Source organism: Tachyglossus aculeatus, chromosome 3 (genome assembly GCF_015852505.1).
Source record: "Tachyglossus aculeatus isolate mTacAcu1 chromosome 3, mTacAcu1.pri, whole genome shotgun sequence".
NCBI classification, from domain to species: Eukaryota; Metazoa; Chordata; class Mammalia; order Monotremata; family Tachyglossidae; genus Tachyglossus; species Tachyglossus aculeatus.
Window position 1 is genome coordinate 65438603 of NC_052068.1, and position 118576 is coordinate 65557178.

Here is a 118576-nt window from a genome sequence, read left to right on the forward strand (position 1 = left end):
GCACACAGAAAGTGCTCAATAAATACGATTGAATGAATGTTGCGTGTGATCCCGAAAGGGCGTGTGTGTGTGTGTGTGTGTGTGTGTGTGTGTCCAATGATTATCCCTCTAGACTGTGCGCTCGTTGTGGGCAGGGATTGTTCCTCTTTATTGCTGAAGTGTACTTTTCCCAGGCGCTTAGGACAGTGCTATGCACACAGAAAGTGCTCAATACATACGATTGAATGAATGCTGTGTGTGATCCTGTAAAGGGCGCGTGTGTGTGTGTGTGTGTGTGTGTGTGTGTCCCCAATGATTATCCCTCTAGACTGTGCGCTCCTTGTGGGCAGGGATTGTCCCTCTTTATTGCTGAAGTGTACTTTTCCCAGGCGCTTGGGACAGTGCTATGCACACAGAAAGTGCTCAATAAATACGATTGAATGAATGTTGTGTGTGATCCTGTAAAGGGCGTGTGTGTGTGTGTGTGTGTGTGTGTGTGTGTCCAATGATTATCCCTCTAGACCGTGCGCTCCTTCTGGGCAGGGATTGCTCCTCTTTATTGCTGAAGTGTACTTTTCCCAGGCGCTTAGGACAGTGCTATGCGCGCAGGAAGCGCTTAATACACGCGATGGAGTGAATGAAAGGATGAATGTGTGTGTTTCATCTGTAGTGTGTATGTGTGTGTTGCCCCGTCCTCCGGAAAGGAGCTTTTTTTGGTGATGGGGGGGGAGTTCCGGACCCTTCCCACCGCCCTCCTGTACGAGAAGAAAAGGGGGCACAGTGTGTGTGTGTGTGTGTGTGGTGTGTTGGGGGGCATTGATCGCCCCCTCCTCCCCAACTTTCTGTGTGTGTCCCCCCCCCAAAAAAAAACCTCCCTCCAAAGGGGAGGGGGCCAGGCCAGCGCAGGGATGGAAAGAAGGAACAAAGGCCAACAGAGGGGGCCTTGTTAGGGGAGGGGAGGGGAGGGGAGGGGAGGGGCGGGGGGCTGCCGGGCTGGGCCTGGGGCTGGGGGCGGAAGGGAGGGAGGGAGGAAGGGCCCCGCTCCCTGCCCCGCTCCCTGCCCCTCTCCCTGCCCCTCTCCCTGCCCCGCTCCCTCCTCCCCGAAGCTCTCCGGGGCTGCCAGCCTGCCCTCTGCCCGCTGCTCCCCGGGCATCACTTTCCTCCTTCCCCTCAAGCTGCGGGACGCCGCGGGGAGGAGGGGCACGAGGAGGGGGCGACCCCCTGCCCCCGACACCCCCCCGGGGGGGCCGGCCGGCCACAAACGGGGCGGGGGGGACAGGAGCCACCGCCCCCCGACCCGCCGCTCCAACCCCGGAGGACTTCCGGGCGGCGGCGCCCGGGGCCGGACACCAGTTGGCAGCGCCGGAGCCGGGCCTGGGACGCAGGGACCATCCCCCAGCCCCGGCTTCGACCCCCGGAGGGGGCTCCCCGCCGGCCGGGTAAGGCGTATATATGTTTGTACATATTTATTACTCTATATTTATCTTACTTGTACATATCTATTCTATTTATTTTGTCTTGTTAGTATGTTTGGTTTTGTTCTCCCGTCTCCCCCTTCTAGACTGTGAGCCCACTGTTGGGTAGGGACTGCCTCTATGTGTTGCCGACTTGTCCTTCCCAAGCGCTTAGTACAGTGCTCTGCACACAGTAAGCGCTCAATAAATACGATTGATTGATTGATTAAGGCGGCCCCGAGAGGGATCCCCACTCCCCCACACCCATGCCAGCCGGCCACGGGGCAAACTCCCGGGCCAGGGGTGGGAGACCCCCTCTCCCCCTCCTCCTCCGCCCCCTAAGGAGCCACAGCAATCCTCAGCCTCCCCAAAGACCCCCGAAGAGAGCCAAGCCTTCCTTTGTCTGGACGGCTGCCCACCCTTTTGGGCAGGGGGCAGGGAGGGGAGAGGGAGAGAGGGAAAGGGATCCTGGAAAGTTAGGGATGGGGGGTGGGATGCCGAGGAGGCGTTGGCCGGAGAGACCGGGTTGGGAGAGAAGTTTAGAGGGGTGGAAATTCGGCGCCTGGGAAATGTGTGCGCGGCCCTTTCCAGGGTGGCTGGAGGGAGTGATTCATCCCATCCCATCCCATCCCAGGAGCCAGGAGCCAGGAGCCGGACCAGCAGGCTCCCTCCGCAGGGCGCGGACTGGGGGGCTAAGAGTAATAATAATAATAATAATAATAATTGGCATTTGTTAAGCACTTACTATGTGCAAAGAACTGTTCTAAACGCTGGGGAGGATACAGGGTGATCAGGTTGTCGCATGTGGGGCTCACAGTCATAATCCCCATTTTACAGCTGAGGTAACTGAGGCCCAGAGAAGTTAAGTGACTTGCCCAAGATCACACAGCAGACATGTGGTGGAGTCGGGATTCGAACCCATGACCTCTGACTCCAAAGCCCGGGCCCTTTCCACTGAGCCACGCTGCTTCAGTAGCTCGGGATGGCTAGGCGCCGGTCCTCAACTTTCTGTCTACTTGTTTGGGTTTTTTTGTCTGTCTCCCCCTTCCAGACCGTGAGACCGTTGTTGGGTCGGGATTGTCTCTGTCTGGGGCCGAATTGTACTTTCCAAGCGCTTAGTACAGTGCTCTGCACACAGTAAGCGCTCAGTAAATATGATTGAATGAATAAATTTTCCTGGATTCCAAATATCCGGCCGCACATCCCCAGAGACCCGGGCCCAGGGGGGAGAGGGAGAGGCCTAACCCTGGAGGGACCCCCTTTCCCCCCACCCCAAGAAAGACTTAATGATTCCAGGGTGCCAGCGGTAGACACACACACACACACTGTCTTTCTTCTCTTAATTAATCTAACCGACAATGGGGGAATCTGGGAAGAAGTTTCTTCCTGAGCCCATCTGCTGATAGACGCTGCCAAAGGATAGACGGATCATAGTTATTAAGGATGTATAGGCCAGCCACCGTGCTCTCTCACTTTGGTAAGCGCTGGGGTAGATACAAGATAGTGGGGAGATTGGATCGGGACACTGTCCCACCTGGAGCTCAGGGTTTAAGAGGGAGGGAGAACAGCTATTTTATCCCCATTTTGCTAGATAAGGAAGCGGGCATAGACATGCTTGTTTTTTTGTTTGTCTGTTTAAGTAGCATTTGTTCAGCGTGGTGGAGTGGATAGAGCACAGCTATTTTATCCCCATTTTGCTAGATAAGGAAACAGGCATAGACACCTTTGTTCTTTTTGTTTGTGTATTTAAATAGCATTTGCGCAGCACAGTACAATGGATAGCGCACGGTTTGTTTGTTTAAATGGTGCTTGTGCAGCATGGTACAGTGGATAGAGCAAGGGCTTGGAAATCAGAAGGTCGTGCATGCTAATCCCAGCTCCACCACTTGTCTGCTGTGTGACCTTGGGTAAGCCACTTCACTTCTCTGGGCCTCAGTTTCCTCATCTATAAAATGGGGATTGAGATTGTGAGCCCCACATGGGACAAGGACTGCATCCAATCCGATTTGCTAGTATCCACCCCAGTGCTTGCTACAGAGCCTGGCACGTAATAAGCACTTAACAAATGCCATAATAATAATAATAATTGCTATTATTATTATTATTATGAGCCAGGCACTGTACTAAGCACTGGGGTGGAGGCAGACAAATGGGGTTGGACACAGTCCCTGTCCCACATGGGGCTCACAGTCTTAATCCTCTTTTTACCAATGAGGTAACTGAGGCACCAAGAATTTAAGTGACTTGCCCAAGGTCTCACAGCAGACAAATGACAGAGCTAGGATTAGAACCCAGGTCCTCTGAACTCCCAGCCCAACTGCTTCATGAAGAGTTTGTTTTGTTTTTGTTTTTAAATGGTATTTATGTGCTTACTATGTGTCAGGCATGGTATTCATTCATTCATTCAATCATATTTATTGAGCACTTACTGTGTGCCAAGCACTGTACTAAGCACGTGAGAAGGTACAGTACAGCAATAAACAGTGACATTCCCTGAACTCAACAAGTTTATAGTGTGTGTGTCGGGGGGGGGGGGGGGGGGGGGAAGCAGACATCAATACAAATAAATAAAATTACAGATATGTACATAAGTGCTATGGGGCTGGGGGCCAGGGAAGAGAAAAAGGAGCAAGTTAGGGCAATGAAGAAGGGAGTGGGAGTTGAGGAAAAGTGGGGCTTAGTCTGGGAAGGCCTCTTGGAGGAGATATGTCTTCAATAAGGCTTTGAAGTGGGGGGGGAGAGTAATTGTTTGTCGGATTTGAGGAAGGATGGCGTTCCAGGCCAGAGGCAGGATATAGGCTAGGGGTCAGCAGCAAGACAGGCGAGATCGAGCCACAGTGAGAAGGTTAGCACTAGAAGAGCAAACTGGGCTGTAGAAGGAGAGAAGTGAGGTAAGGTAGGAAGGGGCAAGGCGATGGGGTGCTTTAAAGCCAATGTGAGGAGTTTTTGTTTGATATGGAAGTGAATGGTCAGCCATTGGAGTTCTTTGAGGAGGGAGGCATCAAAATAAATAAATAGAATTATAGCTATATACACATCGTTAATATAAATAAATAGAATTATAAATATGTACATATATACACAAGTGCTTTGGGGGAGTACACAAGCGCTGGGGAGGCTGGGGGAACTTCAGTCACATATCTTAGTTTTCACCCCGTGAAAGAAAAGCATCATAAAATACTACTTACTCATTTGAACTTTGGAAACTGCCCTGTCCATTATTCCCCCTCCCATCTCCTGTTTCCCCTTTACTGGAACACTAGATAAGTGTTCTTATCCCACACTGATAAATCCAAGGTAGGAATGACTCAAGGAGGATGTCTATTTACTTGTTTTGATGCCCGTCTCCACTGTAAGCCCGTTGTGGGCAGGGATTGTCTCAATTTGTTACTGAATTGTACTTTCCAAGCGCTTAGTACAGGGCTGTCCACATAGTAAGCACTCAATACGGTTGAATGAATGAATGAAGGTACCTGCCTCCGATGGGGCCCCTAGATGTGATGGTCTAGGCCCCACCTCCTTAATTCCTCCAGGCCTTCCCCCACAAATAGGGACCCAGACCTGTAAGCTGGTTGTGTTCAGGGAATTGTGCCTTTTTATTGCTATATTGTACTCTCTCAAACACTCGGTATTCATTCAGTCATACATATTGAGCACTTATTGTGAGCAGAGCACTGTACTAAGTGCTTAAGTACAGTTCTCAGCCCACAGTAAGTGCTCAATAAATGCAATCAAATGAATGAATGCAGCAAATGGTCCTAGCTGTCTTCTTGGCTGCCCTGTCCTGGATTTTTGTCAATCAACTGTATTTATTGAGTGCTTACTGTTTGCAGAGCACTATGCTAAGAGCTTGGGAAAGTACAGTATAACAGATTTGGTAGACATGTTCCCGAACAACCTTACAGTCTAGAGCGGGGAGACAGACCTTGATATAAATAAATAAATTATGGATTTATACATAAGTGCTTAGAGAGAGGGCTGAGAAGCTGAGGCAACAGGGACATGAAGGCCAGGATCCCCTTAGATTAACTGAAGAGCTGGGCTCCAGGGCTTGGGGGACAGACATGCATGTTTACTCTTCCAGCATCCTGAAAAGCCTTTCTGAGAAGCAGCACAGCCTAGCAGAGTCAGAGAACCTGGGGTCTTATCCTGGCTCTCCCACTTGCCTGCTGTATGACCTTGGGCAAATCACTTAATCAATCGATGGTCTTTATTGAGTGTTTACTGTGTGCAGAGCACTTCTCTATGTCTGTTTCCTCAAATGTAAAATGGAAATTAAGTATCTAATCTCCCTCCTCCTTAGATTGTGATCCCCATGTGGACAGGGACCGTGTCTAATCTGATTATCTTGCATCTTTCCTAGTGCTTTACACATAGTAAGTGTTTAACAAATGCCATAATTAGGAGGAATGGTCCAGTTGGTACACTTGGGAGTGATCCTTATAAATCCAGCAGTCACTACAAAACAAAAAGTGACCCCTCTGCTTGCTAGCTCCAGAATTTCACCCCACTTCTGGAGAGAGGAGGGGCGGGAGGTGGAGTGGGGAGAGAGAGACAGAGAGACAGAGAGGCTGGGGTTGGCAGCCCTCAGGAATACTGCTCTCCCATTCCTGCATTTATAGTATCCACAGCCCAACCTCACCAGTCTCTCCTATCCTACTTCATGTTTTGAGAAGAATCAGGATGGGGACACACACTCTGAGGATTGTGGGATGTGTGTTAGGTGTGCACAGGTGTCTCTTGGGAACATATCTGTGGACATACTGTACCCTCGGGATTTTTGGTGAGGAACTTTCAGCCCTACTTCTTGGCTCCCGACCGGAGACAGTACGTTTGGATTGGCTAAAGCCACTACCATGTTTGTCCTGGGGCACCTGGGAGTGCTGGACCAGCTGGCATGGCTCCGGACACTAAACAGACCTCGCATTGAGGATCTGCTTCCCTTACCCCCGGTGCAGGGAGGGGTTAACGGTGATCGAGACGCCGAAACATTCCATTCTCAGGAGCCTGGGCAATAGGCTTGGAAGCGTTACTTTCCCAGCATGGGAGAGAACGGTTCCCGGGTGTGTGGGAGGGTGGGGAAGAAAATAGAAAGAAATATGTGTCTCTGGGGAAGAGTTCTTATTCCCAAGCTTCAGAGTTCCAAACTTGCCGTGGGGCTGAGATGTGGCCCCGGTCCAGGCTTTGGTGGCCTGTCTCTTGTGCTCCAGGACCTTCCTTAACAACAGACAGGCTTGAGTCTTGCCTTTGTCTTCCTTTTTCCAAACAGCCAGGCCCAGCTGGGGAAATCCCTTCCCTGGATTATTGGAACTGGCCCACCCCAACCTGCTGCTGCCATTCATTGGGTTTCCTAGGAGACAAACCAGAGGATCCAGCTGTCCACACTGTTGTACAGCTCTGGCCTGAATCAATCAATCAATCAGTCATATTGAGGGCTTACTATGTGCAGAACATTGTCCTAAGTGCTTGGAAGGGTACAGAGAAGCAGCGTGGCTTAGTGGTAAGAGCACGGGTTTGAGAGTCAGAGATTGTGGGTTCTTATCCCAGTTCTGCCACTTGTCAGCTGTGTGACTTTGGGCAAGTCACAACTTCTCTGTGCCTCAGTTACCTCATCTGGAAAATGGGGATTAAGACTGTGAGCCCCATGTGGGACAACCTAATTGCCTTGTATCTACCCCAGCACTTAGAACAGTGCTTGGCATATAGTAAGCGCTTAACGAATACCAACATTATTATTATTATTATTATTACAGCATAACAGAGATGGTAGACACATTCCCTGCCCACAACGAGCTTACAGTCTAATGAACTGAAGAGTGAGGAAGGCAGGGGATCTATCCTACCTCGTCCTTGTTCCCTAAACATAGTAGAAAGTGGGGACCCAAACCCCTCTCCCCCTGCCCCCGCAGAGCCTTTCTGTTCATTCACCTTCTCTGCGTTGAGCTGAATCTCTCTATTCTGCTTCAGTTTCAGCTTTGCTGTAAGCTCCTTATGGGCAAGAAACATGTCTACCTTCTCTGTTATATAGTACTCTCCTAAGCATTTAGTAATAATAGTAATAATGATGATGGTATTTGTTAAGCACTTACTATATGTAAAGCACTGTTTTAATCGTTGGGGTCAGTACAAGCTAATCAGGTTGGACACAGCCTTTTCTCACATGGGGCTCACAGTCTTAATCCCCAATTTACAGATGAGGTAACTGAGGAACATAGATGTTAAGTGATTTGTCCAAGGTCGCATAACAGACAGGTGGTGGAGCCAGGATTAGAACCCAGGTCCTTCTGATGCCCAGGCCCCTGCTCTTTCCACTAGACCATTCTGCTTTCTTAGTACAGTGCTCTGCACACAGTAAGTGCTCAGTAAATACGATTGATTGATTGTTATATTGTATTTTCCCAAGTACTTAGTACAGTGCTCAGCACACAATAAACGCTCAATAAATACCACTGATTGATTGATTTTTCCAGGAAGGTTCCTGAGGGGTTCACTGAGCAGCAGTGACTTCCCCGGGCTTCCTGGTTCTGTACCGCCAAACCCATCGAACTCTTAACAGCTCAACCCTGCCCTTTGGGCTCAAGTTTTTGAGCCATTTCAATGTCCTTCTTTGATTCAGTACTTGAAAATGTTGGTCTAGTGGAAAGAACCCTGCTCTGGGAACCGGGAGGCTTGGGTCCTAGACCTGGCCCTTCCTGTGGTTTTCTAATGTGGATGAAGATTGCTCACACACTTTGTAATGTTCCGTACCCATCATGTCACTCTGTGCCCAGCAGGAATAATGCCTGGCAGGCATAAGAGTGTGGGTAGCGCTGCTTAAACCACTAGCAATCAATCAACCAATGGTATTTATGGAGCTCACATTCTGGGCAGAGCACTGTACCAAGCTCTTGGAGATAACAGAAGAGTTAAAAGAAATGATCCCTGCCCTCAAGCAACTCACAATCTAATGGCAAATCTTGGGTCTCCTTACCTAGAGCCAAATTCCTCTGTTTAGGTTCTTGGTTCGAAGTCTAGGCTGTAAGCTCTCTGTATCCAGGGATTGTCTACCAACTCTGTTCTATTGTACTCTCCCAAGCTCTTAGTACAGTATTCTGTACACAGAAAGTGCTCAGTAAATACAATTAATTGATTTTATTAATTTTTCTTCTGTAGCTTGTTTAGGTAATGGGGTCAACACCCTGAAAGGTTCCTTTCTGGTGTTGAGCAGTGGTGGGGTGGGGTCGAGGCTGGTCTGGGCTGACCAGCTGTATGGGCTGACTTCTCCAATCCCAGCGGGGCACACTGCACCGGCTGAGCTGCGGCTCAATCCGTTCCTGGGTCCGGTGGGTTCTATCGTCCTTCCAGGTTGCCTGGAACAGGCTTCCTCTACCTTCCTTTAGGATTTATGAACCAAGAGTTCATTAGTCTGTCCCGTTGACTGAGATAAAATCCAGTTTGATTTTAGGCCCTAAAAGCCCACTTTGCCGAACTCTTGAGCTAGGATTCACTTGACCATAACCTTCCCACTCTTAATTATTGAGCACTCAAACTATAGGCCAGGAACTGTGCTGAATACAAGGTAATAAGCTCAACCACCATCCCTTTTCTTCACTGTCAAAGAAGGAGGGAAAGTGAGTTTTTATTTATGTTTTATAGTTGAGGAAACTGAGGCACAGAGAGGTGAAGTGACTTCCCCAAGGTCACACAACTGGCAAGGGGCAGAGCTGGGACCAGAAGCAGGGTCTCCCTTATTCCAGGCCCATGTCCTCTTTCCTAGGTCACTCTGCATTGCTGTTACCACACACACCCCCTAGCTCTTCCCTCCACTGCCCTGCCCAGAGTGGGGAACTGGGAAATGTTTCCATAGTAGTGGTGGCGGGGTGGGTTGAATCCTTTTGAATTGGGAGCACTTCCTTCTTGGAAGGCCTTTGGAGGGAGGTTGCAGTAGGTGGGGCTGAGAGTGGGGTGGAGACCCTTCACCCCCATTGTTCTCCTGGGCAGATTCTCTTGGGAATTCAGCATTTGGGGAAGACAGAAAGGCAAATGGAGTGATGCCTCCTTCCAGTTCTTCTCACAGAATTCTAGCAATAATGGTTGTGGTATTTTTTAAGGGCTTATTACATGCCAAGCACTGTATTAAGTACTGGGGTAGATACAAGATAATCAGGTCAGATACAGTGCCTGTCCCACATGGGGCTCACAATCTAAGGGGGAGGGAGAAGAGACATTCCATCCCTGTTTTAGGGATGAGGAAACTGAGGCACAAAGAAGTGAAGTCACTTGCCCGGGATCACATAGCAGGCAAGTGGCAGAGCTGGAATTAGAACCCAGGTCCTCTGATTTCCAGGCCCATAAACTTTCCACTAAGTTGAACTGTGTCCCTCTCAGTAGAGAACTTGTCATTACTGCTGGACCGGCCTCCAGTTTAGGGCAATTTGAGGAGTGAGGGAAACAGCTCCAGGCCAGTTCTTGTCCCACTGGAGTCTAGGAGAGTTCAATCAATCCACCAGTGGTATTTATTTAATGCTTACTATATGTACAGCATTGCACTAAGTGCTTGGGAAGGCATAGTACAAGAGAGTTGGTAGACATAGTCCCTGCTCAGTGAGCTTGCAGTGTGGAGGGATGCCTTTATGGTAAAGGGAGCTAAACTGTAAGATCCTTGAGGGCAGGGATTATGCTACTAACCCTATGGTAATCTCCCAAGAATTTTGTACAGTGTCCTGCCCAGATTAAGTACTCAGTAAATACCAGTAATTGATTCTCTAGTGAGCAAAAGCAAGCCAATTTATCCCACTTGCTCCTATACTACCACTACTGCTACTGCTGCTACTGTTACTGCTATTACTAATAATAATTAATAATTATGGTATTTGTTAAGTGCTTTCTATGTGCCAAGCACTGTTCTAAGCAGTAGGGTAGATACAGTCAATCAAGTTGGACACAGTCCCTGTCCCACGGGGGGCTCACAGTCTTAGTCACCATTTTACAGATGAGGGAGCTGAGGCTCAGAGAAGTGAAGTGACTTGCCCGAGGTCACACATAAAACAAATTGTGGAGCCAGGATTAGAACCCACATCCTCTGACTCACAGGCCCATGCTCTTGCCCCTAGGCCATACTGTTTCTCTGCTTCTCTACTACTAGTCAGTCAATCATATTTATTAAGTGCTTCCCAAGTGCAGAGTACTAAGCACTTTGGGAGAGTTCAGTGTAACACTGTTATTACTACTACTACTACTACTGCCACTGCTACTACTACTACTGCTACTACTACCACTGCTGTTATCTGGCTGCGGCAGGGAATGTGTTTATCAGCTCTGATGTAGAGCATTTAGAACAATGCTCTGTGCACAGTAAGCACTCAGTAAATTCCATTGACTCCTCAGGAGCGTATCTGGCCAGGGGAGATCCCAGTTCCTCAAGAGAAGCACAGAGTGTGTGCGGCTGTATGTCTGGTTATGCCTCCTGTTCCCAGGAGGAGAGAAGCAGAAGAGTTGCCCCCTCAACCTTTCTCCTCAGCTCAGGTGTCTGCCTGAAAGCCCCATCGTGCCCGTGGATGCTTCCCTCTGTGTCCATAACCATATCCCAGGAAAACCTCCTCCCACAGGGCTCTGGAAGGCTCTCTGGAAAAAGTTTTGGAGGAAAGGGGTGGAAAATAAATAAGCCCCGTCCCAAGTCTGACCTCCCCGGAACTCTGCAAATAAACAGTCGGAGGAGAAAAACCTCAGAGCCCGGAGTTAGAGCTCTGCTTTTTTGCCAGACTTCAAGTAGCCACGTCTCCTCCCACAGCTGCTCTCTCTCTTTCTCTTTCTCTCTCCCCCTGTTTCCCCTTCCTGCCTCCTAGGGTAGGGCCCTGGCTGCTTGCTCCTCAGCCTCTGCCCCTGCCTCTCCCCACTTCCACTCCTGCTCAGCCGCACCTGCTTGGAGACACAGTTATCCATCTGTCCCGTATGCCTGCCGAGGGAGAAGAGAAGTGAGAGTAGAGGAGGGGGTAGCCGCGCCTTGGGAAGTGTTCTGTGTAAGTCCCATCATCTGCTGCTTGGATGGCTGATTGTCTTATGCGTTTGTTTGTGAATTTGCCTTCAAGGGGCTTCGGAAGATGGAAAAGCTTCAAGTGCCTGGGGGCGCCTGGGACTTTTCTTGGAAATAGCCAGCCACTATCTGGGGGCGTAGATGGTTGGCTAAGCGTCTAGAAAGCTGCTGAACTTTCCTCTGTCTTAACCTCCTTGAGGTTGTTAGCTTGAAGATCCCTTCTCAGAGTCAGTGATCTCAGACAGGCTTCCCCTATCAGTCCTCTCCGCTACCCAGCGCTCCCTCTCAACTTGATGAGCAGGGGGTGCCAGGGGGTGAGATGTGTCAGAAGAGGGTTTGGGAGGGTCTTCAGTGCCACAGGAGACTAGCCCCCTGACCTGACTTTCATTGCTGGGAAGGTGTTGATGAGTCGGCAGCTGCAGTACCAACCGCCAATCCTTCCTGTCCCCGGGGGAGCTTCCTGCAGAAATTCCAGCCTTCTTCTCTTGACTTGAGAAATCCTGGGGCTTTGAGAGACCCTCCCTCCAGGTCCAGAGAATTGTATCCTCTCGTTCCGAGATTTATTTGGTAGGGACAAAGGTAAAATTGGGTTCTTTGCTTTTGCTCATTCAATAGAGCAGTGTGGCTTAGTGGAAAGAGCATGGGCTTTTGAGTCAGCGGTCATGAGTTCAAACCCCAGCTCCGCCAATTGTCAGCTCTGTGACTTTGGACAAGTCACTTAACTTCTCTGGGCCTCAGTTCCCTCATCTGTAAAATGAGGATTAAGACTGTGAGCCCCCTGTGGGACAACCTGATCACCTTGTAACCTCCCCAGTGCTTAGAACAGTGCTTTGCACATAGTAAGCACTTAATAAATGCCATTATTATTCTTATTATTATTATTACAGAGCTGCTTCTGCATGGCTGGGCCAGAAAATGCCCAGAAATCACCAATCCACTTGAAATTCTGCGGACTAGTTGGCTCCCGGGCTCCTCAGCCCCACGGTCATGCAGCTACAAAGTGTGCCCAGTCAAGGGAATTGCCTTCAATCAATCAATGAGTCAATCAAAAGCATGCATTGAGCACTTGTGTGTGCAGAGCACTGTACTAGATGCTTGAGAGAGTGGCTATATTGTAAGCTAGTGGGTGGGGAATTTGTCTATTGATTGTTATGTTATACTGTCCCAAGCACTTAGTACAATGGTCTGCACACAGTAAGTGCTCAAAAAATAGGATTGACTGACTGACTCATAGCCGGCTGAGGGAGTTCCCTTTTGGCCCACTTTCTTTTCTTGAAGAATTTCTTAGAGATAATCAGAGCTTTGATGGGAGAGGAGACTGAACAGCAAGAATAACTAAAAATTTACAGAATTCACAGATGTATGCGAAAGGCATGTTGTGTGCGTGTCGGTGTGTATTTCTAGTTGTGCTTTGTATTTGAATTTCACCATAGTTTAGGCGTCGTTTACAACCAACAGTCAGCTCAAACACCCGACCACCCCACGGACTCAAAGTCTCTTTTTTTGTGCTGTTGAGATTGCCAGGCACTGTTTTTGCTGTTGCCAGCTTGTCCTCTTAAAGTTCATTCATTCATTCATTCAATCATATTTATTGAGCGCTTACTGGGTGCAGAGCAAAGTTTTTCCTCACTAAGTGTTGTTTCCTTTTAATTACGGTGTAGCCACTGGGCGTCTGCTGCACTTATGTCTCAGTTTTCAGCTAAGATAGCCATGATTATAGTAATTGTAGTATTTGTTAATTGCTTACTATGTGCCAGGCCTTGTACTAAGCGCTGGGTTGAATACAAGCAAATCAGGTTGGACACAGTCCCTGTCCATGGGGTTATCAGTTTTAATTCCCACTTTACAGGTGAGATAACTGAGGCACAGACAATTTAAGCAACTTGCCCATGGTTACACAGGAGACAAGATTAGAACCCAAGTCCTTCTGACTCCCAAGCCTGCGCTCTATCCTGTAGTCCATGCTGCTTCTCTAGCCAATAGGCCATTCTGCTTCTCAGCCATGCTGTCTGGACTGAGTCCTTGAGATTTCATGGGTCCTGAAGATGTTTCCTCGGTCCCTTTTGTTTTGGATCACCCCTTTACAGCTCAGAGCTCAACAGCTGTTGCATCATCTCCCATCACTCACTCTCCCCTTGTGGGGTATGGTATGAAACTGATGCTGATGGAACTGCTTAAGGAGTCAGATATACTGCCTGTGGTATATCCAGGTCTCACAATCTTAAAGAAGGAAGGACAGAAGGAAATGTAGATCTGTAGGCTCAAGACCATCGGTTTGGTCAAAACCCCGTGTTTTCACTTTGTGTCTTGAGCAGAACACAACAGTAGAATTAGGGAATACTTCCAAAATTTGTGTCTACCTGAATACAGTACAGTGCAGTGTCAGAAGAGACAGTCGCATAAAAGTGTGTTGTGTAAAAGTGTGTGGTGTCAGACACGGCCCAGGTACTACAACGTGGCTTTCTTCGGGACGCGGGGTTCTGCAAGAACACAGTCTCTGCCTCAGAGAAGAACTGGGTGTGTGCACGTAGATGATATCCAGTATACGGAATTGTGCCAGGGGTAGGGCACTTAGAAAAGTGTGGGAAGAAGAGGGGAGTGTGTGAAAGGGGCGTTGCGTCCTAACCCAAAGAACACCCTGATATTTGTTGAGCTGAGCTGTGTGCTTGAGGTTGTAGAGAACTCATCAAAAAGGAACTTAAAATAACATAACTCAGGCAGAGAAGAAAACAAGCATTCAGCCTTTTTTCTTTCGTCCATCTTTCATTCTTAACCAAACACGGATACCTATGCATATGGATTCACACGTGCAAGCCCACCCAAATAAAATGCACTGGAGAGTCTTTCTGTCTGAACCTCCACCCCCACATCGGGAAGACCGAGCAGTGTGCTAATGTGCCTGAGCCGAAGCTTTGCTATCTGAGAAAATGTTTTGAAAACAAACCATGCTCGGTGCCTCTGGCTTTTATTTATTTATTTTGGGTTTGGGTTTTCACAATTCCAGTAAACGTGCTCTGCTGGGACATAAGCTTTCTGTGGAAAGGGGTGGGCCAGAGTGGGAAAAGACTTTGCCTTGTTTGCAGTAGTGGAAGAGAGGTCCAGGACTGAAGGAGTTAATAGCCTATGCTCACTGCAAAGGCCAAGATTAGAGGCGGTGATTCAAGGAACTGGACAGTCTTCTTAGGGCAAAGGATATAGAGAGAAAAAAAATCACTAATCACAACCAAAATGTAATTTCTTGCCTCATTTTGGTCTCAGGGTCTCTAGGTCTTTCTGTCTCTTTCTCTCTCATTCTTGGTCTATCTCCATTTCTCTCTCTGTCTCTTGCCATCTCTCTCTCTCTCTGTCTCTTTCTCTTCATGTCTGTCCATGTCATGGTCTCTCTTTCCTTCTTTCTGAGTTTTGGAGATTATGTGATGGGTTTGGAGATTTATTGGAATGAGGAGATGGGTGGGATTAGAGGACTGCAAACAGTAATGAAGATGACACCCCCTCCTGCTGGGCAGAGAAAATGTTTCTGTCTGGAAACCCTTTCTGTGGCCACAGCTGGGATTGGCAGGTTACAACGGTGAACTCGAAAGAAAACCGTTCACTTTAAACAGAGGGGGTGTGGTGTCCTTTTAGTTCCAGTGGGAGAGACCTCCAGAGGTATAGCTGGAGCTGCTGCACTTTAGGGTGGCGGGCTATCAAGAGAGCTGGAGGCTTGGGCCAGGACTGGGAAAATGGTAGCAATCACGAGGGAGGCCGCCAAGGTGGCTGAACCCTAACATCCCCTCGGCCTGACAAGTGTGTCCCTGGTTGAACTGGTAACGTGCCTTCTCAAGAGTCAGAGCTGAGCCTTCAACAAGAGCTGGTGCCTGCTCTTTTCACTGAAGGCAGAACAAAAAGAAATAATGTGGAAGAAGACAGAATAAACTCATGAAAAAGAGCTTCGATTTGGTAAGGGCTCCTTGATGCTAGAAAAGCTGAGTAATGAAAGTGATAGAAGAATCTTTGGTGTGCGTATTGTTCTAGGGGAGAAGCAGTCTATGGCAACAAGATAGAACGCAGTCCATCTTGTGGGGCTAAGTACAACCCTACCTGGAGGCAGAGGATTGGACGAGATGACTGCAGATCTGCAGTTCTCCCATAGGATTGGTGAACCTAACATATAAATGAGTATATGTCAAGCTCAACCCCAGAAGTCAAGACATGTGTCATAGAAATTAGGGAGTCAGGTGACTCCGTTCTAATTCCAGAAACTGCGGTCAAAATCCAGACAGGTCCCAGCCCAAAATTAAAGGTTATTTATTCCTGACACATTTCCAGGGAGAGGCAGTAAAACAAACCATCACACTACCCTGCTCCCACTCTGAGGGAGCCCTCAGAGTCCCACATAGACTCGTCCTCTTCCCCAAATTGAATACTGGATTGATTCTCCTTTTAGCCCAGCAAGAATGAACCTGGGAGTGCCTGTCTCCTTTACCTCAGTCCCCCTGACCTTCATCTTCTCCCCAGCTCTCAAGTGCCCCAGAACCAAGAGGAGACTTTTTTAGCTGCTTTCAGTGCTAAAGATCAATGGTTCATGTTAAATTTGTCACCTCAGCAACTGTACTCAAGACCCCTTGCACCTGTTTTCTTCTCCACAACACATACGCCTTCCACCCTTGTAATAAAGTGCTTGGTCTAAGGTGGCCATGAGGCAAGTTTGATACTGGACACTCTGGTTTTTACCTGGGCTGCCCCTGACGGGTGTTAATTTGATTGTTGATGCTTTTGTATCTGGTATTTATATTTTCATTCCCCCGTAGTGGATTGAGCATGGGCCCGGGAGTCAGAAGGTCATGGGTTCTAATGCTGGCTCCACCACTTGTCTCCTGTGTGGCCTTGGGCAAGTCACTTCACTACTCTGTGCGTCATTTACCTCAACTGTAAAATGGGGATTAAGACTGTGAGCCCCATAAGGGACAGGAATTGTGTCCAACTTGATTTCCTTGTATCCACCCCACTTCTTAGTACAGTGCCTGGCACATAGTAAGAGCTTAACAAATACCACAGTTATTATTATTAGGTTCCCTTCACCGTGGCTCAGCCAATGAGTCCTGTGGATCGGGTGTAGTGACTGTTCACAGGGATCTGTGAAGGGAACCAGGCACCAGCTCTGGAGCAAATTTTTTGTGGGGAGCTAAGGGTCCCCCAAGAAATCAACTGTCTGTCCAGGCGATTAGTGTACATTTGCAAAATGATGCATGTAATGTCATCTCGCTATGCTGTGTATCTGACATACCATGGGCCATCAATGTTGGGTATTCCTGAGTGCCAATCAGTGGTTCCCCCTAGCTAGAAATGGGGCTCAGCCTTATACCAATCAATCAATCAATCAATCATATTTATTGAGTGCTTACCGTGTGCAGAGCACTGTACTAAGCGCTTGGGAAGTACCAGGAACATTTGAGAGAGCAAATCCAAGGCTGTGGACTCTTTTTCAATGGCATTTGTTAAGCACTTACTAGATGTCAAGCACTGTTCTAAGCACTGGGGTAGATACAAGTTAATCGTGTTGGACACAGCCACTGTCCCACATGGGGCTCAAAGTCTAAGTAGGAGGCATTGAAATCCCCATTTTACAGTTGAGGAAACTGAGGCCCAGAGAAGTTAAATTAATTCCCCAAGATCACACAGCAAGCAGTTGGCAAATTTGGGTTTAGAACCCAGGTCCTCTGGCTCCCAGGCCCCTGCTCTTTCCCCTATGTTATGCTGCTTCTCATACTGCTTCTTTTGGCCTTCCCCATATGGATCTGAGAAACAGTGTGGTGTCGTGAAAAGAGCACAGGCCAGGGAGCCGAGAAGCCCTCCATTCTAACCCCAGCTCTGCCACTTACCTGCTGTGTGTCCACGGGGAAGCCACTTAATGTCTCTGACCTCAATTCCCTTATCTGTAAAAATGGGAATTAAAAACCTATTCGTCTTTTCCCTTTGACTATGAGCCCCAAGTGGGACAGGGATTGTTTCTGATCTGATTGCACGTATTGACCTTAGGTCTTAATAATAATAATTATAATTATAATGGTATTTTTAAGCTCTTACTATGTGCTAGGCACTGTATTAAGCGCTGGAATGGATATAAGCAAATTGGGTTGGACACAATCCCTGCCTCAGTTGGGGCTCACAGTCTCAATCCTCATTTTACCAATGAAGTAACTGAGGCCCAGAGAAGTGAAGTGACCTTCCCTAGGTCACACATCAGACAAGTGGCAGAACACTTTGTATATAGTAAGTGCTTAACAAATACCACAATTATTATTATTATGGCATCTGTCCTTTCAAAGTCTGCCTGCTTCGCTTGGTTGGAGTCTGTGTCTTAGAGCACCTGTCTCATTTCCTGAAGCCTCCTCAAATCGAGCGGCTACCCCGCCTCTTATCCTGTCTACTGTAACCACATGTGAGCACTAAAAATGGGAAGTAAGACATCTGTCCCCAAAAAGTAAAGGTGAAAAGTTTAGAAGAAGGGTGGCGAACAAATGAAGTGTCTTCTAAAGACTGGAAACAAACAATAAAGATGCAGGAAAAGATGACAGGAGGTAGGACTTCTTTTTCCATTCCGCAGCACCAGATTTTAAGAGAGTGATCTTAAATTCTAGATTGATTATTCTTTCTGCATAGTAGGTGGTGTTTACCTTCCCTGTTGGGGAAGAGAAGTTATGCTGGACTGCAAGCAGTTAGCCACCGGAGCAGAGTGCTGGATCACCATGCCTCAGAGCTCTGCTTTAGCAGAAGGGGCTGGTGAGAAGAGAAGGCTGTCCGGGTTGAATTAAGCCAAAGAGAGAAAGAGGAAGGGGATGGAGGTACTGCTCACAGTGGGGAACCCTTGAACACCTCCTTACGTTTCCGTTTCGGGAAAACATGACCTCATTTATTCATGCCTTCTCTTGGTTTCCCCTGGTAACCTCAGGGCAGAGCTTCATTTCACTTCCTATGTGTCATCTCCAGTCTGCTGCTCTCGGTGGGTTTACAGGCAAGGGTACAGATGACTTTGTGGCAGGTGTCAGGCTCACTATGTCTCTCCACTCCTCCCCCGGCCTTGTCACACGCCCTTCCCTTTCCTCCGCCTTCCTTACCCTCTAAAAGCAGCTGCTCTCAGTTTGCAGTCTCACCCACAACCAAGCCAAGTCTGGTCCAGTCTCTTTCTCAGTCCCGGAGGCCAGGGAAGGAGGGAGGGAGAGAATCAGCTAGCGGAGAGAGGAGGCCTATGAGCTGTGACTGCGTAGTCCAGAAAACAAATCTCAGAGCTTAGCAGGGAAGACCAGGGACGTGGCTGGAGGCTGCAACTTTCTAAGGGCCCTTGTTCATGACTCGCCCACCTCTCCGGGCTGTTGCTTATGCCTGGTACTCCCTCTGCCAGCTCTGCCAAACCACATTCCTCCCCTCCTCCCAAGTCCCCATAAAGAGCCATCCCTTCTAGGAAGCATTCCCAGACTAACCCCCTCTTTCCTGGTAAGGCCAGCCCATCGCACCCCACCCCGCCCTTAGTGCCCTTGTATATCAGTTTATCGGTTTGCTATTTATATACAGTGACATTTGTGTACTTTTATCATTTGTATCTAATTTCTTATTCAGTTACCTATTGTGTGCACCCACTTCTGCCATAACACTTGATTTCACTATGGGTTTTGGCCAGAGCATTAATTAGGAAACATTCAACTGACAATGTGAGTTTGTTTGGATACAGCACAATGTAGTGTCAGAAGCAAGACTGTGTGCTACAATGCAGGTTTTCCGTTATACAGGGCTCTGCCAGAATGCAGCTCCTGGCTTAGAGGAGAATTGGCCATGTTTGGCAATCTGTATCCGCTTGTCTCCCCGATTAGATTGTGAGTTCTTTGAACACAGAGATTCCATCATTCACTTTTGTTCTATGTCCCTAAGCAGCTTGTGTAGCACCCAGTAGGCATTCAGTACAGTTTTCTCATGAGTATAGAAGACACTCGCTCAATACTGTTGATGGTGGTGATGATGAAGGTAAAGATGAAGGTGATCTGGGTTCCCAGATCCAGAAAGGTCACTCAGAGTGTCTTGGTTTCTTGGGGGCTTCTTCTGGGAGTGCATTCTAGGGAGTGGCTATTGGAAACAATCCCCCTTTTTTATTTTTAGTGGTATTTTTTAAGTGCTTACTATGTTCCAGGGACTGTACTAAGCTGTGAGGTAAATACAAGCTAATCAGGTTGGACCCAGTCCATGTCCCAAATAGGGCTCACAGTATTAATCCATTTTACGGAATAGGTAACAGGGACAGAGAAATTATGTGTCTTACCCCAGGGCACACAGCAGCCAAGTGGTGGAGCTGGGATTAGAACCCAGGTCCTCTGACTCACAGACCCTTCTCTATCCACTAGGCCACACTGCTTCTCAATTCCTAGTCATACTGAGTCCCATAAGTTAGGAGGTAAAGCTTGGGTCCAGTATACCTGGGTCCTGTTAGCCAAGGGGGCCCCGGGGGCCTCTTCCTGTCTCAGAGGGCCCTTTGCTCTTACAGGGTTATATTTGCCACAGCATTTATAATAGGATGAAAAAAAACTTAATGAGGTGAGCATTAGAATGGGCCTGGAGGTTAGGTTACTGGAGGTAAGGGTCAGAGCCCATGAGAAGGGTTTTTGTTCCATGCTATATCAAAGAAACTCACTTGGGCATATTTTGAGAATGAAAAGACTGGGAACCCCGGATTTACCATCCTAGGGAAAATAATAATAATAATAAATGATAGTATTTGTTAAGTGCTTACTGTGTGCCAACCACTGTTCTAAGCGCTGGGGTAGATACAAGGTAATCAGGTTGTCCCATGTGGAGCTCAGAGTCTTAATCCCCATTTTCCAGGTAAGATAATTGAGGCACAGAGAAGCTAAGTGACTTGCCCAAAGTCACACAGCTGATAAGTGCCAGAGCCGGGATTAGAACCCACGGCCTCTGACTCCCAAGCCCGGGCTCTTTCCACTAATTCATTCATTCATTCAATCGTATTTATTGAGCGCTTACTGTGTGCAGAGCACTGTACTAAGCGCTTGGGAAGTACAAGTTGGCAACATATAGAGACGGTCCCTACCAAACAGTGGGCTCACAGTCTAGAAGGGGGAGACAGAGAACAAAACAAAACATATTAACAAAATAAAATAAATAGAATAAATATGTACAAGTAAAATAAATTGAGTAATAAATACATACAAACATATATACCTATATACAGGTGCTGTGGGGAAGGGAAGGAGGTAAGGCGGGGGGGATGGAGCGGGGGATTCTTCTCATAATATGGTATTTGTTAAGCAATTACTATGTGCCAAGCAATTGATGTATCCAGTTAGGTGTACCCAGTGAGCTCATACCACTCAGCTCTCTCACTCAGCTCCAAAGCCAGGTTATCTTCATCCTCACCATCATCATCAATACGATCATCATCAGCATCACCATGGCCACCCCCATCATCGACATCAACAGTATTTTTTGAGGGATTGCTTGGTGCAGACCACCGACCCCTGCTCTGTAGAGAATTCATTCATTCATTCATTCAGTCATATTTATTGAGCACTTCCTGTGTATAAAGCACTGTACTAAGTGCTTGGGAGAATACAATATAAAAACAAACAGACACATTCCTGCCCACAATGAGCTCACAGTCTGGAGGGGGAGACAGATCTTAATATAACTAAATAAATAGATGAATAAAACAAACAAACAAACAAACAAACAAACAAACAAACAAATAAATAAATAAATAAATAAATAAATAAAATTGCAAAGAAAAAGTAAGATCTGGTCCCTCTCCTCAAGGAATGTGCAATCTAATGAGGGAATCAGGAGATACAAACTACACAGACATAAAAATTGACCCTAAGGTGAAGAGTAGTAGCTATAAAATTTAAAATTACAAAAAGCAGCGCCATAAAACCCCATCTCCTCTAAGAGGCCTTCCGTGACTAAGCCCTGCTTCACTCTTCTCCCTTCTGCGTCACCCAGACTTGCTCCCTTTATTCATTGCCCCCATCCCAGCCCCACAGCACTTACATAGCTGTAACTTATTTATTTATATTAATGTCCTTCTCCCCCTCTAGACTGTAAATTGGTTGTGGACAGGGAATGTGTCTATTCTGTTGTTTTGTGGCACTCTCCCAAGCACTTAGAACAGTGCTCTGCACACAGAGCTCAGTAAATACAATTGACTGACTGATGGAAAAGCAAGATTTGTATAGCAAGTACTGAGATAACTGAAGTGAATTGGAGGTGGCTGAAGGTGATCAGAGAAGGTTTTGGGGGAGGTGGGCATTTTGCGGAGGAGTGTGGTTCGGCAAAGAGGACAGAGAAATGGTATACACAAAGTTTAGAGGTAGGAGAGTTGTGTTTGGGGGACAGCAAGCAAGATGGCCAGGAGAGAGTGAACTAGGGCATTGGAAAAGAAGAGGGACGTTGGGTGAGGGGGAGCCAGTTGGTGTAGTGCCTTGAAGCTCACAGTCAGGAAGTCTACCTAGCAGCTCAGTGAGAACATCTGTTTCAAACTAGCAGGGTCATTTTCTAAATGTGTAGATGTATTGCAGATGTCTTTTGATTCTCATTTTCCCCTCTGGAATAACAGGTCATGCCTAAAGGAACTCCAGCCAAGACTCAGAAAGTAAAAGTCAACCACACCTCTCATCCATTTTTGAGAGTGGAAAGAGGATTGAACAATTGATAATCAAATATTCTGGGACGAAGAAGGCTCTAAGTATTGAGCAAATGATAATTTGAACCAGCTGCTCTAGGACATATAGGAAGAGGCTTGACAGAGTCGGTCAGAGATGAGAGGAATTGCTTTCTCGAGTTTCACCCTGGGATTATTATTGTTATTGTCACTATTAGTAATAATATTAATGATGTTTTTTAAGTACTTAGTGTGTGCTAAGCCCAAAAAGGTCTGAGATCAGGTAATTAATCCCCGTTTTAAAGATGAGGAAACTGAGACCTTAGGAGATTAAGTAACTTGCCCAAGGTCACCCAGCAGTCTAGTGACCAAGCTGGGATTAGAATGTGAGTCTCCTGAATTTCAAATATGTGCTTTTCCTTTTTTAAAATCTATTTTAGAAGGAAGTTTAATGTAGAGCTTTGGCCTGAATTTTAACCTGCAATCAAGCCCAGGGATTCACATTTGTGACTCCATGGTTCAAAGGTGCTCGCTGTCCTTTCAGGCCCTGACAGGTTCTATCCAGCAGGCGCCAATGCATAGGTCACAGAGATGAGGTGAGGACAGTGAAGTGCCCCTGTGAGGGCGTGGGAGGGAGGATGGAAGCCCCGGTCCAGGTTTGAGGTATCATAGTTGGCCTACAGGCCACTAAATCAGTCCCTGAGTCCTGCTCTACTTTTACTGCCCATGGAGATGCCCTCAAGGTCTGAAGCCCTAAAAGCGAGCACTGTTTTCTGAAAGCCTTGGGTTTGGGGACAGAGATAATAATAATAATGGTTATAATAATAATATGATAATTATGGTATTTGTTAAGGGCTTACTATGTGTGAGGCACTGTACTAAACTCTAGGGTAGATACAGGGTTGTATGCAGTCCCTGTCCCACAAGAGGATCACCCTCTTAATCCCCATTTTACAAATGAGGTAACGGAGGCACAGAGAAGTGAAGTGACTTACCCAAGGTCACCCAGCAGACAAGTGGCAGAGCTGGGATGAGAACCCACATCCTTCTGACTCCTAGGCTCAGGCTCTTTCCACTAGGTCACGCTGAGATTTGAATGCCAGCCCAGAACGACACCCCTAGAGTCGACCTGGAGAGCTTCTCTTGGTCGTACGGCCTGATCCCATATGTCACATTACTTTCTGGGTGAGGAAAGACCACCAGAGATAGGGAAAGCATTCATGCAGCCAACCTCAGGTATTTACCTGGTTTCCCTAAGCAGGTAGTTGTCAGACTGTTATTAGTATATTTTTGATAGTTATTCGGCACGCTGTCTGTATAAAGCACTATGTGGTACTAAGCCCTGAGGAAAGATACAAGGGTGTTGATTCAGACCTGGTGCCTGGCTCACAGTGGGTTCAGTCTAAAAGGTGGGTGGGGACAGACGCGTGGCCTTCAGCTGAGGGTGTGACTGGCTGAGAAGATTTCAGACCAGCCCTGTGCTGGCCCTGGGTTAGCTGTGCAAGCCTGGGGAGGGGCGAGCCACCACACCTGGAAGGAGACTGAGGAAGTTGGGAAGGGGTGCTGTGTGGTTTCTGGTTCTGGCTCCGAATAGGGTACGTGACTCAGGCTGAGGGATGGGTGCCAGCATTTCACAAGCTGAGGGCTTGAATCCAACGTGCCAGACTGTTGTTACAACTCGTCAGACCCTCTCCCGTTCGCTTCATTCCAGCAAGGAGTGAAGCATGGATGGAGGGGGTGATAACGCTCAGACACATCTTGCTAAGGGCACCTTTCTCCTCTCAATGAAGTCTTCCATTCTCTTCCTCAGCCCAGGGAGCCAAAAGTACACATTTCCGAGCTGGAGGTCAGATGACCCATTGGCATCTCAGGACTGAGGATGACCCAGAGAATCGGGCCTGTTTAGTTATTAATGACTGATACAGGCTTTTCAACCCAGGAGCCTGAGGGGCTATTTTTTATGGTATTTGCTGAACAATTACTATGTGTCAAACTCTTTTCTAAGCTCTGGGGTAAGTTCAAGCTAATTAGGTTGGACACAGTCCCCGTCCTACATGGGGCTCACAGTCTTAAGTAGGAGGGAGAATAGGCATTGAAATCTCCATTTTACAGTTGAGGAAACTGAGGCACGGAGAAGTTAAGTGAATTTCCCAAACAATTGGCAGAACCAAGATGAGAACCCAGGTCCTTCTGATTCCTAGGCCCGTACCACTAAGCCATGCTGCTTCTACTTCTCCTTCTCCTCCTCTTTCTCCTCTTCCTCTTCCTTCTTCCTCCTAATAAAAATAATTGCATTTTTTTGAGGATTTACATTATGCAAGGCACTGTGCTAGATGCTGGATTAAAGTGCTGAGATTAACAATTCAAACATAACTCCTGCTGTCAGGGGCTTTCATTTGAAGAGGAGGGTGGGAGTAGTGACAGACCCACCAGGAAAGAAATAACATTAAAAAGGCAAAATAATAAATAAAGAAATAGCAACAATAAGCAAGAGCTGCGGTTCAGTCATGAGGAAGAAGTTTACAAGCTCATCCAATCCTCTAAATCCATAATCACAATCTTCTGTTCCACTAGCATGTTGTTTTGGTGTTTTGTTTCATCACTCTTACGTGTGTGTTGCCTGTCCTCTCTTGCCTTTTTATTTATAACAGAGGGTCAGGGACCGTGTCTAATTCCCAAATGCTTAGTACAGCGCTTTGCACACAGTAAACACTTAGTAACTACTATTACTGCTGCTACCACTAGCTCAGAACATGGCCTCTCCCTGCTGACAGCGGGTGGGTGAGGTTGGCAAAGTTTTCCCAGACTGTCACCAATGTGTCCTTACAAACATATTTCCAATCTTTGTGAGGGGGAATGGGGCAGGTATGAATATCCCCAATGAGGATAGGAACAGCGCAGAAAACAATCCCATGAAGCAGCTGGGAATGAAGCCCAAGGTCTTCTGCCTGAGCTCCAATCACAAGTCTCTGATGCACGTCCACATCTGGGGCCATCTGGGAGGAAATGAATTGTTTCATGGCCCTTGGCAAGCAGAGTGGGAAGGCTTTTCTCCCCGGGTCTGGTCCCCGGCTTAGTGGTAGCTGTTGCTGAAATTCCTCGCTTCTCTACTCTGCTTCTGACACTCCTGGCCCAAATTCATTCGAAGTGGGGTCCAGAGGCTCTGGAGAGTCAATCGTAACCCAGGTGGGTTCTGTCAGGAGTTGATGGGGCTGGCAGGGTTGGAAGTATGGGAGGAGAAGAAGAAGAAGAAGAAGAAAGGTCTCAAAGTCGGCAGTGGCTCTGGCAACCATGTGAAAGGGAAAGAAATAGAGGTAGGAGAAAGGGAGGAAGGAGCTAGGGCTTAGTGATCATAGAAGCCAGGCAGAAACGGACCTAGGGGCCCACTCCATGGGGGTGATGGGGGTGGTGAGCTGGAGACACCTGGGAGTTATTTATTTATTTCTATTAATATCTGTCTTCCCCTCTAGATTTTAAGCTCATTTTGGGCATGGAATGTGTCAATTTATTGTTATATTGTACTCTCCCAAGTGCTTAGTACAGTACTTTGCAAACAGTAAGGGCTTAAAAAATACGATCAAATGAATGAATTGAATGAAGAGGCTGAAAAGACACCAAATGGTGCTCTCTGGCCTACTAGTTCTTTGAAGCCTGCCCCTTCCCAGTCCACATATCCCCTCTAAAATCTCAGCCCTCTTTTTGCCCCTGCTGTCAAAGTGGAAGTTACCACTTAGAGAAAGGGGGTTGATGAAGCCCCATAGGTAGAAAGAATTCAGGGATCAGTTTCTGGCCATTTGCTGAGTGAGATTCCTGAAGGTGAAAGTTTCCAGGGAAGAAATAGCAGCTATCTCCCACACTGCCCGGGCAGCCCAAACCTCCAGCGCCCATGTTCCCCAAATGCCATTTTGGTGAGAGACCCTGTGGGACTGGAAATCTTCTCGTGCTCACATGATCTCCCTGCTTGGCCCACTCCCCTCTTGCTTTATGTTAAGGGGCGGGTGGCTGCCAGCCTCACCGTAACTGCCAACAGTATAGGCAGGCGCACACAGCTGAGCTTTCCAAACCCAGCATTCTTCCGACCGTTCTTCTTAACCCTTCAATATTCAGCTTCCCTGAGCTGGTTTGTCACTTCTTAGGCTCTTATTTTGGCCTGGAGAGAAACAGTTAGGGTGAGCTCAGAGCTCCATGTCTCGTCATCAGGCACCCAGGACTAGGGCTGGGATAGGGGCCTCTGGTTTGGCCTCGTCTAGCACTGAACAGGTTGTGTTTGCCTCTCATCTTTCTTGTAGCCCTGGGAACTTGGAAAGCATTTGAGAAGTAGGGTGGCCTAGGAAATAATAATAATACTAATAATGATGGTATTTGTTAAGTGCTTTCTATGTGCCAAGCACTGTTCTAAGCACTGGGGGGATACAAGGTAATCAGGTTGTACCACGTGGGGCTCACAGTCTTTATTCCCATTTTACAGATGAGGTAACTGAGACACAGAGAAGTGACTTGCCCAAAGTCACACAGCTGACAAGTGGCAGAGCCAGGATTAGAACCCATGACCTCTGACTCCCAAACCCAGGCTCTTTCCACTGAGCCACGCTGCGTCTCAAACAGAGTATGGTCCTGGGATTCGGAAGGTCCCAGTTCTGATTCCAGATCTGCCAGTTACTACTGTATGACTTTGGGCAAGTCTCTTTCGCTTCTCTGTGTTTCAATTACCTCATCTATAAAATGGGAATCAAGACTGTGAGCCCCATGTGGGACAGGGACTGTGTGCAATCTGACAACCTTGTGTCTGTCCCAGCACTTAGTACAGTGCTTGGCACATAGTAAGCGCACATAGAGTGTGAACTCATTGTGGGCAAGGAATGTGTCTGTTCTATCGTACTCTCCCAAGCTCTTAGTACAGTGCTCTGCATACAATAAGCAGCATGAGAAGCAATGTGGCCTAGTGGATAGAGCACAGGCCTGGGAATCAGAGGACCTGGGTTATAGTCCCGGCTCTGCCACTTGTCTGCTGTGTGACCATGGGCAAGTTACTTAACTTCTCTGTGTCTCAGTTACCTCATCTATGACTGTGAGCCCCATGCGGGATACGGACGGTGTCCAACCTGATTAACTAGTATTTACCTCAATACTTAGAACAGTGTGTGGCGCATAGTAAGCACTTAATAATATTTATTTAAAAAAGTAAAAAAAAGTAAAAAAGTAAGCCCTCAGTAAATATGATTGACTGACTGCCTGGCAAAAAGTAAGCGCTTAACAAATACCATTTTAAAAAAAAACACCTGAGGACTACCATCATCATCATCAATCATCATCATCATCATAGGTAGTTATAGAGCACCAGCATTGTACTCAACTAAGTATATAGTACACAGTACCTGTCCTCAGAAAGCTTGCCCTCTAGTAGGGGAGATGGACAGGAAAGAGCAAGAGGAAAGCAAGGCTCTTTTAGGAAGCAGAACAAATGTATCAGTATGAAATAGCTGAATAAATCACTGAATAGAAATACAAGTATACGAGTAAGACTATAAAGAGGTTCAAAAGTGCTGAGGCTAGGAATATACTCTGTAAATGCTAAGGTTGGGGGTGGGTTGGCATGTCTGAGGTGTTGGGAATTAATCAGGAAAACCTTCCTGGAGGAGGTGGCAGACTGTTTCCTGGGCCTTACTGCATAGAAGGTTATTTGCTCTTGAAGAGATTTTGCCCCGTGGCTGAGTTCTGAGGCTCAGTAGCAGCAGCATCAATGCCCAGGCTGAGCCCGTTGCCTGTGTTGCTAGACACACAAATAGCTTCTGACTCCAGAGGTGCCAATCCAGTCCCCATCACCCCCACTATCATTACTATCATCATCCCCAGGCAAGCTCTGACAGAGATTAAATGCAATTTTCTCACCCAGAAAGAGTTTCAAGCTCCTGGCTCCCACTTTCTCCCCTTACTACACTCCAGGCTTCACTCTTTACTGGTCCTGATTAAGCCTCCCACCCTTCTCTTGCTCTTTATCACTAAAAATAAAAAATAAAAAAAGACTTACGCCTCCTGACCTTGGTGAGAGTCCGAATCAGAGAAGGAATCAATGGCTCCAGGCTCCATTTCAGGGAGGAGAAGTTTAAAGGTCAAACTGCTGCATCAACCAATAGTTTCACTCTCTAACACCCTTCCTATTCCCCAACTTGGTACAGATGACTACTCCCTGATCCCAGTACCCCTCTGGGTTGGCCTTACCTACTATACCCTGCTGAAATTTAAGCCCTGCCTCTCAGAAAGCCTTCAAGCTATTCATGCAGGAAGCTGAGAATGATGTGGCATTTCAAGTTAACTTCATTCAGTCCCTGTGACCCAGTGACTCTTTGACAAAGAGCCAGAAGACAGGGATTCTCTTAGAGCTTGTTTCTCTGAGATAATGTGATAAAGACAAACCTTTTTTTTTTCAAGAGGAGGACAGGATATAGCCAGATCTGAGCCGTAACCTTCTGCTATCTGCTGGTAGTTGGTTGCAGCTGTGTTTTGCTGAACAGACCTGGTTCAATAGCATATATGCTGCTGTTTCTTAGCTTTCCACCAGACTCCTTAGGATAGCCAGAACTCAGCCCAGCAACCTCACTTTTGGAACCAAGGAACCAGCTCCCACTCCTGACCCCTCCCTCTGCCCAAACCCAGGACATAAGCCTCTCCCCATAACTGAAGCATCCAAAAGCAGCCCAGTTAAAGCGATCGTGGTTGTCTGGGAGCAGCTTATCCAAGGAGGGAAGTGTTAAATGTTGCACAGAGACCCTCTGTTTCCACTAACAATGGGCTGCTTATGAGTTAATTCTGCTTCGTCACCAGTCCATCAGGCACTTGGGCTTGGGCCTGGCTTTCAGGGAAGGAGAGAGGGAGTGAGTCTTCTCAGGTGGCAGGGAGAAGTGTGAGATTGATGCTGGCATGCGGGTGAAAGACGCTTTGGTCATTCCTGAAGTTCTCCTTTCTCCTGGCTGGGCTGACTGGGACTTCTGGCTGTGACTAAGAAGACTTTTCCCTGCTAGCCCAAGACTTGTTGGCAGTCCAGAGCCCAAGGAGGTTTCCCTGACATCCTGGGGCTCTAGGGGTGATTGCTCAGAACTCTAGGGAAAACACCACTGTGACAGTGAGGGTGGGGGGGATATTAGGTCAGTGCTCTGCACGGAGTAAGCGCTCAACAAATGCCATTGACTGACAGGAGCCTGGGCATTGGGCAAGTAGATGCCAGATGTCTGGTTTTTCTTTGACTTTCAAAATGTCTTGTGTTTATGATTTTGTTTCTGCAAGAACCTTTGGTCTGCTAGTTTCTCATGGCTGGGTGTCATGGGGCAGTGGCCAGAGCAGATTGTGAAGTCAGCGCTATTACCATTTCAGGCCAAGTCTACAGCAGCCAACTGGCTTCTGTTTCCCAAAGTTATTCCTTTGGGTGGTAAGGCTTCATCCTGGGCTCTAATTGCATTTCACAAATTTGTCTGTTTTACTCAACTGGAATGGAAACTGAGCCCAGAGAGGCCAAGAGACTTGCCCAGAGTCTCACTGCAAACTGGTGGCAAAACTGAAAAGGGAACCAAATTTACTTAAACAGCTGCCCCTTTCTTTTCACTGGGTTTTGCCATCGTTCTCATCTTTTCATTTCAGATTTGTGTTAACCACAAGATGTACATTTCTTGGTGCTGGGGAAAGATTCATGTGCAGTTTGATTCATCTGCATTTCCCTGGACTCTGCACTGTGTCTTATTTTTGATACTCCGTCACATGGTGGAAGATCAGTACAGCACAATGGTTCATCGTGGTGGTGGAGTCGAGGAGAAACTGAGGGGAATGGGGTGGACGTTGGATTCCTGAGGTTCATAAGGGTTGGGGAGGCAGCTGGGAATGAGTGAGGTGGGGGAGAAGAGGCTGAAAGACCAGCAGGAAAATTATCCACTCTTCAACCAGGTGTTTTTAAGGTACTTATTTGTTAAGCATTTACTATATGCCAGGCACTGTACTAAATGCTGGGTTAGATACAAGATTACAGGTTGTACACAGTGCCTGTCCCACATAGGGCCTTAGTCTTAATCCCCATTTTACAGATGAGGTAACTGAGTCACAGAGAAGTTAAGTGACTTGCCCAAGCTCACACAGCAGGCAAGTGACAGAACCGGGATTAGAACCCAGGTCCTCTGATGCCCAGGCCCATGCTTTTCCCACTAGACGATGCTGAAATTTTTCCAATTAATCAGTCCATGGTATTTATTGAGTGTTTACTGGGCACATCTCCTCCAACAGGCCTTCCTAGACTAAACCCCACTTTTCCTCATCTCCTACTCCCTTCTGTGTCACCCTGACTTGCTCCCTTTGCTCCTCCCTCCTCCCAGCCCCCCAGAATTTATGCACAAGCACTGTAGCTTAGTGGGAAGAGCACGGGCTTGGAAGTTAGAGGTTGTGGGTTCTAATCCCGGCTCCCCCACTTGTCAGCTGTGTGACCTTGGACAAGTCACTTAATTTCTCTGTGCCTCAGTTACTTCCTGGGGATGAAGACTGTGAGCCCCACATGGGACAACCTGATTACCTTGTATCTACCCCGGTGCTTAGAACTGTGCTTGGTACATAGTAAGCGCTTAACAAATACCAACATTTATTTGTATGATGTCTGTTTTCTCTCCTCTAGACTGTAAGCTCATTGTGGGCAGGGAATGTCACTGTTTATTCATTCATTCAATTGAATTTATTGAGCGCGTGCTGTGTGCAGAGCACTGTACTAAGCACTTGGACAGTACAATTCAGCAATAAAGAGAGACAATCCCTGCCCAGACCAGACTTACAGTCTAGAAGCAGGGAGACAGACATCAAAACAAGTGAACGGGCATCAGTACAAATAAATAGAATTATAGATATATACATATATACATAAGTGATGTGGTGCGGGGTTGCAGGGGGAAGAGCAAAGGGAGTGAGTCGACGTGACATGGAAGGGGGGGGAGCTGAGGAAAAGGGGGGCTTTGTCTGGGAAGGCCTCTTGAAGGAGGTAAGCCTTCAGTAGGGCTTTAAAGGGGGGAAAAGTGATTGGCGGATTTGAGGAGGGAGGGCATTCCATGTCCTGGACTGGGGTCGGTGGGACAAGCAAGAATGAGGCAGAGTGAGAAGATTAACACCGGAGGAACAGTGTGCAGGCTGGGATGTAGAAGGAGAAAAGGGTGATGAGGTAAGAAGGGGCAAGGTGATGGAAAGCTTTGAAGCCAGTAGTGTGGAGCGTTTGTTTGATACAGAGGTTGATAAGCAACCACTGGAGATTTTTGAGGAGGGGGGTAACAGGCTCTGAACGTTCATGTTTACTGTACTTTCCCGAGAGCTTAGTACAGTGCTCTGAACACAGTAAGCACTCAATAAATATGATTGAATTGAATTCAGAGCATTGTACTAAGCACTTGGGAGAGTACAATACAACAGAGTTGGTAGATTCAATCGTATTTATTGAGCACTTACTGTGTGCAGAGCACTGTACTAAGCACTTGGGAAGTACAAGTCAACAACATATACATTCCCTGCCTCTCCACCCCTAATTTTCCCGCTTTCATGGTTGTTTTCAAGGATCACCATTGTGGGGATGGGTAGAATGGCGATTTGGCAGTAGGTCTTTAGAACCCACAGTGCAGAAATTTCTTCCAGTTCTGGATGACATGGTAACTCACTTAAATCAGACACAATTTGATGTAACATGCCTTTAGGTGGGCTCTGGTTTATATGGGCTGTATTGTATTTGCAGAGTGCTTAACAAAACAGGGAGGAACCACATTTCTCTAGTTCTTATTCTGAGCATCAGGAATGCCTGTAGGCTGCCACCCTGGCTGCTGCCCTCCTATCTTTGATCAATCAATAAATCAATCGTATTTACTGAGTGCTTATTATGAGCAGAGACGCTGAGTTTGTCTTATCCTGGCCAGGCAATGGCAGCAAAAGCTGTTACCTGGGGAAATCCTTAGGTCAGGGTTGGCCTGGGAACCAAACTTCTAAGAGCAGCCTGTCCTATGAGGTTTGGTGTGTTTTCTCCCACTAGACTGTATCAGACAGAAACTCCTTACCATCGGCTTTAAAGGACTCAGTCACCTAGCCCCCTGCTACCTTACCTCTCTTACTCCAACCCAGCCCCCACACTTCACTCCTCTAGTGATAAACTCACTGCACCTCAGTCTCGTCTATCTCTCCACCGACTTCTTGCCCACATCCTGCCTCTGGCCTGGAACGCCCTTCCTCTTCATATCGGACAATTACTGACAATTACTCCCCTCCCACACCCCTTTATTGAAGACACATCTCCTCCAAGAGGCCTTCCCTAACTAAGCCCTCTTTTCCTTTTCCTTTTCTTCCACTACTTTCTGCATCACCCTCGCTTACTCCCTTTATTCATTCCCCTGCCCTAGCCCTAAAGAACTTATGTAAGTCTCCAGCCTCTCTCACTCCCCCTCCTTCAGAGTGGGGACACCGGATGCATATCTCTAGCTCTGGAGTCGTTTGTGAGCCGTTTTCAGGGTGCTGGATCTGAGGCAGGGACCTACCGGCTTTGGCCTGACCCCCCTCCTCCCCGGCTTCATTTTGTGCCTCGCCCTTTCAGGTAGGCCCCTTATGCTCTTCCTGGGGGAGGCGAGGCGAAAATCCAGCAGCCGGCCCAGGCCAGGCAGGCCCCGGGATAGCACCAGTCACCATAGAAGCAGCCTGGCCTAGTGGATAGAGCAAAACCCTGGGAGTCAGAAAGACCTGGGTTCCAATCCCAGCTTTGCCGCATGTCTGCTATGTGTCCTTGGGCAAATCACTCTACTTCTCTGGGCCTCAGTTACCTTATCTGTAAAATGGGGGTTAAGTCTGTGAGCCCCTTGTGGAACAGGGACTGTATCCTACCTGATTAACTTGTATCTACCCCACAATTATTATGGGTGTTATTATTAGGTACTTATCTCTAATTTGATTTATTTATATTAATGCCTGTCTCCCCTTCTAGACTATAAGCTCATTGTGGGCAAGGACTATGTCTATTATATTTTTATATTGTACTCTCCCAAGTGCTTAGTACAATGCTTTACACACAGTAAGCTCTAAATAAATATGATTGACTTGCTGACTGAATGACTGTAAGCCCCTTGAAGGCAGGGATCATGCATTGCATGATCCTGTCACAGTGAGCACTCAGTAATTACCATAGTTGGATTGATTGATTCTGTTTAGCTAGCATCCCTCTCCACAGACCCACTGGGCTTTCAAGGAAAAAGCAGAAGAGCAGCAGCATCTTAGAGGTGGACTTAGTACAATGCTCTGCACACAGTAAGCAGTCAATTCATTCAATCATATTTATTGAGCGCTTACTGAGTGCAGAGTCAATAAATATCACTGAATGATTGGAGCAGACTTCACCCTACTTTAGCCACCCTTCTCTAAGCCATGAGTCTAAAGGCTCCTAATTCCCCATCCAGGGTGCTGCCTGCCTTTCCATTTGAGCTAGGAAAGTTAGGGGGCAGTCCCACCTCTGAGAACCTCAGGAGACCCCATTCCTTCTTGCAGACATAGGGCATCAGCTGTGCCCATGTTAGCAGACCCAGGAGTCAAGCCAAAAAGTGGGGAGGGGAGTTGCCACCTCTGCATTGGGTGGCCTGCTGCAGAGCAGAAGAAGAGACTGTCATTTAGGCTGGAATGGAACAAAAAATAATTCAGATAATGGTTAATATCTGTTAAGCGCTGTCTATGAGCCAAGCCCTGTACTAAGCACTGAAGCAATTACAAGATAATCAGATCTTGTATTTGAAAGTATTTATAAGCATTTACCGTTGCAAGCAGTGGGGTGGATTCAAGACAATCAGACCAAACACAGTTTCCTGTCCCATACGGGGCTCCATTCTAAAGGGGAGGGAGAATAGATACTGAATCACCATTTCACAGATGAGGACCCTGAGGCATAGAGAAGTCAAGTGACTTGACCACGGTCACACAGTAGGTAAGTGGTGGAGCTGGGGTTCGAACCCAGGACTTCCAGTCCTGTTGTCTTTCCAATAGGTCACACTGCTTCTCAGATCTCTTCTCCATGCTAAAACAGGAAGGTCAGACCTGGACAGGAAGAAGAAAAACAAAAGATACAGGGACACTTCCTCTTCTCCCTTTACCCATCAAGGAAACCCCAAATCTGATACCTCACTGAAATGCTCTTTTATTTAAAGTCGCTGCCTGACCACATCCCAGTTCTATTTACCTTGCAACCATCTTCTCTCCTGATTGAACTTTGAATTATGAGGATAGAAACACACTGTCTGCCTTATGTAACCCGGACTGCCTGGCCTTGATTTGGAGAGCCAGAAGAAATGAGGAACTAGCCGAAGCCTTAGCTGAAGAAAACCAAGAGAAGACAAAAGCCCGCTCCCTTCTACACACTCCTCCTTCCTGCTGCTGATTTTCCCAGTCCCCAACCCCCCCAGAGGAGGCTCAAAGGAAAATTGTTTTCAGAAAGATCAGGGCAGGAAGGAAGTGGGAGTTGTATGGATATGAAGAAGTGGTTTATAATGTTGCTTTGTCTTTCTAATTTTTTTTTCCCTCTACCTGGACCTGTAAAAACTCTTGAGTCCCAGCTGTCAGTTTGCAAACACTGTGCGGCACTGTGAAATGCTGGACTGCCCAGATTGAATGCCAAAATACAGCATCCCCAGAGACCCACAGAAGGAAAGACAGCTGTCCCAGGACACACATGCCATCTAAAGATCTGCTGACAAATTAAACTAACAAAATCCCAAGAAACACAAACCACTGCATGGCTCTTTCAGTACAGATCACCGACAAAGTTGAAAGAATAAGGGAGAGTTGGAGACGGACAGGGGGAGTAGTATGGAGGGAATTTGATCAATGCGACAGAGTCTGAGCGCAAGCTCCCAAAATCTTGGTCCTGAGATTCTTGTATTCCCAAAGGAGTTCTCTCTGCTCACCCTTCAAGGAACAGAACTGCCCTGTTCATCTTCAAATCATATTCATCATCTACTGCGTCTGCTCGGTTCTGGGCAGGAAGCCGTTCGCAGCTAAAATATAGAGAAGCAGCTTGGCCTGGGAGTCAGAAGGACCTGGGTTTTAATTCCAGCTCCACCACTTGTGGGGCCATGGGCAAGTCACTAAACTTCTCTGTGCCTCAATTACCTCATCTGTAAAATGGGGATTAAGATTGTGAGCCCCATGTGGGACACAGATTGTGTCCAACCCGAGTAGCTTGTATCTACCCTGTGCTTAGAACATTGTTTGACACATAGTAAATACTTAGCAAATACTATGAAAAGAAAATAAAGCCCTGGACAACCAGTCAGTGGTATTTATTGAACACTTACTCTGTTCTGAGTGCTGTATTTAGCACCTGAGAGATTACAGTTAAGTAGGCAGACATAAACCCTGCCTTCAAGGAGCTTGCAGTCATGTTTTCTAGGAGGTTTTAGGGAAATATGGGCCTGGGGGTCAGAAGACCTGGATTCTAATCTTGGTTCTGTCACTTGTCTACTGTGTGACTTTGGGCAAGCCATTAAACTTCTCTGCCTCAATGTCCTTATATGTATAGTGGGGATTAATTGTCTACTTATACTATGAGGGCTAGGGACTATGTCTGACCTGATAATCTTTTAACTACCCCAGCATATAGTACAATGAAAGATAAATAAATATGTAACAAATACCACAATTGTTGTTATCATTCTTAAACAGTGTTGTGTGAACAGGGTGTGTTTAATGAATGTTCAGTGGTGATGATGTTTTTGGAGTGAGCAGTCAGTAGCCTCCAGTAGGACTTGAATAAACTAGAGGCTGTATGAATGAGCATGCAGTGTTGGAGGCTGTTGTCTAGCGCCTTTCTCCTAGGGAACTCAGGGCTCTTTCTGGCCCATCACTGTGAGAGTTTGGGGACAAAAGGAATTGACCCTGCATGGTGAAGAGTCAAATAAGACTGGGAAGCAGTCTAGCCCAGTGTCCACATGCCTGGGAGTCAGAGGAGCCAGATTCTCCGCCAGGTACTTGTTGTGTGTCCTTGGGCAAGTGACTTAACTTCTCTGTGTCTCAGTTCCCTCATCTGCGAAATGGGGATTCAGTACCTGTTCTCCCTCCTACTTAGACTGTGAGCCCCTTGTGGGAGATGGAGTAGAGGATAGACCACAGGCCTGGGAGTCAGGAGGTCATGGGTTCTAATCCTGGCCTCGCCACATGTTGATGGCATGACCTTGGGCAAGTCATTTTACTTCTCTGTGCCTGTTACCTCATCTGTCAAATGGGGATTAAGACTGTGAGCCCCACTTGGAACAGCAACTGTATCCAGTCCAATTTCCTTGTATCCATCCCAGTGCGTAATACAGTGCCTGGCACGTAGCGCTTAACAAAAACCACAATTATGACAATTATTATTATCTTGTATCTACCCCAGTGCATAGTGCAGTGCTTAGCACATAACATGGGCAGGGACTGTGTCTTTTTATTGTTACATTGTACTCTCCCAAGTGCTTAGTACAGTGCTTTGCACACTGTAAGTGCTCAATAAATACAATCAAATGAATAATAAGTGCTTAATAAATACCACAATTATAAAGACTGGACCTCTGGTCTGTGATGGACTCTTTGTCCTCTCCATAGAAACCTAGAGAGTTTAGAGAGAGAAATTAAATTTGTTCAAATGATTTTTTTGGTCATATTTCTAAAGTACTTACTATGTGTCAGGCACAGGACTAAGCACTGGGATACATATAAGCTAATCAGGTTGGACACAGTCTATGTCGTATGTGGGGCTCACAGTCTTAATCCCCATTTTATAGAGGTGGTAACAAAGGCATAGAGAATTTACATCACTTACCTAAGGTCACACAGCAGACAAGTGGTGGATGTGGGATTAGAACCCAGGCCCTTCTGATTCCCAGGCCCATGCTCTAAGAAAAGACGTTGGCACCAGTGAGGTAGATTTGGGAATCATTCTCACAGAGGTGGTAGTTGAAGCTGTGAGACCATGAGTTGTGAGCTCCCCAAGGGAGTGAGTGTAGATGGAGAACAGGAGGGGACCTACAGTTGTGCCTTGAGAAACCCCTACAGTTAGGGAATGGGAGGTAGAGGAAGAGCCAATGAAAGAGCAGCCAAAGAGGCAGGAAGAGGACCAGGGAAGGGCAGTGTCATTGAAGCAAAAGTTAGTGCTTCCAGGAGAGGGTGGTCCATGGGGTCAAAGGAAGCTGAGGGATCAAGGAGGAATAGGATGGGGTAAAGTCCACTAAATTTGGCAAGGGGGTTGATATTGAGTTCTTTGGAGAGAGCAGTTTCAGTGTACCAGAAAGGGTGAAAACCAGATTACAGAGTCAAGGGAGAGAATTGGGAGGGAGAAAGTAGAGGCAGTGGGTGTAAGATACCTAAACAGGAGAACAATACTTAAACAAGGAGAAAAGTGGCCCAAATGAAATTTCCAAAAATGGCACAAACATAACTAGTTATAGAGTTGTCCTTCAGTTGGAAGTGGTACTGCGGACAATGAGGGCCAATCGATCAATCAGTCAATGAATCATAATTGTTGAGCGTTTACTGTCTGCCGGGCACTGCACTAAGCGCTTGGGAGAATACAGTATAAAAATAAAACGGACACATTCCCTGCCCACAACAAGCTTACAGTGTAGAGGGGGAGACAGACATTAATATCAGTAAGTAAACTATGGGCATATACAGTAATACTGTGGGGCTGGGTGATGCAGAAGGGAGTAGGAAAAGAGGAAATGAGGACTTAGGGAAGGTCTTTTGGAGGACATGTGCCTTCAATAAGGGTTTGAAGGTGGGCAGAGTAATTACCACGGGGGTCACGTAAAAATCAGTGATACTGAGCTTTAACTGTGTTCAGAGTAACCAATCATATTTACTGAGTGCTTCCTGTGTGCAGAGCACTGTATCCAAACATTAGGTGGAGTTCAATTCAATGGAATTAGTAGATGTGTTTCCTGTCCACAGTGAGCTTGTAGTGGAACGGGGCAGAAGATGATTAAAATAAATTACAGATCGTCTTTGTGCAGAAACACTCTGGGCATGTTATTCCCCTCCTCAAAAATCTCCAGTGGCTACCAATCAACCTATGCATCAGCAAAAACTCCTCACTCGGCTTCAAGGCTCCCCATCACCTCACCCCCTCCTACCTCACCTACCCTCTTTCCTTCTCCAGCCCAGCCCGCAGCCTCCGCTCCTCTGCCGCTAACCTCCTCACTGGGCCTCGTTCTCGCCTGTCCCACCGTCGAACCCGGCCCACGTCCTCCCCCTGTCCTGGAATGCCCTCCCTCCACACATCCGCCAAGGTAGCTCTCTTCCTCCCTTAAAAGCCCTACTGAGAGCTCACCTCCTCCAGGAGGCCTTCCCAGACTGAGCCCCCTCCTTCCTCTCCCCCATCCTTCCGCTCCCCCTCCTCCCCCTCCCCATCCCCGCCGCCTTACCTCCTTCCCCTCCCCACAGCACCTGTATATATATATATACATGTATATATGTTTGTACATATTTATTACTCTATTTATTTTACTTTTGCATATTTATTCTATTTATTTTATTTTGTTAATATGTTTTATTTTGTTGTCTGTCTCCCCCTTCTAGACTGTGAGCCCACTGTTGGGTAGGGACCGTCTCTATATGTTGCCAACTTGTACTTCCCAAGCACTTAGTACAGTGCTCTGCACACAGTAAGCACTCAATAAATACGATTGAATGAATGAATGAATGAATGAATGAATATAGGACTGTGAGGCTGAGAAAAGGGTGAATATCAATTGCGTGAAGGGTACAGATTCTATTACATAGGCAACTTGGTGAAGCCTCTTGGAGGAGATGTGATCTTTGTAAGGCTTTGAAGGTGGGGAGACGGGTGGTTTGTCATGTATTAAGGGGGAGGGAGGGCCAGGCCAGAGGGAGGATATGGGCAAGGGATTTTCCTATCATCTCTACGCTGATGACACCCAGATCTACATCTCTGCCCCTGCTCTCTCCCCCTCCCTCCAGGCTCGCATCTCCTCCTGCCTTCAGGACATCTCCATCTGGATGTCAGTCCGCCACCTAAAGCTCAACATGTCGAAGACTGAGCTCCTTGTCTTCCCTCCCAAACCTTGTCCTCTCCCTGACTTTCCCATCTCTGTTGACGGCACTACCATCCTTCCCGTCTCACAAGCCCGCAACCTTGGTGTCATCCGCGACTCCGCTCTCTCATTCACCCCTCACATCCAAGCCGTCACCAAAACCTGCCGGTCTCAGCTCCGCAACATTGCCAAGATCCTCCCTTTCCTCTCCATCCAAACTGCTACCCTACTAATTCAAGCTCTCATCCTATCCCGTCTGGACTACTGCACCAGCCTTCTCTCTGATCTCCCATCCTCGTGTCTCTCTCCACTTCAATCCATACTTCATGCTGCTGCCCGGATTATCTTTGTCCAGAAACGCTCTGGACATATTACTCCCCTCCTCAAAAACCTCCAGTGGCTACCGATCAATCTGCGCATCAGGCAGAAACTCCTCACCCTGGGCTTCAAGGCTGTCCATCACCTCGCCCCCTCCTACCTCACCTCCCTTCTCTCCTTCTCCAGCCCAGCCCGCACCCTCCGCTCCTCCACCGCTGATCTCCTCACCGTACCTCGCTCTCGCCTGTCCCGCCATCGACCCCTGGCCCACGTCATCCCCCGGGCCTGGAATGCCCTCCCTCTGCCCATCCGCCAAGCTAGCTCTCTTCCTCCCTTCAAGGCCCTGCTGAGAGCTCACCTCCTCCAGGAGGCCTTCCCAGACTGAGCCCCTTCTTTCCTCTCCCCCTCGTCCCCCTCTCCATCCCCCCGTCTTACCTCCTTCCCTTCCCCACAGCACCTGTATATATGTATATATGGTTGTACATATTTATTACTCTATTTATTTATTTATTTATTTATTTATTTATTTATTTTACTTGTACATTTCTATCCTACTTATTTTATTTTGTTGGTATGTTTGGTTCTGTTCTCTGTCTCCCCCTTTTAGACTGTGAGCCCACTGTTGGGTAGGGACTGTCTCTATGTGTTGCCAATTTGTACTTCCCAAGCGCTTAGTACAGTGCTCTGCACATAGTAAGCGCTCAATAAATACAATTGATTGATTGATTGATTGGTGAGAGAGATAAGATCTAAATACCTTGCAAATGTTGCCTGTAGTGGATCAAAGTATGTGGGCTGGGTTGTTGTAGGACCATATCCTTGAAGATGCATATCTTTGGTAGAGAATCTCTTACACATCTGTACACTTTTTCCCTGAAAGTGGAGTAGTGCACCTCTTTTTTTAAATGGATTTCTTAAGTGCTTACTCTGTGTCAAATCTTGTTCTAAGCACTGGGGTAGATGCAAGTGAATTAGGTTGGACACAGTCCCCGTCCCGCATGGCGTTCACAGTCTAAGTTGGAGAGAGAACAGGAGACCTGAGGCATGGAGAAGTTAAGTGACTCACCCAAGGTCACATATCAAGCATTGCATTCATTTATTTAGATGTATTTATTGAGTGCTTACTTTGTGCAGAGCACGGTACTAAGTGCTTGGAAGAGTACAATACAACAATGAACAAACACATTCCCGGCTCCCAGTGAGTTTACAGTCTAAAGACTGGGATTAAAATCCAGGTTCTTGACTCCCAGGCCTGTTTCCACTAAAGCCATGATGCTTCTCTATCCTGACTCCTTGCTACTTGGGATGAGCATTGGTCAGTCACCAGTGGTTAGGAGGGCCAAGCCAGACTTGTGCATGACTTGTTTTGGCAGTAGGGGATGATGATCCATCTTGAGCCATCTGCATTTTATTTAAGGGTATTTGTTAAGCGCTTACTATGTGCCAGGCACTATACTAAGTGCTGGGAATAGATGTGTCAGGTTGGACACAGTGTGAGCCCCCATGGGACAACCTGATCATCTTGTAACCTCCCCAGTGCTTAGAACAGTGCTTTGCACATAGTAAGTGCTTAATAAATGCCATCATCATTATTATTATATGGGGCTCACAGTCTTAATCCCCATTTTACATATACAAGAAGCAGGATGGCCTAATGGATGAAGCACAGGTCTGGGAGTCAGAAGGACCTGGGTTCTAATCCCGGGTCCGCCACATGTCTGCTGTGTGACCTTGGACAAGTCTCTGTGCCTCAGTTCTCTCATCTGTAAAATGGGAATCAGGACTGTGAGCCCTACGTGGGACAGGGACTGTGTCCAACCTGATTATCTTGTATCTACCCCAGGTCTTAGAACACTGTCTGGCACCTAGTGAGTGCTTAACACATACCAGTTATTATTATTATTATTATGAAATAATTGAGACACAGAGAAGTGAAGTGACTTGCCCAAGGTCATACAGCAGACAAGTGGTGGAGCCAGGATTAGAACCAGGTCCTTCTGACTCCTAGGCCTGTGCTCTATCCACGTGGCCACGCTGCTTTTCTGACATTCTTAACACAACCCTAACTTTCAACTTTGGAGGCCTGTAACTTAACCTCTGCCCAGCATTGCTTTGGGGCTGATGGTGATGGCCCTATCATTAAAGTTCTTGGGATTCCTATGGAGTTGCCTGGAGGGCTCACTTTCAGCAGGTTGTGCAATTGTATTGGATGGTTTCTGAGTTGTCAGTCTTTGCTTTTTCCCCACGAGCATCGAGGTCGGCCAGAGATTATCTCCATTTTTCAGGTAGAGAGACTGAGGCCCAGGATGGATCTGGCCTCGGCCTTTTTTTTTTAATGTGGTAGGTGCCAGAGCCAGACACCATACTAAGCTCTGGGGTAGATACAAGGTAATAATAATAATTATAATAATAATTATAATAATTATTATTAAGCACTTACTATGTGCTAAGCACTGTTCTGAGTGCTGGGGGGTTTACACGATGATCAGGTTGTCCCATGTGAGGCTCACAGTCTTAGTCCCCATTTTACAGATGAGGTAACTGAGGCACAGAGAAGTTAAGTGACTTGCCCAAAGTCACACAGCTGACAAGTTGCGGAGCTAGGATTTGAACCAATGACCTTTGACTCCAAAGCCTGTGCTCTTTCCACTGAGCCACACTGCTTCTGCACTTTTTTTAAGCATCTTTCTTAGGCGCTTTCTATGTGCCAGGCACTATACTAAGTGCTGGGAATAGATGTGTCAGGTTGGACACAGTCCATGTCCCACATGGATCACAGTCTGAATCCCCATTTTACAGATGAGGTAACTGAGGCACAGAGAGGTGAAGTGACTTACCCAAGGTTACACAGCAGACAGGTGGCAGACCTGGGATTAGAACCTAGGTCCTTCTGACTACCAAGCCCGTGCTCTATCCATTATGCCACGCTCCTTCTCGCCTCCCTAGAAAAGTGAAGCAGAGACAGCATTTGGATTCTGGGACACCATTTTCCAATCCCGTTTGCAAGGCACCTGGTGACACATTGTTTTCCATCCACTCAGCTTTGGACATGGCGATCTTGAAAATACTCATTAACTTGTCTCCATCTCACAACTCGCAAATCGATTCTTCGTAGTTCCTTTGAGATGGAGCCAGTAGGGGAACAACTCCCTCCCCCAACTCCCCATCTGTGGCTCTCAATGCTGTGAGATGATTCAGTTGTTGCCTTTCTCAAATTCTGTATTGTTGGGAGCTTTTCTCGCTTCCTTCTACATCTGTTAAACCTCTCCTCTTCCATCACTTCTACCTTCTTCCCGACCCTTTGTTCTCCACATTATTTTTCCCACACCCGAGGGGAATGTACGTAGCAAGCGACTGCTGATACACAAAAATCCAAGATGTATTTCTTGGCTTTCATTCGAAGTTCAAGAATTTTCTCGCCTGATGCAACGTCTGGCAGGGTTCCTCTGGTTTTATCGGACTCCATGTTCTGCTTTGGGACGTGTTCAAACAATAATAGTTAAAAAGCCTCGATCTTCCTGTCTCAGCAACTTGCAGAGAGACTCAAACTGCACCCATCGGAACTGTAAAAGAGCTGGTATTTGGTATATAACCAATATAAACCCTGCAAGCAAAAGGCCTGAACCATCCAGATCCCAAGAGATAAGCCAGCGGCCTTATATAATAGGCAGTGGCTTTGAGGGTTCAAGAACCTGAAAGTGACCTTGCAGATGCCAGTTGCAGACTGCGAGCAGTTTAGATTTAAGAGCCCTTTTCCTTCTGAAGCACAGTGCAGTTAAGAAGCTCTTCTTACCAACAAGCTTCAGAATGCCAGTTCACAAAGGGAGGCCCGGGCTGGGACGTTAAGCTGGAAATCAGCCCCGCCAGCATTCAGAGGAAGAAAGGGGAAAGGACTCAGGTTCCCCAGGAAGACGCTTGAGGAATTCCTTTCCTCTATATTCCCCCTTTGCTCTCCCCTGTGGACAATGGCCTTTCTTCCTGCATTTCTGTGGTTCATGCATTAATGTGCTATGTGGTGCTTTCTCTTTCCATTTTGCCTCTTTCTTACAATAAATATGTAGACTCATTTGTACCCATCTCCTACCTCTACTGGGTGGGTCGGTTTTGGGGGAGGGAGGGTATTGGTATCTCCCGTGCCTTTGGGAGATCCACCCAAAGCCAAAGAATCAATCAATCACTAGTATTTATTAAGTACCTACTGTGTGCAGAGCACTGTATTAAGTGCTTGGGAAAGTACAATACAACAGAATTGGTAGATGCGATGCTTTTTTTACGGTGTTTGTTAAGCACTTACTATATGCCAGGCACTTTATTAGAATCAATGGTTTTTATTGTGTGTTTACTGTGTGCAGAGCATTGTACTAAGGGCTTGGGAGAGTACAATACAACAGAGTTGGCAGACACATTGCGTGCCCACAGCGAGCATTCAGTCTAGGGAACTGTAGATCCAAGCTAATCAGGTTGAACACAGTTCATGTCCCACATGGGGCTCAAAGTCATAATCCCCATTTTACAGATGAGGTCACTGAGGCACAGATAGAAAGAAGTTAACTGACTTGCCCTAGGTCCCTCCGCAGGCAAGTGTCAGGATTAGAACCCAGCTCTCCTGACTCCTAGGCCCGTGCTCTTTCCAGCAGTCCACAATGCTTCTGCCTATGAGGTGCTTACAGTCTGCCCCCATTGCATAGAGAAGCAGCATGGCTTACTGAAAGGGCACAGGCTTGGGAGTCAGAGGTCGTGGGTTCTAATCCTGGCTCCGCCACTTGTCAACTGTGTGACTTTGGGCAAGTCACTTAACTTCCCTGGGCCTGTTACCTCATCAGTAAAATGGGGATTAAGACTGTGAGCCCCACATGGGACAACCTGATTACCTTGAATCTACTCCAGCTCTTAGAACAGGGCTTGGCACATAGTAAGCGCTTAACAAATACCATTATTATTATTATTATTATTATTATTATTGCGCCACTTCTCTGAAGCTGCAAGGGGATCAAGGCCTGACTAGACAGCTCCCACCCTTGCCAATGCAGCTGTTTCCTCAGCGTATCCGTCTTACTCTCCCTGAATGCATTTCCACGGGACTAGGCTCCTCACAGCCATGACAACCCCAGGCCACTTGGGCTCCCGGCTAACTGAGGAAAAAAACAGCCATGGACTCTCTACCCAGGGCTCTATATTCCCAAAAGGAAAAATCCCAGTTCAAAAGTGCCAGAGGAGTAGAAAGAATGCAAAGGCCTTTGGGTGGGAGATAGTGAAGAGGTGCTTAGGGTATGGAATTTTCTATTTTGTAGGAAAGTGTGAACAGAACAAATCTGGGGCTGTATCAAATCCGGCTGTTCGTGGGAAGAACCTAAGTCGGAAAAAAGGTTCCAAATGAGGCCCAGCAGGTCCCAGTGGACCAGTTACCCTCGGCATTCATCTCTTGTTGGGTGACAGTGCCAGCAGAAGGTGTTGGAGGGAAGTGAGGTGGGAAAGTGAGAAACAACTTTAAAAGAGGCTGGAGACTCAAATGCAGCGCAGACTGCTTTGAGAGCCACAACTGGCTTTCAGTGGCCCCTTAGGAGAGCTCATAAATGAAAAAGTGACTTTTTAACGGAGGAGCTGGTAGAGGCCTGTTGAGATGTACAACCCAAGCCAAGACGTGAGACCAGAGGAAAGAAGCCGGGATGGTAAAAGGTTTTAAGCCTTCCTGTCTTCCTCTAGGACTAAAGTCCCTCCCTCTTACTGCTCATTAATAAAAATAATAATAATAATAATGATGGGATTTGTTAAATACTTACTATGTGCCGAGCACTGTTCTAAGTGCTGGGGGGGTACAAGGTAATCAGGTTGACCCACATGGGGCTCACAGTCTTAATCCCCATTTTACAGATGAGGTAACTGAGGCACAGAGAAGTCAAGTGACTTGCCCAAAGTCAATCAGCTGACAAGTGGCAGAGCTGGGATTAGAACCCATGACCTCAGACTCCCAAGCCCGGGCTCTTTCCACTGGGCCATGCTGCTTCTCAATGGCTTGTTTTCCCTCCTTCCTGATCCTGCTCCTCTCCCCTCAGTGACTTGAAACTGGAAGCAGCATGTTTTAATGAAAAGAGCTGGACCTGGGTTCTAACTCCAGTTCTGGCACTTGTCTGCTGTGTGACCTTGGGCAAGTCACTTAACTACTCTGGGCCTCAGTTACCTCATCTGTAAAATGGGGATTAAGACTGTGAGCCCCATGTGGGACATGGACTGTGTCCAACCTGATTACCTTGTATCTACCCCAGCACACGGTACAGTGCCTGGCACATAGTCGGCAGTAAACAAATACCATTGGAAGAAAAAAAAAAGTTCAGGTCTGGGAGTCGGAAGATCTGGGTTCTAGTCCTAATGCTGCCCCTAGTATGCAGTGAGACTTTGCGCAAGCCACTTGTAGTTCTGAGTCTCATTTCCTCAGCTGTAAATTGGAGATAGTAATGCCCTCTATTTCACAAGTTGTTGTGAAAACAAAATGAGAAGTAATCTAGAGCACTGCACTAATTCAAATCTGGAATCATCAGATCGGTGAATTTTATGTTTGAATTTTGTCTCTCATCCGTTGCCCAAGTTACTTCCCCACTTTGGGCAAGGGAATACCCTTTACTGCTTCTTGAATTCTTTCTCATTTCAACTCCCGGGTTAATTTGGCCCTCATCCACCGTCTCCTCCCCCCTCACCCACCTATCGGTTGGAAGGTTAATATTCTTTCATTCACATTTTTTTAAATTATTCATTTGGTGTCTTCTGATCTGTATCATTTCATATACCCAGTCCCTGTGTGGGCACATAAAGAGACATGAAACAAAACACTAAAACAACATAGAAGGCCAGGATAAGTACACGAAATAAAATAAAAGCAGTTAGGTCCTCTGGCAAGAGGAGTGGAATTTTGGGCTCCTCACGGCTCAGATCCCACTCAGGGTCACACCTGGAGAGTTTCCAGTGCTCTACCAATCTCGACTATGGGAGGGAGAGTCAAGCAGGCGCATACCCCTTCCGTTCCTAGCTTGGACAGTGGCTAGTGAGTTGAAGGCTCTCTGCTACAAGTCAAGACTCACCTGTGCTGGGCAGCAGCAGCATGGGAGAGAGTCGAGAGCAGAGACTCAAGTTTACTGTGCAGAAGGAGGCAATGGTAAACCACTTCCAAATTTTTACCAAGAAAACTCTGTGGATCAGGCAGAAACTCCTCACCCTGGGCTTCCAAGCTCTCCATCACCTCACCCCCTTCTACCTCACCTCCCTTCTCTCCTTCTCCAGCCCAGCCTGCATCCTCCACTCCCCTGCCACTAACCTCCTCACCGTGCCTTGTTCTAGCCTGTCCCACCATCGACCCCCGGCCCACGTCATCCCCCGGGCCTGGAATGCCCTCCCTCTGCCCATCCGCCAAGCTAGCTCTCTTCCTCCCTTCAAGGCCCTACTGAGAGCTCACCTCCTCCAGGAGGCCTTCCCAGACTGAGCCCCTTCCTTCCTCTCCCCTTCATCCCCCTCTCCATCCCCCCCTTAACTCCTTCCCTTCCCCACAGCACCTGTATATATGTATATATGTTTGTACATATTTATTACTCTATTTATTTATTTTACTTGTACATATCTATTCTATTTTATTTTGTTAGTATGTTTGGTTTTGTTCTCTGTCTCCCCCTTTTAGACTGTGAGCCCACTGTTGTGTAGGGACTGTCTCTATATGTTGCCAACTTGTACTTCCCAAGCGCTTAGTACAGTGCTCTGCACACAGTAAGCACTCAATAAATACGATTGATTGATTGATTGATTGATTGTGGATCCACTACCAGAACGATTGCAGATGGAGGCAGAGCATTCTGGGAGAGATGTACCCATGGTGGTGCTATGGGTCAGAGACGACTCAATGGCATAAGATAAGACATAGCTCGGAGTCCAATGGTCATGGCTGCAGGCACAGCTAAAGCAGCCACCACAGCCTTCCCCTGCCCTCTGTTTTGTGAAGGTTCGCATTCACTGCTTGTGTTTTGCCCACCATCATGGAGCGAGGCGGGATGGGAAGGCAGCCCTAGAATGACACAAAGTGACCCATGTGGGTTACTGGCAAGGCAGTGCAGCTGTCCAGTAGAATAACTAGAGGGGCATCTAGCGGGTCAGGGGAACAGAAAGAAGAGACAGAGGGACATAGGATTGAGTTTAGTAGAGAAGCAGTGTGACTCAGTGGAAAGAGCACCGGCTTTGGAGTCGGAAGTCATGGGTTCAAATCCCAGCTCTACCACTAGCCAGCTGTGTGACTTTGGGCAAGTCACTTAACTTCTCTGTGCCTCAGTTACCTCATCTGGAAAATGGGGATGAAGACTGTGAGCCCCCTGTGGGACAACCTGATCACCTTGTAACCTCCCCAGTGCTTAGAACAGTGCCTTGCACATAGTAAGCGCTTAATAAATGTCATCATATAAAAAATGTATTAAGGATAAAAAAAATTGGGCTGAGCACTTCCTGGCTAATCTTTCTCTTTCTGATGGGTGGATGGGTTCCATGGGCTACAAACCCTCCATCGAAACAGCCGCTAGCCCTGTCCTACAGATTATCTCTATATGATACCGATTTGTACTTCCCAAGTGCTTAGTACAGAGCTCTGCACACAGTAAGTGCTCAATAAATGATTGAATGAATGAATGAATGAATGAATGAAATTCTCACAGGCCAACCAACTCAATCAGCTTTTCTTGGAGGGGCTGATATACAGAACTGTAGAAATTGCCTGAGGGGTACTCAGTCAGTGGCATTCATTGAGCACTCACCAAATGCCTTAGTTACCTCATCTGTAAAATGGGGCTTGAGACTGTAAGCCCCACTTGGGACGGGGACCTTGTCCAACATGATTTGCTTGTATCCACCCCAGTCCCTAATACAATACCTGGCACACAGTAAGTGCTCAATGAATACCACAATTATTGTTATTATTATTATTATTATTATTATACAACAGAAGCAAGACACCCAGTCCCTATCCTCAAGGAATTTACAATCTAATGGGAGAGGGAGATCAAAAATGATGTACAAACAACGGAAGCAGGAGGATGAAGAAAGATATAGTAGTTGCTTGAATATGTCAGGATGGATATATAACTGAATTTATAAAAAATAGTAAGTGCTGAAGATCAGAATTAAATGTAGAAGTGTTAAGGGTGGGTGTTGGCTTGACGTGACTGGGGTACTGAGAATTAATTTGGGAAAAACTGGGTGGACTCTTCATCCAACAGCAAACAAGTAGGCTGGTTCAGATGTGGGTCCTGAGTCCATGATTTCTAGGAAAGAGGGAAGAATGGGAAGATGAAACTGGTAAAGAACAGCCAGTCAATCATATTTATTGAGCACTTACTGTGTGCAGAGCACTGTACGAAGTGCTTGAGAGAGTGCAATATAGTAGAAACATTCCCTGCCCATAACGAACTAATGGTTTAGAGGAAAATGTTCAAGTACTTTGATGATTTGAAAATATACATGGTGGGAATTGTTTGGGAGAATACGAAGGTGGTCAAGGGGTGAGGCTTTGGAAGATAGGAGAGGAAACAACACCTGTCTGGAATTTAGGGGTGAGGGAGAGAAACCATGGGAAACATCATGGCCTAGTAGAAAGAGCACAGACCTGGGAGTTAGAGGACCTGGGTTCTAATCATTGCTCTGCAAATTGTCTGCCATGTGACTTTGGGCAAGCGTGGCTCAGTGGAAAGAGCACGGGCTTTGGAGTCAGAGGTCATGGGTTCAAATCCCAACCCTGCCACACATCTGCTGTGTGACCTTGAGCAAGTCACTTAACTTCTCTGAGTCTCAGTTACCTCATCTGTAAAATGGGGTTGAAGACTGTGAGCCCCACTTGGGACAACTTGATCACCTTGTAACCCCCCCAGCGCTTAGAACAGTGCTTTGCACATAGTAAGTGCTTGATAAATGCCATCATTATTATTATTATTATTATTTAACTTCTCTGGACTCAGTTACTCTGGGGATTAAGACTGAGCCCCAAGTGAACAGTGCCTGACATATAGTAAGTGGTTAACAAATGAGAGAGAGTGAGAGAGAGAGAGAGTTAAATAATAAGGAAACAGCTTCAGAATGCCTCCTTCCCTGCTGTCATGCTCCAGATCCTAGAATCTGGAAGCGGGGACTCTAAATTCCAAATGCCCCAGATCTGTGACCTTTCACTCTTTCAGTTCTACTTCCCTTTCAGTTAGAAACCCTGCTAAGCAATAGAGAGAGAGAGAGAGAGAGAGAGAGAGAGAGAGAGAGAGAGAGAGAGTCTGAATGGCATCTTTTTACTTCTTTTGGCAGTCCTGGGAAAGATCTTATTAACCCTTAGTTGGAAGTGAGGGAGGAGAAGACTATTGCGAGTTCTGCTGCTAGGCTTCATCTTAGTGGATAGAGCACCAGCCTGGGAGACCAAGGGACCTGGGTCTAATCCCGGCTTGCCACACTTCTGCTGTGTGACCCTGGGCAAGCCACTTAACTTCTCGGGGCCTCAGTTACCTTATCTGTAAAATAGGGGTTAATAATAATTTAGGTATTTGTTAAGCGACTACGTGCAAAGCACTGTTCTAAGCACTGGGGAGGATGTAAGGTGATCAGGCTGTCCCATGTGGGGCTCACAATCTTAATCCCCATTTTCCAGATGAGGTAACTGAGGCACAGAGAAGTTAAGTGACTTGCCCAAAGTCACACAGCTGACAAGCTTCGGAGCCGGGATTTGAACCCATGACCTCTTACTCCCAAGCCCGTGCTCTTTCCACTGAGCCATGCTGCTTCTCTGGGTTAAGAGCCTGAGCCCCATGTAGGACAGGGACTGTGTCCAAGCTGTTTAACTTGTATCTACCCCAGCACTTAGAATAGTGCTCAGTACATAGTAAGTGCTTAAAAAGTATGATAATTATTAAAATAGAAACAGTCCCTGGGTGGGAAGGGCCCATGCTAAGACAGGAATCTCTTCAAAGTATATGTCCTAGGCTGGGGGGAGAGATTCTCTTCTTCCATTGCAACTTTCCAAGTCTCCTCAGCCCAAGTGATGGGTTGGAACCCCAGAGTAAGAGGCCACAGGAGTAAGCTTTGTAAGCTTTGTTTCAGGTTCTACTCCTGGCACGGTCTTGAGCAAGCCGCTTCTCAGCACACTGAGCTGTTTAATGAGCCCAGAAATTCTACAGCCAGTCAGGAGGGAGGCTTTATAAATGGCCCATGCTTTAAGAATCACTTTGGGATGGCTTGGGGGACTCAGCAGGATCCACCCTTTAGGAACTTTCCTAAATCAGACGTGTCCCTGCACCTTTCAATCTGCTCTTGGTCACCCTCTCGACCTCCTACTAGAGAAACTGCCAGTTCTCACAAAAGGCAGTGGTGAAGGGCATCCCCAGCTGTGCTGGGTTCCCGTCACCCCAGCTCCAAAAGGCAAGCTGGCATGTCCAGCCGCAGGTCAGCCCTCATGCAGAGTAGCAGCGTGGCTTAATGGAAAGAGAACTGCCTGGGAATCAGAGGACCTGGGTCCTCCATTTGTCTGTTGTGTGACCTTGAGCAAGTCACTTAACTTCTCTGCACCTCTGTTCCCTTATCTGAAGAATGGACATTCAACAATAATAACAATAATAATGATGGTATTTATTAAATGCTTACTATGTGCCAAGCACTGTTCTAAGCACTGTTCTTACTGTTCTAGGAGCAATACCTGTTCTCCATCCTACTGTGAGCCCCATGTAGAACAGGGACTGTGTCTGACATAATTAACATGTATTTACCCCAGCACTTAGAAGAGTACTTGGTGCATAGTAAGTGTTTAACAACAACAACAACAACAACAAAAAAAAAACCCTCCAGGGACTGGTTCTGTTTCAGTCTCCAGTTGTGTTTTTTCTCCCACTCCCATAGCTCTCACCGCTTTGTTAGACTCTTCTGCCATCCATGCCATCCCTCCCCTCCCACTGCTCCTACCCCATGGCCCCCAACCACAATCCCTGGAGCTTCGTGCATAAAATCCCCCTGCAAATCTGCAAGATGGACGGTGTGTGTGTGTGAGTGTGTGTAAGAAAAAGTGTTGAAATCATGCACAGCCTTGCAAACACTAATAAGCAAGCTGTTTCAATAGTGAAAGCGTCAAATCCCCACAGGGATTCTGGCTCATAGCAAGGGATAAGCCAGCTACATTTCTTCAGAAAGGACAAAGCTCTTCTGGTGTTTCGGGAAATCAGAAAAGCATTTCAAATCTACATGCCATATTCATTATTCTGCTTCTACCTAGTCCCACTTGAAATTCTTCCTTGACCCTGAAGTTCAAGTTTGGGTGGCCAACTTCTAGAGAACTCCCTTTTATATGGAGTCACAGTGCCACTGACCTCCAAACTGCTTTAGGCTCACTTGGGTGGTCATTGTTGTCATTATAATTAAAATTTATCCAACAGCAGTAATGTTGATAGGGACTAAAAAAAGATAGGAGGAAACATTATCCTAGGCCAGAAGACTGATGTTTTAATTGGATAGAACGAAATAGTGTTGGAGAGGGCAGGCTGTGTTTTTTGGGGAAATATAGATGGAAACATCAATCAGTCAGTGGTATATATTTAGCCAATTAACAATAATAATGGCATTTATTAAGTGCTTACTATGTGCAAAACACTGTTCTAAGCATTGGGGAGGTTACAGGGTGATCAGGTTGACCTACTGGGGGCTCACAGTCTTCATCCCCATTTTACAGATGAGGTAACAGGCACAGAGAAGTGAAACTTGCCCAAAGTCACACAGCTGACAATTGGCGGAGCTGAAATTTGAACCCATGACCTCTGACTCCAAAGCCCGGGCTTTTTCCACTGAGCCATGCTGCTTCCAGTGGTGTGCAGAGCACTGTACTAAGCACTTGGGAGAGTGCAGTAGAGTAACTAGATGATCAGTGAGTCCAATTTGTTCAGTTGTCCAGCAGGCAGCCATTCAGGGCTGGCTTCAGATATTAAGCCAATGAAGCATGAGTCAGATAGGGCATTGGTGGCTAGAAATGTAAACGAGCGCAATCCATGATGAAAGGGAAATGCAATTAGTCAATCGTATTTGAGCATTTACTACACAGAGCACTGTACTGAGTGCTTGGGAGAGTGCTGTTATAACAATAAACAGACACATTCCCTACCCACAGTTAGCTTGTTACTCCCAGGGGCAACGGAGGCCCACTCAGATGAGCAGAATGTCTTTGGGATGGGGCACAATCAATCAATCAATCAATCAATCATATTTATTGAGCGCTTACTATGTGCAGAGCACTATACTAAGCGCTTGGGAAGTACAAATTGGCAACATATAGAGACAGTCTCTACCCAACATTGGGCTCACAGTCTAAAAGGGGAAGACAGCTTTGGAGCCCTCAGACCGGGGCAAGAGGCATAACAGGACAACGCAGGGCCTCCCAACCTCCACTGGCACCTCTTCCATCTTTCCCCTGTCGCCTCTGAGAGGTGGGGACAAGAGAAGACAGGTAATAGGGAAACAGCATGGCCTAGTGGATAGAGCACAGACCTGGGAATTAAAAGGAACTGGGTTCTAGTCCCGGCTCCACCACTTGTCTGCTGTGTGACCTTGGTAAAGTCACTTAACTTCTCTGTGCCTCAGTTACCTCATCTGTAAAAGGGGGATTAAGACTGTGAGCCCCATGTGGGACATGAACTGTGTCCAACCTGATTACCTTGCATCTATTGTGTCTAACCTGATTACCTTGTATTGATCCCAGTCCTTAGATCAGTGCCTGGCACATAATAAGTGCTTAACAAATGCCATAAAAAAATTAGCTCTGGAGCAGTGGGGGCTGATTAACCTTCCCCCCACCCTCAACCTCAAGAACACTCAAGGTTTGGGTTTTTGAATGAATTTTGGTATGATGTCAGTGGGGAAGGGCACTTAAACGTCTGAAGCCAGCCCTGTGGCCCCCAGTAAGATAATAATTATGGTATTTGTTAAGCGCTTACTATGTGCCAAACACCGTTCTAAGCGCTGGTGTAGATATAAGGTCATCAGGTTGTCCCACGTGGGGCTCACAGTCTTAATCCCCAATTTGCAGTTAAGGTAACTGAGGCACATAGAAATTAAGTGACTTACCGAAGGTCACACAGCAGACAAGTGGCGGAGTCGGGATTAGAACCCATGTCCTCTGACCCCCAAGCCCGGGGTCTTGCCACTAAGCCAGTCTGCTTCTCTGCTAAGAGAAGCAGCCATCTCTACTTCCTAAGAGACTAAGTGCAGGTGTGGGGGCACCATTTTGACCTCAGGAAAGATTTTGGGGTGCTGGTGCTGGTGAAGTCTTAACTCCTTCCTCCCCTCCTGTGTCTCTTTTTCTTTTATGGTATTTGTTAAGTGCTTACTATGTGCCAGAGACTATACTAAGCACTGGGGTTAGAAACAAGCTAATCAGGTTGGACACAATTCATACCCTACGTGGGGCTTACAGTCTTAATTACTATTTTACAGATGAGGTAACTGAGGCACAGAGAAGTGAAGTTTCTTGCCCAAGGTCACCCAGTAGACAAATGGCAGAATTGGGATTAGAATAGAGGTTCTTCTGACTCACCAGCCTGTGCTCTATCCACTATACTAAGCAGACTATCTTTTACTATACTACACTATCCAAAAGCAGCATGGCTCAGTGGAAAGAGCACAGGACTAAACTGAGAGTTACCCAACTCCTCCTTGGAATTTCCCTTTTCTGGCTTCCTGGGTTCCATCGTTTAAACAGCTGGTGCTTGAGAGGAGCCAGGCTTGGGACTCTCCTGGCTTGTGACAGAAGACAGAGATGGGACTGTAAGGGGCAACAGGACCGGGGCAGGACAGAAGCAGAATATAATTAGGTGTATGTTAAGCGCTTACTATGGGCCAGGCAGTGTATTAAGTGCTGGAGTAGATACAAGCAAATCGGGTTGGATACAATCCCTGTCCCACGTGAGGCTCACTGTCTCAATCCCCATTTTACAGATGAGGTAACTGAGGCACAGAGAAATGAAGTGACTTGCCCAAGGTCAAACAGCAGACAAGTGGCAGAGCTGCGATTAGAACCCAGGCCCTTCTGAATCCCAAGCCCGTGCTCTACTTATGGGAGGAAGTCAGGGAAGACTTGGAGAAGTAGTTTCTCCTGGGTGATATGAAATGAAGCTAGGAAATCCGTGTCTTTCAAGACAGAGCCATGGTGCAGAGCTCACCGGCCTTCCAGATGTGCAGCTCCTCTGGCAGCTAGGATAGAATGCTTTGAGGAGTTAGCCTGAGAGCTGCCTGCCAGAAACACTCTGAGTCTTGGGCCATTTGCCAATCAGTCAGTCAATCGTATTTATTGAGCACTTACTGTGCTCGGAGCACTGTACCAAGAGCTTGTGAGAGTACAGTATAACAATATAACAGACTCATTCCCGGACCACAACAAGCTTACAATCTAGAGGGGGAATCATTTGCGTCAGTTTAAGCAGGGAACTTTTCTCAAGTTAAGCTCCTGGTTTTCACATGCCTCTGCAGTAAGACCCCGGGGGAGGCTGGCTGAAGGAGGGGTGTGGAATTGCAAAACAGTTCTTGGACCCATTTGAGCGTGTTTTTCTTTTAATATCTTGTCCCGTATTCTCCTCCCTCCGGGGCCTGCTCTGATCCATTGTTTTTAGCCCAATCAGGCCTCTGGAGCCTGGGATTTCAGAGAAGTCCGGACTTAAAAGATGATGTGGGAAGAGTCTGAGGCTGAAAGAAAGGAGACCAGGGTTCTAGCCCCGGCTCTGCCACTGCTCTGCTATGTGACCCTGAGCAAGTCACTTTTTTATGGTATTTGTTGAGTGCTTACTATGCTCCAGGCACTGTATTAAGCGTGGGGTAGATAGAAGCTAGTCAGGTTGGAAACAGTCTATGTCCCACGTAGGGCTCACAGTCTCAATCCCCATTTTACAGATGAAGTAGGTAACTGAGGCACAGAGAAGTTAAGGTGACTTGCCCAAGGTCACACAACAGACAAGTGACAGAGTTGGGATTAGAACCCAGGTCCTTCTGACTCCCAGGCCTCTATGTACTAGGCCGCACTGCTTCTCAAGCTGCTTCTCCATATTATTATAATGATAATAATACCACATTGAATTCAGATCATACTTTACTTTTCCAAAGCACATTAACAACACTGCCAATTATTCTTTCACAGTATCCCAGTGATGTAGTGAGAAACAAGCATTTTGATGCCCATCCCTCAGATGAGGAAACAGAGGCCCAGAGAGAAGCAGAATGGCCTAGTGGCTAGAACATTGCCTGGGAGTCAGAAGGACTTGGATTCTAAACCCAACTTTGCCACTTGTCTGCTGTGTGTCCTTGGCAAGTCACTTCACTTCTCTGTGCCTCAGTTATTTCATCTGTAAAATGGGGATTAAGACTCTGAGACCCATGTGGGACATGGACTGTTTCCAACCTGACTAGCTTCTATCTACCCCATGCTTAATACAGTGCCTGGAGCGTAGGACTGTGAGCCCTACGTGGGACAGGGACTGGGTCCAAACCAATTTGCTTGTATCCATCCCAGTGCTCAGAACATTGCCTGGCACATAGTAGGTGCTTAACAAATACCATAATGATAATAATTATCATTGTTATATTATTATAACACTTCTCTGTGCCTCAGTTATTTCATCTGTAAAATGGGGATTAGGTCTCTGAGACCCATGTGGGACATGGACTGTTTCCAACCTGACTAGCTTTTATCTACCCCAGCGCTTAATACAGTGCCTGGAGCGTAGTAAGCACTCAACAAATACCATAAAAAAGTGACTTGCCCAGGGTCACATAGCAGAACAGTGGCAGAGTTGGGGCTAGAACCCTGTTCTCCTTTCTTTCAGTCTCAGACTCTTCCCACATCATCTTTTAAGTCCAGACTTCTCTGAAATCCCAGAGAATTATTATTATTATTATCATTATGGTATTTGTTAGGCATATTATTATTTATATTATTAAACACATTATTATTGTTAAGCATTATCATTATTATTATTATTCGGGACAGGAACTGCATTCAACCTGATTACCTTGTATTTACCCGTGCCTGGCACATAGTAGGTGCTTAACAAATGCCATTATTATTATTATTATTATTATCATGATTATCATCATCATTATGTGGGACAGGGACTGCGTCCAACCTGATTACCTTGTATTTACCCCAGCACTTAGAACAGTGCCTGGCACATGTAAGTGTTTAACAAATACCATTAACTTTATTATTGCTATCCTTCAATCTATCAGAGATCTTTCCCATTGGTAGATTTGTCTCAGTCCCAGATAGAAAGGAACCATGGTTCTAGCGAGCCCTTGGAAGGACAGAGTCTTGGGTAGATTCCAATGTTAATGGACGAGACTGGCTTGACCCCCCTCCCTTTCTCTCTCCAGGTCAAGAGTGACATCCTTCAGTAAATGACGAGCTAAGTCCTGAGCGATGCCTTCCCCATAGCCTCCCGGGGCTCCTCACTGGGGAGGAGCTCTCCGAGGGCCACTCCACCTCTCCCCATGGACAAAGGACACAGGTGGTCCTGCTTTTTCTGGGAACTTCTCCACAGCGTGAGAATGAAGAGCAAATATGCCATTCTCTTTGTTGTGGTAGTAGCGTTTGTCATCATTGAGAAGGAAAACAACATCATATCAAGGTAGGAAATGAGCACGCCACTAGTCCTTATTTATGGGGATGTCTGTCTCGCCACCGACTTCTTGCTTTCTAGTGCTAATCTACTCACTATACCTCGATCTCACCTATCTCGCCAGTGACTTCTCGCCCATGTCCGGCCTCTGACTTGGAACACCCTCCCTCCTCATATCCATCAGATAATTACTCTCCCCTCCTTCAAAACCTTACTGAAGGTCCATCTCCTCCAAGAGGTCTTCCCTAAGCCCTCCCTTTTCCTTTTCTTCCACTCCCTTCTGCGTTGCCCTGACTTGCTCCTTTTATTTACCACCCTCCAGCCCCACATATCTGCAATTTATTTATTTATATCAATGTCTGTCTCCCCCTCTAGACTGTGAGCTCACTGTGGGCATGGAATGTGTCTGTTATATTGTTGTTTTGCACTTTCCCAAGCACTTAGTACAGTGCCCTACATACAATAAAGGCTCAATAAATAAGATTGATTGATTGGGAGGCAGGGTGAAAAATGTCCTCAGCTATCAGCCTCTCTCATTCTTCGTGTGAGCCTAACAAGTCTGTGCAGGGTGACCCCAGGTCTCGAGAAATAACCCAAAGCTATGAGAACTGGCCCAAGGCAAGGACGGGGTCTTATGTAATAATTTTGGTATTTGTTAAGTGCTATGTTACAAGCACTGTTCTAAGCACCGGTGGTAGCTACAATTTAATCACGTTGGAGACAGTCCCTGCCCAACATGGGGCTCACAGTCTAGGCAGGAGTAAGGTTTAATCCCCATTTTACAGATGAAGTAACTGAGGCACAGAGAAGTTAACTGATTTGCCCAAGGTCACACTACAGATACATGGCAGAACCAGGTTTAGAACCCAGGTCTTCTGGCTTCCAGGTCTGTGCTCTTTCCACTAGGCTACACTGCTTCCCTGCATGCACTCTTGGTCTCTTGGCAAGTGGGGGGCATGGGGAAAGGGATTGGGAGAGACTTTTCCAAAAACTAAAACTGGGAAGCTGCTTGTTTACCATCCCCCAACCTGATCCCCCTTGGGGAATTGGCTCTTGGAGAATCCTGCAGAGCTGGGTGGGGAGGAATCTGTCCCTGAAGAAATTATCCTGTGTCTGGGTTCTTTTGGTGCAGGCTGCCTGTAGGCAGGGTACAAGGGCAGAGCAAAGGGCTTCTACCTTTTTGAGAAACTGTCTCTCCCTGTGATCTCACACTTTCTCAGCTGAAGTTCCCCTTTCCATGGCCTTCTCTGTTCCCCTTCCGCACAAGAATATTAAAAGGAACAGCATCAGCTACAATAAGCAGCATCACCTAATGGTTAGAGTGTGGGGCTGGCAGACAGAGGACCTGGGTTCTAATCCCAGCTACTCCACTTGTCTGCTGTGTGACCTTGGGCAAGTCACTTAACTTCTCTGTGTCTCAGTTACCTCATCGTTAAAATGGGGATTAGGACTGAGTCCCACATAGCATATGGATTGTGTCCTACCTGATTAACGTGTATGTACACTTAGTACAGTGCCTGCCACATAGTAAGAGTTTAGCAAATACCATAAAATAAATAAATAAAAATAAAAAATCAGCTAAGGGAAGTGAGAGAGAGTACTCTTCCTCCCAATTTCTGACAGTGGGGGGTCCCTTAAGATTCAGGTTTGAGTCCCCTTCTGTTCTTCATCTATGCTCACTCCCTTAGAGAACTCATTCACTCCCATGGCTTCAACTACAGTCGCTATGTGTATGATTCCCAATCTACATCTCCAGCCCTGACTGCTCTCCTTCTCTGCAGTCTCGCATTTCCTCCCACCTTCAGGACATCTCTACTTAGATGTCCCGCTGATACCTCAAACTTAACATGTCCAAAACAGAACTCCTCCTCTTCCCACCCAAATCCTGTCCTCCCCTTTCTTTCAATCGTATTCATTGGATTTACGAATCATATGAATCGACTCAGAAATCATATTTATGAGGAGCCACGTGCTCCTCATGGCTACCATGAGAAGCAGCATGGCTCAATGGAAAGAGCCCGGGCTTTGGAGTCAGAGGTCACGGGTTCAAATGCCGACTCCACCAACTGTCAGCTGTGTGACTTTGGGCAAGTCACTTCACTTCTCTGTGCCTCAGTTCCCTCATCTGTAAAATGGGAATTAAGACTGTGAGCCCCGCTGTGGGACAACCTGATCACCTTGTAACCTCCCCAGCACTTAGAACAGTGCTTTGCAAATAATAAGCACTTAATAAATGCCACTATTATTATTATTACCATGCAGACAGGTTCTTCCTTTATAGGCAAGTTCTTCTACCTCTTCGATCCTCTGTCTTTCCCATCACTGTAAACAGTACCAATATCCTCTCTATCTCACAAGCCCATAACCATGGTGTTGTCCTTGATTCATCTCTCTCATTCAATCCACATATTCAATCTGTCACCAAATCCTGCCTATTCTACCTTCACAACACTACTAAAATTCACCCTTTCCTCTGCACCAAAACCGCTACTACTCTGATTCAAGCACTTATCCTATCCTGCTTTGACTACTGCAGCAGAGTTCTTGCTGACCTCCCTGACTCCTGTCTCTCCCTATTCCAGTTCATACTTCACTCTGTTGCATGGATCATTTTTCTAAAGAAATGTTCAGTCCATGTCTCCCCACACGTCTCCTCAAGAACCTCCAGTGGTTTCCCATCCACCTCTGCAACAAACAGAAACTCCTTATCTTTGGCTTTAAAGCACTCAATCAGTTCACTGCCTCCTATCTTACTTCCCTGATCTCCTATTACAGTCCAGCACACACACTTCACTCCTTTAGAGCCAGGTTACTCACTATGCCCTGATTTAATCTTGCAACCAACCCCTTTCCCACATCCTCCCCCAGCCTCCCCCTTCATATATTCCAGACCACCACGCTCCACATCTTCAAAGCATTATTAAAGTCACATCTCCTCCAAGAGGCCTTCTCCGATCAAACCCTCTTTTCCTTGGCTCCCTCTCCCTTCCATGTCATCTGTGCATTTGGATCTGTGGCTTTTGGGCAAAGACTAAAGGTGGGGTGAATACCAAGTCCTCAAAGGAATAAGGATGGGATGAATACCAAGTGCCCAAAAGGCTGAGGGTGGGGAGGATACCAAGTGACCAAAGCCTCATCTCTAAGAGGGAGGGAGAACAGGTGTTGGGTACTCATTTTAAAAATGAGGAAACCAAGGCTCAGAGAGGTTAAATGACTTGCCCAAGGTCCCTCGGCAACAAGCAAGGGCCAAAGCTGGGGCTGGGACCCAGCCGTCCGCTCCGCCAGCCCCGTACCCTTTCCAATAGGCCCCGCTGCCCCCTCCAGCCTCCACACTCCCACAGGACTAGTTCTTTTCCAGTGCGGTTGGGGGGTTCCCCAGAGGGAAGAGGGCATCCCGGCATGCCCGGGCCCATGCAGTGACACGTCACCTCCCTTTGTGCTTCCAGAGTCTCAGACAAGCTGAAGCAGGTCCCCCAGCCCCTGGCAGATGCTAACGGCACCGACCCGGCCGTGGCCCTCCCAGAGAACGGATCCCTCCTGTCCCTCAGCGAGCTGGACTCTGCCTTCTCCCAGTTTCAGCAGCAGCTCCGCAACATGAGCCTCCAGCTGGGCGGCGAGGCGGGGGGTCCGCCCCCGGGGCCCCGGCGCCACGTGCTCCTCATGGCCACCACGCGGACAGGCTCCTCCTTCGTGGGCGAGTTCTTCAACCAGCAGGGCAACATCTTCTACCTCTTCGAGCCGCTGTGGCACATCGAGCGCACGGTGACCTTTGAGCCCGGGGGCGCCAACGCGGCCGGCTCGGCCCTGGTCTACCGGGATGTCGTGAAGCAACTGTTCCTCTGCGACCTCTCCGTGCTGGAGCCCTTCATCACCCCGCCGCCCGAGGACCACCTGACCCAGTTCCTGTTCCGCCGGGGGTCCAGCCGCTCCCTCTGCGAGGACCCCGTCTGCACGCCCTTTGTCAAGAAGGTCTTCGAGAAGTACCACTGCAGGGACCGCCGCTGCGGCCCCCTGAACCTGACCCTGGCGGCTGAGGCCTGCCGCCGCAAGGAGCACATGGCGCTCAAGGCCGTGCGCGTCCGGCAGCTGGACTTCCTGCGGCCCCTCGTGGAGGACCCCCGCCTGGACCTGCGCATCATCCAGCTGGTGCGGGACCCCCGGGCCGTGCTCGCCTCGCGCATGGTGGCCTTCGCGGGCAAGTACGAGACCTGGAAGAGGTGGGCTGCGGAGGGGGAGGCCCGCCTGCGGGACGACGAGGTGCAGCGGCTGCGGGGCAACTGCGAGACCATCCGGCTGTCGGCCGAGCTGGGCCTGAGCCGGCCGGCCTGGCTACGGGGCCGCTACATGCTGGTGCGCTACGAGGACGTGGCCCGCCAGCCGCTGCAGTGGGTGCGGGAGATGTACCGCTTTGCCGGGATCGCCCTCACACCCCGGGTGGAGGAATGGATCGTGCAGAATACACAGGCCGTCCGGGATGGCAGCGGCATCTACTCCACTCAGAAGAACTCCTCCGAGCAGTTCGAGAAATGGCGCTTCGGCATCCCCTTCAAGCTGGCCCAGGTGGTGCAGAGCGCCTGTGGGCCGGCCATGCGCCTCTTCGGCTACAAGCTGGCTCTGGACCCGGCCACCCTCACCAACCGCTCTGTCAGCTTGCTGGAGGAGCGGGGCACCTTCTGGGTTACGTAGTGGAGTGGTGGGGGACAGGGGAGGAGGAAGGTGGGGCTGGAGGGGAGACACCCCCCCCAGGATTCCCTTAAAAATACAACTCCCCGCCACCCCCCCCGCCACCCCTGACCTCCTTTATGAGGGTGCAGTAGCCTAGAGACAAGGGAAGAAAATCCAAACTGCAAGGACAAAGAGATAGTGGGTCGCTAGGCAAGAAGCAGTTAGCGCAGGGTGACATCCTTTTCCTCCAGAGCAGTGTAGCTGGGGTCACGCCCGACCCCCCCCCCAACACACACATTAGGCTCCCCAGTGTCTTGGGGGGCACAAATGTGGCCTTTGCAAACACCAACTTGGTGAGGCACAGTGAGACCCTCCCCCATCCCTCTCCCCCAACAAATCAGGACTGATGTGGGCCTCCCTATAACAGCTCCAACTCCACAGGGTCTTCCCCTACCCTCCAACTCTCTGTGCCTTCCCGAGCTCACAGTTTTTCTGCACTAAACGTCCGACGAGAACTCCCTCCCAGACTGTGCTGCCTGAGCTGTACCCTAGATGACCCGAAGTGAATGAAATGCCTAGAATTGCCCCATGCTCATTTCAGACCACCGTGAGGGTCTCTAGGAAGTTGAATCAGAAGCCATAGCACAATCCGACCTCCAGAGTCGACCACCCTTAATCTGAGTGCCTGCCGCCTCCCTCAGTGGCCAACCGGCCGAGCCCAGGCTGGTATCATATGGGCCTTTCCCCAAAGCCTCTAGCCTGTGCCAAAACCAGAGAGCATCTTCCACCTCTGGAGCCACCTCAGATTTGGCTCTGTGAGGAGCTGGAGGCAGCTGAGCCCCAGAGAGACAGATGGAGGCTTCCTCAGCACAGGAAGAAGCCCAAAGGATCATCCTAAAAGGACCCCCGCCCCCCTTCCACCACACACACACTCCTTCACCCCCAAGACCTAGTCCCAATCCTTCTTCATCCTCCTCTCTCCCTCCCCTGCCCCAGGCCCCGTGCTGCAGGCCGGCTGCAAAAACTAGTTTCTATGGCAACCTCTCTACTCCCCTCCCTCCGGATGCCTTCTTCCAGCACCTCAAACCAAACTTCTTTATGGCTGGAGAATAATTTATGGGGGGTTTTTTCTCTCCTTGTTCTGCTTTTATCTCAGCAGGAGCCCTGGCTCAAAGGGGGAAGGGGGAGGACTTTAAGGGCAGTGGATGTGGCCAGAGGCGACCAGCTTGTTTAGAAAAGGGAAGGGGGAGTTAACCCAAACCTAGCTGCCTTCACATTCTCAAGAATAGGCTTTTTTTATCATTTATCTGGTTCATGGGGCTGTTGCTGACTTGTACTTCCCAAGCGCTTAGTACAGTGCTCTGCACACAGTAAGCACTCAACAAATATGATTGAATGAATGAATGAATGAACCAGAGACAGGGCAGACGGAGGGTGGAGTATACGCTCCCCTGCCTCAGTTTGGGTTTGATAGAACTAGTTTCATTCCGGCCCCAGAAGTACACCATCCATTCCCTTTTTGCCTCTCCAATTTCCTAGAAATCTACCCTGGTTTCAAGCTCAGCAAAAAGTCCAAAAAATTCCTCCTAGCCAGTCTTAGGCCCAGAAATTACCACCCAGATATTCATTCATTTATTCAATCGTATTTATTGAGCGCTTACTGTGTGCAGAGCACTGTAGTAAGCGCTTGGGAGAGTACAATGTAACAATAAACAGACACATTCCCTGCCCACAAGTTACTCACATGTGTGGGGAAGCAGCAACCCATCAATGCAGCCGAGAGTAGTTTGTGCAGCATGCGCAATAGAGGCCTAAAACCAGGTGTAACTGTACTGTTGGAAACCGATGTCCCCCACCCAACCTCCCTTCCTACCTGCCATCCTCCCACCCCACTCCCTCTCACCCCTCTCCTCCCTCCTCACCCACCCACCTGCACAACATGATCTCTAGGCTAGGCCCAGGGCAGATAAGTACCTCATTAGAAACAGTAGTGTCACCTTGAAAGGGAGAGACGGAGAGTAGCAGGGGAAGCTTATTTTTGAAAGTAGCTGGGCCCGCATGGTGCTTGTGAGTTGGGTTATCCGATGCACTATATAAGACTGTATTTTTGTAAGAAACTGAAGTTCTGTACTATATTGTTTCCATTGTAGATTGAAGTTCATTCATTTAAGGATGTCCTGAAGCCCCAGATATGGGGGCATGAAGAGTTGGGCCAAGTTTGCCTAAAATATGAAAACTTTTGGTCCAAGGATGTAAGTCATTGAGACGGGAAGCTTGCCTGTGTTTGCTCCCCGTGCCCAAGATTCGGGGGTTGTCTCGGAGTCGTGTCTGGCAGGTCCAGGAATGCTCGAACTCAAAAGGGAAATGGTGCCTCTCGAGAAATTCTTCCCCAGGAGATGCCCGGGCTATAGCAGCTCCAGCCAACACCATTCTGACCATGGCACGAAGGGGTGCCAGGCTGGCCCCTGGCCCCCTTTTCCCTCTTCTGCTGTTGCCTACTTTCTCCACGGACACATTCTGTGTGTCACCTGCTTCTGTCCCAAGGGCTGCAGCCCCTTCCTTGGGCCTTTTGGAGAAGTAATGTTACCTCTTAAAAAAAATTGTAAACTGTAAGGGGAATTAACTTATTTATTTTATGAAGAGAAAATTTTTTATTTGCAGGGATTCAAAGCTGTACCAAAAACAAAGAAGTGAAAAAAGAGGTAAAAATAAAAGCAAAGGCAAGAATTTAGTTAAAAAAAAATGAATTGTGGTATCATTTTAAGACATTCTATTTTGTTTCCATCTGTTTTATCTGGAAATCGTCATCAAACAACAAACCTTCAATAATCAAATGTGAAATCATGTCATCACAGGAACCTTTTATTTCACCAACACAGCACCCCAAAACTTACCCAAAAGTAGTATTGAATTCTGTCTTAGGTGCCTTAAAACACCCATTAAGCATCTTCTATATGCAGATCATTGTATAAAAAGTGTGTAGGGGAAGGAGTAAAAAGCTTAGTTTTTGACTGATTTTTTGAAATCAGTAATGGACACTATTGAGTTAGAGTTTTTTTGTTTTTCTTTTTGACAGTTTGTCATCTGGCATGTTTAACTATTTGTGGGGGCCAGGATTAATACATTAGCAGCTGTATTAACCTCTCCCAAGAACAGGAAGGTGGGCATTTTCTTCAATCAGTACAGTGTCAGCTCAAGACCAGTTGTGGGTCCCTAAATTTAGGCATGGCAGCTTCAAGGACTGACAAAGAAAGAGACCTCTCATCCACTGTCGAGGCCATCAGTCACTGGGAAGCAAGATAGAGGTGTGTGTTGATGTCATGGACACCCTCAGTGGGCTAAAGACAGCTGAGAGCACAAGTGGCCCTCTGAGAGAAGCAGTCAATCAACCAATAGTATTTATTGAGTGCTTACCGTGTGCAAAGCACTGTGCTAAACGCTTAGGGGAGTGCAATATGACAGAGTCGGTAGACACATTCCCTGTGAGGGAAGCTCACAGTCTAGAGTTGCAATTGCAGAGTTTTGAGTTCTTCCACCTAATAGTTTCCCCACAACTCCCGCTGCTTTGGCCCGAGCAGAAGGGATGGGAATGTATGCGGAGGGGGCGTTGGGGATGTGAGAGAGCAGAGAGCCTGCCCTGATTTCAACTCCCTGTCCTTGTTCCTGAGGGAGGCCGGTCCTGAATTCCTCAGCAGCTCTACACATCTCACCTGGGATGGCCGCCCCCTCAGTTGGTTGCCTGGGGACAGATGGAGCGATTCAGTTCTCGCCTCAGCTGGTCCCTCAGCTTTCCCCAGCACAAGAGACTCATTCAACAATTAGTGTATTTATTTAGCTTCCTGCCAGTTGATGAACACATCCTCAGTCAGGCCTTATAAATAGTACAGAACATTCCAGCCCCTGGGTGTGAGAGGGTAGCTTCTAACACCTCCTCGAGCTACCTCCCTTTTTCCTCCCCCACCAGTCTCTTCTCTGCCTCCTTCCTGTTCCTCCTTCTTCCCCTAACATTTCTGATCTCCCACTAGCCCAATTGATAAGCAGAACGTGAGGCCCATCAGGGATAATTTCTAAAGTCTCACTCACCCTCAGTGACCAGAGAGCCAACAAAGGATGTCCCTCCCTTGAGGATGGATGGCTCTCCCTAGATAACACGGTCTCCCCTGCTGCTCTCTCCAGAGAGGGCCTCATCTTCTCCCACTTGCCAAGTCTCACTGGGAAAGGATGAGGTGTTGGCTTCCTTCTCACACCCCAATTATGCTTTTACACCATTCCACCTCCCCCATCCCTTTCTCTCTCTTCCTTTGAAGCCCATATTATCTGTCTCTACCACCCACTCCAGATTCTAGTTGCTGTCATCTACCCCCACCCCCACCCAGGTGCCACCTCCAGCTCCTTTAACCATATTGATTCCTTTCTCACATTCTTTCTCTCTTTCTCCTTGCCTACATTCATCCTTGGGGACTTCAATATCCCCACAGATGTTCCTGATGACCCTTCTGCCTCCTGCTTTTCATCACTCCTCAACTCCACCGACCTCCTGCTCCACCCCACCTCACCCACTCACCAACTTGGACACACGCTAGCTCTCATCATCTCTAGCCACTGCACAATCTCTACCCTCACCAACTCTGAAATTCCTCTATCTGACCACAACCTCCTCACCTGCCTTCTCTCCAACACACCTCCTCCCTATAAATCTGTCCTGTTCCCCCACAGAGGCTGCCAATCTTTTGGCCCAATCCAAGTTTCTCAAATCATCATGCCCCATTTAGCCTCTGTCCCCAAACTACCTTCCCTTGATGACCAAACTGACTCACCACCCTCTCTACTGAACACAACTCACTCGCTCCCCTATCCGTTCACTCTCGTGCCACTAACCCACAGCCCTGGATCGCCTCTAAAGCCGACCTCCTTTGCTCCTGTGCACAAGCTGCAGAGTGTTGCTGTCTGATTTTGTCCTCTTCAAGTTTATCTTTGCATGCTTTAACTCTGCCATCCTCTCTGCCTGGCAAAACTATTTCTCCACCCTTATTGACACTCATGCCCATCACCCTCACTAGTTATTTCAGACATTTAACTCCCTCCTCAGGCTCCCTGCCTTCCCCACGTCTTGCCCCCAATGACCTGGCCTCTTACTTCATCAAAAAAATTGACATTATCAGGTGTGATCTCCCAAAAATCTCCCATTTCCCTATCCAGTCCCTCCCCTCTCCTGCCTCTTCATCAATTCTCCCAACTTTCCCAGCACTATTTCCAGAGGAAATCTCCTGCCTTCTTTCAAAATTCACCCCTTCCACTTGTGCATTTGACCCCATCCCTTCGCACCTCATCAAAACACTTGCCCCCTCCCTCCTTCCCTCCCTAACTGCCATCTTCAACCGTTCATTCTCCAATGGCTTCTTACCCAATGCTTTTAAACATGTCCATGTCTCCCCTATCCTAAGAAAACCCTCTGTTGACCCCACGGCTCCCTCCAGTTATTGCCCCATCCGCCTCCTACAATTCCTCTCCAAAATCCTTGAGCAAGCTATCTGCACCCGCTGCCTCAAATTCCTCTCCTCCAGTTCTCTCCTTGACCCCTCCAATCTGGCTTCTGTCCTCTTCACTCCACAGAAACCACACTCTTAAAGGTCACCAATGATCTCATCACCAAATCCAACAGCCCCTACTCCATCCTAATCCTCCTCGACCTCTCAGCTACCTTTGACATTGCCGACCACTCCCTTCTCCTGGAAACTATACAACCTCGGTTTTACAGACATTGTCCTTTCTTGGTTCTCCTCCTATCTCACTGACAGCTCATCCTCAGTCTCTTTTATGGGCTCTCCCTCTGCCTCCCATCCCCTAATAGTGGGGGTCCCTCAAGGTTCAGTTCTGGGTCCCCTTCTTTTCTCCATCTCCACCCACTCCCTTGGAAAATTCATTCACTCACATGGTTTCAACTTTCATCTCTGTGCTGATGACACCCAAATCTGCATCTCCAGCCCTGATCTCTCCCCCTTTCTGAATTCTTGCATTTCTTCCTGCCTTCAGAGAAGCATCACAGCCTAATGGCAGGAGCACAGGCTTGGGAGTCAGAGGACCTGGGTTCTAATCCCAGCTCCACTACTTGTCTGCTGGGTGACCTTGGGCAAATCACTTCACTTCTCTGAGGTAACTCAGAGGAAGCAGCATGGCTTAGTGGAAAGACCATGGGCTTTGGAGTCAGAGGCCATGGGTTCAAATCCCGGCTCCGCCACTTGTCAGCTGTGTGACTTTGGGCAAGTCACAACTTCTCTGGGCCTCAGTTCCCTCATCTGTAAAATGTGGATGAAGGCTGTGAGCCCCACGTGGGAAAACCTGATTACCTTGTATCTACCCCAGTGCTTAGAACAGTGCTTGGCACATAGTAAGCACTTAACAAAATCAACATTAACTGAGGTAGTTCAGTTACCTCATCTGTCGAATGGGGATTAAGACTGTGAGCCCCATGTGGGACAACCTGATTACCTCATATCTAACCCAGTACTTAGAACAGTGCTTGGAAAATAGTGCTTAACAAATATAATAATAACAATAATAATAATAATTCAAGACATTCTCTACTTGGATGTCCTCCTGTCACCGCAAACTTAATATAGCTAAAACTGACCTTCTTATCTTTCCTCCCAAACCCTGTATTCCCTGGCACCACCATCCTTCCTGTCTCATAAGCAGCCCATAACCTTGGCATTATCCATGACTCCTCTCTCTCATTCCACCCACATATTCAAGCCCTCACTAAATCCTGTCAGTTGTACCTTCACAACATCACCAAAATCCACCCCTTCCTTTCTGTCCAAACTGCTACCACATTAATGCAAACATTTATCCTATCCTGCCTCGATTATGTATCAGACTCCTTGCTGACCTCCCTGCCTCCTGTCTCTCCCCGCTCCAGTACATACTCCATTCCGCTGCCTGAATCATTTTCCTTCAAAAACGTTCAGACTATGTTTCCCCACTCCTCAAGAAACTCCAGTGGTTGCCCGTCCACCTCTGCATCAAACAAAAACTCCTCACCATTGACTTTAAAGCACTTAAACATCTCGTCCCCTCCTACCTCACCTCACTACTCTCCTACTGCAACTCAGCTCCACACGCTTTGTTTATCTAATGCTAACCTTCTCACTGTACCTCGATTTTGTCTATCTTGCCACCGACCTCTTACCCACATCCTGTCTCTAGCCTTAAATGCTCTCCCTCCTCCTATAAAACAGGTAATTGCTCTCCCCCACATCTCCTCCAAGAAACCTTCCCTGACTAAAACCTCCTCTCCTCTTCTCCCACTCCCTTCTGTGCCACTCTACTTGCTCCTTCAGTCATCCTCCCTCCCATCTCCACAACATATATGGATAAGTCTGTCTCTCCCTCTAGACTGTGAGTTCACTGTAGGCAGGAATGTGTCTGTTGTTATATTGTAATCTCCCAACTGCTTAATACAGTGCTTTGCACACAGTAAACACTCAATAAATACGATTGAATGAATGGAATGAATGAATGAAAGAAGCAGCAGGGTCTAGCAGACTTAGCACGGGCCTAAGAGTCAGAAGACTTGGGTTCTAACCCTGGCTCTGCCACTTGTCTGCTATGTGATCTTGGGCAAGTCACTTAACTTCTCTGTTACCTTGACTGTAAAATAGGGACTGAGATTGGGAGCCTCATGTGGGACATGAACTGTGTCCAACCTGATTAGCTTGTGTCTACCCTAGTGCTTAGAACAGTGCCTCGCACACAGTAATCACATAACAAATACCATTTTTTAAAAAGGTAGGGATAGAGAAGAGCAAATATTCTTTGGTCCCTGTAAGGGTGGAGGGGATAGTAGAAGGGAAGTGACTGAGGGCAGGCTTAGGGAGGCTGTTGTCATCTTCAGCAGAGTTGACTGAGCACAGCAGTCAATTAGACACAGAAGTAAAAAACATGGACCCTGCCCCTGGAAGAGCTAACTACCTAATGGGACAGAGAATCAGACACAAGTTGCCAAATGATAGGTAAAAGAATAGATACAAATGTTAAAAAAGCAAGTAAGCAGTTAAACATACTAGTGGGAAGGTGTCTGATGAGTTGGCACAAACAGGAAGGTGAAGAGTAATCAGGGAATGCCATATGGAGGAAATGCCTTTGAACGAAGAGGGGGACATGATTTGATGGTTGTGAGGAGGGAGGGAGTTTTTTGCAAGGCGGAAAAGCAGGGACAAGGGACTTGTGCCTGGAAGAAGGTTGGCTTGGAAGAACAGCTAAATTTGGTGCCCCTCCCTGATAACAGTTAGGGCTAGGAGGAAGTCAAGATAAGCTTGGAGGAAGCCAAAATAAACTTGGAGGAAGTCAAGATAGCTGTGTCTCCTGCTGTCTGTCCTTCCTTTGTCTTCTTCCTTGGACCTCTCCTCCTTACCCTTCATCCTTATAAGTGTGTGTGTATATATATATATATGTATATATATAAGTGTGTGTGTGTGTATATATATATATAAGTGTGTGTGTATATATATATATATATAAGTGTGTGTGTGTGTATATATATATATATATATATATATATTGTGTTCTGAATGAATGAAAGAATGAAAATATATGTACATATATTTTCTTTACCTAAAAGGATGTTACCCTTCCCACACCTTTGGTTTCTGGCTGGAGCCCAGCATCACACCTACTTGGGTTTCAAATCCCAGCACTTGCCTTGGGAGTCAGTCACAGCTTTCTTCTATGAACAATATTTTAGTATGAGCTGGTTGTAAATAGTTGATGTTTGTAATGTCAATTAGAGGAAGAACTTCTATGGAGAATCAGGTCCAAAAGGGACACGAAGAAAATTAGCTCAAGGAGGTTAATGATCTTTATTTTCTTCTTGTGACTGTGGAGAGGTATGAGCTGTGGAGTTAGGAGTAACCATACCTACTTCCATCCATTCCCCTATCCACAGTCACAATCATGATGTTTAGTGTTTAGAGCAGACCACGGGAGGGGTGGGTTTCCAACTCCCCTTACCTCTCAATTTTGGCACATTTCAAGTGATGGCTCATCCACTGAAGAGATGTTGCTTGCTTCCTCAAAAAAGCAAGCCGGGAGGGTTGACAAAGTAAGGGGCTTTGTGATTTCTGCATTCAGTCTGTTTTATTTTTAGATGATTATTGGCCTGAAGCAGGGCTAGCAGAAGACAAGCAGCATATACTAGTAGAGCACAGGCCTGGGAGTCAGAAGGACCTGGGTTCTAATCCCAGCTCCACCCCATGTCTGCTGTGTGACTTTGGGCAAGTCATAACTTCTCTGTGGCTCAGTTTCCTCATCTGTAAATGGGAATTAAGGCTGTGAGCCCCATTTGGGACATGGGCTATGTCCATTTGATTAGCTTCTATCTACCCCAGTACTTTAAACAGTGCCTGGCACCTACTAAGCACTTCACAGATACCATAAAAAAAGAGGAGTTCCCGGGGTTCAAACACAGGGCTCCAGGCTAATGGCCACCCAACCCCTCAGAGCACTCCAAAAAGAGATTTCCAGCTGTGGCAGTTCCCACTATCACCCCAAAAGACCTATTAGCCCCAGTCCAGGTAGTAGTTAACACAGCTCTGGTCTGAAGACATTCATATGCCTATACAGTGAAGTCCAATATAATAATAATAATAACAATGATGGCATTTGTTAAGTGCTTACTATGTGCAAAGCACTGTTCTTAGTGCTGGAGGGGGATACAAGGTGATCAGGTTGTCCCACGTGGGGCTCACAGTCTTAATCCCTATTTTACAGATGAGGTAACTGAGGCACAGAGAAGCTAAGTGACTTGCCCAAGGTCACACAGCTGATGATTGGTGGAGCTGGGATTTGAACCCATGACCTCTGACTCCCAAGCCCATGCTCTTTCCATTGAGCCACGCTGCTTAGTACCTAATATATCTCCCACTCAAAATTTTAGTGTTCTTTCATTCATTCATTCATTCAATTCAATCATTTATTGAACACTTACTTTGTACACAGCACTGAAATAAGTGCTTGGGAACTGTACGATCTGACAATAAACAGTTACATTCCCTGCCCACAATGAGCTTACAGTCTAGAAGGGGAGACAGACATCAATATAAATAAATTATAGGGGGCTGGGAGGGGGAATGAACAGGAAGCAAGTCAAGGGTGATGCAGAAGGGAGTAGAAAAAGAAGAAAGGGGGTCCTAGTCAGAGAAGGCCTCCTGGAGGAGATAATAATAATAATTATGCTGGTATTTGTTAAGCGCTTATTATGTGCTAAGCACTGTTCTAAGTGCTGGGGTAGATACAAGGTAATTAGATTGTCCCACATGGGGCTCACAGTCTTAATCCCCATTTTACCGATGAGGTAACTGAGTCCCAGAGAAGTGAAGTGACCTGCCCCAAGTCATATAGCTGACAAGTGGCAGAGCCGGGATTAGAACCCACGACCTCTGACTCCCAAGCCCGTGCTCTTTGAGATGTGCCTTCAACAAGTCTTTGAAGTGGGAGAGAGCAATTGTGGGATTTGAGGAGGGAGGGCATTCCAGGCCAGAGGGAGGACATGGGCGACGGGTCAGTGGCGAGATAGACAGGATCGAGGTACAGTGAGAAGGTTCTGAACTGAGGTTGTCTTCTGTACTCCAGATACACTAATGAGTTTTCCCTGTGGGTATATGCACATATGCAAATGCAGTGACATAACCGTGCTCACACACATGGATGTGTAAGCACGCAGATGCCCCAGACACACCCTGGGAAGGAGGGAAAGATGCCATGCCCACTTATGCCCACTGTTGGCTCAGGACAGAGGCGGGGTTTCTGGCTGGAATGTTGGATAGCCGTGTCAAGGCCACAGCCCTTAGGGGAGTGAGGCTGCAGATCAGGGAGAATGAGGCTCTTGCAGCACACAGTGGCTGTGGTGATGGAGGCCCCGGAGGTTGTAAGAGGAAAGGGATGTTCATCCAGGAGCCTGTAGGCCTTGCTTGCAGCTCCTTTACCATCTGTACACCCCAGTAACCTGCAACCTCCTCCCCTGAGGCAATCCCATCCCACAGCCCGGCTTAGACTCAAATGTCACCACTTCCAGCCTCTCTTTTTGGGAGAAAAGAAGTCCAGAGAACAATTTATTACTCTATTTATTTTATTAATGATGTGCATAGAGCTATAATTCTATTTATTCTGACGGTTTTGACACCTGACTACTTGTTTTGTTTCGGTATCTGTCTCCCCCTTCTAGACTGTGATCCCATTGTTGGGTAGGGACCGTCTCTATGTGTTGCTGACTTGTACTTCCCAAGCGCATAGTATAGTGCTCTGCACACAGTAAGCACTCAATAAATATGAATGAAATGAATGAATAATAATAATAATAATGATGGCATTTATTAAGCACTTAGTATGTGCAAAGCACTGTTCTAAGCGCTGGGGAGGTTATAAGGTGAACAGTTCGTCCCACAGGGGGCTCACAGTCTTAATCTTCATTTTACAGATGAGGTAACTGAGGCACAGAGAAGTTGTCACACAGCTGACATTTGGCAGAGCCAGGATTTGAACCCTTGACCTCTGACTCCAAAGCCCATGCTCTCTCCACTGAGCCACGCTGCTTCTCTAATGAATGAATGAATTCATGCCAACTTGTATTTCCCAAGCGCTTAGTACAGTGCTCTGCACACAGTAAGCATTCAATAAATACGATTGAATGAATGAATGAATAAAGCTTTGAAATGGGGAAAGGTCATTGTCTGTCGGATTTGAGAAGAGAGGGCATTCCAGGCCAGAGGTAGGACATGGGCGAGAGTTCGGTGATCGAGGTACAGCGAGAAGGTTAGCGTTAGAGGAGCAAAGTGTGCAGGCTGGGTTGTAGTGAGAATAGTATGGTGAGGTAAGAGGAGGCAAGATGATTGAGTGCTTTGAAAGCCAATGGTGAGAACAACAGTCCCCTTGTCACAGATACAAATAGCTCTGCCCCCGCCACTGAGTGCCAAGATGGATAGGAGTTGTTCCTGCTATACCTCTCTGGACATGTAATGATAATAATAATAATAATGATGCTAGTTAAGCACTTCTATGTGCCAAGCACTGTTATAAGCACCGGGATAGATACAAGTTAATCAGGTTGGACACAGTCCCTGTCCCACATTGGGCTCACATTCTTATCCCCATTTTACAGATGAGGTGACTGAGGCACAGAGAAGTGAAGTGCCATGCCCAAGGTCACACAGCGGAGCAGGGATTAGATTCCAAGTCCTTTTGACTCTCAGTCCCATGCTCTATCCACTAAGGAATGCTGCTTCTGTCTTCTGTCCTGCCCTGACCACAGCTGATAAGACTCCTGACTGGTTGTAGCTCTACAAGTGATGCCCTCCGTAATGAATTTGCCGCCTGCTGCTCTGGCCTCCTCGGCACTCTCTGCCAGCTGGTTTGCCTGCTGGAATGAATGTGAACTTTGTGATCTGCCCAATGATGATTTACTTGACTTATTTAATTAGAAAAGAAAACACACATGATGGAGGAAAACCCAAAATGACATCTCCCAGACCCTCTGGCATTTGTTTGGCAGTGGTTTTTAGCTCTGAACGAAACACAGAAATGAATGGCCAAAGTGGCAAGCCAGTATTGCAGTGGGAAATTCCTTGGTGATTTTCTGCCCGCCCTCTGAAACTCGGAGGACGGGAAATGCTGGAATAAGCAGTAGAAGGGCATGTGTGTGTGTTAGTGTGAGTGTTCGCGCATGCTTGCTCTGTCCTCCTCATTTGCATTTGGCACTGTTGATGATAAGACTGTACTCTCATGTTGTGTGAATACATGTTTCACCTTGTACCCATGAAACTAGGGCAGGGTCTTTTCTAGCCCACTGACACCCAGATGATAATGGCCTCCCCAGTGTGCCAGGCACAGTACTAAGCACTGTGGGGAGGAATCCAAACAAATTGGGTTGGACATAGTCCCTGTCTCACATGGGGCTCACAGTCTTAATCCCCATTTTACAGATGAGGTGATTGAGGCACAGAGAAGTGAAGTGGCTTGCCCGAGGTCATACAGCAGACAAGTGGCAGGACTGGGATTAGAACCCATGATCTCCTGACTCCCAGGCCTATGCTCTATCCACTAGGAATGGGGCTGTCCATGTTTCATAAAAATACTCACAATGAGCTAATAAAGTTTTAGATGTGTATTTTAGAATAAACATCTTTTAGAAAACAATCACCCAAAGATTGTCTGGCAGGGACATACATCTCCTTGTTCACCAGTCTGCCTCCAAGCTGCTTTTTTCTATTTCTGCTTTCAGGCCACTCTGTTTCCTGATCACAGAGGACAACATGAGGGAGAATAGGGACCGATGGAGCCGAAATTAGCTTAGAGAGTCCTAAAGCCTCCCGAGTCCCCATTTACAATTTTACAATCAACTGATGCCTGTTCCTGGGAGAATCACAATCACAATTGACTGGGCTGGCATTTTCAGCCTCTGGGAGGAATCCCCAACACAGAGGTCTGAGGAAACCACTTCAAATATCTTCCTCAGATAAGATGAGTCTCAGTACCAAACAACTTGTGCAGTCACCATTTGGAGTTGATATTTTACCAACTCTACAGGCTAGATTGTATAATAATACACAATACATATACAATAATATACAATATACAATATAACATACATAATATAATGCATAATATAATGTAATAATATAATATGCAATATAATGTAATATATTGCATTATGTTATGTTGTATTATATTATGTTATATTATATTGTGTTATATTATAATGATGCATAATATATAATATAAAATAATATAACATATACAATATAATATAGTATATAATATATTATATAATATATATTATATAATATATCGTATGTAATATATAATAATATTATATAATAGCATAATATCATATCATATAATGCATTAATATCATCAATCGCATTTATTGAGGGCTTACTATGTGCAGAGCACTGTACTAAGCGCTTGGGAAGTACAAATTGGCAACATATAGAGACAGTCCCTACCCAACAGTGGGCTCACAGTCTAATATATAATCATATATATATAATATATATATAATATATAGTTAATATAGTTATATAGTTAATATAGTTAATATATAGTATATAATATTGTAGTAATATAATAATATACATATAATGTACAATATACAATAATATACAATACATATACAATAATACACAATCCAATACACTTGTACATATCTATTCTATTTCTTTTATTTTGTTAATATGTTTTGTTTTGTGTCTCCCCCTCTAGACTGTGAGCCCACCGTTGGGTAGGGACCATCTCTATATGTTGCCAACTTGTACTTCCCAAGCACTTAGTACAGTGCTCTGCACACAGTAAGCGCTCAATAAATACAATTGATTGATTAATAAGCCATTCGTCAGAATTCTGAGTCCACTATAATCCTAGCTTGGTCATTTAGGAAGATCAGAAAAAGTGTATAGCCTCTCATTCCATCCATCTCTATTTCTCCCTAGAATCAGATTTCCCCAGCAGAATGCAAGGAGCCCAGCGGAGAGTGGGTTTACAGTTAAACCCCTATTGACTGTAAGCTCATTGAGGGCAGGAAGCTTGTATACCAACTCTGTTGTACTGTAGAAGCAGCATGGCCTAGTGGATACACATGGGCCTGGGAGTCAGAAGGTCATCATCATCATCATCAATCATATTTATTGAGTGCTTACTGTGTGCAGAGCACTGTACTAAGTGCTTGGGAAGTACAAGTTGGCAACATATAGAGACAGTCCCTACCCAACAGTGGGCTCACAGTCTAAAAGGGGGAGACAGAGAACAAAACCAAACATACTAACAAAATAAAATAAATAGAATAGATATGTACAAGTAAAATAAATAAATAAATAAATAAATAGAGTAACAAATATGTACAAACATATATACATATATACAGGTGCTGTGGGGAAGGAAAGGAGGTAAGAAGAGGTGGATGGAGAGGGGGGCGAGGGGGAGAGGAAGGAAGGGGCTCAGTCTGGGAAGGCCTCCTGGAGTAGGTGAGCTCTCAGTAGGGCCTTGAAGGAGGAAGAGAGCTAGCTTGGCATGGGTTCTAATTCTGGCTCTGCCACTTGTCTGCTGGGTGAACTTGGGCAAATCACTTTACTTCCCTGTGCTACGTTACCTCATCCATAAAATTGGGATTAAAATAATGATCTTCTTGCAGGGCAGGGACTGGGTCCAATCAATTAATGAATGGTACTTATGAAGTTCAGGTAGCTACAACTTTAATGTCATTCTAGGGCCAATCAGGTGAGCAAACTGAGCCTTCAGTTTAGGAGATGAGGAGATTTTCCTGGTGACCTAGGGAAATCCAGTAGGTTGAAATTTACCACTCCTGAATTCCCAGTTGGTCACTGATCCCCAGAATCTAGTCTGCCTGAGGCAGTGTGAACCTTCCGTGTACTGCCAGAGTTGTTTTGGGTCTGAAGACAAGTCTGCCTCAATCTCCCTACTTGTAAAATGGGTTCAAAAACCATTATGCCCATCCTCTCAACATCTATAGAGGTCTTTGGGTTCCCAGGAGATAGGTTTTATTTCAATGATGAGTTCAGAGGGAAAACTTATGTTTGGATGGTCCTTAAGGGAAAAGATTCTTAAACAGCTGGACAGAGGTTACCAATAATAAACAGGTCCCCTGGAGGTGTAATCCTTTAATAGCTAGTAAAAGACTTGCTAAATACTACCCTGTAATTTATTGAAAAAACAGGCAGGTAGTAAAAGCCCAGCAGGACAGGGCTTACCCAAGCCTCACAGCTCACAGAAAAGGGAAGGAAAGGGCCAAGGTCAAGAGCCAAGTGTTGTGGGATGGGGAGTTGGGGTTCTCCCAGAAAGACAGTTGTATGGTTAAGAAAAAAACAGGTACGCTTGCTGGCCAATTTTGGTCTTTGGGTAAGTTCATGTTGAGACAATACTGACTGTCATACATGCTGATGTCTATGGGATCTATGGATAATAATAAGAATAATAGTGGGATTTGTTAAGTATTTATTATGTGCCAGGCACTGTAGGTACAATCAGATCAGACACAGTCCCTGTCCCTCATGATGCACACAGTATAAGGAAGAGGGAGAACAGGGATTTCATCCTCATTTTATAGAGGAAGAAACTGAGGAACAAAGAAATCAAGTGATTTCCCCAAGGTTACCCAGCAGGCAAATGGCAGAGCTGGGATTTGAACCCTGGCCTCCTGAGACCCAGTCCTCTGTTCTTTCCACTGTGTTGTGCTGTTTCTCAAGGAGCTGTCCGAACTTTGGGATACTTGGCAGATGAACTTGCAAATACCGTGATACAACTACCCCTGCTGCAAGAGCCTGATCCGATAAAATATCTCTTAATATATCTGAGGAACTACCCATGGGATGATTGGCAGTCTGTGAAGTATTGCAAAAGGAACTTTGCTGTGACATCTGATGTGGGCAATTGTACAAACTCAACATAGTTTACAAAAGCCACTCCCACCTGCACCATCAGACTACCAACCTGGTCACCCTGGCAGGTTGGTACAAATAAAATCTATCTGCCCACCAAATTACCCTTATCCCCCTGAACAACTTCTAATCAGCAAGAAAGGAGATTATAGTGGCTAGGCCTGGGGAGAGCAGGTAGAGGTGCCCGAGGCAAACTCAGAGGTGGTCTTGGGGTGCAGAGCCAGCTGAGGTCCCCAGAGAACCATACTCCTGGGACGAAAAACTTTGAGTCATTCCCCAAGTCAGGATTCAAATTGTGTTCTACCTTCAGTCTGATTTCTTCAAGGTCCTCCACCTGCAGATCTGTGACTTGTCGTTGACTGGGGAACTGGGAGGTGTCCATGGCAAATTTGAGACTTAAATGGCCACCCCAAAAATCAGGCCAGGCCCAAAGATAGGTCTCCCTATCAACTTCAAGTCTCGTCCCTCCCACTGAATGTCGGATCCTGCTCTGAGAATTTCCCATTCCTGGCCCGGTGAAGTCCAACCTTTCAGTTTGTTTCAGCTTTCTTTAGCTCTAACCTGGATGAGTGGGTGTCCTTTGGTTCCCTTGTGTCCGCACCTTCCACAAAATCCAGGCATGCTGGGGCAGGGATCACTCTCACTACCGGTAAATACAGCAGGCAGTGCTGGCTACCTGAGTAGGTATCCTAGATCCCATGCTGGGGATGTAGTAGAGAAAAGACAGAGTTGGGTTTTGAGTTCATCGGGGGGCATTTGTGGCTTTGAAAGAGCCCTTTCTCTTTCTCATGGGCTCAGTTTCCACATCTGTGCAATGGGAATAATACTAGCCTTCAGGAAATACAGATTGAACCCCAAAGGAAGGAAGTCTCCAAGGATGGGAACCTGGGCAACCCAAAGGGAGGTGGTTAGGTCATCTGTGTAGAGGTGGAGGATGGCAGGAAGGGATGAAGGTTGGAGATCTCTAGACTGTTAGCTATTTGTGGGGCAGGGAATGTGTCTACTAATTCTGTTATATTATCCTCTCCCAAGCACTTGGTACAGTGCTCTGCACACAGAAAGCACTCAATAAATACCATTGATTGATTGACAGAAATGGAAAGAACAGAAGAGGCATAATGATGAGGTGCATTTTCCTCCACCCTCCATTCTTTTGGGCTTCTAGGGAGCCATTACTGGGGAGAATACTGACTGAACCCTGAACAGGACCAGGACCAGGGTGGGAAGGGGGAACGAATCTCAGGGATGGCTCAAGTAGCTTTCCACCGAAAAAAGGAGGCAGTACATATTTTTCCTTTCTGCTCCCTTGAAAAAAAATATTTAATTCAGGGCCAGCTTTCTGGATGGTCTCCTCTTTCTAGCTACTTGTTGATTTATTCAAGAATCTTCCTGTTGAGGCAGGTGGGGAAGAAAGCACCCCAAGCTTTCCAGCTCCCTGCCTGGAGTTGCTCTTCCAAGAATCAAAGTATTTTTAAGCAACTGGCCCTGGGTAGTGCCCCAGGGTGGCCTTGTCCTATCCTGTCCACCAGCACCTCAGAGGGTGAGCTCACCCTGAGTAGCTTCTTGGCTCCAGAGGTGGTTATCAGGCAACTGCCCTAGCACCCATGACCCCACTGACATATCCACATTGTCTTCCCCCAAGTGCTCAGTTTAGTGCACTGTACACAGTAAGCTCTTGATAAATACCATTGGTTGATTGATTGACGGGGTAGGCTGAATTTTCATGACTAAAGACTTCTTCCCAAGGAACATGTTGAAAAAGAAACTCATCAGAAGATTTTCTTCTTGAGTCTTCACCCCTTGATGTTTGAATAATAATAATGATGGTATTTGTTAAGCGCTTACTATGTGCCAAGCACTGTTCTAAGCACTAGGGTAGATACAAGGTAATCAGGTTGTCCCACATGGGGCTCACAGTCTTAATCCCCATTTTACAGATGAGGGAACTGAGGTACAGAGAAGTTAAGTGACTTGCCCAAGGCCACACAGCAGACAAGTGCCGGAGCAGGGATTAGAACCCATGACCTCTGACTCCCAAGCCTGTGCTCTTTCCACTGAGCCCCGCTGCTTCTCATGTTTTCCCTTGGCTTTTGCTGATAAAATGAGACCAGGTATGCTTCGCTCACGTTTTGCAGATTGTTATGCTCTTTGTTCTGGGATGTTCCTCTGGGTGGGAGACCTGGGTTCATATTTAACCACCCAGCTGCTCCCCCAACCTCCCCTGCTACCCAATCTCCATCACCTCCAACCCCTGCAGAAGGACTCCTTTTAGACTGTGAGCCCACTGTTGGGTAGGGACTGTCTCTATATGTTGCCAACTTGTACTTCCCAAGCGCTTAGTACAGTGCTCTGCACACAGTAAGCGCTCAATAAATATGATTGATGATGATTGATGATGAAGGACTGAATCGATTGCTCCAGCGGCCTGTTAGAGCTTTTTCCCCCATCTGCTCAGGAGCTGCAGTGGGGTCAGAATTAGCAATGTCGGTACCACCAGTATGGTCTGGGTACAGAAGCGCTGTACTATCATTTGGGGAACATAAAGAAAAGTTGAAGGGATGCTCACCCTCAAGGAGTTTATATTCAAATGAGGGGGATGGAAGACTTTAGTCGATGACTATACCTTGGTTCAAGAAGGAAGAGAATAAGTATAAATAATAGTTACAAATGAATAACAATTATAGTAATAATAATAATAAAAATTGTGCTATTTTTTAAGCACTTACTGTGTGCCAGACATAGTACTAAGCGCTGGGGTGGACGCAAGTAAATTGGGTTGGACACAGTCCCTGTCCCACATGGAGCTCACAGACTCCATCCCCATTTACAGATGAGGGAACTGAGACCCAGAGAAGTGAAGTGACTTGCCCAAGGTCACACAACAGACAAGTGGCAGAGCCGGGATTAGAATCCATGACCTTCTGACTCCGAGGTCCGTGCTCTACCCAGTACGCCATACTGCTCCTCTAATAATAAGTGAATCAAATCAAATAATAAGTAATAAATAATAATAAGTAAATCAATAGCAAAGAAATAAATCTCAAATAAGCAGTAGGTTCAGAAGAGTTCAAAGGGAGTAGGGAAACCATCATTATTTCTATTCTATTTTCATAACATTTCTGAACTCTATGATCCTTAGCTTTCCTTCTCAGTACCTTTGGACCCAAACCATGCTACAAATATTGAAACCAGGAATAACCCTTAGGCTCTACATGGTATCCTGGCATTGGATACCTGGGGGAGATTCTGGTACCAGCCAGTGCCTCTTCACTACTCTAAAACTTCCATTGGCTGCCCACTTCCCACCACATCAAATAAAAATTCCTTACCAATGGTTTCAAGGCTCCACCACTTCTCTTACACACCAACTCTCTTCACCTCTTCACTTCCTACTCCCCAGCATGCCCTCTGAACATTTGGTATTCACCCCACCATGAGCCCCACAGTACAACAGAAATGGTAGACATGGTCCCTGTCCACAACGAGCCTAGAATCTAGAGGGGGAGATATGTATTAATATAAATATTAATACAACACAGTAACATTATTATACATAAATATTAATTGATATTAAAATATTAATATCAATATCTGTCTTCCCCTCTAGTTTCTAAGCTTGTTGTGGGCAGGGACCATGTCAACCAACAAGAGTTGGTACTCTTGTACTGTACTCATTCATTCAATCGTATTTATTGAGTGCTTACTGTGTACAGAGCACTGTACTAAGTACTTGGAAAGTACAAATTGGCAACATATAGAGATGGTCCCTACCCAACAACGGGCTCACAGTCTAGAAGGGGGAAACAGACAACAAAACAAAACAAGTAGACAGGCATCAATAGTACCAAAATAGATAAATGGAATTATAGATATACGCACATCATTAATAAAATAAATAGAATAATAAACATGTACAAATATACACAAGTGCTGTGAGGCAGGGAAGGGGGTAGAGCAGAGGGAAACAGTAGGGGTGATAGGGAGGGGAAGAGGAGCAGAGGAAAGGATCCTTCCACTGCCCACCAATTTAAAATAATCAGCCTTTTCAAAGCCCCAGAGACCCCACCACCTACAAGAATAGAATATCATCTATCACACTGGGAAGAAGCGTGGCTCAGTGGAAAGAGCCTGGGCTTTGGAGTCAGAGGTCATAGGTTCAAATCCCAGCTCTGCCAATTGTCAGCTGTGTGACTTTGGGCAAGTCACTTAACTTCTCTGTGCCTCAGTTACCTCATCTGTAAATGGGGATTAAGACTGTGAGCCCCCCGTGGAACAAGCTGACCACCTTGTTACCTTCCCAGCACTTGGAACAGTGCTTTGCACATAGTAAACACTTAATAAATGCCATCATTATTATTATTATCTCTGACTTTGCATCATCATCATCATAATCCATGATGCACACATTAAATGCTCATGGATTATGATGATGATGATGATGATGATGATGATGATGATGATGATGATGCAAAGTCAGAGGTGACATTCTATTCTTGTAGAGGGTGGGGTCTCCAGGACTTTAAAAAGGATGATTTTTTTTTAATTGGTGGGCAGTTGGCGGGGAAGTGGGGGTGGAGTGGGGATTGCCCTTTTAAGGAATCTGTCTTTGGGGTTCTTCTGGGGACACATTTGGCAACCTGACTATGGCATCGAGTAGATTTTTGCAGGCCTCTGCCATATTTTTGGTGTGCAGATTATTTTTGCAGTAGTCTCATGGAAGAGAACGTTGTTTCTACTGCTCTGGTTGAATATCGCCATTTATCAGGCCTCCCTGTTAGTCTGATAGGATTCTGGAGGGCTGGTGTCACCCCTCATCTGGGGATGGGTTCGTTCAGTAATCGGTGTGGCGAGGGGGGGGGGAGGGGGTGCCGGGGATGGAAAGCCTGAGATTTATAGAAAATTTATTCTGTGAGGTGAATTGAATTATTTAATTGTTTAGGCACAATGGATTGAACTTCCCTTTCGGAAGGAATGTAATCAATTAGTAATATTGAGCTTCCCTAACGGGAGGAACACAATCATATATTACTCACGCGTAGGTGAGGCGTCTAGCTCTCACCCATGTGCACTTCCCACTCGGGAAGAATCCACGTGCTTTCCCACATGGGAAGAATCCACTTACTTTCCCACAAGGGAAAAATCCACTTACTTTCCCACATGGGAGGAATCCATTACATTCCCCGTGCATGTGGTGGGTGGCTAGCTCTCACCATGTGCTCTCCCTACATGGGAGGAATCCACTTATGTTCCCCATCCTCAGCAGGGCACCTAGGTCCCACACACGAACATTCAGCGAGACACTCACCCATCCCACGGCCCTTTCCTCAGTGTATTGGTTCTGGTTGCACAGCGGGCATCTGGTCTTCTGGGCAGAGAAAGACACGTGGGCCGCTGCTGCAGCTGCTCCTCCTGCTGCTGCATGTCTTGGTGTTCTGCCCCCGAAGGTCAGAGGCGACAGGTATTTATCACCTGTGCTCCTAGGCCATTCCAGCTTCTGGCCTCAGTTTACCCAATCTTTGCCCTCCCCCCCTTCCATACCTGATTGGATTGGCATGGGGGCAAGGGACACCTTTTGTATTCCCATCTTGGGCTGTCAATCTAGCAGTTTTGGTTGTGGGGATGGTATCCCACCCTCACTTCCGAGTTCCACCCACTGGCTCGGGTGGTCATGAGAGAGCATTTGACCTTGAGATGGTCGATACCCCAGGGTCTCCTTAGGACAGCTGGTCTCAGTACAAAAGCTTTGAGAATATGTGTCCTCAGATGAGAAGCAACAGGAGCAGAGAATGTGGGTGATAATACATATTGTCCAAGAACTGATGAGTTTCCGGGTTGGATATAACATGATTCATTCAAGATGTCACAGGCCCACAACGCATCCCTCCCTAGCAATATCTTTTCCCCCATTCTCCCCTCCCCATTCTTTCCATGCAGCTGAGATTCCTCATTCAAGCATATTTATTGAGTGTTTACTATATGCAGAGCACTGTACTGAACACTTGGGAGAGTACAATACGACAGAATTAGCAGACACTTTCCCTGCCCATAATGATCTTAGATTCCTCATTAGTTAGCTTGATTGAGTGCTTCCTATGGGCTAAGCACTGTGCTAAACTCAGGGTTCAACATGATTACATCAGATTAGACATGGTCTCTGTTCCACACAGAGAGGTAAGGGGGTGCTGGAAAATTATAAGCTCAGAACCAACCCATCAGCTCCCCTTGTCACTCAGTGCCCTTTCAGAAGACATGTAACTCCATTTTCAATCTCCTGCAAGAAGGTGGTTTAGACCCAGGTTGCCTCAGGCCCCTGGATTCTCTCCCTCTTCACTCCCCTGTGCGGAGAGACAGTCCAGAACAGTCAAATTGGCTGGCCCCAGAGTGAGACGTGGAAGTTTACAAAAATGTGTTTGGAAACAGCACAACTGAATGTTGATTTGGGAGGACAGAAGGGGCATTGATGGAACAAAGAGAGGTTCGGGAATGGAAAAGGCATTTTTCAAAAAGGTCTAGGACTTTCCTGTCAGTTCACAGCTTGGGTTTGGAGGATATAGAATCATTTTGCCCCACCCACACTTGGTTTCTCTCATGATCGCTTCACTTGCTGAGGAGCATCTGGCCACAATATGGGACTGATTTTAATAAATCCAAGACATCTTCCTTATTCCAGCAGACTTGGAAGAAGCTAAGAAGGCCTTGTGGTGTGGCTAATAGTCTCGAGGGGCAGTGGGGAGGAAAGGGAGAGAGACACAGAAAGAGACCCAGAGACAGAGAGAGCTCAATTAGAAATAATAATTATTATTACTATTATTATTATGGTATTTATTAACAATTGTGTTTTTTGTTTAGTGCTTGCTATGTTCTAAATATTGGGGTAGAAACCAGTTAATCAGGTTAGATACCTTCCCTGTCTCACAGGAGGCTCACGGTCCTAGAGATAGATATGTATGTGTGGTAGTGAAATCATGAGACACTACGATAATCAAAATACTTGGATTAGGTAGAAGAGAGAATGAGTGAGAGAAACAGCAACAGGGAGAGCTGAGCCAAAAGCTTCCTTTGGCAGGATTTCACCCTTTATTTAGACAGAATGCCGCTTAACCCACTGTGACCCCCATTCCTGTCTTGTGTTACTTAAAGGGCTTTTCCTTTGGGTTTAATCCCATTGTTGCTTTTGTTTCCACTTGGAAAGCTGCCTCCTCTTCCCCTCCAGGGCTTCTTTGACTCTTTCCTAGTCCCAGCAATCAGCAGTTCTTTGACCCAGGCCCCTCTCAACACATTGTGCTTGCCGAAAGAAAGGGGTGAGGGGAGGGTCCTGGGAAGGGGAAGGCTGAGGGGAGGAGTACCGGGAGGGTTCCCGGAAGAAGGGGAAGGGGGAAATCTCTGTTATTCTTTTCCACCTCTTGATTGGGAAACTTGAAAGCTCACAGAGTTCAGCTGGATCTCCTGCAGTGGAAAGCTGGGAGGAATTAGCAGTGGGGGTCATCTGAAACTGCTATAAACATCACAACAAGAAAATTGGAGGCTGTGGGAACCTGGAAATGGGAGCTTTCTGTAGCCTCGAAAAGAGGGCCAGTAACGGAGAAAAGGTTAGAAATTGCCAGTCAAAGAGTGGAAAAGCAGGGGGGACATGAGTCCAATCAGGCCACCAACCAACCCTACCAAAATGTCTCAGAAAGAGAGTAAACCCTCTGTTCACATAATCCCTCCCAGCTAAAATAAGGTGCTACCTTAAACCCTAGTGTAGAAGGAACACACTTTTAAACCCTACCGTAGAAGGAACACATTTTCTTCCCCCTCTTCTGTACCAGTGAATGGGATGATCTAAAGTTTGGCCTGAGTTGTCTTGTTGCTCCTGGAGGGCCAGGATCTGGCCCCTACCCCTTGGGGGGCTTGGTTGCCCATTCACCTCAACAACCAACAGAAACTCCTTACCATCCACTTACCTTGCCCCTTCCTACTTACCTCCCCGATTTCCTCCTACAACACAGACCACATACTTCGCTCCTCTAATGCCAACCTACTCACTGTACCTCGATTTCGTCTATCTCACCACCGATCGCTTGTCCACATCCTCCTTCTGGCCTGGAACGCCCTTCTTCATATTTGACAGACTATCACTCCCTCCACCTTCAAAACCTCATTGAAGACAACTAGGACATCTTGGACAACTACTCCAAGAGGCCTTCCCTGATTAAGCCCTCAATTCCTCTTTTCCCACTCCCAGTTGACCCTGATTTGCTACCTTTATTTACCCCTCGGCCCCAAAGCACTTATATCTGTAATTTATTTATTTACAGTCCCCCTTAGACTGTAAACTCATCGTGGGAGGGGAATGTCTCTCCCAAGCGCTTAGTAATGTGCCCTGTGTATGGTAAGTGCTCATAAATACAACTGATTGATTGACTGAAGTTGTTGGCTGTTGCCTGATAGAGGAGAGAGTTGGGCATTGCATATGATGTAGAAAACTTGTGGTATTTGTTAAGTGCTTACTATGTGTCAAGCACTGAGTGCTGGGGTAGATACAAGATCATTAAAACCCACCTCCTCCAGGAGGCCTTCCCAGACTGATCCCCCCTTTTCTTCTGCTCCTCCTCCCCTCCCCATCGCCCCTACTCCCTCCCTCTGCTCTACCCCCTCCCTGCCCTACAGCACTTATGTATATACATACCTATTTATTATTTTATTATTATATTTATTTTATTAATGATGTGTATATAGCTATAATTCTATTTATTTGTATCGACACTATTGATGCCTTTCTACTTTTTTGGTTTTGTTTTTTGTCTGTCTCCCCCTTCTAGACTGTGAGCCAGTTGTTGGGTAGGGATTGTCTCTGTTGCCTAATTGTACTTTCCAAGCACTTAGTACAGTGCTCTGCACAGTAAGTGCTCAATAAATATGATTGAATGAATGAATAAAGTCACAGTCTAAATAGGAGGGCGACCGGGTATTGAATCCTCGTTTTACAGATGAGGAAACTGAGACACAGAGAAGTGAAGTGACTTGCCCAACATAATAATAATAATAATGTTGGTATTTGTTAAGTGCTTACTATGTGCAAAGCACTGTTCTAAGCGCTGGGGTAGATACAAGGTAATCAGGTTGTCCCACGAGGGGCTCACAGTCTTCATCCCCATTTTAAGGATGAGGGAACTGAGGCCCAGAGAAGTGAAGTGACTTGCCCAAAGTCACACAGCTGACAAGTGGCGGGGCCGGGATTTGAACCCACAGCTTCTGACTCCAAAGCCCGTGCTCTTTCCACTGAGCCACGCTGCTTCCCGCAGCGTGGGAAGCACACATCACACAGCAAGTACGTGGTGGATATGGGATTAGAACCCAGGTCCTCTAACTCTCAGGCCCATGCTCTTTCCTCTAGGCCAGGCTGCTTCTGCAACCCGTATCACTTATCTCCCAGACTCCCTTTGTTTCTCCTTTGTTTCTCCTTTGTTTCTCCTTTGTTTTTCCCACCTGAATAAGAAAAAAACATATCTCTGGTTCAGCGGGGAAAGACATTCCACATATGGAAAGATTAATGTTTTGTTGTGAATGTCTTTGTGGGTAATTTACAATGAGGCCTCCATCTCTCCTTCCTTCTTCTGCTCTTTAAACTAAACTCTGCTGGCTCCCCAGCCACTTCCAGGATCCGGTGGGTTCTGCTGACAACCATCTGGCTGTAAACGATGAGAACAAAAGCTCTGAATTAATTAGCTCCTTTCCTAAGGGGGTCTCTAAAGAACACTGCCAGGATAAACTCTCCCTGCAACCACCCTAGAGAACAAACAGTTCTCTCCTTTTGGAAATCAGGAAAACTGAGACAGCCAGAGAGGAAGTGGATGTAGTTAATCTGAGGAGGAGTGGAGGTGGGGCTCACCCTTCTGAGCCCTCAGTTCCCTAGAGAACAGTGACAGTTATTGACGGTTATTGACAGGGTCAGGTGGCTGGGTGGATTCAGGCAGTCCCCACTCCTATCGAGAAACTCATCTGTGATTCTGAGAAACAGCAAGGCCCAACAGATAGAGTACAGACCTGGCAGTCAAAAGGACCTGGGTTCTAATCCTGACTCCGCTCCTTGTCTGCTGAGTGACCCTGGGCAAGTCATTTAACTTCTCTGTGCTTCAGTTACCTCCTCTGTAAAATGGGAATTAAGAATCTGAGCCCCACGTGGGATCAATCAATCAATCAATCAATCGTATTTATTGAGTGCTTACTGTGTGCAGAGCACTGTCCTAAGCGCTTGGGAAGTACAAGTTGGCAACATATAGAGACAGTCCCTACCCAACAGTGGGCTCACAGTCTAAAAGGGGGAGACAGAGAACAAAACCAAATATATTAACAAAATTAAATAAATAGAATAGATATGTACAGGTAAAATAAATAAATAGTGTAATAAATATGTACAAACATATATACATATATACAGGTGCTGTGGGGAAGGGAAGAAGGTAAGATGGGGGGATGGAGAGGGGGACGAGGGGGAGAGGAAGGAAGGGGCTCAGTGGATGTGGACTATGTCCATCCTGATTAGTTTGTATCTACCCCTGTGTTTAGTACTATGCCTGGCACATAGTAAGTACTTAACAAGTACCATTGAAATGCCATTATGGGCTGTTCCATGCCTCCTGGGGTCCGTGCTGAATGAGCTGAAGAGCAATGGCAGTAGCCCACAATCACCCACCCAGCTCTGCCTAGGTCTCCACAAGGCAAGAAGCCAGTCAAAGGGTTGGGGAGACATACTTTCCGGTAGCCTTCTCTCTTAGGATGCAAGGAAAAGGCAGGGAAATGTGTTTTGAAAGCACAAAGTCCCAGCAATAAGCTGGGTTTCTGGACTCAGAAGCTTGGCCTTTTCACTTCAGACCAGCAATTTCATGGACAATATGCTCTGGGATTCAGGAGAAGCAATGTCACCTGGTCAGTGGATCCCACAGGGCTCCTCTCTAGGGTCTTCTCTCTACTGCACTTCTTGTGCCTCAGAGAAAGCAGAGTTGATCGTACCTTCTCCCTAATCATCTCTGTAGAAGGGCAATCAATCAATCAGTCTTAATTATTGAGTGCTTACTATGCACAGTGCACTTTACAAAGTACTTATGGGAAGCAGTGTGGCTCAGTGGAAAGAGCATTGGCTTTTGAATCAGAGGTCATTGGTTCAAATCCCGGCTTTGCCACTTGTCAGCTGTGTGACTTTGGGCAAATCACTTAACTTCTCTGGGCCTCAGTTACCTCATCTGTAAAATGGAGATTAAGACTGTAAGCCCCATGTGGGGCAACCTGATCACCTTGTAAACTCCTCAGCACTTAGGACAGTGCTTTGTACACAGTAAGTGCTTAATAAATGCCGTTATTATTATTATTATTATTACTTGGGGAACACAGTATAACAGAGTTGGTAGAAAACGTTCCCTGCCCACAGTGAGTTTGCAGTCTAGAGGGACAGTACCCTGAGAGGGGCTTAGATGCTTTGCACATAATAAATACCATTGATTGGTTGATTGATTGATTGCCTCAGTGAAAGAAGCCATGGAAGGATAGGGTATACCTTCCGGGCAGTGTGACTGGGATCAAAATTATTATAATAATAACAATAAAAATAATAATTATCATTATTATGAAGTCACTCTTCAATCAATCACTGGTATTTATTGAGCATTTACTCGTGCAGAGTACTGTACTAAGTACCTGGGAGAGTACAACATTCATTCATTCATTCAGTCGTATTTATTGAGTGCTTACTGTGTGCACAGCACTGTACTAAGCACTTGGAAAGTACAATTTGGCAACCAAAACAATCCCTACCCAACAACGGGCTCCAAGACTACCAACATATCTATTTGTTGGTATGTTGCTTGCTTTTCCCTCTCCTGTTTCTACTCACAGGGAATTGTGGGTCACCAAAGCACTCTGAGGTTTGAGAAAGGGTTAAGTGGGCCTTCTCATTATGATTCATTCATTCAATCATATTTATTGAGTGCTTACTGTGTGCAGAGCACTGTACTAAGCACTTAATTATGATGATAATAGCAATGATATTAGTAATATTAATAATAATCATGGTATTTGTCAATTGTCAATTTGCTGGGATAGATACGAGATAATCAAGAAATCACTCAATCAATCATACTTATTGAGCACTTACTATATGCAGAGCTCAGTACTAAGCATTGAGAGAGTTCAATATAACAGAGTTGGAAGACACATTCCCTGCCCACAAGGAGTCTACAGTCTACAGGGGGAGACAGCCATTAATGCCCATTGTTGGGTAGGGACCATCTCTATATGTTGCCAACTTGTACTTCCCAAGCACTTAGTACAGTGCTCTGCACACAGTAAGCGCTCAATAAATATGATTGAATGAATGAATGAAATAAATAAATTAGGGGGATGTACATAAGTGCTCTAGGGCTGAGGGAGGAGTGAATAAAGAGATGAATGACCAGGATGGACACAATCCCTGTCCTGCAAGCACCACAAAGGTCATTCTGTCTGTGGGAGAGGGTGGTTTTTGTCAATCATATTTGTTGAGCGCTTACTGAGGGCAGAGAATACAATATAACAATAAACAGACACATGTCCTGCCCACAACAAGCTTGTAATGCCCAGGAGCAAGGAAGGGCCAACTCATATGAGCAGAATGTCCTTGTGATGGGGCACAAGAGCTTTGGGGCACTCAAACAAGGGCAAGAGGCATAACAGGACAATGCAGGTCCACCCAACTTCCACCAATGCCTCTTCTGTCTTTCCCCTCTGCCTGTTGCCTCTGAGAGGTGGGAACAAGGGAATCTGCAGCAGGAAAGAAAAAAGTCAGACGTCAAACCAGTCAATACTAGACTAGGTAAAGTTACCAACATTTAGGGAGCTATAAGGCAACTTAGACCAATCAGGAGCATTAGGGAAGAAATTTTCTGGACACTAGTTTTGGCTACTCTCTCAGGTTCGCACCTGGAGAGTTTCTAGTACTCTACCAGTCTCGACAGTGGAAGGGAGAGTCAAACAAAGGCAAAATCCATTCCATTCCTAGCTTGGGCAGTGGCTAAAGAGTGGAAGATAATCTGCTACAACTCAAAATTCACTTGTGCTAGGCAGCAGCTGGATGGGCGAGAGTTGAGGGTGGAGACTCAAGTTTACTGCTTGGAAGAAGGCAATGGTAAACCACTCTGCATTTTTACCAAGAAAACTTTATAGATACACTACCAGAATGATTGCAGATGGAGGTGGGGAGTTCTGAGAGAAATGTGTCCATTGAGTCGCTATGAGTCGGAGATGACTCCACAGCATAAGCACAAATATTGGCTAGTGAACTTAGTGGTGAAAATTAAACCCCCAGTGAGGATGAGAAAGGCTCAAATAAGCCCAAATATGGCAGAAAAACACCTGGGGAGGAAGGGCATCACAGTGGACCAAAAGCTGCCCATGAGTCAATTAAGTTGGGTCAATTTGAAAAATACCAGCGTGGTACTGTGGTGAATTAAAATACGATATTCAGGAGTTGGGGCTGTCATCATCAGGGTTGGGTTGTGGGCAGTCTGGCTTGGAGGCAGGGGAATGGCCCAGAGGGTCTCTGGAGGGCTTGAAGACCCTATGATCATTGAAGGGTCCTTGGTTCATTCAGCTGGGGCCTCCATAAAGCCTGAGGCAGGCAGGCATCCTGGCTGAGAAGACGTCCCTAGGGCTTTCCCATCCTCATCCCATCAGACTTGAAACAGGTCCAGCAGACAGGCCGGCCACTCTTCCCTTCTCCTCCAAGACACTCCCGGTCTGTTTGCGGACAGAGCTGGCCCCAGCCTCAGCCAGCAAGTGGACAGCTCTTATTTGGTTTGGCTTCAACCCTGGAATCGGAAGAGAAAGTCCCAAGAATCTCCCACCTGGAGGGAAAGTATTAACAGTTCTATTTTCCTCCCCTTAAAACAAAAAAAAAAAAGAAAGAGAAAAGAAAAGGAAACATTTGGTTGCCCGAATTAACTCCTGTGCACACAGGCCTAAGGGGCAATTAGTGTGGCCTTCTCTTCTACATTTAATGCTGACTCCTTCCTGCTTCTCCTCGGATAAGCTATTTCGGCTGCTGTTCCCTTGGCCCCTTTGGGCAGCAGGATGGTCTCTGGCGGCCCTTGTGAGCACCAAAAACATGTCTTCACGTGTGTCACACCAGGCAGGCTGCGGAATGTGAGTCCACAAGAGAGGTGCCATTTTGTGGAAGCAAGTCAATCCCACCCAAGCCTGGAGCATTTTCTGGGGTGACCCAGGCCCCCATCCACTGCTCCAGGGCCATCATATTGCCTTTCCAAGTCCACGTGAACTCGGGCACGGTGTCTGAGCTGCGGGATTCAGCAGCAGGATCCACAGAGGAAGGAAGGTTGGGTGCTGAGAATCAAAATTAAAATCCCAGTCATAAAAGAGTCCACTGCTGTATTCATATTGGATGGAGACAGACTAGCTGGAAACCAGATTTTCCGGTACAAAATCGGACTGACCACACTGCCGGTCACTCTTTCCAGTAGTTAGATGTAGAGCATGGATTGGGAGGGAGCAGCCCAACTCGGTTGGTAGATAGGGCTGCTGAGGAGCACTGAAGGCATCTAATGGAGAGTGGGTCATCTGGAAACTTCCAGAACTGGAGGGGCAATGAAGTCTGGGCATCAGAGGTGTGGTGGAGGTATCAAGGTGGCCTGTCACAGGAAGGACGAGAAGGAAAAGGGGGAGAACTGCATCCAAATGATTATTTTGTATCTACCCCAGCGCTTTAGAACAGTGCTTGATACATAGTAAGCGCTTAGCAAATAGCATCATCATCATAGAAAAGCAGCGTGGCTCAGTGGAAAGAGCCCGGGCTTTGGAGTCAGAGGTCATGGGTTCAAATCCCAGCTCCGCCAATTGTCAGCTGTGTGACTTTGGGCAAGTCACTTAACTTCTCTGTGCCTCAGTGACCTCATCTGGAAAATGGGGATTGACGGTGAGCCTCACATGGGACAAGCTGATCACCTTGTATTCTCCCCAGTGCTTAGAATAGTGCTTTGCATATAGTAAGCGCTTAACAAATGTCATTATTATTATTTTCATCATCATCATTATTATAAGAAAGAGTAGAAGGAGGAGGAGGAAGAGGAGGAATGATCTCACTTGTTAATAAACCCAAGGCCCACCTGACGTGGTGGATGTGGGAGTGCCCATCAGAGACAGGAAAGGGGGCAGCCTTTTGGAAAATAGAGACAACGGTGGGAAATGTTCAGGTTCGGAGCTCAAAGACTTGAAAGGCACAGGCTGGACCTGGGTCGATATCTGAAGAAACATGACGGGAAACAGGAAAGGAATGATCTTGGAGAAATTTCTTTGAGCTTATTTGCTCCACTTGCCCCAGTCCATAATGACCCATTTGGACACCTAACACAACCTCCTCTCTTTTGATACCTGAATCTACACTCTAAACTCTGCTTTTTCATGAGAACTCAACTCATTCACTCCCCCGTCCTTCTGTTGATATCACACTGCCATCCCCCTACACCCCCAGATCCTCTTTATAGTACACTTCCTCCACTTCTGAGCATACACCGGGGATAACCGTTGGCAGAAACTCAGGCACCAAGCCAACTCTGGTCACCCTTTCCTGCCATAACAATAATAATGATGGCATTTGTTAAGCACTTACTACATGCAGAGCACTGTTCTAAGCGCTGGGGAGGATTCAAGGTGATCAGGTTGTCCCATGTGGGACTCACAGTCTTAATCCCCATTTTACAGATGAGGGAACTGAGGCCCAAAGAAGTTACGTGATTTGCCCAAAGTCACACAGCTGACAAGTGGCAGATCCCCTTTCTTCTTCTCAGTAACACTACTTTTCCCTTATTGACATTCTTACTTATTGCCCTGACCGACTATTTAACTCCCCCACTGACACCTTCAAGTGCCCTCTCTCTGATCCCCAAAAACCTTGCCAGCAATTTTGTTGACAAAATCAAAAACATTAGATGTCAGTGATCTTCCCAAATGACCCCCTCATCTCACCAGCTCTCTCATACCCCACCATCCTTTCCCATCTCAAGGGGAGGTCTCCTACCGACTTTAGAAATCCACCCCTCCACCTGTGCCTCTGACTCCATCCCTTCACTCCTTCTAAAAACCTGCTTCCACCTTCTCTTCCCTCCATGACCACATCCTCAGACACTCACACTCTGCTGGCTCCTTCCCCTCTACCTTCAAACATACCACATCCCGAATCAAAAGCTGCATCAGCCTTACTGTTAACCTTCCTGACTCCAGTCTCTCCCTTCTCCAGTCCACACTTCACTCTGCTACCTGAATCATTTTTCTGAAATATTGTTACACGCACAACTCCCTGATCCACAGAAACGTCCCTTGACTGCCCATCCCTCTTGGCATCAAGCAGAAACTCCTCACCAATAGCTTTAAGCACTAAATCAACTGTCTCCCTCCCCTATTTTTCCACTCTCTTCTCCTACTATACCTCAGCTCGCACTTCATGGTTCCTCTCAAGCCAATCTATTCGCTATGCTTCATTCTTATCTCTCCCACCCCTGACCTCTTGCTCTCACCCTCCTTTCTACCTGAAACCCCCTTCCCCTTCATATCCATTGGATTATTGCTCTCTGCTAAGGGAAACATACATTACAGTGCTCACCACAAGCCCAGAGACAAATGCATGCAATTGTTTCTGCTGACACTGCATCCACATAGACTTATGTGGCTCAGTGGAAAGAGCCCGGGCTTTGGAGTCAGAGGTCATGGGTTCAAACCTTGGCTCCGCCACTTGTCAGCTGTGTGACTTTGGGCAAGTCACTTCACTTCCCTGTGCCTGAGTTCCCTCATCTGTAAAATGAGGATTAAGACTGTGAGCCCCCCGGGGGACAACCTGATCACCTTGTAACTTCCCCAGCGCTTAGAACAGTGCTTTGCACATAGTAAGTGCTTAATAAATGCCATTATTAGTATTATTATCAGCATTCATTTATTCCATTCATTCAACTGTATTATTTGAGTGCTTACTGTGTGCAGAGCACTTTACTAAGGGCTTGGAAAGTACCATACAGCAAATGGAGACAATCCCTGACCACAAGCAGAATATTTCTACATCTGCAGCTGCATTCTGCACAAAGCATACAGTGAAAACCCACATTATGGCAAACCTGACTGAACAGGAATAACCAATCAATGGCATTTAGTAAGCACTTACACGGTGTAGAGCACTGTTCTAAGCCCTTGGAAGAATACAATAGAGTTAGTAGACATGATCCCCGCCCTAGGGGATCTTACAGTCTAGCTGGTGAGAGAAACACTAAAATATCATGATACAGCAGGGTTATGTTCCTTGAAAATGAAAAGCAGCATGGTCTATGGATAGAGCATGGGCCTGGGAGACAGAGGACTTGGTTTTAATACCAGCACCACCACTCTCCTGCTGTGTGTCCTTGGGCAAGTCACTTCACTTCTCTGTGCTTCTGTTAGCTCATCTGTAAAATGGGGATTAAGATTGTGAGTTTCATCCCCCTTCTAGTCTGTGAGCCCGTTGTTGGGTAGGGACCATCTCTCTATGTTGCCAACTTGTACTTCCCAAGCGCTTAGTACAGTGTTCTGCACACAGTAAGCACTCAATAAATACAATTGAATGAATGTGGGACACAGACTACATCCAATCTGATTAGCTTGCATCTACCCCAGTGCTAAGAACAGTGTCTGGCACATAGTGAGTGCTTAACAAATACCATAAAAAATGTGGTTGAATTGGAAATGACTATACAGTAGGGTATGTTTTCCTACAGATTTTTTGCACATGATAAATTAGGATTATTTCAAGGACCTTTGGAAATGTTATATGATATTAGTAGTAATAGTAGTGGTAGCGGTAGTGGTAGTATTACATTTGCTAAGTGCTATATGTCAAGCACTGTTCTAAATGCTGGGATAGATGCAAATCAATCAACTTGGACACAGTCCTTGCCCAGGTGGAGCTCACACTCTAAATAGAAGGGAGAACAGGTTTTGAATCCCCATTTTTCAGTTGAGGAAACTGAGGCACAGAGAAGTTAAGTGACTTGCCCAGGGTCACACAGCAAGCAATTGGCAGAGAAGGTATTAAAAACCAGATCCTCTGACTCCCAAACCCATGCTCTTTCCACTAAGCCATGCTTATATGATTTTACAAGCGCTATACTCTAATTTTAAACATCACTAAAGTGTTGTTCAATCTTTGTCCAAGTAATTCAGAACAATTCTAGAACATAGCAGCACAATATTAGCTATCTAGAGAAACAGCATAGCCTAGTGGAAAGACCATTACAGTCCTCTAGACTGTTATCTCATTGCGGGCAAGGAATGTGACTGCTAATTCTGCTGTATTGTATTGTTCCAAGTGCATAGTACAGTGCTCAGCAAATAGTAAACACTCAATAAACACCATTGATTGATTAATCCCAGCTCAATCAATTCCTTGCTATGTGACCTTGGGCAAATCACTTAACTTCTCTGTGCCTCAGTCCCTCAACTGTAAAATGGGGATTAAATATCTGTTCTCTCTCCTACTTAGACTGTGAGCCCCATGAGGGACAGGGACTGAGTATGACCTAATTAACTTGTTCCTATCCTAGGACTTACAATAGTGTTTGACACCTAGTAAGCATTTAACTTCTCTGTGCCTCAGTTACTTGTCTGTAAAATGGGGATTGAAATTGTGAGCCCCACGTGGGACAGGGACTATATCCAACCCAATTTGCTTGTATCCTCCCAAGCGTTTAGTACAGTGCATTGTGCTTAATAAACGCCATAAGTATTACTGTGTGCAGAGCACTGTACTAAGCGCTTGGGAAGTACAAGTCGGCAACATATAGAGACGGTTCCTACGCAACAACGGGCTCACAGTCTAGAAGGGGGAGAAAGACAACAAAACAAAACATGTGGACAGGTGTCAAGTCATCAGAATAAATAGATATAAAGCTAGATGCACATCATTAAGAAAATAAATAGAATAGTAAATATGTACAAGTAAAATAGAGTAATAAATCTGTACAAACATATATACAGGTGCTGTGGGGAGGGGAAGGAGATAGGGCGGGGGGGATGGGGAGGAGGAGAGGAAAAAGGGGGCTCAGTCTGGGAAGGCCTCCTGGAGGAGGTGAGCTCTCAGTAGGGCTTTGAAGGGAGGAAGAGAGCTAGCTTGGCAGATGTGCAGAGGGAGGGCATTCCAGGCCAGGGGGAGGACGTGGGCCAGGGGTCGACGGTCGGACAGGCGAGACCCAGTGCTTAGAACAGTGCTTTGCACATAGTAAGCACTTAATAAATGCCATCATTATTATTATTAAATACCATAAAACAAACAGATGAACAAACAAAAAAGCTATATGAGTTGTAGTAAGCTAATACATTGCGCAAGACGCTGATTAAGTAAAAGATTGCTCTGCCGACTTTGGCTGTGGTTTCTCAACTTAGTGAAGAATTTATCCAGTTTAGAAGCCTTTGAATACTATAATAACAATTAATAATGATGGTATTGGTTAAGCACTGATGAAGTGCCAAGCACTGTTCTAAGCACTGGGGTAAATACAAGTTAACCAGGTTGAACAGAGTCCCTGTCCCACACGGGACTCACAGTCTACGTAGAAAGTAGGAATAAAAGGACAACTGTATGTGGACAATTATATGGGAAGCAGCGTGGCCTAGTGGAAAAAGCATGGGGTTGGGAGTCAAAGGTTGTGGATCCTAATCTGTACCAACCTGGGCAAGTCACTTAACTTCTCTAGAAAACGGGGGCTCAATACCTGTTCTCCCTCTTACTTAGACTTTGTGCCCCATGTAGATAGGGATTGTATCCAACTTGATTATCACGTCTCTACCCCAGAGCTTAGTACAGTGCTTGGCACGAAGTAAGCGTTTAACAAATAATCAATCACCAGTCCATCGTATTTATTGAATGCTTACTGTGTGCAAAGCGTTGTACTAAGCGCTTGGGAGAGTACAGTGTAACACAATAGTAGACACTTGTGGCCTGCCCACTATGAGCTTATGGTCTCGAGTGGGAGATAGACATTAATATCAATAAATTAACTAAAGTATGGGTGTACGTAAGTTCTATGGGGCTGAGGGTGGAGTGAATAAATGATGCAAATCCTAGTGCAAGGATGAAATAGAAGAGAATGGGAGAAGAGGAAATACCATCATTATTATTATTAATATTACTATTACCTGATAGCTTCTGAACAGCTCTGCACTTTTGAACCCTTTACTAAGATCACTGCTCAGGACCTCATAGAGTATTTCACATAGGATTGGATGCTGGGATTCCTGAGCTCTACTTCGTGCTGCAGCCTCCATCTCTGGAATCTTTCATCTTCATTCCCCATTTCCTTTTATAGGTAGGAAGCCACAATGGACCAGATTTTTCTGGGTGCAAACCCTGTTCATCAAATATAAATTAAGGGAGTAGTACTGACCCCACAACTTCCTCTGCTCGCTTCCTCTCTACTTTCAACTTCCCCTGCTCACTTACTTTCTGCCCTCCTCTCTACCCGACTTCCCCCATGCTCCTCCTGCCCCCAACTTCCCCATAAAGGAAAGTACCCTGACCCCCTCTTTCAATCAGTCAATCAATCAATCATATTTATTGAGCGCTTCCTGGGTGCAGAGCATTTTACTAAGCTCTTGGGAGAGGACAATATAACAGAGTTGTTAGACATATTCACCTTCCTGGCCTTAGTTGTGTTGGATCATCTCACCTGGGGACTCTGTTTACAACTCCATTTGTTATCCTCATGGAAGTAGCTGAGCAGGAAGCAGGGAGCACTGCTGAGAGAACTGTTAGGAAATCCCCCTCATCTGGAGGGCTTCCAGCTCAGATCTGAAATAATAATAATATATTAATAATGATGGTATTTGTTAAGCACTTACTATGTGCAAAGCACTGTTCTAAGTGCTGGGGGTGTTACAAGGTTCAGGTTTTCCCACGGGGGGCTACAGTTTTAATCCCCATTTTACAGATGAGGTAACTGAGGCCCAGAGAAGTTAAGTGACTTGCCCAAAGTCACACAGCTGACAGTTGGTGAAGCAGGGATTTGAACCCATGACCTCTGACTCCAAAACCCGTGCTGTTTCCACTGAACCATGATGCCGCCACGCCCTCGCTGGTCTATGGGACTGGGGGCTTTTGATCAAAGGATGGGAGTCAACACCCTCTTCATCTGGCCAGCAAAGTGTCACCAACCACTGGAGCAGATGCACAGTAAGTTGAACTGGCATGCTCTGAGCAAACCACTTCCTTCTTGCTCTCCGGTCCTGTTGTGAGTAGAATAAAAATAATGTTTGGTAAGTGCTTACTATGCTCTTAGCACTGTACTATAAGTGCTGGGGTGAATGCAAGCAAATAGGGTTAGACATAGTCCCTGTCCCATTTGGGGCTCACAGTCTCAACCCTCATTTTAACAGATGAGATAACTGAGGCCCAGAGAAGTGAAAGGACTTGCCCAAGGTCATACAGCAGACAAGTGGTGGATCCAGGATTAGAACCCATGACCTTCTGATTCCCAGTGGCTTATTCTAGCCACTACACCATTCTGCTTCCCTATCAAGACTATCAGTCAGTGCTGCCTCCCGGGAACACTGGAACCCCCCAAAGGCCCAGCCAGAGATGACCCGGGATTCCAATACACCACCCCATCCCAGAACCTCTCTGGGCGTCAGGAAGGATCCCCAGATTCTCCTAGCTAGAGAAGAAGCAGCTGGGTAGGGTGCTCTCTAATAATAATAATAATAATAATGATGGCATTTGTTAAGCGCTTACTATGTGCCAAGCACTGTTCTAAGCACTGGGGTAGATACAAGGTAATCAGCTTGTCCCACGTGGGGCTCACAGTCTTTATCCCCATTTTACAGATGAGGTAAGTGAGGCACAGAGAAGTTAAGTGACATGCCCAAAGTCACACAGCTTATAAGTGGTGGAGCCGGAATTAGAACCCACAACCTCTGACTCCAAAGCCCATTCTCTTTCCACTAAGCCATGCTGTTCTATCACCCAGAAACTACCAACAAGCCCAAACAGAGGCTGAATAGAACATTCCTTATTTTCATCCCCTTCTTCACCCTGGCCTCATTCCTTCTGCTACTGTTTGATCTTCCTGAATGTCATTCATACCCTAAAGCCAGGAGAGTCAAATTTCTGCAGTTGAAATACTCTTCCACAATTGCCCTTAGAGAGGGCTGCATCTACCCATTCTCCGTTGCCTGCCAAGGATGGGATTAGGGGCCAAAGAGACCCACCACTCCTTCCTGCTTAGCTCCACAAAGGTGAGTTAAAGTCCTTGGAAAATGTATCTTTATCTCTGGTGCAATGCACCAATTCTCTAAAGCTGATATCACTCAAGGTTGGAGAAAAGAGGTTCTCCAGCTTCTTGCACTGGGTTGAGATGCCCAATGTCAGCGATGCTGCTCTGAGGAAGTGGTTTTCTCAAAATGCCCCTCTCCCGTCACCTAAGCAACCTTTCTCTCCTGGCTGGGAGCCAATGTGCTGTCTCAGGGCTTGCTCTAACCTGGAGCACTGGATGTGCGACTGCCAAGTTGGTCTTTTTTAAAGACTACCGGAGAATGCATACCTGAGCCTGCTCAGACCGCAGCCCTTGGTCCCTGTCCCATATTTACCCATAGCTGCTCCTCAGACAAAGATGGCTTGTCTGGACAGATGGCAGCATTTTAAGAATGCGGTGTTATTTACAAACCCTCTTTTCCTTCACCAAATGCCAGGGAAAAAGGAACAGTGAAAGGGGCCCTGCAGAGTGAATAGTGTGATGGGTCCCCCAGAGGAGATGTGTGATGATTGGCACTTCTGTAGCCTCCCCAGTCTTCATGGTCCAGCATATCCTTCCTGCTCCGAAGCCTAGCAGGTCTGAGGAGAAGGAATAAATCAACCAATCAGTGGTGTATAATAATAATAATAATAATGATAATAATGGCATTTATTAAGCGCCTATGTGCAAAGCACTGTTCTAAGCACTGGGGAGGTTACAAGGTGATCAGGTTGTCCCATGGGGGACTCACAGTCTTAATCCCCATTTTACAAATGAGGTTACTGAGGCACAGAGAAGTGAAGTGACTTGCCCAGAGTCACCCAGCTGACAATTGGCAGAGCTGGGATTTGAACCCATGGCCTCTGACTCCAAAGCCCGTGCTCTTTCCACTGAGCCACGCTGCTTCTCTGCAAGCTGAATGCAAGTCCAGGCTGCATGTTTCACCCTTCCCACCCTCTCTGGTTCCCTGGAGAGCTCCAATGGGAAGGGCCCCTGTTTTGGAACTTCTGACCCATAGCAAGGGGGCAGGAGATGAGAGCCTGGGTGGACCACTCCCATCTGTTATCCCCACCCACTTTAGAACCAGTAGCATACTGATCCAACTGGTCCTGAAGCAGGAGAAAACAGCTAATTCTGGAGACAGAACCAAACACAGGTTCAGAGAGTCTGGACCTGGCTTGTCCCCCGGGTTTCTCTAGCCCTATCTGGCTGAGCTCAACTGCAGAATCTGCCCCAAAGCAGAGCAGCCCCTCCCCAATGCCACAGAGTGGCCAATAGAAATGCCCATTGGCAGCCACACTAAGTGGCTCCTCTTCAGCAATGAGGGTGAGAAGTCTCTTGATTTGGTAGCACATTCCCTAGTAAGGCCAGAGACAGCATCCTTGCAGTGGTCCAGTCAGCTCAGCCAATCAACCAATCAGCGGTATCTATTGAGTGCCTATCAATCAATCAATCATATTTATTGAGCACTTACTGTGTGCAGAGCACTGTACTAAGCGCTTGGGAAGTACAAGTTGGCAACATATAGAGACAGTCCCTACCCAACAGTGGGCTCACAGTCTAAAAGTCACTGCCTACTATATGTAGATCACTGTATAAGCACTTGGGAGAGTACAGTACAATAGAGTTGGCAGACATGATCTCTGCCCGCAAGGAGCTTACTGTCTAGAGGGAGGAGCTTACACCTTCCATCTCTATCTGACAGGGACACCAGGATGCCTGGGGAAACAATACGGTAGTTGGTTGCCCTCTGGATATCCATCCTTCTGGCTAGTGATGGATCCTTCCACACCTCTAGCGTTGTCCTTTTCTAACTCATTTTTCTTCTATCACCCATAGATTTTCCCACACCCTCCATGAACCTTAGTGATCTTTCTGACCTGTACATGTGTATATATGTTTGTACATATTTATTACTCTATTTATTTATTTATTTATTTATTTTACTTCTACATATCTATTCTATTTATTTTATTTTGTTAGTATGTTTGGTTTTGTTCTCTGTCTCCCCCTTTTAGACTGTGAGCCCACTGTTGGGTAGGGACTGTCTCTATAGAGTGTGACTCCCTGAGGGCACAGATTCCACAGATTCAAGGTGCACCTAGAGCCAAGCAGAGGTGCTCAAGTCTGCCTTTCCCTGGATCAGGGGCCCCACTTAGACTAGGGAAACTCCTCCTGGAAGGATTGGTTTGTTCCTGGGTCTGGGGACTTCCTGGCTCCTCTCTCCACCAGAGAGGCAGGAATCCAGGCAGGAGGGGGAGGGGGAGGACAAGGAGGAGGAAGAGAAGGAGAAGAAAGAGGAGGAGAAACAGGAGAAGGAGTATGAGAAAGAATAGGAGGAGAATGGAGAGAATGAGGAAGAGGAGGAGGGGAGGGGGAGGACAAGGAGGAGGAGGAAGGGGAGGACAAGGAGGATGAGGAGGAGGAGAAAGATGATGAGGAGGACAATGATGAGGAAAAGGATGGGGAGGAGAATGAGGAGGAGGGAAGGATGAGGAAGGGAGAGGGAGGACAAGGAGGTTATGATGAGGAGAAGAATGATGAAGAGAATAATAATAATAATAATAATAATAATGGCATTTATTAAGCACTTACTATGTGCAAAGCACTGTTCTAAATGCTGGGAAGGTTACAAGGTGATCAGGTTGTCCCACATGGGGCTCACAGTCTTAATCTCCATTTGACAGATGAGGTAACTGAGGCATAGAGAAGTTAAGTGACTTGCCCAAAGTCACACAGATGACAAGTGGTGGAGCCGGGTTTTGAACCCATGAGCTCTGACTCCAAAGCCCGTGCTCTTTCCACTGAGCCAGGATGATGACAAGGGGGATGGGAAGGAGAAAGAGGAGGGGGGGAGGACAAGGAAGAGAGGATGAGGAGGGGAGGGGGAGGACAAGGGGATAATGAGGAGGAGAAGGAGGAGGAGAACGATGACAACGACCAGGAAGATGGGGAGAAGAACAAGGAGGGGAGAAGAATGAGGAGGAGAAGGAGGAAGAGGAAAAGGAGAAGGAGGCAGAGGAGGAGGAAGAGTAGGAAAAGGAGGAGGAGGAAGAGGAGGAAGAAGAGAAGGGGAGGAGGAGGAGGAAGAGGAGAGAGAGGAAGGAGAAAGGGAAAGGGAGAGAGAAGAGGGTATCTGTGAGAGCCCTTCTGTCTCTGAGCTCTGGACAGCCACACAGTGTTCACTGAGCTATTTCCCCAAAGCCTCCTGCTGCACAAAGCCTTTTTCATAACCCAAGAACAAGCAGAATAGTCTTGTGGCAAAACCATTGGGCAGACCAGACCAGACCACCCCCCTTCCCTCGGTTGGCACTTCCCCTGTGGCAATATTATTTTCCTCTGCCCTGGCATGGAACACCTCGGGCTGTTAGCACACATGTTTACCTGTTTGCCCTCACTGTCGATGAGAACCCCTTCAAGAGAAGCTAGAAGCTCTAAATGGTCCAGCACATTTCCATCCTGTCTCTGTCACCATGGTCTCTACATGGGGAGGGAGCAGGTATGAAGGGGTGGGGCGGCGGGGACAGGAGAGCCTTTTGGAAGAATAACTCAGCTGATGCCCTGGGTGATGTCATTAAGATGAAGAGATGGGAATGAGTTTTTAAGGATGAGGATAAATTATTTTTTAAGAGCTACCCCTGGTAACCACATGCTTCCTTCAATGTGGAATTTATTCATCAAGAGAAAATAGTTACTGCTGACTTTGAGCAAATGACCAGGAAACAGTCTGGGTTTGAGTTGGTTTCTGTTGTGTCCCTGGACCCTTGCTGACCTGATCTGATCTCTGAATCCCAGACATGGATTTGACAACAGCCTGGTCTGGCTAATAATAATAATACTAATAACAGTGATAATAATGATAATATTAATTGTATTTGTTTAGAGTTCCAAGCGCTGTACTGAGTTTTGGGGTAGACCCAAGATAATCAGGTTGGACGCAGTCCCTGTCCCACATGGGGCGCACAGTCTAGGTAGGAGGGAGTATAATTTAATCCCCATTTTACAGATGAGGAAACAGGCACAGAGAGGTAACTTCATCATCAATGGTATTTACTTACTGCATTCAGAGCACTGTACTAAGCACTTGGGAGAGTAGAATACAGCAGAATTGGTAGACATACTCCATGCCTACATTGAGCTTACAGTCTAGAGGGGGAGACAGACACTAATATAAATAAATAATTTATATTGTAATTAATAGATATGTACATTAGTGCTGTGGGATTGTGGGATTTAGGGGGGTAGATGATGCCACACAAAGGGCTGCTGGGGGTCAACAACTCCAGCTCAAACAACTGTAGCAACACAACAACTCCAACCCAAACAGCAGTAAGGGGGAAAATGACTCCACACAAATGGCTGTTGGGAGACAACGACTCCAGCCCAAACAACTGTAGCAGCACAACAACTCTGGTCCAAACAGGTGTGGGGAATAAAAATTACAGCTGAATCAGCTCTGGAGGGACAACAATGCCAGTCCAAATAGTTGTGGGGAGGAAGAGGTTCCTGGCACAAGCAGCCATGGGGGCAACTGTTTGTCCCTCCAAACAGCTGTGGAGGGACAAAGACTCTGACTAAAACATCTGTGGGGGGAAAATGACTCTGGCATAAACTGTGGGGACAGAAGGACTCTGGTCAAAACAGCGGTGTGGGACAATGACTCCAATCAAAACAGCTTTAGGGGAACAAGTACTCCAGCCCAAACAGCTGTAGGGGGACAACCACTCTAGGTCAAACACCTGTCAGAGAACAATGTCTCTGGCCCACTCACCTGTGGGGAACAAGACTCTGGTCAAAACAGCTGTGGGGGGGGGGGGGGGGCAATGACTCCAGCTCAAGCAGCTGTTGGGGGAAAACTTCATCCCAAACAGCTGTGGGAGGTCAAAGACAAAGCCCAAACACCTATGGGGTCATTCCAGGCTCAGTTTCCTGTACAAACGGAAAAGACCCAAGTTCATTGGAAGGCCAAGAAAGGAAAATGGAATAAAAAGATCCTGAGATAGCAATGCCTCTCCAAGAATAACCACTCACCGCCTGATTTGCAGACAGGGAATTACAGGGTATTTCCACAGGAGAGGAAATGAGGCAGTGGGTGGGCGGAGGAAGAGGAAACCAGGCAGAGGGTAGAAGGGAGAGGAGAATAGGAAACCATTCATTCATTCATTCGTATTTATTGAGTGCTTACTGTGTGCAGAGCACTGTACTAAGCACTTGGGATGTATATAGGCAGCAGGTGACAGGAGAAGGAGGAAGGTACAAATACGACTGAGGTCTCTTCCCTGACCAGCTTTACCAAAACAGGTCTCCTTCACTCTACATGGTTCTTTCTGCATGGATTTTTTTGGATACCAAAAGTCAGAGCCCACAGGAATGATCTGGATACAAAGCATGAGTCTCAAGCCCTGAGTTTCAGATGTCCTGTGGCACCTTTGAACAGTCTCAGCGGCTGATCCCTGAAGTAATAACAATAATAATAATAGCATTAATAAACTCTTACTATGTGCCAGGCACTGTACTAAACAGTGGGGTGGATACAAGCAAATCAGGTTGGACACAATCCCTGTCCCACGTAGGGATCACAGTCTCAATTCCCATTTTACAGATTAAGTAACTGAGGCCCAGAGAAGTGAAGTGACTTCCCCAAGGTCACACAGCAGACAAGTGGAGGAGGCAGGATTAGATCCCATGACCTTCTGACTCCTAGGTATGTGCTCTATCCATTACCCCATGCTGCTTCTCATGGAAGATGAAATTGGAAGGTCAAGAAGGGCTGCCTAGTGAATGAAATTTGGGCCTGGGAGACAGAAGGACATGGGTTCTAGTACCGGCTCTGCCAATTGTCGGCTGTGTGACCTTGGGCAAATTACTTAACCTCTCTGTGCCTCGGTGAACTCATCTGTAAAATGGGGATTAAGAATTCTGAACCCTATATGGGACATAATAAAAATGATGGCATTTATTAAGTGCTTACTATGTGCAATGCACTGTTCCGAGTACTGGGGAGGTTACAAGGTGATCAGGTTGTCCCACAGGGGGCTCACAGTCTTACTCCCCATTTTACAGATGAGGTAACTGGGGCAGAGAGAAGTTAAGTGACTTGCCCAAAGTCACACAGCTGACAATTGGCGGGGCCGGAATTTGAACCCTGACCCCTGACTCCAAAGCTTGTGCTCTGTCCACTGAGCCATGCTGCTTCCCCAAGAACACACATAGACTGTGTCCAACCCAATTTGCTTGTATCTAACCCAGTGCTTAGTACAGTTCCTGACACATAGTAAATACTTAACAAATGCCATAAAAAAAGTAATAAATTAGACTGAATTTTGTTCCTGGTGTTCAAATCCTTGTGGGCTTCCCTTTACCTACTGTTTTTAGGCATCTTCTTAGAAAAAAGGAGGGAGCTCCTTCTTGCCAGACCTCAATGTTCTTTCCCTTCTTCCAATTTCAGGACTGCTTGATATCTAAAGCTCTTGTTGGCCTCAGTCTGGGACCAGAATTGACAATTCCCAGTGTGCTGTAGGTAGCTTCCCCCTATCCTGTCCACCTGGTAGAGCTTTATGTTGGTAAAGGCCCAGGATTCCCACCAAACCCAGCCTGGTCAAGAGCAGCCTCAAATGCTCTCCAGACCAACCAGGTCTATTGTCTCCCTCAATCGTGGTGTCCGGGAACATGCAAGGATGCACAATATAGGTCTAGCTGAACTTTTGGAAACACAGTATGGCATTTCCTTCCAATCCAATTCCAATCAGGCTGGGGGTCCAGGGTTCAGCTCAGGCTGGGGCAGGAACTGTCTGGGTTGAATAGGGAAAATCTGGTCCATGCAGAGCTCTACTATCAGGGCCAGCATAGAGTGAAGATGTGAGCCTGTTTCTAGACTGTAAGCCTGTTGTTGGGTAGGGACCATTCATTCATTCATTCAATCGTATTTATTGAGCGCTTACTGTGTGCAGAGCACTGTACTAAGCACTTGGGAAGTCCAAGTTGGCAACATAGAGAGACGGTCCCTACCCAACAGTGGGCTCACTGTCTAGAAGGGGGAGACAGAGAACAAAACAAAACATATTAACAAAATAAAATAAATAGAATAAATATGTACAAATAAAATAAATAGAGTAATAAATACATACAAACATATATACACATATACAGGTGCTGTGGAGGCCATCTATACATTGCCGACTTGTACTTCCCAAGTGATTAGTACAGTGCTCTGCACACAGTAAGTGCTCAATAAATACGATTGAATGAAGATGTGTGTGTGCATATATGTATGTGTTTGTGTGTGTGAGTCTCTGTATGTGAGAGAGAGAGAGAATGAGAGACCCAAGTTTTACAGGGATAACCACATTGATTTTGTGGCCTGAGGAAGACTGGAACTTAATTCCCTTTTTCTATGTAAAACTGGTTTGCTTCACACTGCCCCTTCTCTGAACCCTAATCAATGTGGGTTTGTGGCGAGCAGCACAGAAAGGAAAGACTGACTCAAGAGGCCTCCTCCTTCACGGTTTAGAACTGGAGTAAAAGAAGTGTTAGACTGATGTTTCTTGTCCTAACGTTTCTGCTTTGACTTTCCTGAAGACTCTGACTTCAAAAGTCTCTAAAGAATGTGACCCATTGAGTGCAGCTTGCAAGAACCCAAGTCGTGCAGGTCATAGAATGATCACTGCCATCTCCCAGGCTTAGAACTGAGACCAGGGCATGCAGGTCCTTGGCTATGTCTGCTGATCACACAAACCCAATATCCTGGGCACTTCATGGCACCAATCAATGGTATTTATTGAGCACTCACTGTGTGCAGAGCACAGAACTAAGCGTTTGGAAGAGTACAATATAATAGAGTTGGAAGATACAGTCTCTGCAGTCTATCTTAAGACACGAGGCCCCAAATCAACGGCACTTGCAACCCACCATGTCATCTGGTCTCCCGCTGCTGATGACTGCCATTCACAAGGGCCCAAGATGGGAGAAGCTCACCTTTTCTTCCCGAGTGCCCAGGGTGGGATGTGGTTTCTCTCAGCAGTGTGGTTGCAGCTCACTCTCAGCTTCAAGGCTGTCCATCACCTCGCCCCCTTCTACCTCACCTCCCTTCTCTCCTTCTACAGCCCAGCCCTCACCCTCCGCTCCTCTGCCACTAACCTCCTCACTGTACCTCGCCTGTCCCGCCGTAGACCCCAAGCCCACATCCTTCCCCTGGCCTGGAACGCCCTCCCTCCACACATCTGCACCTGTATATATGTATATATGTTTGTACATATTTATTACTCTATTTATTTATTTATTCATTTTACTTGTACATATCTATTCTATTTATTTTATTTTGTTAGTCTGTTCGGTTTTGTTCTCTGTCTCCCCCTTTTAGACTGTGAGCCCACTGTTGGGTAGGGACCGTCTCTATATGTTGCCAACTTGTACTTCCCAAGCGCTTAGTACAGTGCTCTGCACACAGTAAGCGCTCAATAAATACAATTGATTGATTGATTGATCTGCCAAGCTAGCTCTCTTCCTCCCTTCAAAGCCCTACTGAGAGCTCACCTCCTCCAAGAGGCCTTCCCAGACTGAGCCCCCTTTTTCCTCTCCTCCTTCCCATCTCCCCCGCCCTCCCTCCTTCCCCTCCCCACGGCACTAGAATATATATTTGTACAGATTTATTACTCTATTTATTTTACTTGTACATATTTACTATTCTATTTATTTTGTTAATGATGTGCGTATAGGTTTAATTCTATTTGTTCTGACGACTTTGACACCTGTCTCCATGTTTTGTCTTGTTGTCTGTCTCCCCCTTCCAGACTGTGAGCCCGTTGCTGGGTAGGGACCGTCTCTATATGTTGCCGACTTGTACTTCCCAAGCGCTTAGTCCAGTGCTCTGCACACAGTAAGCGCTCAATAAATACGATTGAATGAATGGATGATTGATGGAGGTGCCTTGTTCTCCCTCGGGGGTGCCAGCTCCCTACTCTCCCCTGAGCGCTGGGTCCGGCGCGTTGGTGGACCACAGCTCCCCCTGGTGGCTTCGGCCTGCCATTGCAGCCCGAGCCCAACACCAGGGTTCATTCCTGTTTCTGCAGATTTTAGCCAATCAATCAATCGTATTTATTGAGCGCTTACTGTGTGCAGAGCACTGTACTAAGCGCTTGGGAAGTACAAGTTGGCAACATATAGAGACGGCCCCTACCCAACAGTGGGCTCACAGTCTAGAAGTGGATAAGAATAATAATAATGGCATTTCTTAATCAATCAATCGTATTTATTGAGCGCTTACTGTGTGCAGAGCACTGTACTAAGCGCTTGGGAAGTACAAGTTGGCAACATATAGAGACAGTCCCTACCCATCAGTGGGCTCACAGTATAGAAAGGGGAGACAGAGAACAAAACCAAACATACTAACAAAATAAAATAAATAGAATAGATGTGTACAAGTAAAATAAATAAATAAATAAATAAATACAGTAATAAATGCGTACAAACATATATACATATATACAGGTGCAGTGGGGAAGGGAAGGAGGTAAGATGGGGGATGGAGAGGAGGACGAGGGGGAGAGGAAGGAAGGGGCTCAGTCTGGGAAGGCCTCCTGGAGGAGGTGAGCTCTCAGTAGGGCCTTGAAGGGAGGAAGAGAGCTAGCTTGGCGGATGGGCAGAGGGAGGGCATTCCAGGCCCGGGGGAGGACGTGGGCCGGGGGTCGATGGCGGGACAGGCGAGAACGAGGCACGGTGAGGAGGTTAGCAGCGGAGGAGCGGAGGGTGCGGGCTGGGCAGTAGAAGGAGAGAAGGGAGGTGAGGTAGGAGGGGGCCAGGGGATGGACAGCCTTGAAGCCGAGGGCATTTCTTAAGCGCTTATTATGTGCAAAGCACTGTACTAAGTGCTCGGGGATACAAGGTGATCAGGTTGTCCCATGTGGGGCTCACAGTCTTAATCCCCATTTTATAGATGAGGAAACTGAGGCCCAGTGAAGTTAAGTGACTTGCACAAAGTCACACAGCTGACAAATGGCGGAGCCGGGATTTGAACCCATGACCTCTGACTCCAAAGTCCAAGCTCTTTCCACCGAGTCACGCCCAGAGCTGCATGCATGAGGGGTGTCCGAGATGGGCTCCTTCCCCTGCTAGATGAATCCTTGGAGCGTTCCAGCTTCATGGGGGTGGTGGGAGATGGGCCAGGGAGAAGCTAGTAAACCCAATCCCACCATCCCCGCAGCTGTTTGGATTGGTCTCAGCCTCCGGCAGGCCGGGCCTCCCACCGAAATCATTCCAAATCAGTTATCTGTGGGAGCCTATTACAAGATTTCCCACCCTGTGCTTGTCCTGCCCTTGCGATGAACAGCTGGTGGAAGAAGCAACGTGGCCTAGTGGATAGAACACAGGCCTGGGCGTCAGAAGGACCAGGGTTCTAATCCCACCTTTATCATTTGCCTGCTGTGTGACCTTGGACAAGTCGCTTAGCTTCTCTGTGCCTCAGTTACCTCCTGTGTAAAATGGGGATTCAGACTGTGATTCAATAAATAAATGGAATTGACTGAGCACTTACTAGATGCTGAGCACTGTACCAAGCATATGGGAGAGTACAATAGAATAATATGACAATACTGGTAGATACGTTCCCTAGTCACAATGAGCTTAAAGTCTAAAGGGAGAGCTAGAAATTAATACAAATAAATAAATTACAGATGTAATAATTATGGAATTTGTTAAGCATTTACTATGTGCCAAGCACTGTTCTAATAATAATGATGATGATGATGGCATTTGTTAAGCACTTACTATGTGCAAAGCACTGTTCTAAGTGCTGGGAGGATACAAGGTGATCAGATTGTCCCACATGGGGCTCAGAGTCTTCATCCCCATTTTACAGATGAGGTAACCGAGGCACAGAGAAGTGAAGTGACTTGCCCAAAGTCACGCAGCTGACAATTGGCAGAGCTGGGATTTGAACCCAAGACCTCTGACTCTTTCCATTGAGCCACGTTGCATAAGTGCTGTGGGGCTGAGGGAGGGACGAGAAAAGGGAGCAGATCCAAGTTCAAGGTGACACAGCAGGGAGTGGGAGAAGAGGAAATGGCAGTTTAGTTAGGGAAAGCTTTTTGGAAGAGATGTGCCTTCAATAATGCTTTTAAGGTGGGGAAACTGTCTGTTGGATGTGAAGAGGGAGGGCATTGCAGTACAGAGGCAGGATGTGGAAGAGAGGTCAGTGGTGAGATAGACAAGATTGAGGTACGGTGAGTAGGTTGGCATTAGAGGAATAAAATGTACAGACTGGGTTGTAGAAGGAAAGCAGCAAAATGAGGTAGGAGGGGGCAAGGTGATTGAGTGCTTTAAAGCCTATGGCAAGGAGTTTCTGTTTGATGTGGAGGTGGATGGGCAAGCACGGGAGGTTCTTGAGGAGTGGGGAAACAGACTGAACTTTTTTGTAGAAAATTGATCTGGGCAACAGAATGCAGTAGGGACTGGACTGGGGAGAGACAGAAGGTAAGAAGGTCAGCAAAGGAGGCCAAAACAGTAATCAAGGCAGGATAGGATAAGTGCTTAGACTAACACTCTAACAGAGAAGCAGAGAAGCAGCGTGGCTCAGTGGGAAAGAGCATGGGCTTTGGAGTCAGAGATCATGGGTTCAAATCCCGGCTCTGCCAATTGTCAGCTGTGTGACTTTGGGCAAGTCACTTAACTTCTCTGGGCCTCAGTGACCTCATCTGTAAAATGGGGGTTAAGACTGTGAGCCCCCCGTGGGACAACCTGATCACCTTGTAACCTCCCCAGCGCTTAGAACAGTGCTTTGCACATAGTAAGCGTTTAATAAATGCCATTATTATTATTATTATTATTATTATTAACGTGGTAGCAGTTTGGCTGGAAATGGTGGATTTTAGTAATGTTGTGAAGATTGAACTGACAGGATTTAGTGATAGATTGAATATGCGGGTTGAATGAGAGAGATGAGTCAAGGATAATGACAAGGTTACAGGTTTGTGAAACTGGAAGGAGGGTGGTGGTGTCTACGTAATGGAGACATCATGGGAGGTTAGGGTTTGGGTGGAAAGATAAGGAGTTCTTTTTTGGACATGTTAAATTTCAGGTGTCAGCAGGTAGTCCAGGTAGAGATGTCTTCAAGATAGGAGGAAATGTGAGACTGTTGGGAGGGAGAGAGATCAGGGCTGGAAATGTAGATTTGTGTATCACCGGTATAGAGGTGGTAGTTGAAACCATGGGAGCGAATGAGTCTGCCAAGGGAATGGGTGTAGATAGAGAGTAGAAGGTCATGAGTTCTAATCCCAGCTCCACAACTTGCCTGCTGTGTAACCTTGGACAAGTCACATCACTTCTCTGTGCCTCAGTTTCCTCATCTGTAAAATGAGGATTGAGACTGTGAGCCCCAAGTGGGACAGGGACTGTGTCCAACCCGATTTGCTTGTATCCGCCCCAGCTCTTAGTACAGTGCCTGGCACATTGTAAGCGATTAACCAATACCATAATTTTTTTTTCCCCCACAGTTAAGGCGTGGGAGGAAGAGGAGGAGTCTGCAGATCCGGCCGAGACAGGAAGTGTTCCCTCTGCCCAGCATCTGGGCTGGGGTAGAAGGAAGAGGACCTGCACAGGTATCTGAGTCAAGGTGATTGCTGCTTCAGAGGGGCAGGGAGCTCTTCAGGGGCAGGATGCCAAGACAGGGTAGTCATCCTTAGGGCAGGCCTGTGATCCTGAAGGTGCCAAGAGAGGTTGTCGAATGGGACAGGGAAGGAATGTCACCGAGCTTAGCCAAATAGGATAAAACCACTGGCAAGGTCACTGCTGGGTCACACCTATAGCCCATCCAGCCCAAGGTCTTTTGCCCAATAGGAGCACCAGGGGTCTTGAAGGAACCGTTGGCCAGTTGTCCTTTTGGACATCCATCTTCATAGGTAGAGATGGATGCTCCAACATCCCTCACCTTCCCCCAGAGTGACCCAAGCTGGGCTGCTTGTCCACCTTAGCTAATGCCCTCTGGAACTTTCTGATATTTTAGGGCCTGCATCGCTTCCTTTAGGCAGGGCACCCAGGAAATCTAGGATTCCCCAGGCTTACCACTGCTGGGAAAAGAAGGATGTCATCTTCAAACTTGTATCCACCCCAGTGCTTAGTACAGTGCCTGTCACGTAGTAATCACTTAACAAATACCACTGATTCCCCTAAAATAAGCCCATGAGCAACAACATGAGCCTAGCCCATGACCCACCCTGCTCAGAACACAGTGGGTCATAGGTCTTGAGATTGTTTATCTGGGCAAAAAAACAAGATGAGGTCATCAGCAACCAATCAGGGACAGGAGGACTGTCTCAGAGACTGAGTGAGGACAAGGATGGGATGCTTTGGAGAGGAGGGGTGGCACCTTACCCAGGCCTGAGAGGTGAGAGTGGGGCTGCTGGGTCCGGGATCGGCCAGTCAGGAAAGGGAAGGCCCCAGGGCAGTGTGGAGACCCCCACCCCTTCCCCCTGAAGCCCCCCACCCACGTTTGTGAAGCAGGGTGGGACAGTAGAGCTCCCAGACCTCCTTGAGGTTGTCCCCTCCTCTGCTGCTGGGCACCTGCAGTCAGACTCCCCAGAGGGTGTGTCTCTTACTGGTACAACCCCTCTCCTCACCAAACTCCTGCTGGGTCCCAAAACCATGTACATGCACCTGGAGTGCCTGTTTTGGGCCTGTCCTGGGCCTGACCCAGCTGTCCTGGACATTCTGCGGCTGCCAGGCCCAGACTCCCTCCGGACGGGAGTCCCAAGAGCCAGCAGGCCTTATCATTGCCCAGCCCAGCAGCATCAGGCAGACAAGAGGGAAAACACCGTTTCATTTTTATGAAACTGAGGATGGACTTGGATGAGGTTCTAGGTGGGAAATGACACCAGATAGTCTAAGCAGGGAAGTCAGGGGCGCGGCTCATGCCACCCACCCAACCACACAGACCCCTCTCTGGATGCCGGGACAGAATGGTTTCTGGCTCTGAAATGTCCTGTTCCGCTGAGAATTTCTGAATCTGGTCGTCAGGGATTGGCGATCCGAGCAACCCCGTGCAGCACCACTGGGCAAGAGGGGCTGACACCCTAGGTCCAAGGTCAAGATCAGCCACCACAGGATGTCTGGCCCACAGGCACCCACGGAACCCTCCTGGACATCCAGAGGCTGAGGACCCCCTCATCAATTGCAGGCCCAGAAACTGAGGGCCATCTCCCTCTTCCCCCCAACCCCAAGAGGCCTAGGTGCTCCCTGGTCTGGCATTTTCCATCAGAGGAGCAGCTTTTTCTCCCAGACTGGGCCAGGTGAGGCTTGGTCAGGATCTGGGCCCTGTCTGCCTTACTCCACACCCACACCCAGCTGCCCCGGCCCTCCGGGGTCTTCTCCCCAGCTTCTGTCCCAAGCCCCACAGGTGCCCCAACCAAAGTAGCGTGAGAATCTGCAGGTCCTCTTGGTACTGGCCATTTCTGCCCATTTTGTTCATGTCAGGGATCATGACAGCATTTTACTATGTGCAGAGTGCATTGTACTCAGCACTCAAGAAATATAATTGATGGATTGATTGATGTTACCCAGCAGATACCAATCGATGGGGCCCACCCAGATAATGACAGATGGGGATGATAAATCCTCATCAGCCTAGAGAGGTGAGAATCTGGGTTTCAATGGACAAAAATCTGGATACTTAGCAGAACCAGAAAGGATCGCGACTGCACCACCCCATTGCCACTCCACCAAGACTGAGAGCCCTCTTTAGGCAGAGACTTCAGCTCGTGTCTGGAGCCCACTGTCTGCCGAACAATAAGAATAGTAATAGTAATAATAAGCAGCATGGCTTAGTGGTTAGAACACAGGCCTCGGAGTCAGAAGGATCTGGGTTCTAATCCCAGCTCTGCCACTTGTCTGCTGTGTGACCTTGGGCAAATCATTTAACTTCCCTGGGCCTCAGTTACCTCAACTGTAAAATGGAGACTAAGACTGTGAGCCCCACATGGGAAAGGGACTGTATCTAACCTGGTGATCTTGTATCTACTGCAGTGCTTAGTACAGTACCTGGCACACAGTAAGCATTTAACAATACCATAAACAAACAGCCAAAACAAAACAAGAACTGTGGTATAGCACCTACCATGTGCCAAGCACTTTGCTAAGCGTTCGGAAAGATACAAGATAATGGGGGTGGACACGATCCCTGTGCCATCCAGCGCTCTCCCTCTCAACAAGCCCTGTTTGCCAGAACTCGGGATGCCCACTGGTGCCCAGCCTCTACCCTGGCCATGATTCCTCTCTTCAGGAAGCGGCCAGTGCCCAGGGCCCCTCCAGAGCGAACATTATTCTCTCCTTCTGCCATAAGCGTAAACCTTACCAGCCAACCTACTTCCTCCTTCAACCCTCCCATCCTTCTACTCAGGAGGATCTCAGAGGCCCACACACCTTGAGGAAGTGCCAGATGGCAGACACCCTCCCCTGCACTACACAGTCCCATTTTGAGACCAGAGTTCTACTCAGCCAAGGACCAGGACGGAAACAGTGACCCACAGATCCCCCTCTTCCCTCCCTGACAGATCCAGGGGCTGTTTCTGGCCTCACCATTCTCTCTGTCCCCTGCCCACCCCCTCCCCACCCATGGGAAAAAAAGAGACAGGAACGCTGGGATGGGTGGGTATGCAGGGCAACCGGGGCCGAGGGATCCAGGCCATCTCCATTCTCCAGCCAGCTGTGTTTATACATTTTTTTTATTTTCATTTTTTAAAAAATAACAGTGGGTTTCCTCGCAGTGGGGACTTGGTTTCTCATTTAAGTCATAGGCAGATGCGGACAACATGAGGTTGTGTTCCCAGAGGGGTGGGGGAGGGGACCGCGGCAGGGCAGGGGAGACGGGGCACACAGGAGGGGAGGTGGGGGTGGTGAAGGTGGGGGGGCTCTGAACGGCTGTGACCCATAGGAAGCTGTAGTGCCCACCGATGCACACTCACATTCTAACACTTGGTTTCCGGTGGAGTTTTTTAAACATCTAAAATTACTGAGATACAATTTTAGCACTTAAATATACAAACTGAAATCCAAGCACTTGAACACGATTCTTAACTCTAAATTCTGTTATTGCACATAAGACAGTTTGAATATGTTTCAGGCTATAAGCAACTCGCTCTTCTCGGGACGTCTTTAGGCTCCACACTTCGACTCTCTCCCTTACACACGCACACACCCACTCACATGTGCGCACATGTGAGCGCGCACACACACACACAAACACACACAGAGACATGCAAACACACACATACCCTTCCCTCACCACGGTCCCCAGAAACCCAAATCTCCAACCAGAAAGGGAATGGACCGGCTTTCCGACTTTCTCCCGGCCATGATTGGAGCCTGGACACCTCTCCGGTCCCTTGGGGGAAGGGGCGGCTGGAGGAGAAACTGGAAAGGAAAAGTGCCAGGGCTTGGGGGGGTAGGGAGAGGGTTGTTGGGCGGCCCATTTAACGTGAGTAGAGGAAGTATGGGGGACGGCATCTTTACCTGGTCCTCTATGGCCCCCGACCAGGTGCCAGTGGTGTTATATAGGGTGGGAAGTTTGGGAATCTTCTCTTTCCTACTTCTGGGGTCATCCCCTAAGACTCTCTGTTTCCCCGATCTCCCAGACAGGTGAGGCAGGGGTCTGGCCAGCTATCCCTCATGTCTGCACACTCTGGGGGAGGCCTGTGTCTCGGCCTCCGTTTAGGGTTCTTGCCCTGCCTCCGATGCCACCTGGGAGGAGGGCACACCTGGGGGCAGAACCCCGCCTCGGTCCAGCCCAGAAGTTCAGTGCTGAAAGGTTAGCTTAGTTCTGTTCTCCACATGACCTCGCCACCCTCTGAAGCAGTGGCAGAGATCAGGGCAACAGTGGGTGGGGGAGCAGGAGGAGGAGGAGGAGGCAGGGCTACTGGGCTGCGTGGTTGGGGAGGGAGGGTGGGAGAGCAGGAGCATGGAAGCCTGCATCCCTCAACTTGTGCCCCTCACACTCCTGGGCAGTTCCTTGCCTTCCTCCAGCCCCAGGCCTCTCCAGAGAGAGGGAAGCAAGAGGGGGAGATCAACTTCAGGGCCTGGGACCAGGGTTGGGAAGCCCTCTGGGCAGGCTTCATTTTCAGACAGACTCTGGGGCCTCCTCAAAGTGTATAAGGCAGCCCAGGCAAGAAGCAGCCAAATCAATTGATCCGAAAGACCCCTGGACTGTGAGGAACAGGCTTGTGATGGTCGCTGGTCACCTCAGCAACGGAGACTGTTGTGGGGGGGACCCCTCCCTCACCAACCAAAGGCATCTCCAGAGCCCCAAGCTGGGAGTGGCCAGGGCAGCCATCCAGGCGGGAAGATGAGGAACTTGGAAGCCGGAATCCGAGTCTCAGGGCCCTGTGGAACTTCAGATCAGGCATCAGTGGGCCAGGCCAGGCCCAAGCTGCCACCTGGGATGCTAATCGAAGTTCCTTGGGGCATGTGGGAGATGGGTCAAAGTGGCTAGGAGAGGTGGAGGTCAGAGGCGGGGAGAGACGGCGGCGGGGGAGGGAAGCGGAAGGTCCAGAACCACAAGACGCGAGTTCAGGATCCGAGCAGAGCTGGGCTACAGAGGTTAGGCATCCATTTGCAGGGACCTCGCAGCAAGCAAGAGACTATAGGGCTGGGGATTCCCCACAGGAGAGTCACGGGAAGTCCTATGGGGCCTCCCCAGGGAAGTTCAGTTCAACACAAGCTGTATCGATGGCTCCGGGAAACCCAGAGGAGGCCATCTTCATCATACAGACAGGCCCACTGCCAGAAACACCTCTCCTGCTCATTCATTCACTCATTCATTCATTCATTCATTCAATCAATCTTATTTATTGAGCACTTACTGTGTACAGAGCACTGTACTAAGCACTTGGGAGAGTACAATACAACAATAAACAGACATATTCCCTAACTTACAGTCTAGCTTCCAGTTACAGTTTATGGGTGGGTACAGTCCCACCCACCAACACCTGTCCAACTCCTTGAGCCTCCCGCCCTGCACACACAGACACAAATAGTGTCCCCCACCCTCTCACTGCACACAGGCACTCACTCACTCACACACACACACACACACACACACACACACACACACACACAGCCAAGG

The 118576-nt window shown here is 47.1% G+C and overlaps 1 protein-coding gene and 1 non-coding gene across 3 annotated transcripts; both read left to right on the plus strand.

Annotated features, from left to right (window-relative positions):
• The first annotated feature begins 1359 nt into the window (after nucleotides 1–1359).
• On the plus strand, nucleotides 1360–64486 carry CHST3 (carbohydrate sulfotransferase 3). Of its 2 annotated transcripts, XM_038744290.1 has the most exons (4): nucleotides 1360–1418; nucleotides 56851–57104; nucleotides 60542–61772; nucleotides 63911–64486. In XM_038744290.1, exons 2-4 carry the CDS (start codon nucleotides 56968–56970, stop codon nucleotides 64022–64024), a joined length of 1482 nt encoding a protein of 493 aa, XP_038600218.1. In that variant the 5' UTR covers nucleotides 1360–1418; nucleotides 56851–56967; the 3' UTR covers nucleotides 64025–64486. The 2 variants fall into 2 exon arrangements, with proteins under 2 accessions (XP_038600218.1, XP_038600219.1); XM_038744291.1 differs by lacking the exon at nucleotides 63911–64486 and having other exon boundaries at nucleotides 60542–61781.
• Nucleotides 64487–91120: 26634 nt separating this feature from the next.
• On the plus strand, nucleotides 91121–91259 carry LOC119926381. The gene has a single exon (XR_005450262.1). It is a non-coding gene; the product is annotated as a small nucleolar RNA SNORA7 (small nucleolar RNA).
• Nucleotides 91260–118576: the final 27317 nt, after the last annotated feature.

Coding starts and splice junctions, on each gene's coding strand:
- CHST3 (XM_038744290.1), top strand. CDS start 56,968: ATGGACAAAGGACACAGGTGGTCCTGCTTTTTCTGGGAACTTCTCCAC. Junction 57,105..60,541: donor GAAAACAACATCATATCAAG/GTAGGAAATGAG, acceptor TTGTGCTTCCAG/AGTCTCAGACAAGCTGAAGC. Junction 61,773..63,910: donor AGGAGCGGGGCACCTTCTGG/GTTACGTAGTGG, acceptor TTTCCATTGTAG/ATTGAAGTTCATTCATTTAA.